The sequence below is a fragment of the Eptesicus fuscus genome, chromosome 12, assembly GCF_027574615.1.
Source record: "Eptesicus fuscus isolate TK198812 chromosome 12, DD_ASM_mEF_20220401, whole genome shotgun sequence".
Taxonomy (NCBI): Eukaryota; Metazoa; Chordata; class Mammalia; order Chiroptera; family Vespertilionidae; genus Eptesicus; species Eptesicus fuscus.
The window spans coordinates 67582541-67696349 of record NC_072484.1 but is presented as its reverse complement, the minus strand read 5'-3'; the positions used below and the strand labels follow the sequence as shown (position 1 = coordinate 67696349).

Sequence of the window (113809 nt, the reverse complement as noted above, 5' to 3'; positions counted from 1 at the left end):
ATTTTCAAACATCCTATAATAAAGTATATTTCCCTATAGAACCTGTCCCCCTCTGCCCTGGCTTACCTCTCCCCTCTCAAGGTTTGCCTACAGCTTCTAATGTCACATAGTATTTGATGGCCCAGGGAGGTGGTGATATTATCCTAGCTTAGTTCACTATAAGCAGGAGAATCAATAACTGCTTCAGGCCCCGCTATCTAGGACCTAATTCTTCTAGGGATTCTTTTTTTTTTTTAAATTTATTTTATTGATTTTTTTACAGAGAGGAAGAGAGAGGGATAGAGAGTTAGAAACATCGATGAGAGAGAAACATCGATCAGCTGCCTCTTGCACACCCCCTACTGGGGATGTGCCCGCAACCAAGGTACATGTCCTTGGCCGGAATCGAACCTGGGACCCTTCAGTCTGCAGGCTGACGCTCTATCCACTGAGCCAAACCGGTTAGGGCTAATTCATTGTGATTTATATTGTGGTGTGACAGTCTAATTTTATCTTAATCTCTTATTGTCTCCCCATTAATATGCCAACCATGTTGGATTTTTTTCCTCCTGACATTAATGAATCCATTAGTGCAGTGGTCAGCAAACTCATTAGTCAACAGAGCCAAATATCAACAGTACAGCGATTGAAATTTCTTTTGAGAGCCAATTTTTTTAAACTTGAACTTCTTCTAACGCCACTTCTTCAAAATAGACTCGCCCAGGCCGTGGTATTTTGTGGAAGAGCCACACTCAAGGGGCCAAAGAGCCGCATGTGGCTTGCGAGCCGCAGTTTGCCGACCACTGCATTAGTGCCTTCAGACAGAACTCACACTTGAATGTACAGCAAAGACTTTGCAAAGTAATGCAAAGCCATGTGATGGCTATAGGGTGGCATTTAGTCACATCTCACACTTCACTTGACATAAGAAAATTCATACCGTAGAGAACATACAAATATGATGTGTATGCAAAAGCCTTGAGGCATCCTTCATCATTTACTACTCTCCAAAACACTCAGGCACTAGAGTAACTCTTTGGATGCAATGACTGGGGAAATACTTTGACCAGAGCTTCAAAGTTTATGCAACAACAGAAAAAGCACACAAGACCAAAACTACACACGTGTGATGCATGTGACAAGGCCTTAGATTTTACTCATTCCTTACTAGACATCAAAGAATTCACACTGGAGAGAAACATGTTCAGTGTGATGAATGTGGAAAAGCCTTTAGCCAACAGGCAAGCCTGAAATGACACAGCAGAATTAATACTCCAGGAAAACAATACCTTTGACAACGTTTCAACGCTTATTGAACTCTGGAAAACGTATACTGAACCAATAGTATACAAATCTGGTGAAAAATGCTTTAAGTTATACTCACAATTTAGTAAACACCAGAGAACTCATATTGAAGAGAAATCCTTCAAATATGATCTATGTGGAAAGGACTTTAGCCAAGAAAAAGTCCTGAAACAGCATTAAAAATTAACACTGGAGAGAAAGTGTTTCATTGTCGTATGTGTGGACATGGTTTTAGCAGTAACTGATTTTTATCCAGCATGAAAGAACTCATGCTGGAGAAAAGCCATATGGATGTAGCTAGTATGACAAAAACCTTAAGAAATGCATCTAATCTTAACTGTCATAAGAGGACATATTCACAAGTAAAACTCTTGTAATCAGTGTAAAAAAAATTTTTTTAAAAGAAGGACAGACTTTGTTCAACATCAGAAAACCCAAAGAAATAAAATTTCTAAAGCTATGTTAACAATGAATAGGTCTCTAGGTATCACATCTTCTTTACTAAACACCAGAGAATTCACCCAGAGAGATCCTGTCTATAGCTAAATCTCTTCCCATAGTGATTATAATATTTAACCATCCTTCATCAAATTTCATACTATATGAGAATTTAAAAATAAAATAAGTATGTAAAATTTAAGAACATACTTGGCAAGGAAAGAGCATTATATGACTACAGATGTATATTCCACTTTACTTTGTGTATATGTCCATAATTCTTGGCACTAGCCACCAGAAAAATTACTGAGAATATTCAGCCTAGGATTTGAAATAAGCCAAAGCATTGCTTTTATCATATTCCCTATATTGAGAGTAGAAAGCTAAGAAGAATAATGAAATTAAGACACCTAATTTTATTTAGGTTATTTATTTATTGAAATAAAATAATAAATTAGATCATGAATAAACTTTTTAAAACAAATAAAGACAATATGTTAAATGACAGAAAGATTTTGTGAGGAAAATTGTACACCCAATACAAGTAGACATAAATAAGTAATGTGAACTCTATATTTCTGGGATTAAAACTATTGAAGAAAATTCCTGTATGCAGAGACAAAAAAAGGTGACTAATTTGCTTCTTAATTTTGAAACCAAAACTTAGAGAGTGATTGGTGATGGGCATTGACATCTGTAATATAAATGAAAATGTTCAGGATGACAGAATGCTTCTACTTTTTTGTCTGAATGGCGGTAACATCTGTGACATCTGGTCTCATAGAATTATCATTAATCTCCTTAGATATATTTAGAGAAAAATGATGATGTTGACTTATTGTAGCATAGGACTGTTAGAATTCAAATGACAGGAAAGGAAACGAAAAACAACTCCTGAATATAAGACTAAAGAAACTTGTTCTGAAAAGCTGGTATTGCAAATAGGCCACCATCAGACTTGTAGAGTAATTGGTCCCTCATTTTTAAAGGCCAAAACTAATCTTCTTCTATCCCTACATATTGCCATGTTTACTTGGGGCTTTCACTAACTGTGAGCCAATCTCAGCCTGTGAATTAAGTTTTGCATTTAACTGTTTAAGAAGTAAAGAAACAGAAAGGCACCCATTATGAAATTTTGGTTGTTCAAAGACATCTTGATCAAAGAACTCCAGGTAAAATCATTTCATGTTTAACTTTTCCAATTTTTAATATACCCCTTTATAAATAACTTACTACATCTAATAGCACAGTGTTTTCAAAACAATAAAAGTTATAGTCATGAATGATTTTATATATTTATCTTGGCATATCTGAATATTACAGTATTATACACATGTCTAGTTTTCTTTCAAATTTTTGTCATTAAATCCTTCCTATTAGAAACCCATGGCCACTTTTTTGAGGAGCTATTAAGCTATTATCCAATAAAATTGCTCTAGTGGGAAAAGTTGGCCTGAGATTTTAGGAGAATGGATTTCAGTTTCTAGTTTAATTACTGAGAATTGGGGTCCTACACCATAGGTCACCTAACCTATATGTTCCAACATTTCATCTAAAAGTAACATTGGTCTGTCACTGTAACTTCTTAAGTCAGAGTTTACAATATTTGCTTGATCACCTCCATTCTTGTTGCCTCTGCTCTAGTCCCTACCCTGCCATCTATGGCTTGCATATTTGTAAGAATCACAGACTTCAAACTTTATCTGAGCAGTTCCTTTATTTCATTCTCTCCAGTTCCCCTTTCCATTCCCTTTAAAAACTGTTGCAACCTTTACCGGGTTTCACACACTGCTTTCACCTGCGATGCTTTATCTTTCACAGAAATTCAGATGGTAAACTCAGGCAGCCCCACACAATTTGACCTTCGACCCTCCATTTTCAACCTCATCTCCATCTCAGTGTCTTTATTTTTAACTCTTCCATTAGAGAAAGACTTTCCCTCTTGTTTTCTACTGGAATATGTAAATATCTCATACTGATAAATGCAGATGTGAGGAACCTGGATTCATTTCCCATAAATTTCTGACATTGGCTCTCATTTTCCTACTGTAATAAAATGTAGCAGGAGATGATCACTTCCGGGTCAACTCCATCCAACTCAGTAAGTGCTTGTTTAAAACAGACTCCTTGAAGCATCCATCTTATATAAAAACTGCTGTTTGAAATCTTAACCCTGCTATTCTGGCTTCTGTAAATGCTTGCTTGCTTAACCTTTTGCACTCGGATGTCGAGTGTGACTCGACACGGTTAGCATTAGAATAAAGGAATCGAGAAAAAAGCAAGCGAGTGCAAAGGGTTAAATAATAAGAAAAATAAGACTACTCCCATTCCAGAGAGGCCATAAACTATGCCCCAGACAGAGTTGTCAGTGCTGGCACCAGGCCAGGCCTTGAGATATGGTCTCATGGCCCCTTCCCAGCAAATTTGGGAGACAAAGAGCTAGAAAAAGTATAAATAGAAAAAGCTTCCTCCATGTTGGGGGGTTCAGAATTTGAAAGGCACATTTTTCTCTGGGCCTGCACATAATTAAAATGTAACTCCCTTTCTCTAAGCATTGTTTGTTTTTTCTCCGGTCTTCTGTAACATCCTAAAGTTGTCAGTTGGTTGAGAAATTAAAAATTCCCAGACTCCAAATTTCACCATGTGCTCTCAGGCACGTTCTCTCCTCTCAAAAAGCCCTCTCCCTTTCCTCCTATTTTGCCTCAGAATTAAGTGTTCCCTTCATGAAGGCTGAACAAGAAATGAAAGGACAGAAAAAGATGACTCAGGCCTGGGTGCTGTCCACTGGGCCTGGCTGGCCCCCGCCTAGGGCGTCTCACCTTGCTTGGGCTTGGGCTTGGGCTGTGGCTCCCGTCCTGCTACAGCGTTCGGTCTGCCTGGTCTCTGGGCACCAATGAGCATCTGGACCTGACATCCCTCCTCCATCATGGCCTCTGGTCTGGGCAGCCATGCTCTGTGTCCACCTCAGCCTCACCCAGGCCATTCTCAGTCTCTGGGTCAGTTGCCCTTTGCCCTGTAACACATTCCCACAAACTGAGTGACTTAAAACAACACAAGTTCATAATCTTACAGTTCTGGTGGTTAAGAATTCTGAAATGGGTTTTATGGGGCTAAAGATCAATGGCAGGGCCGTGTGCCTTCTGGAGGTTCTAGGGAGAACCTGTTCCCTTACGTCTCCAGCTTCCACTCCTTCGCTTTTGGGCCCCTTTGTCACGTGAAGTCCTTGCCTCCCTCTAAGAAGGGCCCTTTTGATTACATCAGGTCCACCTGGGCGATTCAGGCTAACCCCCATCTCAGAATCCTTAACCCTTGTGTCATGTAAAGTAACATAGTCACAGGTTCTGGTAATCAGGACATGGGCCTCTCTGGGGGAGTCATTATTTTACCTACCACACACTTCTGTCGTTCCCAACCCATCTGGGGCCATCGGCACATGCTGGATTCCCCATGTCGCCGATGGGCATGGAAAGTAGAGGTGCTATTTTACACCATCTCCCTGCCCAACGCACCAAACTGCCTCGCCTCCTCCTTGCAGCTGCCTCTTGTGGGTGAAGGGCACCACGTGAGACCCCTCATTTCCGAGATTCAAGGGTGCGGTAAGTACGCCGGGAGCCCCTCTGGAGTGTGGGTTATATGACCTGACCATTGGGTGTACAGTAGGCGTGGATGAAGAGCCCTCGAATCCTTGACCGGTCACTCCTGCATTCCCTAACCCGTCCTGTTCCCACCAAACGGGCCCAGAGGGCTAGAGCCTGCGGGCAGCGGCTGGCCTTGATGAGGAAATGAGAAGGTCCTGCCCTCGATGATCTGGGCTCCACATAAGCAGGCTCAGCTGCGTGCCCGGCTCGTTGGCCTGTTGGGGCTGACCTGGACGAGAGGGTGAGTCCGTGCTCTGTCCCGCTGGGTAGTGGAGGGAATGCTTTTCAGGGCAGATCTGGGAAGTCGAGTCGCGCACTTTGGCCTGTGGGGAGAGGCCCCATGTACCTGCCATCCCAGCTGCAGCAGCCTCACCTGTGGGCTCCTGGTGGGGCTCAGGAGGAAAGGGGAGCCTGGGGGCCAAGGCTCAGCGGTTGTTGGCATTCCTGGTCTCTTCCGTGCGTGTGTGCTCGAGGTGGTAGTGATGTGGGGTCGGGGTGGGAGGTTGGGGCGATTGATCTCACCTACTTCTGCCCTCACTGTTAGGGTGAGACTTCCCGGAAGTCTGCTTTCCTCTGAGAACAGAAGCAGGAGGAGGAGAAAATGGCGCTTTCGTTTCTAAGGGTGATATCGCAGGTGAGTTGCTTACTTATGATTTTCCTCCTAAAATACCCCTTTGGAGGGCCTGGGAGTGGTTTTCTCTTGGGGCTGTGCGGGAGAACCTGATCCAGGCCTCTGTCCTAGCTCCTGGGGTTTGCTGGCACCCGTTGCCACGCGTTGGCTGGTAGATGCGTCGGCCCATCTCTGCTCCATCTTCACCTGGCCTTCTTCCTATGTCTCTTCATTGGAACATAGTTGTGCCTCTGCATGTCCGCCTCTGTGTCCAAATTCCCCCTTTAGAAGTCCTATAGGAGTAGGACTCCCCCTAATAATCTCATTTTAACTTGGCTACTTCTGTAAAAAAAAAAAATCCAAGTAGTGTCACATTCTGGGGTACTGGGGTTAGGACTTCAATGTACCCCTTTTCGGGGGCTGTTATGAATCCATACAGACCGAGACAGATTTATCAAAGCTTGTTATTTCTTCTGGAAGACAGACGTCACTAGTCATTCAATGTTTTCAAGTTTGAGTGGATAAGTTTATCTCTGCCTTCATATATAATATATATATATATATGTATAATTTCAGACAGAGGAAGGGAGAGGGATGGGGGGAGATGGAAGCATCATCAATGATGAGAGAGAAACACCGATCAGCTGCCTCTTGCATGTTCCCTACTGGGGATCAAGCTGAAAACCCGGGTGTGTGCCCTGACTGGGAATCAAACCATGACCTTCTGGTTCATGGTTCAACGCTCTACCACCGAGTCACACCGGCCTGGCTCTGCCTTCTTTTTTGAAGGACTTCTGCACTGAGTATAGAACTCGTGTGTGGCCTCAACTAAAAATGCCCGCCCCCCTCCCCCCCCCGCCCCCCTTCTCCCCTCTGGCTGGGCTGGAATCCTGCTTTCTTATTAGCACTGTGTGACCTCCAAACCTGTGTTTGACTCAGTAGCCCAACAGCTGTCCTCCCACGTGTGGCCCTATGCAGGCGCGGAACCCGTGTCAGCTAGGGACCGACGGAGACTCTGATATCCTCTCCCTCCACCGGCAAGGCCCTGCTCTCTGCGGGGTCCCTGTCCCTGCACTGTCTCTAGAGATGCCATCAGAGCCAGTTCCAGGATAATGTGCGCTTTCATTGTGTCAAGGGTCCCAGCCCCGCATAGATTGCTTTCCAGCGCATAAAGTGGTGATTTCTATGCTTATCTAGCTTTTTAAGTTCTTCACAGGGAGAGGGTAACTCGGAGCAACCACTCCATTATCGCTGGAACCAGAAGTGGCCGTGCTTGCATTTAATGTGCAGTTCAAATTCACTTCGTTCTTAAAGGCCTCCCGTGATGCCTCAGCCTGTACCATCCTTATCAATCTACACTGTGTGGAAGCTAACAAGTGATATTAATTGGGGTTCTCCAGAGAAACGGCACACCGACAGGATACACACGTGATTTGTTATAAGGAATTGACTCACATAATGAGGGGGGGGGCGGGGTGAGAACCCCCAGGTCTGCAGGCAACAAGCCGGAGACCCAGGAGAGAGGGTGGGGTAGTTCTAGTCCAAGTCGGAACGCCTGAGGGCCAAGGGTGTCAGCTGGAAGTCGGACAGGCTTGGGACTCGAGAAGCGTGATGTTTCATTTCCCGTCTGAAGGCAGAACAGCTGATGTCCCAGCCCAGCAGCCAGGCAGGGGGCGCTCCCTCCTCGCTTCACCTGGGTGGGAATCCAACTTCCAGGCTCCAGGTGGGATCCCAACTTCCAGGTTCAGTCATCAACCCCATTGGCTCCTCAGCCAAGCACTACAACAAATGCATGTTTCTTTAGCTATGGCTTTAAAAAAAAAAAAAAGAGGATAGGTAATTTTGCCTTCCCAGACTCTACGAGGAGAAAGTATATTTTTTACAGTTTCCACTTTCCATTATAGTTTGACCACACTTTCTAACATAGCCTTATACTGTTTCCCTCCCAATTATGCCCAACCTGAACACTATCTCAGGGCCACATGGAAGCATGTACACATATAAAGTATAAAATGCTCTTTCAGGAGTCGGTGAAGCTTGGAGATGTGGCTGTGGTCTTCTCTCAGGAACAGTGGGCTTGTCTGAGCCCTGAAGAGATAAAACTGTACAGGGATGTGATGCTGGAGAACTGTGATTACCTCGTGTCGTTGGGTAAGGAGATCTTTCCTTGTTAGTTTAAAACGACCCATGATATTTCTCCTTCTGTGTGAATTATCTGCAAAGCCCCTGAAAACGCCTGACTGCATTTCAACTCAATATTTCTCGGGAAAAGTATTGGAGCTGTGTGATGTTAGGAACGGGCATTTTCATCTTGTGAGAACTCAAGTTTTATATTCTCCGCTGCCTCCCAGACCATCACAACTCCCTTCAAAACTGTACTTTTCAGGCCATTGTGTGCCTACGAAACAGCTGGGGAATTGTTAGAATGTAGATGGTCTTTTTTTTTTTTTTTTTTTTTCCATTTTAAACAAAAACAGTGTGCTTTAGAGCAGTGGTTCTCAACCTTTCTAATGCCGCCACCCTGCTAGCGGTTCCCACAGGTTGAGAGCCGCTGCTGTAGAGCCTAAGACCATCAGAAAACACAGATATTTACATTACGGTTCATAACAGTAGCAAAATGACAGTTCTGAAGTAGCAACGAAAATAATTTTGTGGTTGGGGGTCACCACAACATGAGGAACTGTATGAAAGGGTTGTGGCATTGGAAAGGTTGAGAACCACTGCTTTAGAGGTTCCTGGGAGATTTTGAGGTGAGATTCATTGTCGACCAACAGTGTGGGTCTAAGTTCCGTAATAACCGCAGCATGCTCAAAGTCACCTGTTTTTCTTAGGACACTGGTCTTACAAGGCAGAAGTGATATCCTCTCTGAAGGGAGGGGAACTGCCCAGGATGTTGCAGAAAGAGGTGACAGGTCCTCCATGCCCAGGTAATTGACAAACAATAAGCAGGTGGAAGCCATCACAGCTCACACCCCAGCTGGTCAGAGCAACCTGGACCCCTGAGGTAACAGGAGAGGAGCCCTCCCCATAGGCCTCCAAAGAAATATTATTTTTACCCCATATTCACCACTCTCCCCTGTGCCCCTTTTGTTAGCCCTCCCATCTTAGGACACTAAATACTGTGCTGGTAAGTTTTTAACATTTATATTACACACGAAGGGACAGAAATATGAATAGCTGGTCAAATAATTTATCAGGGATTAGAATGGATGAGTGGGTTAGCTAGAAAAGTGTCATGAAAAACCTTGCTTTTTTCTTTCCAAGAAAGTTATAGAGAGGGATTTTTTAAAATCTAGATTCGATAATAGGTATATTAGAGATAAAATAACAAACCAGGCCCTAGCCGGGTGCTCAATGGTTAGAGTGTTGGCCTGCTGACTGAAGGGTTGTGGGTTTGATTCTGGTCAAGGGTAGGTACCCCGATTGCAGGCTCAATCTCCAACCTGGGTCAGGATGTATGCCGGAGGCAACCAAGTAATGTGTCTCTCTCACATTGATGTTTCTCTCTGTGTCTCTCCCCGTCCCTTCCATTCACTCTAAACAATCTAATGGAAAAAATATCCTCAGGTGAAGATTAACAACAAACCAACCAACCAATCAACCAGAAAAGCAAGAAAATTTGCTATCTAATTGGAGAAAGATGATACGCCCATCATTAACAGAAAGTAGAAATTGCAATGATCATCTAGGGATTTCATAGAAACTTATGTTTCAGTGCACAATTGAGAAAATAGCTCATTAACAAACTCCTGAAAGTTAAGGGATGAAAAGGCGATTTTTAGTTTGGGTCATTATTAGATCTGAAGAGTAGAATAAAATGCTGTAGGCATTTTGGGAAGTAGTCCTGGAATCCAGAAAGAAATTCAAAGGTTTTATCAGAATTGTACACAAGAATTCCAAGTAAACCTGAGCCCTCTTATTCTTTTATTTTTATTTTTACATTTTTATTGATTTCAGAGAGGAAGGAAGATGGAGAGAGAGATAGAAGCATCAATGCTGAGAGAGACTCATTTATTGGCTGCCTCCTGCATGCCCCACACTGGGGATCGACCCTGCAACCCGAGCATGTGCCCTGACTGGGAATCAAACTGAGACCTCCTGGTTCATAGCTTGATGCTCAAGCACTGAACCACCACAGCTGGGATTACTCTTTAAAAACTTAAGTTATTCCAAATTCCTCTCCCACCTGGCTAATTCATATATATATAAAGGCTAATACGCCAAGTGTCCCTCCCACCGTCTGACCTATTGCTATGATGCGCACTGACCATCAGGGGGCAGACATTCAATGCAGGAGCTGCCGTGAGGCACACTTGCCATTTATAGAGAAATGGCACCGTGGACCTGACGCCCACAAAGCAACACTCAGCTTCCTCCAAGTGGGACACAGGCCCTGCCACCACCCTGTAGTGATACCCCACCAAATCACAGCCAATGCTGCCAAGACCCCATGGCACAAATGTGGCCCACAACCCAGCCCAGCCAGGAAAGGGTGTCTGTGGGTGCTGGGTAATGAGGTCACATAGCAATACCCAGCTTCCTCTACCTAGCAACTAGCCTCCTTGCAGTTTCTTCAGCCCAGGAACACAACTTGCTTTATAGCCAGGTGCAAATATTTTACACTTTAACCAAATATTTGTGAAGCATTTTCCTGTGCCTCATCTCATTTGATCCTCACAGAAGTCCTGGAGTAGGTAGATGGGAGACTCAATAGAATCCTATTTTCTTTTCATTAGCTGGAAAATGGAGATTTAGAAAGTTTAGAAATTTGACCCAACTGAAAAGAAGTAAGAAATGGTGGACCTTGAAAATGACTTCTGGTTTTCTCACTGAGCAGAATATAGTCAAACACTGCTGCAGTTAAATATTTTACCCTTTGTTCTCCCTGTATGATCTACAATACTAATCTGTTTTGTGTTGATATTTACTGCTGTGTTGCTGACAATTACCTGAAAGAGAAGTTGGGCTGGATAAAGTTTAGCTAAATCAGAAAGCAAGTCTAATTAAGCAAGTCTATTCTATATCTATAAAAGACTAAGTTGACTAGCGCATGCACGATACATATAAAGCTCTCGCTGGCGCCATTGCATGTGTGTGTTTCGATCTGTCATTGTCAATTGTGAATTTGGTTGACACTTCTATTATAGAGAAAGGGCGAATAGCGATATTAAAATATTCGAATTAATTTCCTTTCAATGTGCATGAACCCATGTATTGGGCCCCTAGTCCATACAGATGAGTCACCTTCTGAACTTTTATTCCATTAATGTGTTTGTCTCTTATCCTTGGCCTTTCATTCTTTGTGCACTTCCGCATATTTTCTATCAAGTTGTGATCACTTTTATATTTACTACATTTTCCTACTCTCTCCACTGCCTTGTGGTTTCAGAAAACAAATCTGTTTGCTTTCTGTTCTGTTTTATGTTTCATACATAAATTACATCTATTCAAATAAAACAAATTAGACTGTTTATGGCTGGCAATGTGATAGTGAGAGGGCTGGAAATCAGGTACAGAGAACTCAAGCATATTGTTCAACTGATAGCCAATTATCACTGTTCTATTTAAGACTCCATCATTATTTTATATTCCCTTAATCTGGACTCCATGATCTCATTCTTCTCCCTGCCCTATGACAGCCAGGGTAATATATCTTTTCTATGTTGTTAAATATGCACATGTCAATGATCAAACATACTGTTTTATACTGAGTGGCCAGATTATTATTATCTCTGAATGCATAATAATCTGGCCACTCAGTGTATATCCTATATAATAAAAGGATAATATACAAATTGTCCCCTAGACCAGGAGTTCTACCAGCAGGCAGGCTGGCCAACCGCCCATGTCCCCTCCCCCTGGCCAGGCTGGCCGGACCCCACCCATGCACGAATTCATGCATGAATATATATACACACATACTGAGTGGCCAGATTATTATGCATTCAGATCATAATCTGGCCACTCAGTGTATATACAAATGCATTTTAATTTAAATGGCATACAGTAAAAATCTCATTTCTTTCCATTTATCTCTAGTTCTGAGATCTTTACACACTATATATATATATATATATATATATATATATATATATATATATTCTTTAGTGCAACATTGTATTCTATGTGTCCACCACATTTAACTTTGGAATCTTTCTCCCAACAGTGGCTAAATCTTCACAACTCTTTCTGACCAAATTCTCAAATGTTCCCTTGAGAATCTGTGTAATAATTTCTCTGGGTCACAGGACATATTATAAATTGTTTCACTAAACATTCCCATTGCCTTTGTACCTTTGTCAAAAAATCAGTTATCTAAATGTGTTCATAATATTCCCTTACTCTTTTAATGGCTATGAATCTGTAATTACATAACCTATTTTATTCCTAACATTGGTAATTTGTGTCTTCTTTTTTTCTTGATCAGTCTGGCAAGGCTTATCAATTTTATGGATCTTTGTAAAGAACCAGGTTTTTGTTTAATTGCATTTTTTTCTGTTTTGATTTGTTTTCTATTTCACTGATTTCTGCTTTCATTTTTATTTCCTTTCTTTTGCTTACTTTGATTTAATTTGTTTGTCTCTTTAAATCTTGAGGTAGAAGCTGAGGTCATTGATTTGAGACCTTTCTTCTTTATAATATACTAGAGGCCCAGAGCATGAAATTCGTGCACGGAGGGGGGGGGGTGTTCCTCAGCCCAGCCTGCACCCTCTCCAATCTGGGACCCCTCTCACAATCCAGGACTGCTGGCTCCCAACTGCTCACCTGCCTGCCTTCCTGATTGCCCCTAACCACTTCTGCCTGCCAGCCTGATCATCCCCTAACCACTCCGCTGCCAGCCTGATTGATGCCTAACTGCTCCCCTGCCAGCCTGTTTGCCCCCAACTTCCCTCCTCTGCCGGCCTAGTCACCCCTAACTGTCCTCTCCTGCAGGGTTGATCACCTCCAACTACCCTCCCTTGTAGGCCTGGTCCCTCTCAACTGCCCTCCCTTGCAGGCCTGGTGCCTTCCAACTGCCCTTCCCTGCTGGCCATCTTGTGGTGGCCATCTTGTGTCCACATGGGGGCAGGATCTTTGACCACATGGGGGCAGCCATATTGTGTGTTGGAGTGATGATCAATCTGCATATTACTCTTTTATTAGATAGGATAGAGGCCTGGTGCAGGGGTGGGGGCCAGCTGGTTTGCCCTGAAGGTTGTCTCGGATCAGGATGGGGGTTACCTTGGGGCATGGGGTGGCCTGAGCAAGGGGCCTGTGATGGTTTGCAGGCCAGCCATGTCCCCTAGTGACCCAAATGGAGGCCCTGGTATCTGGAATTTATTTACCTTCTACAATTGAAACTTTGTAGCCTGGAGTGGAGCCAAGCCTCCTGCTCGCTCCGTGGCCAGCAGCCATTTCTGTTGGGGTTAATTCACCTTCTATAATTGAAACTTTGTAGCCTGGAGTGGAGGCCTAGGCCGGCCAGGGAAGGTGGAAAGCTTGGCTTCCTCTGTTGCCGGAGGCAACCCTGGCCTGCTCTCTCCAGCTCCGTGGCTGCTGCCATTTCTGTTTGGATTTGTTTACCTTCTATAATTGAAACTTTGTAGCTTGAGTGGAGGCTTAGGCCAGCAAGGGCAGGCAGAAAGCTTGGCTTCCTCAGTTGCCTGGGAAACCTTGCTCTCTGTGGCTGTAGCCATCTTGGTTGGGTTTATTTGCATACTCGCTCTGATTGGCTGGTGGGCATGGTGTGTGGACGTGGCTTGTGGGTGTAGCAAAGGTACAGTCAATTTGCATATTACGCTTTTATTAGGTAGGACTAGAGGCCCAGTGCACAAATTCGTGCACAAGTGGGGTCCCTTGGCCTGGGGTCCCGGGCTGCAACTGGCTCTCTGACATTCCCTGAGGGGCCCTGGACTGCCAGAGGGCACAGGTCAGGCCAAGGGACCCCATCAGTGCATGATTGGGGCCAGGAAGGGGGACATAGGAGGTTGGCCAGTCAGGGAGGGATTGCGGGAGGGCTCCAGGGCATGTCTGGTCCATCTCACTCAGTCCTGATCGCCGGACCCCAGTAGCAAGCTCACCTACTGGTGGAAGCATCTTCCCCCTGGTGGTCAGTGCACATCATAGCGAGCAGTTGAGTGGCTTTAGCATATCATTAGCATATTATGCTTTGATTGGTTGAATAGCCAATGTACGATGGGACACTTAGCATATTAGGCTTTTATTATATAGGATAGGCCTTTAGTGCTCTGAATTTTACCATGTACATCCCACAAATTCTTATGTATTAGGTTTGCATCCAGTTCAAATAACTTCCTGATTTCTCTGTTCATTTCTTGTTTGATCTGATTGGTTAAGTTTATTTGATTTGAAAGTATTTGGGGATTTTCCAGGGATTTTTCTAAGTTTTGATTTAATTCTATTGTGGTCTGAAAACATACACTCTGTGACTTGAATCCTTTTACGTTTGTTGTTTTATGGCCAAAATGTGGTCCATCTTGGGAAATGTTCTTTGTGCACTGGAGAAGAATATGTATTCTGTCGTTGGGCTTCTGAATCTGTGAATTAATAGTTTTCATTTTGGTTTGAAAAATTTGCACTGTTATTTCCTTAAATATTTTTTTCTGATCTTTCCTTCTCCATTTATCCTCTCAGAGATTCCAGTTGTCTAGTTGCAATTAAACAATTTTTTATTTAGATTTAGTTATTACCAAAAAATTAATGCTAGAAGTTATCTTTTGGTCAAACTATGCGGGTCATAAGTTTGATAGAGTCTGGGGTTATCAAGATACCAGAAAATAATGATATTCTCATGCAATATAAGAACTTACCTGTGTGTGCTGTGTGTGTATACTGGGGACTCCATTGCATTTTAACAATCTATGACTAGAGTGTATTTCAACAAATTAACAAAGATGTATATATAAGATTATTCTGAGTGTTCTCAGCAGTAACAAAAACAAATATAATTCAAATATCCAAACAGATGAGTGGCCCAATCAATAATGAGCTTGTCATCCACTAAAATATCAGTTACCGTTAAATTGCTACACCAGATTTATATTTACCAATATAAATTTCCCCAATTTTGCCATCTAAAGGAAAATAGTTAAAATATAATCACCTTCACAAATTGTTATTTCTATACAGAGATATTTTAAAGGACATTAATGAAAATAAGACTTTAACCAATACTGGGACTTTCATGTGATTAATTTTAAATTCTTTAAGCTTTTTTGTTTTGGTAATTAAAATTTCAACAAGTCATTTTTTATAGTCACAAATATAAGTATTTTAAATTCAAAGAAATGTCAGTGGCTGCATGTTGATCATTTAATTATTCTTGTGCACTATTTGGAGAATGTCTTTCATTCCTCACCCCACAAACTCCTACTTCTCATACTACCCCCCAAAGTCCCCTGTCACTGAACCCTTTCCTCCCCTTACCCCACTACTAATTACCTTGATGTTTGTTATGATGTCCAGATTTAATTTTATTTTTCTCACTGTTTTCCTAATAGCATGTCAACCGGCAATGGTGAATTATCAAGCCCTTAAAAAATCTGTGAGTACCGTCAGACAAAGCTCTCACCATGTTGAGGATCAAAAACCTTGTACTTCTTCTGTCCAGCGTTATGAATGTGATGACTGCAGCATAGCTTTCAGCCACATCTCACAACTTATTGGACATCAGAGGATTCACAAGGTAGCAAAAGCCCTAAGATATGGTGAAAATGCAAAGGCCTTTAGGCACCAAGCATCATTTACAACACTCCAAAGAATGTATATTCTAGATCAACACTTTGAATGTAAGCAATGTGGAAGAACCTTTAATAGAGCTTCAAAGTTTATTCAACACCAGAACATGCACAATGAACTGAAACCATACAAATGTGATGTATGTCAGAAGGCCTTTAGGTTTCTCTCATCCTTTAATACACATCAAAAGTTTCATGCTGGCAAGAAACCCAACTTGACTCAACATAAAAAAATTCATACTCAAAAGAAAGTCTTTGCCTGTAAATCTTGTGAAAAGACCTTTCCCAGTTTCTCAGAAAGAAATCAACACCAAAAAATTCATACTAAAAAGAAATACTACACATGTAATTACTGCAAAAAGGACTTCAATCCATATTCAAAATTCATCATACATCTAAGAGTTCATACTGAAGAGAGACCCTACAAATGTGATGGCTGTGAAAAGTCCTTTAAAACCATCTCAAATCTTAATTTACATAAAAGAATTCATACTGGAGAGAAGTCCTTTACATGTAATGAATGTGAAAAAACCTTTCACCAGCTCTCTGATCTTCATCGCCATCAACAACTCCATACTGGAGAGAAACTTTACAAATGCAGTAATTGTAAAAAGACCTTCGTTCGTTTCTCAGATCTAACTCGACACCAAAGAACTCATACTAGGGAAAGACCTTACCAATGCAATGTTTGTCAAAAAGATTTTAGCCATCATTCAAACCTCATTAAACATCGAAAACTTCATTCTGAAGAGAAGCCCTTCAAATGTGATGAATGTGAAAAGGAATTTCGCTATAGCTCACAGCTTAAGCAACATAAAAAAATTCATACTAAAGAGAAACCCTATAAATGTAGTGAATGTCAAAAGGCTTTTAATGATCATTCAAATCTTAATAGACACATGAGAATCCATACTGGAGAGAAACCCTATGTATGTAATCAATGTGGAAAAGCTTTTAGCATAAACTCAAAACTGGCTCGACATCAGAAAATTCATAATAAAGAGAAACCTTAAGCATAGAAGACACAAAAAGGCATTTAAAAATCACTTTTTACTAGAAATTTGAAATTTAACCAACATCAGAAAAGTCATGATAAAAAGAAACTTTAAACATAGAAGACACAAAAAGGCATTTAATAAATCACCTGTTACCAGGAATTTGAAATTTAAACCTAAGAGATCAAAGCCCAATTCTTCTGCACGAGTTCATCCTGTATGAAATATTTTAGAAATGTAAATACATATATGTTGAAGAAACAGGGATATGTGATCAGAAATGTACTTTCTACATTATATTGACTTGGCTCTTTGAGCAAAAATGGCTAACCATATTCAACCCAGACTTGAAATTGGATAAGGCAGTTCCTATTGTGAGATGTAAGTCAACGGGCAGCTGGAAGGATATAGTGAAAATAACAGGTTCATTTTTGCTGTCTGTTCATAATCTATTTTTACTGGATGAATGAAATCATACTTTTAATGGAGGTGGCTCTCTAAAGTTGTTAACTTTTGTAGGGGGAGGACACAACCCCAATCTAAGCTTAAGTCGGGAAAAGAAAAGCCATCTCATTGGAATCAGAAATTAAAACTATGAGAGAAGAGAAACTTTGCCAGTGAATTACAACCCCCCCCCACACACACACACACAAACACAAAAAGATCATGGTTCAAAGAACTGAAGTATAAAGGGTTAAGACGGTAGACACAAGAAATCCAAAGGTCATTGGTGGGCGGGTGATAAGATGGGTTCTGCTGCCTTGTCCAAATGGATATACTTCTGAGACACACCAGCCTCCCTGAAGAGTTCACACCATTCTTAGATGTATCTAGAGAACGAAGAGGAGATGAAGAAACTGCAATTCTAGGACTTAGATTCAGGACATGGAGACTCCATTACTTGTAGTGTTGTTTTATTTGCAATAAGTTGATTTCCTGTGTGTTTTAATAACTGCTGAGTTTCCTAGTATATGATAACACTGCTGTGTAATGTTGAATGTATTTCAGGCCCTGTGTCAGAAATCTAATTACAATTTCCTGCATCTGTTCCCATACTGTTCAGTCAAGTAGGATGGGCCCGGTCTTACAAGTTTCTTTAGGACTGGCCTCAATCCATAGCAAGTGATAGGAAGGTGATATTCAGTTTCTTCTTCGGGGGTCATTCTTGAATCTTTCTGCTTTCTCAGATATTACAGTGTCTGCCACAGAGCTAAATTGTTGTTTAATCCTCAGACATGATCCCTCAGTTGTCTACTTTCATCTATTTTTGTCTTTGTTAATCCTCACCAGGGACATTTTTTTCCCCATTGATTTTTCTAGAGAGTGTGGAAGGGAGGGAAGAAGGGACGGAGAGAAAGAAACATCGGATATTGCCTCCCACATGCACCCCAGCTGGGTCTGGGGGTTGAACCTGCAACTCAGGTACATGCCCTTGATTGGGAATTGAGCCCTCAACCCTTTAGTGCCCAAGTCAATGCTCTAATCATTGAGCACCACTGCCCAGAGCTGCTCATCTGGAAAGGTGTATATATGGTTCACTCTTTGTAAATAAAAGACACATTATAGGTTTCAAATTATATAAGTTAAAATGCAACTGAAATAAGTCTTAAAATGAGTACAAAAATATGTTACCAATACAACCATGGAAATTGAATGGGATACAGAGAAAAAATTGTGCATGAGACTAACTCCTAATTTTGGTCCTTAAAATACTAGATTAAAGTAAAATTGAAAGGAAACTATGTCGTGTATTTCAAATGTATTATGACTTTCCACCATGGGACCAAACTGCTCATTCTAAAGTCTATATTACGAGGAAAAGAGAAAAGAAAGAAGCTTAATAGGTCAGGCTAGAATAGCTTGTTCTGAACAGTCTAGAATTCCAAAGTTGCCACCAGCAGACTCAATAGAAAACTACATCCGAATAAAAGATTCCTAATATACCATATTTCCTAGGAGCTATCACTAGTTCTAAGCCATAGGTCTCCAATTATATAAAATAGGATCAAAGGATAACCATTATACAAAAGTTAGGCTATTTAAGACATTCTCACTGAAAAGTTCATTTTGCTATCTGTTCATAATCTATTTTTACTGGATGAATAAAATCATACTTGTATGGGGGTAGCTCTCTAAAGTTGTAAACTTTGGTAGGGGGAGGATGCAACCCCAATCTAAGCTTAAGTAAGGAAAAGAAAAGCCATCTCTTTGGAATCAGAAATTAAAACTAGGAGAGAAAAAGAAACTGCCAATAAATGATGAAAAAACAAAAAGATGATTGTGGTTCAAGGAACTAAAGTATAAAGCAGGGGTCCTCAAACTTTTTAAACAGGGGGCCAGTTCACTGTCCCTCAGACCATTGGAGGGCCGGACTATAGTTTAAAAAAAACTATGAACAAATTCCTATGCACACTGCACATATCTTATTTTGAAGTAAAAAAACTAAACGGCCAAAACACCCGCATGTGACCCGCGGGCCGTAGTGTGAGGACGCCTGGTATAGAGAGTTGAGAGGGTAGACACGAGAGCATCAGTTGGCAGGTGGTTTCTGCTGCCTTGTCTAAATGGATATAGTTCTGAGACACTCATCCTCCCTGAATAGTTCACACCCTTCTTAGATGTATCTAGAGCTATTCCAATTCCTCAATTACTAACTCACATAATATACAACCCTCAAGGAGTGTACATTCTGAGAGGGTGGAATAAATAGAAAACACATCTTCAGCAAAGAGCACAGATGGACATATGTAAAAGATAAAGGGTGATCACAAGAAGAAAGCATGCTCTATTCTGTATTATCAGGCTTCTATGAGGGGATAATAAATTTATTACTGAAACATAGTGTGTTTTATAGGAATATGAGCATTAAGAAATATATACAGCCATAAAACATGGGAAGTTCAGAGACTATATATCAGGATGAATGGATAATGAGGAGCTGGACAGAGGGCAGAGAAAAGAGGGACTTTTCCTGGAATTAAAGTCTTCACTTTTTTGGAAGTACAACATCAGTAAAATGTGTGCACATACAACTAACATACTTTTATCTGGAAATTATAATGTATCTGAGTTGTTTTAAGCTATATGATAATATCAATACAGCTTAATTATTTTCTGAATCTTTTAGCCAAAATACCAATGTGAACAGAAGCCCAGTGGATCCTCGGGGTGTTCCCTATCATCCACTTTGGAGATCACTGTTGTGAATAATGTAAATCCATGAAGAGATATTTGTTAGCAAGGACTGGAGTCTTGTGATCAAATCTGTATTTTAGAAGCAATGCCCTAGATTCTGTGGGCCTAGAACAGTGGTCGGCAAACTCACTAGTCAACAGAGCCAAATATCAACAGTACAACGATTGAAATTTTTGAGAGCCAAATTTTTTAAACTTCTTCTAATGCCACTTCTTCAAAATAGACTCGCCCAGGCCATGGTATTTTGTGGAAGAGCCACACTCAAGGGGCCAAAGAGCCGCATGTGGCTTGAGAGGCGCGGTTTACCGACCACTGCCCTAGAACATAAGGATTTGCCAGGTCCAACCCACTGACAGACGACTGCGGCAAGGCCCATTTGTTTACACATGACCTAGGACTGCTTATGCTATAACAGCCGCGTTGAGTAGATTTGACAGAGACCATATGACCAACACAGCCAAAAGAAGTTATTTTCTAGTCCTTAGTGTAATTGTTGTCTCCTATTCTAGAAAAATGGGAAATGGCTTAAAGGTCAAATTAGAGGGGAATAAAACTAGCATACCACTGTGAGACATGCTCACAGGTAGTTCCAGTGGGAGTGGGAAGGAGGAAATCAATCCTACATGATGAGGAGCAAGAAGAGTTGACCACTAATAGGTTCTGTAATGAGAGATGTAATGTCCAGTCTATATTGCAAGATCCGCTGGGTAGGTAGGTGCTAATGCCATGCTGAAATTAAGAGGGGGGGTGGGGGGAAAGACTTGAGCATAGGAAGCGAATGCATTGCTGTTCAGGATGCTGTGCTCGAAGTGGGGAAGTATACAATCAGAGATGCCTAGTGGGCAGTTGGATATTTGGTTCTGGAGCTCAGAGGACAGAGAAGAGAGAGTAGTGATCAAAAGCAATATCTGAAGGTGTAAATAATGAGAAAGAACTCTATGAGCTGATATGGAGAGATTCCCAGGCTACCCTGATAAGTGGGAAAAGCAAAGTACGAAGGACTCTCTATAATAATATGCTACTTTTTATGTAAGAAAGAAGGGGATAAAAGAAAATGCACATGTAATTTCACATATCTACAAAAAGAATTACAGAACAGATAAACCAGAAGTCAATTAAACTGATTACCTTCAGGATGGGTGGGAATAGATGGAAAGAATGGGGGGATAGAAATGGGGTAGAAGGAATGAGGAGGAAGTGACACTTCTCTATGTGTATCTTTCTTTACAGTCCTGATTCTTAAAACTAAGGTAATGTTACATACCCCCAAAAATAATTAAAATCAACCAGGATATGGAAGGGAAACCCCAGATAGTATATAAACAGTAACAAATGAGCGTAAATAGAGTAAGTTCTCACTTATCGTTGATAGGTTCTGTGATTTTGGTGAAACAACCTATAACAAAACCAGTGTCGCTACAGGCTAATTCATATAAACAAGAATTAAGTTCCTATGGCCCTAGCTGGTTTGGCTCAGTGGATAGAGGTTTTTAACAGTGGATTTAATATATTCACATTTATTATTATTACTAGAGGCCCGGTGCACGAAATTTGTGCACGGGGGTTGGGGGGGTGTCCCTCAGCCCAGCCTGCACCCTCTCCAATCTGGGGCCCCTCTCACAATCCAGGACTACTGGCTCCCAACCTCTCGCCTGCCTGCCAGCCTGCCTAATTGCCCCTAACCACTTCTGCCTGCCAGCCTGATCACCCCCTAACCATTCCCCTGCCAGCCTAACTGCTCCCCTGCCAGCCAGATTGCCCCTAACTGCCCTCCCCTGCCGGCCTGGTCAACCCTAACTGCCCTCCCCCACCAGCCTGGTCGCCACCAACTTCCCTCCCCTGCTGGCCTGGTCACCCCTAACTTCCCTACCTTGCCAGCCTGGTCGCCCTTAACTGCCCTCCCCTGCCAGCCCAATTGCCCCCAACTGCCCTCCTCTGCTGGCCCAGTTGCCCCCAACTGCCTTCCCCTGCAGGTTTGGGTCCCCCCCAACTGCACTCCCCTGCTGGCCTGATCACCCATAACTGCCCTCCCCTGCCGGCCATCTTGTGGTGGCCATCTTGTGTCCACATGGGGGCAGCCATCTTGTGTGTTGGAGTGATGGTCAATTTGCATATTACTCTTATTAGATAGGAGGATGGGGATAGCATTGCCAGATAAAGTACAGGTTATCCAGTTCAGTTTGAATTTCAGCTACACAACCGCAATGGGCATGTTCTAAGTATGTTTAGCATAAGAACAATATGTCTCCAGGACATTAAACCCATATTCGTGGTTTATCTAAACATCAACCGGAAGCTGGTGTCCTGTTTTTTCATTTGCTAAACCTGACAGCCCTAAATGAAGCCCCTAAAGGAGTCTGAAGCAAAAGAGTAATCTAACCTAATTTAGGATTTAATAAATATATTATTTATAAAATAAGGACAATTTTAGATTGCAACCAATAAGCTCAGAGGATTTGGGGGCACATAAATAAGTTCCAGGAGCATTTAGACACATTCACAAGCGACGTCTCCACTGACCAGGTCAGGTTGCTGCAGGTGAGAGCCTTGACCAGCTCCCACCTGGTCTGGAGAAGCCCTGAGCCATTTCCACGCTTCCTTGCCTTCCGCTTGGCATAGTCCTTTTCTGGGTATGGGGGCCTTTCGTGCCCAATACTTCGTTCTGTCCTTGCCACAGTCCCGTGCGGAAAGTAGCTCACATCATTGTCGTTATGTGGCTGCACAAAAGGAGGCTCAGAGAGGTGCAGCCACCCCCCCAAGGTCACACAGGGAGGCAGCAGAAGGGCCAAGATTACAACTTAGGTCTGTGTGACTCCAAAGATCTTTCCCCCTCTTCTCCGGGGCTCTGTGTTCTTCCAGGTGTCCTGTGTGCCCAGGCATGTCAATCCATGTTGGGTGCTTGCTGGCAGGTCCGGGTGTCGGGATCAGGAAGGAGCCTGCAGGGGCGGCTGCTGGCCTCGGTTCCTGTCGTATCTCCGCTGGAGCCGGGCATGAAGGTGGCGGACCCTCCTCGCCTCCTGGGCCGTGAAGAAGGAAGCTGCGATGGTGTGCCGTAGTCGGCAGGCGTAGGTCTCCAGGAGGACCGTGGCACCAGCCACCAGCTGCAGGACCCCGGCGGCCAGCGGGGCGGCCGTGAGGGGGCGCTGGGCGGGCAGCAGCGGGCAGGCCGAGGAGGTGAAGCGGAGCTCCCACTGGAAGGACTTGTGGGCGGAGTGGAAGGGTTTCTCCAGAGGCGGCTGGTTGAAGAGGAAGGGGACGAAGTCCAGGATGGTGTAGACAGCCTTCGTAAGGGAGAAAAAGGCCAGGTCAACCGACAGACGCCCTGGCCCCTTCCCTGCCCCCCACCACTTGCCGCTTTCAGGGCCCGCTCAACTTTCCCTGCCCTCATCTGCAAAATGGGCTCAGAAGCAACCTTTGCCTTCGGGGTTTGAGGAGGATCATAGGAGATCAGGAGTCTGAAACAGCACCGCACAAAGGCTATTTTTATTATTTCTCTTTGAAGAGTAGTATGAACTCGCTTATATTACTCTTCGAAGAATACTTTTTATTATTATTCTCACTTAGAGAAATCAAATTAATGCTTATCGGGCATTAGCACTTTGTTGACCCCTTTGTAAATGAATACTGTAGATGCATTTTCTATCAGATAGGCACGAATCTCTGAGGTCCAGCCCCACATGGACCTCATGTAAAAGATGGAAACTTAAAGTCATGCAGTGGGACCGTCCGAGCCTGGGCCGGTCCCAATATCCTGGACATAAGCATCAGGTCCTACAATTTCCCTGAGTTATGCTGGAGCGAGGATGAATGGTGCCTACAGAGGCAGGGAGGTCAGAGGTTAACCCTTTGAACTTGGAAACCAGATTTCTTGGGCTGGCTCTTGGCTTTGCCCAGAGCCAATTTCCTCATTGGGCACAGTGCTGGGCCCCACAATGCTTTTAGGGGCCTGTGAAAATGTTCTGTTTTCGTTTAAAATCAGCATTTAAAAATGAACTTTCAAGTTGAGGAACATGTTTCACTAGATACTATTAGTATGTTTGTGTTTATCCCAATGGAGTCACTAATATTTTTAATGGAGGAAGTGTGGGGAACGGGCTGTAAGCTGACACGGTCCTTGCACCTGTAGGGGCTAGCAAGGCTGGCACCTACCCCCACAGATTTCCCAGGCCTGTTTGGATGGCAACTAATCGGTATAACGAGAGCAGCCCCTGCCTACAGAGCTTTCCCAGGGTTTGTTTATATGACTGCTATCAGTAGGATAAGAGCTACTTCCATGGCTTACCAAGAAATATGTGTCCAACTAGTGAGATTTATTGTCACAAGAAACCTGTCCTTCAACTTATCCCTCCAGTAGTGATTCTAGAGAAACAAAGAATGTTTTCCTTGTGAGTGATTCCCTGCTTAGTGTCTTATGTATAAAAAGCACTGTATTACTAATAAAAGTTGCCAGAGCTTCTCGAGAGCTGTGGACCTCCCGAATCCCGATGTCCTGTCTTTCTTTCTCTTCTCAAATCCCACCTCCCTACCTCAGCCCGGTTCAATCGTCAGGCTGGACCTGACAAGGAAGGAGTTCATGAACGTGAACGTGCCTCGGGCCACGGAAGTCGCAGAGCAGCCCTGGATCTGCTGCTTACAGGTATTTGGGCAAGTTCGCTAACTTCTCTGAGCCTTGGCGATTTCAGTAAAATGGCCAAAGAAGAGACTGAAAACCACAAATCTTGATGAGATAGAAAATACCTAAGAGTAAATAGATAGTCCATGTTTTATGTGTAACTATTAAAATAGTAAGTATTTTAGGCTTTGCTGGCTCTACAGTTTGTTGCCATCACTCAAATTTGCCTTCGGAGAGCAGCCACGGACAGTACCCACATACACTGCATGGCTGTGTTCCAATAAAAATTTTTTCATTCTATTTTATTATTCTTTATTGAATTTACCAGAGGCCCAATACACAAAATTTGTGCAAGAGTAGGCCTTCCTTCCCGCAGCTGCCGGCACCGGCTTCCCTCTGGCACCCAGGACCCGGGCTTCCCTCGTAGCCCCGACTTCGTCCGGAAGGTCGTCCGGAAGGACATCTGGTCTAATTAGCATATTATGCTTTTATTATATATAGATTGGGGTTACATTGGTTAATAAATTATATAGGTTTCAGTGGTATAATTCTATAATAAATCATCTGTATATTGTGTAGTGAGTTCACCACCCCAACTTTAGTCTCCTTCCATCACCATTTATTCCCCCTATAAAACTTAATTTACAAAAACAGGAATTGGTCCGTGGGCTATAGTTAGTGGACTCCTGATCTAGACCCTTCCTGAACCCTCCTCCAGTCTGATATACACAGATGTGAGCTATTAACAACAGCCGGTATTTATTAAACTTCTCCTCTGGGTCATGGTGCTTACTAGGTACTTCTAGAGACTGCCGCATCTTAAAGCTCACAATAACCTTGTAGGGGGAGAAGGATCGGTCCCATTTGTACAAGTGAGAGAAAGGGAGCGAGGACATGCTGGCACGTGTGAAACGAGTGAGCTGGGAGGGGGGATTCTTTTAACAACTCTGGTATCAGTATTTTCACCTGCAGTCGGGGGTGAGCACAGAACCACTGTATCGTGTTGTAGTGGGAATTAAATAAGTTCATCTGTGATGCCCCAGGTTCCACAGCCTCTCCCAGGGCTCTGACTTGAAGGTAAGTAAAATTCAATCGCAAGTTCGTGAACCCTACCCTTTCCCTCAAGAAAATGACTCTGTGCCCATCTTCCCATCACCACACTTACGTCATACTTGACCATGAGCGTAATGGGCACAGCAGGCAGCTTCTGAGCCCAGTCCACGGCTGCCTGTGCCAGGAGGAAGGCCACGTGGTCTGTGGCCACGGTCACCGCGGTGGCCACCAGGAGCAGGGCGAGCAGCCCCAGCCTTAGTAGACAGCTCAGCAGCTCCCCCTGGGACAGCCTTGGCCACGCCGCCCTGAGCAGCCAGGCTGGTGGGGAGGCCAGCAGGTGTGTGGCCCCGGCCTCCTCCAGCTGCTGGGCTAACTGCCGTGTGGCATAGACGTTATCAAACCGCAGGTCAGTCAGGTAGCAGTGGAGATAGCGTGCTGAGTTTATCAGGAGGCCCAGCGCAAAGAGCCCTGTAACCACCCGCTGGATGCCCAGGGCTGCTGCCTGGGCCAGGGACTCCAGGCCAGAGAAGTCCTCCAGGACCTGCTGAGTGACCTTGAGCATGTGAAGCCGGAAGACAGAGCCATTGCCCTGGGCCTGGAGTGTCAGGCCTCGGCCAGTGGGATTCAGAGCCCTGGACGCCGTGTGTAGCTGGTGAGTGGTGTTGAGAAGACTCTCCAGGGAGCCCTCGGTGACACACCTCAGCACCTGCCCAGCCGCGCCCACGTTGGCCAAGACGTTGGGCACCACGGTGACAGCCAGGGTGGCAGTACTCCAGGAGAGGAGCAGGCGGCGGCCCTGTGCTGTGCCCAGAGTTGGCACGCTGAGTGCAAACAGGCAGCGAGCTGGAGGCACCAGGCCCAGGCCTAGTAAGACCAGGAGGCCACAGAGAGAGGCCACCATGGCCGAGGGCCCCAGAGGATAAAGCAGTGAGGACACCAGCCAGTGGTGGGCCAGACCTGCAGCAGCAACAGCTAGGGAACCACACAGGAGAAGCTGGATCAACAGCTGGTCACAGCTGGCTGGGACAGGCTGAGAGAAGGCGACCCAGGCAGCCTGCAGTGGAACAAGGGCCTTGCAGAGCCCCAAGAGCCAGAATCTCCACCTGCACACAAGAAATTGGGGGAACCTTTATCAGGAGGGTGGGGGTTGGGTGTCTGCCCACTGTCTCTGCCCCACAAAGCCTTCATCTGCTAACAGGCTCCACCCCATTAGCCAAAGGAGTAGGCAGTCTTCCCAGGTCCGCCAATTAGAGTAACCCACCCCAAACCCACCTGACCCAAGCTATATCAATCAGAGCCTTCCCCAGGATTATTCACGCTGGAGTTGTCAGGGAAGAACCCAGTTTCCATGCAGTTCCTGAGGATGTGAGGATGTCCATAATCTCAGTTTTGTGAGGGCAACTGTCCCAAGGGAATGAAAGAGTCGTGAAGAGAGAAGCACAAATAAGAGAGAGAGAACGAGAAAGAGAGAAATAAAGTCACTGTTCCACTGTTGGCACTGTGTGACACTGAACATGCCTTCTTTCTAAACCTCAGTGTCTCCTTTATAATTTGGGGGGAGAAGGGGAAGGGAGAGTGGATCAGTTGACCTCCGAGAAACTTTTCTACTCTATTTTCCTTATATTTATTTATTCAACAAATATTTTTTAAATCAACTACTATGTGTCACCCATTGGAGAAACAGGAATGAATAAATAGACGAGAATCCTTGCCCTTATAGAGCTTATACTAAAGAGTGACTGCGGAGGAATTGTAAGGAGAGGTTGGATTCTGGATACATTTTATTGGAAGAGTCAATTGACAGACTGATTGGCTGCGGGTGTGAGAGAAAGAGGACCATGAGGTTTGGTGGCCTGAGCACTGGAAACATTGAGGTGTCATTTCCCGAGACAGAAAAGTCTGTGGTTCAGGCAGGTTTGAGTGAAGTGGGGAGAGGAGGGATTCAGTTGAAAGTCTGAAATTTAAGTTGCCAAGTTAGCCGTTCAGTGGAGCTGTTGAGTATGTGGTTGGAAACACGAATCGGGAATTTAGAGGAGAGATCAGGCTGGAGATAGAATGTTGGGTGTTGTTGATTTATAGATGGTATTTTAAATCAAGGGGCAGGATGAGATTCCTCAAGACGTGTCTTGAGGAGGAGGAGAGAGATCCAAGGACTGAGCCCTTGAACTCTTGGGTTAACAGTTTGGGAGGTGAAGAAGGACCAGTGAAGGAGGCCGAGAAGCCAGGCCATGCGGTGCTTGAACAGCCAAGTACATAAAATGTCCCAAGAAGAAGGGAGCGATCACCTATGTGAAATGCTACTGATGGGTCAAGAAAGATGCAGTAGCCGATGGGTGAAATGTGACCAAGAGAATTCATTGAAGATGGAAGAAGCTCTGGCAGGCTTGCAGATGGGAGAGCCACTAAAGGGGGGTGGAGGCAGTGATGAAGGGGAGGCTCCCTGCAGTGATGTTCATGGGTGGCAGGGGTGAGACCAAGAGCACAAAAGGCGGGGCTGGTCTTAGAAAGAAGCAGGGGCCGTTCATTCTTAATAGCAGGTGGGAAGGCAGAGGAAATGGGTGCAGATGACGGTGGGTGGGCAGGCAAAGTGTGGGCAATTATATATCAGCATCATCAGGTATGCGCAGAACACCACAATTGTTAAAGGCAAGACTCCAGACTGCCTGGGTTCAAATCACCACTCACCGTCTGTGTGGTCTTGGCCAGGTTTCTTAACCTCCCTGTGCCTCAGTTTTCTCGTCTATAACATGGTACGATGAAAGTAGTACAGCATAGGGTCATTTTGCGCCTGGCAACTTGTATCATGTCAGCTATTGTCTGTCACTAGAGCATCCACCAGGCAGGAACTTGGTCTCTTTTGATCACTGGTATGTCCTAGTGCCCAGAATAGTGTCTGGCCATGCAGTGCGTGCTCCCTAAGTATTTATTGACGGCAGCATACTTGCTTCTGTTTGCTCAGGGTAGCAGGAAGTGAGGTCAGCACTGATGGTGAGGATGCCAGAGGAGGCAATGAAAGCTTGAAGATGCAGGAGAAAGTAGCTGTCCAGGAAAGTGGGAAAGTAAATGAATACAGGAAATGCTGGGCACCGTGGAGGACCCACTTGAGGTTGGAGTTAATGAATTACGACCTCCCCAGCTCCTGATGGCATTTTAATGTGGGACTAACCCACCCCCTACTGTATCATTAGTATTCAAAACCTGGTAGCTGTGAAAATAAATAGCTACTGTAAACAATAACAGAATGGAAAACCAGTTCTAAGTCATATCGGGAGCCACGGCCTGTGTTGCGAGTGGTCAGTAAGGATTTTAGCTGCCATCTATTGAGTGCTTACTCTGAGCCAAGCACAATAGCAAGTCCTACATGTGCATTTCCTCAGTCAATTCTCACAACAGTCTTAGGGACATGATTGTTACTCTCATTCCATAAGTGGGGAAATGAGGCTCCACGAGGTGAGGGTTTACCCAAAGTCATGCAGCCAGGGAATGGCAGAGCGTGAGCCCTAGGCGCTACCCCAGATGCCTGCCGCTCCCAGTAGCCAAGGTCTCCAGACCTACCCGGTCCTGATGAGGTGCTCAGCTGTCCCCTGGAGGGTCCTCATGCCTCCTGAATCGCAGCGGAGCCAGCCCGGCGGCCGTAGGCAGCGGCAGCAGGTGGAGAGGAAGTGTGGGGAATTTCGTCCTCTGAGACTTGGGAAACCCTGTCACTTCTGCTTTTCTGCCCTTAATTAAGTCCTCCTGGTCGCCTTGTCCCGCCCTGCTGGGGCCCACCTCCCAGGCGGTTGGGCAAGCTGCCTCATCCTCTTCGGGTAGGCAGGAGTGGGTAGAAGGTGTGGGAGGAGAGAACGGGCCTTTCCCAAGCAACATCTCCAGTCCTGACAGTCCTATAACAGGAAGATGGAATTAGTCCCATTTCACAGAGGAGGAAACTGAGGTGCAGGGGAGCCATTCAGCTCATTAGTGGCAGTGCTGGGACTGGAACTCTGCTCAGCTTTCTCTTTCCCTCTCCTTCCACAGGTAGGTGTCCCGGAGCAGCCTGATCCCACCTCTTAGAGGGTGGGGACGCACAGGAGACAAATGGATTTCTGCTAAGACTTTTCTCCAACCTTCATTGGCTTTCGTCTTTCTTTCCAGCTCCCCTCCTGTCTTTAGGCAAATGGGGACCTGGCTTCAAAGCACAGCTCTGTCCCTCTCTAGCTGTGTGACCTTAAGCAGGTGACCTCATTTCTCTCACTCTCAGTTTCCTCCTCTTAAAAGAGAATAATTGTGATAATAGTTAACATTTATGGAGCACTTGCTTTGCATCTGAACAGTTTGTAAATGAATTTGTTGAGTCCCAGCAATTTACAACCCTTTGTGGTAGGGTCTGTTACTGCTTCCATTTTTCAGTTTAGGAAACTGAGACGCAGAGAGTTAAGTCCCTTAACCAAGCTACTCAGCTGTTAAGAGGTGAAACCATAATTTATACCCAACAGTCCTGTTCCAAAGTCAACTGGTCAACCACCGTTGTCTACTAGTGTGGAGGGAAGGAATTGTTGTATTGTAAATCAGAAGACGCCTTAAACAATAAGCCAAATTTATTTGGAGTCTTTTTCGTTTTGCTAGCGCTAGAAAGCCTAGAGGAAATATTGCTTCTCAAATTCTGGGGCCCCACATGGTGGAAGTCTTTTCTATTTATATGTTTTTCAGCTCTTTGTTTCCCAAATTTGGAGTGAGACTTCCGGACCTTCTGAGAAAAAGTCCTATGTGCTGGGACAGGCCATGAGACCATATCTCAAAGCCTGGCCTGGCGCCAGCACTGACCACTCTGTCTGGGGCATAGTTTATGGCCTCTCAGGAATGGGAGTAGTCTTATTTTTCCCTATTATTTAAGCAAGCAAATGTTTACAGAAGCCAGAGTAGCAGGGTTAAAATTTTAAACAGCAGTTTTTACCCAAGATGGAGGTTACTATGCTTCAGAATCATAAGACTCATGAGGACCTTGTGATGCGTCTGGCACTGCAAATAGTAGGTGCTCAATAAATGCATGTTTCCTGTATGTGCTAGGCTGCAGTCGTTACCCTGCAGGTACACTTCCAGGCTGTCTTCTCCCAGCATTCTGTGCCCCATCACTGCCTGTAGGACTGCCTCCTCCAGGAGATCTCTCCTGACCCCCAGGTCCCCACCCTGCAGGATGGGCTGGTAGGGGGCATTTAAGCTGCATTCCAGACTCTCTGCCATTTTCCCTTATAAGGACATGGGGCCTGGGTCACTTGCTCAGGCCTGAAGGAGGATGTCTTGTGGCCCAGATAGGAGAAGTGACACAATTGAATGAGACACTTTGGGCCCTCAGGGAGCCTAACATCCTTTCCAGATCACAAACCCCTCCAGGAAGGCAGGCCAGGCACCAAGTGTGCAGAGAACTGGGCACCAAATGGACCGGGAGCAGCCAAGGCACATGCCTTGGAGCCATCCAGCCAAGGTGAGGAGCACAGCAGTCCAGGTGGAAACAGCGGTGCCGGACCACGTATAGACCCCTTCACAAAGGGCAGCTTCTACTCTGCTCCAGCTGAAGGCTGCAGCCCCTTGAAAACGAGGCCCAACGTTCCCACGTACTGTGTGTGCTGTGTGATCTTGGACAACACGCTATCCCTCTCTGAACTTGTGTGGACTCTGCTGTAATGAGAATATTTCTTGGGTGTGCGTGAGGATTTAATGAGATAATGTAAGCAGAATGCCCAGTAAACCACAGCTCAATGCTCCTGCTTGCTTCTTCTCACCGTGGCAGACAGCTATGCCTGAGTGTGTTCCGGCTGCTCAGACCTGATTGTACAGGCCTCTGTGATGCCCACTGGGCAAGATCCCTGGCCAGGGTCCCATCACCTGGGAAATTTCAGGGCGCTGTGCCGGTCGGAGACGAGCAGCACAGTGCCCTGGGAGACACCAGCATTTGCCCAGTTTCTGCACTGGCATCAGGGAGCTGACTGGTTAAGGCCCATGTTGGTCATTTCCGAAGGCCTCTGGGGGATGTGTAAGATTTGGGAGGATGGGGGCAATAGGCAGGGAAAGGGCAGAAGATATTTTTGGCTTTTCTCAGCACATGTAGGCAGCCACTTCTGCCTATATAAGGCTCGCTTGACTTCAAGGCCCACAACATCCGGAAGGAGCTTCTGAGTCACCAAAACAGAATCAACGCAGTTGAAGGGAATTTCTGCAGAGAGGATTCATAGCCATAAGACAGGACAGGAAGAGGAAGTGGTAAACCCTCAGATCTGGAATCAGAATCAGAGGTCCATACACTGTGGGAGTGATTGAATTTTACAGCCTGTGGGTGTAGAACGTCACTGCCTTATACCTGATTTGAGAATGTGCAGAGGTGGCTGAAATCTTCCCAAATCGACAGTGCTCTCCTATAGAAGCAGAATGGGAACCATTTAAAAATTTCTGGCAGCCACTTAAAAAAGTGAAATTAGTTTTTTTAAATCTTCACCAGAAGATATTTTTTCCATTGATTTTCAGAGAGAGTAGAAAAAAGCGAGGAGAGGGAAAGAGAAAAAGGGAGGAGAGAAAAAGAAACATTGATGTGAGGAAGACACATCTGTGAGGGAGACACAATTGATTGGTTGCCTCCCGCACATGCCCCGACTGGGGCCAGGTATCAAACCTGCAACCCAGGTCTGTGCCCTTGACCAGAATTAAACCTGCAAACCTTCAGTGCGCAGGCTGACAGGTATCAAACCTGCAACCCAGGTACGTGCCCTTGACCAGAATTAAACCTGCAAACCTTCAGTGCGCAGGCTGACACTATCCACTATAATATCCTTTAACTATATAGTCAATATAAAAAGTATTAATAGGATATTTTGCATTCACTTTTTTTGTACTAAGTTCTTAAAATGGGTGTGTGTGTTATACTGACAGCCCATCTCAATTCCAATCAGCCACACTTAAGTTGCAAGTGGCTACCGTATTGTACAAGGCAGATATAGACTATTTTCAGCACCACAGAAAGTCCTACTGTGAGCGCTGCTCCAGGTCATTAGAAACTGTGAACTAAAGCTAAAATGGTCCTTCTAGGTCACGTTGCTCAGGAGTCATAGACACAAATGCCTTCAGAAGCCAGGAAAGTGACAGAGTCACAGGAAGAGAACCAGTGCAGTACATTAAGGAGTGGTGGGGCCTGTGGCAAACCAGAGGTTCACCTTCCAACTGAAGTTCTCCCACCACAATTACTCAACTCCAAACAATTGTTGCCAGATAGCAATAAGATCTTCTGGTATTTTCTTTTCCAGGAGAAGCATAAATCCAGATTTTAATGTGGAATCTCCTGAATTTAAAATATTAGCAATAAATTAATAGTTTAAAACTCATGGAAGGGGGCAGAACCTGACTGTGGGCTGGAGGCAGTCCTGGGGACTGCTAGTTTGTAAGCTCTAATATGTTCTAAACCTCCCATGACCCCTTTTCTCAGTTTGCCCTCCACACTCAGTGTTCACGCTTCTCCTCCCTGCCTGTGCCACCAGAGGGAGACCTGATTGGGCTGCAGCAAAGGATTCTCTTGCATTTTGGCTTCTGGTGGTATGATAGTTAATCTTTTATTTTTTAAATGTATTTTTATTAGTTTCAGAGAGGAAGGAAGGAGAGAGAGATAGACACATCAATGGTGAGAGAGAATCATTGATCAGCTGCCTCCTGCACACCCCCTACTGGGGATTGAGCTCGCAACCTGGGCATGTGCCCTTGACCAGAATCAAACCCGAGACCCTTCAGTCCTCAGGTCTATCCGCTGAGCCAAACCAGCTAGGGCTGATGGTTAATCTTATGTGTCACCTTGGCCAGGCCCAGATATTTGGCTAAACGTGATTCTGCATGTTTCTGTGAGGGTGCTTTTGGATGAGATTTACATTTCAATCAGTGGAGTTTAAGTAAAGCAGATTGCTCTCCATACAGGGTGGGCCTCATCTAATCAGTTGAAGGCCTGAATAGAACAAAAGACACTTCCCCCAAGCAAGAGGGAATTCTGCCAGCAGACTGCTTTTGGACTATTTCCTGAGTATGCACACATATACACACATCCTGTTAGTTCTGTTCCTCTGGAGAACTCTGCCCAATAGTGTTGGGTTTGGCCAGTGGAGACCCCTAGCTGAAAAGTCGAGTAAGGGAGGAGAGAAAGATCTGGGCATCTCCTTCCCTTGGGAGTTATTAAGAGTGGGTGTGGCCCAGGAAGATGCCAGTTAGACCTCTCCCGATAAACTCTCCTCAAATCAGCTGGCTTATGTGCTTACTGTCTCCTTTTGAGACCCTGACTACCCATTCTCACCTCTCAGATGACGAAACCAAAGTCCAAAACAATAAAGGACTTGCTTAAGGTCACAGGTGTGTTAGGGGTGGAGCTAAAAGTCCAACATGGCTTACTGAACTCTTCCTCCAATGACTTCTATATTTATTTATTTTTATTTACCATCACTGCTTCCATCCTCTGCCCACTGACTGTACATAAAATTTTTTGATATGGGACAAAAGTAAGTTTATAGTCATGAGTACAGGAAACACAGAGTATATTCTTGTATTATTTAAATTATTGTACTATTTTCCATACCAACAACGGTAGACCTACCTTTGCCCCACCCTACATGCACTGGAATGTGTCTGCCTTAGCCCTCCATGTCCCTGTTGCTCATCACTTCTGTGTTGCTGTATTTTCCACAGTGTGCTTCCTCCATATTTCACTTAAATGGTCTCACCAGGAATGGTCATGCAGGTGACTTCCAGCTCCTTGGCCCCTCAAACAACAGTGGCACAAATATCCTCCTCCATCATCTCCTTAGGGACCGATTTTGCTGGGATATAAATCCAGGAGTAGGATAACAGGGCGCGGAGAATGCAGATAACAAATCCTCCCGAGCCCTCGCTGGTTTGGCTCAGTGGATAAAGCGTTGGCCTGCGGACCGAAAGGTCCTGGGTTTGATTCCAGTCAAGGTCATGGACCTCGGTTGCAGGCTCCTCTGTGCAACCAATCGATGTGTCTCTCTCACATCCATATTTCTCTCTGTCTTTCCCTCTCTTCCACGCTCCCTAAAAATCAATGGAAAAATATCCTCGGGTGAGGATTAAAACAAAACAAAACAAAAAAACCCACGTTGCTTGCCAGACGGACGGTAACAATTTAACGTCTCACCAGCAGAACACGAGGGTTTCTGTTTCCTCCCATTTCACCACCACTTATCGTCCACTTTTCAAGTTTCCCCCAATCTGATGGGCATATTGTTAAATCTTGGTTGAACTTGCATTTATCTGATTACAAGTGGGTGTGAGCCTCTCTTTATAAACCTGCTGGCCACTTAGATATCCCTTTTCATAATGGCATGTTTATGTCTCTCATTCAGCTTTCTCTTCGGTGTGATGGTAGAAGGCTCCCAAAGATGGTGGCTAACCATCGCCTCCCTGGTATGGGGACGCCACTCTTCCCCACAAGGAGTGGGGCCTATTTCCTGCCCTTGAACCAGGCTAACCCGCGATGGGCTCTGGCCAATAGAATATGTCAGAATTCACGTTCTTGGACTCCCAAACCCAGGCCTTCAGGGGTCTTGTAGCTTCCGCTGTTCCTTCCTAGAAGCCCACTGTCATGTAAAGAGGTCCAGGCTAGACCCTGGAGAAGCCACCGGAGCCCGGAGGGTCCACGGCCGTGGTGGACATGCCAGCTCCAGCCGCACTCCCAGCGGAACGGCCCCGGCCACACCATGTAGAGCAGAGACTACACCATCCCTGTAGAACTCTGTCCAAAGCGGAAATGTGAGCCAATACAGTGGGTTTTGTTTTGAAGCCCTGATTTTGTGGGTTGATTTATTAGGTAACACACAGGTAACCAAAACAGGTGTTTGGTCTCTTCTGACTTCCTCATATTCCAGACGTGTGTCCCCGTATATTTCCAATGACTCGGCACCACCCTTGCCATTCCCCCGTCCTTCTCACACCACCACGAGCACAGGGCTGACTCCCTGTGGTCTCGGTCCAGTGCCGCCTCCTCAGAGAAGTCCTCCCCAACTATTCCGCCTAAAGCAGCGTCTGAGCCAGTTGTCACATCGGCCAGTTTCCTTTTCTTCTCAGCCGCATCATGACCCAGAGTCACTTACTTGTGTGTTCACCTGTTTACGCCCCGTCTCCTCAGCTAGAATGTAAGTTCATGTCGGCGGAGACGGTGAATGAGCACATACTAAATAAACAGTGTTCGAATAAATGGAAGAATGAGTGAGCAAAGAAATGAGCCAAACAGACCCCCACATCAGAGGGTAAGATGGCTTTCTCATAAATTCTGGTACAGACTCATTTATCAAATATTTACTGAGCACCCACTATATGTCAGAAACTGTTCTACGCACTGGAGTTACAGCTCAGAAAAAAAAATAAAGTTTGTATTCTCATAAGCTTGCATTTTAGAGAGAGAGAGAGATTTAATAAGTAAGAAAATTAATAATACAATGTCGCGAGTAAATACTAAGAAAAATATAGCAGCATAAGGAGATGGAGAATAATGAGGATGATATTTTAGACCAGATGGTGAGGAGAGCTTCTCTGGGGAGGTGACATTTGAGCAGAGACCTGAATAAAGTGAGGAAACCAGTGTATATTTGGGAGCAAAGTGTGCTGGGCCGAGGAAACAGCCTGTGCAAAGGCCCCGAGGCAGGAGGCTTTGAGTGAGTGGCTGGAGTAGAGCAGAGAGCAGAGAGCAGTAAGAAAGTGAGATCAGGGAGATCAATTCTGGGAAACTCCCTCCTCAGGAATTTGGGGCTTTGAAGCTCTTTGGTGTCCAGACAGCAAAAAAATCTCCGGGGCCAGTGTTGTTTAACATTCTTTATTTTATAGCATTTTCAATCAAAAGTCCTTGAAATCACGGTTCATCTGGTTATAAGTTCCATGGGTTTCTCTGTGAATGAACGTCTCTCCTCCCCTGTCCCACAGGGAACACGCCTTCCCCCACTCCTCACCCCCGGGGCTGTAGCTGTGACTAAATACTGACATTCTACTCATCTGGGAAGGAGGTGGGCTCCCTCCCGTCCCCCGCTTCCAGGGAAACATCCCTGACTCACTCCGGCTATACTGAGGGTGAGTTCAGTCTCTGGGAACTGCCTTCCAGGCCCAGGCTGCTGCTCAGGGAACCTCATCCCTCGGAGGTGCAGGAAGGGAGAGGTGAGGCTTTGGGGCCCTCGGGGTGCCTTCGCTGGTGCTATGCTAATGCTGGGCCACTCGTTCCACAGACACTTCCTGAGCATCCGCAGCCCGAGACTGTGTTGTTCACTGGAGATGCCCAGACACTTCTGCTTGAAGCCAGCAGTGATGGAATCTCCGAGGAGAGCCCGCCAGCCACTGGCTCCCGGGAAGTCGCAGTGTCCCTGTCTGTAAAGAGGATTGTGATCATTGGTCTGCTTGAGACATTTCACCCTGGCCCTTTACAAGGCCCCAGTTTATCTCCTGACTTTCCTCTCCTCCCTGAAAAATACGGCCTTTGCTAATCAAACATGCTTGCCACTTGGGGTAGGGTTGGAGGCAGCTGCTGAGCAAGCAGCAGCCAGCAGCCACGAGGGCCCCTGCCGGCCACAGGCAGGAGGGTTCTGGCTGGAGGAGCCGGGAGTCACCTGCAAGAGGGCAGGGCCCAGGCTTGCCCCAACTCCAGAAACATGGCCATGGTGAATCAGATTAAACAGGAGAATCATAAAAGCTTGGGTAGACATGTCAGCGGGGGTTCTAGAACTCCCCTGGTGTGCTGGGGGCCCAGGGAAGCAGGAAGAGGCTCTGCACAGTGTCCACGCCCGCAGGAAGCCATCTGTCCCTTCTGACCTCTGCTCCCCTTCCCCGCCGGCTCCATGGATTGAACATTCCCCTGGCTGCTGGGTTTCAGTAGGGGAAAGAGTCAAGCAACCGGTGCAGAACGGGCACCAACGGAACTGAACATGTACCAGCTGTGAACAGCTGGAACAGGTCTCCACAGAAGGTGGCCCCGAAAGGCAAGAGGGTCTGTCCAGAGTGCAACCTACAGGAGCCAGTGGGGAATGTTCCCTGTGCCCCTGGGGATGGAGAGATGCCCATCCCGACTGCTCACGACAAACGCAATTCTAGATTTATTTATTGTTGCTGACGTGGGGCCCTCTTGCATCCTAGCCACGTTCCAGCTCAGAGAAAAAGGAGCTTGTATCTCAGGCAGCAGATCTGGGACATATCTGGGCCCTGAACTGCACGAGTGAGGAGGAGGTGTCCTAGGTAATGAACTTGTTGACCCAAGTGGACCACCGGAGGTTACCCTTGCTTGTTGCCTCCTGGATCACAGAGAACTGCTTGATCATCCTGTCTGACCCTAAGAGCAGGTAGTGGCAAAGCCTTGTGGGAGGGCCCGACCCAAAGGGAGTCTCCGAGGGGGACTCAGAGGGCAAGTAAGGTGTCGTTGGCCACCAGTGAGGGTGGCTGTCCTGTGACGTTGGCTAAGTGGTCTTGGGCCCAGTCCGGGAAGGAGCCCAGCTGGAAGATGGGCTGTGCCCACGTATTGATGGCCATGTTGAGTATCAGGATGCCCATCAGGTTCATCAGGAGGCCTGTCCGCACCTGAAATAGAACGCAGGCTCGAGGCCCATTGTATACATGGAAAAACCCCGAAGTCATTCACCCAAACCCGAGACCCTCCCATCTTTACACACCCCAGGCTGTCCCGCAAGTGTCCTCATTCATCGAGTGGCTTGTAGGGGCCAGGTACTGTGCCATGCAGCTGCCATAGGGTCATCTAACCCTGAAAGCAGCCCTATAAGCGTTATTGTTGTTGTTATTATTATTATTCCTATTTTACAGAAGAGGAAAATGAGGCTCAGAGAAGTTGGCTTAACCAAGGCTACACAACTTGGAAATAGTCTGATTTGATCATTAAATCACCCTTCCTCCTCCTCCACCCGCCCCCGCAACAGTTAAGGCTATAATTGTTAATTGGGAAGATTTTTTTCTCCTGGAAATGTTTACCTCTTTAAATGGTGGAAAGAGTTGCCCACTTGCTCCCTCCCCAGGCTGACCGCTTATACTATGCAGTACAAACATAGGCTGAAAACACCTGTTTCCCAGCTCAGTTTTCTGTTTGTTCCACCCTAGCAGTCCAGCCGTGAGAAAATTACTCCCTTTAGATTGCTTTTCAAATCCCTTCCTCAGAGCAAGTCTGCTTTAGGGGCTACCATGCCCTTCCTTAATGCTTCTCTCCTCCTCTCCCACTGCCCCCCCGCTTTTTTCTTAAATATATTTTTGTTACTTTCAGAGAGGAAAGGAGAGGGAGAGAGATAGAGATATCAATGATGAGAGAGAATCATTGATTGGCTGCCTCCTGCACTCCCCCTACTGGGGATCGAGCCCACAATCGAATAATGATCTCCTGAACTTAGGTTAACGCTCAACCACTGAGCCACACTTGCCAGGCTTCCACTGCCTTTTTAACAAGACCCTCCTCCAGGCAACTGTAATTGGGGAGAATTTCGTTATTTTGCTTTTTCCCCCGTTGCATTTATTAGACTTGCCATCAATGGCATGCATCACTGGTTTTCCAGTTACACGTACATTGGTAACTTTTCTTTTTAAATACTCTCATTTAAGGTTTTTTGTTTGTTTGATTTTGCTAATCCTCATCTGAGGAGATTTTTGTCATTGATTTTTAGAGAACGTGGGAGGGAGGGAAGAAAGGAGGAGAGAGAGAGAGAGAGAGAGAGTGAGAGAGAGAGAGAGAGAGATCCATGGTTGCCTCCTGCTTGCTGCCCAACCTGGGCTGGGATTGATTCAACCCAGGTGTGACCTTTTGGTGCATGGTCCGATGTTCCAACCACTGAGCAACACTGTCCAGGGCCCTTATTTAAGTTTTTTAAAAATGTAAGTTGATTTAGTAAAATTGTGAAATGAGTATTTCCCCAGATGATTCATGGAACGGGTGTTGGTCGGGAAACCGCTGTGCTGGCTGCCTCTGTTCTAGGGATCTTAAAGCCCCTGACAAGTGTGGAGGCTTAGAAGGAGCCGACCAAAGCTTTGGGGGAGCTGGGAGGAGGGTGGGGTCTTCCCTTGTCAGGGTCCTGGGAACCTGGCTCAGAATGCCTGCTTAGTTGCACTTTAGTTACTTAGTTCAGTGGTCGGCAAACTGCGGCTTGCGAGCCACATGCGGCTCTTTGGCCCCTTGAGTTTTTAGCAAAAGCCAGCTTAGGAGTACCCTAATTAAGTTAATAACAATGTACCTACCTATATAGTTTAAGTTTAAAAAATTTGGCTCTCAAAAGAAATTTCAATCGTTGTACTGTTGATATTTGGCTCTGCGGACTAATGAGTTTGCCGACCACTGACTTAGTTAATGAACACCTGTGTGTTACCCTGTTTGCTCTGCGATTGCTTTCTGCCTCTCTCTGGTTCTCTGGCCCTTACCCTGCTGAGTCCCTGAGCCTGGACCAGCATCCTGAACTGGTTAAGCACATCGCCCCTGGGGTTGCACCAGTTTAGGAAGGGTTATTTGCATTCTGAGCGCCCAAACGCCCCAGGCCCAGGTGGGGGCGGAGGGGGAAGAGGCAGCAGGAGGTGGGAGGAGGGGAGCAGGTGGGAGGGGCGGGTTTAGCAGGGATCATGGGGGAGAGGGAACATACTGCCCCGTAGTTGAGCCCTGCTGAAAGCTGGAGTCCCCCCCGCTACCCCCACCCCCTGCCACAACTCTGGGGCTCCTGTCACACTCCTCAGCTGGCCAGGCATTGAGGCCACCCTAGTCCCAGGGTGTGGCCTGACATTTCTCTTCCCTGAAGATTCTGGGCACAGTTCCGTTGGTCCAAAAAGCGGGAGCAGAGAGGGGAACGTCCCTTGTCCCCAAAGCAAACTCTGGAAAGCAGTCACTTAAGCAGTTTCCTGAAGTTGTCTAAACATAGAGTGTTTGCTAAAATGTATTTTCCTGGCCCCACTCGGAATGACTTATGCAGAAATTGGGGGATGGTGGCTGGGGGAGCAGGACCCTGCCCAGATGCCTAGCCGACCACCTGTGTCCACCCACCTCTCTGGGCTCTGCTAGAAAATGCCCAGACTCGCCCGGCCAGTGTTGCTCCGTGGTTTAGCATCAGCCCATGCACCAAGAGGTCCCTGGTTTGATGCCCCATCAGGGCACGTGCCTGGGTTGTGGGCTCCATCCCCAGCAGGGGGCATGCAGCAGGCAGCAGGTTGATGTTGATGTTTCCCTCTCATGGATGTTTCTATTTCTCCCTTCATTCCTCTCTCTCTGAAATCAATAAAAACTTATTTTTTAAAAAGAAGAAGATGCCCAGGCTCACCATGTCTTTGACCAGCAAGTGTCCAGAGGCGAAGGCAATTGAGTTGGGGGGCGTCGAGACCGGGAGCATGAAGGCGTAGGAGCAGCCCACTGTGGCAGGGATCATCAGGTACAGGGGGTGCACTTGCAGGCGGATGGCCTGGGCTCAGGAGGGCGTGGTGAGACCAAGACGTAAGAGGTCAAGACAGTTGGAGGGAGAGCAACACGGAGACAGATTTAGAGACAGAAAGAGAGACAAAGACACATGGATAGAGAAAGGCAGAGTGAGAGCCAGCAGTCCAGACAAATGAGAAGACAGATGTAGAGACAATGAGAAACCAGAAATACGAACACACAGAGATGAGGGATGCGATACACGGAAATGGACAGAAGACGAGAGCCAGACCAAGGGAGAGATGGAGAAGACATGCTCAAGGTTAGTGACATTCGGGGGCCGCACCACAGGGTCACCAGGGAGGCTGGGCTGGGGAGATGTACCTAGGACACTCCTCCGATCTGAGTGGGCAGGAGTCCCCGGAGGCTTGTTAAAGCTCAGCTGGCTGGCCCCCACTTACCCAGAGCTGCTGACTCAGCAGGCCTGGGGTGGCCCCAAGAACCTGCATGTCTGACAAGGTCCCAGGCGAAGCAGATGCTCTAAAATAACCAGCCCTCTACCTGGTCCTAACAGCTGGAGTCTGGGCCCCTTGGGTCGGGGCCTCACTGGACTTCAGGGATAAGGAGAGCTCAAGATGGCAGCTGTTGGCAAACATTTCCACATTTCTAAGACTGGGGGTCAAACGTGTCTGTGGGTTGGCCTCAGGGAGTGGGCCCCTGGTTCTTCACCTCTCTCCAACGACATATTCACCTACAATTCATGTTGATTACTTCTCCGGCATTTTACTTTAAGATAGGACATCTTGGGGCCCCCTGGGGAATTTGTGCCACCTAGAGGATATGTGTTTTTCTCAAAATGTGCTGAAATCATCCCCGTGTGTGTCAGACGCTTTGATTTTGATGAGAAGCACCATTTGGAAGAATGTGTCGTTTGCTAGTGTCTCCTCCAGTAAAAGGCTCTAAGCTCCCTCTGCCCTCCCACCCTCCATCTCTCTCCATCGCCAGATCCCTCAGATCCCGGGGAAAGGCGTGATTCAGTCCCGCCACACTCAGCAAGGGGAGGGAGACCCCACCCCGCAGGGCAGGTGCGAGTGTAGAATGGCCCATTCACTTTGGAGGGCGATTTACCCACATCTGACAGAACTGTAAGTGTCCGGGCTCCTTCACATCCAGGGATCTCAGTGCTACAAGTATCTCCAGATGTCAGCCACGGTGCACAGACAGGAGAGGTTCGAGGCAGCCTTGCTGGATAAAAGCAAAGACTGGAAGCAGGTGGCTTGAACAAATCGACAACTATCGATCCTCATGGGATCTTCTCCAGCCGTGGACCAAGGACCAAGTGTACCTTTGTGTATGGGGATACAGCATGATCTCTATTATAATCGATGCATAAATAAGCAAAGAAAAACAAAGTGGCTCCCACGAGTGCCTGGTATGACACTGTTTGCACACAAAGCATATACTGTACTTGCAACACGGACTTAATCCCGTAGATTCGGGGTTGCGCTGAGGTAATAACACCTCTTTCTTTCATCTGTTCAAATGTAAAACTCAGGGCAATCAGTTTTGAAATCCCGAGTGTAAACTCTTCTTGTCCATGGTGATATGTTGTTCTTGGCCTATGACCCTGGATTCATTTTGCTGTTTGCATCTTTATTTACACACGAGGTCGAGTTAGGACATTTTTCTCCCCTCGTTTGCGTTTGGTTTCGGGGTCGTGCTAACCTGACACCTGGGTGGGTTGGCTTTCTCTGCCTGTCTGTGCTCCGGACACTTTGGGAAAATCCAGAACTATCTGGTCCTTGAAGGCTCCGGCTCTCACCTCGCCAGCTCTCCAGGACGGGTGCCCTTTAAAGCAGCAGTTCTCAGCCGGGGGTGACTGTGTCCCCCCAGGCGACACTTGGCCATGTCTGAACACATGTGTGATGGCCATGATTTAGAGGGGGCGCTATTGGTATCTAGCGGGTAGGGGCTAGGGGTGCCGCTAAGCACCCTGCTGTGCACAGGGCTGTCCCCGCCACTCACCCAGCTTGTCAGTGGTGCCCGGGAGCCCGGCTTTACAGCGAGGCGAGAGCTTTGCTATCATCAGAGTTCCTCCTGTGGTTATTGGACTAGTCAGACTTTCTACTTCTGCTTAATCCAAATCTGGTCATTCTAGCTTCCTAGAAACTTTCCAAAGAAGGGCATTTGGTCACTTTAAACATGTTGACTTTGATTATGCTTTCTTTTTTTAAAAGAAAAAAACCCACAGGATTGTTTTGAATCTGGGTTCTGACACGTTCACACATTTCGGAAGAGAGCAGTGACTCCTGCGGCTGCCTGGGGGAGACCCCGCAGCAGGGGAGAGGGTTCTGACCTGGGTGGTTGGAGGGACAGGCGCCCCTCCTTGCCTCCCCTCCTTCCCAGAAGGGCCCTCACCAGCTCTGCCATGACGGGCAGGAAGATGATGATGGTGGCCGTGTTGCTGGCAAACTCGGTGAAGAAGATGACGACGCAGGTGATGGTGAAGACGGCCAGCGTGGGCGACACGCTCTCCAGCGGGTGCAGCTGGTCGCTGATCCACAACGACAGCCCGGACTGCTGCAGGAGGGCGGGGGGAGGGCACCTCTTCACACCCAGCACACCCCAGTGCCACCCCTGAGGGCTGGGCCCGGGGAGGGTTGGGATCAATCACAATGATGACAATTATCCCCTTCATAGATGGGGAGTCTGGGGGTCAGCGCGGTAAGGGACATGGGACATGTCCAAGGTCACACAGGAGCCTGGACTTGAATGAGCTTCTCGGCTTCTTGAGCTCTTCTCTATTTTGTACGCTATAGGCCCGGGACTCAAAGCCTCGGACCCTCCAATAACCCATTTGGTTCTCCAACAATTCATCTGGGTCTAGCACCCTAAGCTCCAGCTTGAATGGGAGAGGGGAATTGGATCCTCCAGGATAAATCTCCTCATTCCTCCAATGACAGTTATTAATTAAAATGATATGAACATAAGTATTGCACAAAGCATTAATCTTGTGATTGTTATATATTAATAGGCATCAAATGTATAATATATAGAAGATATACTTTATATCACATGTAATATAAAACATGTATCAAGTATATATTAAATATGACACTGCCAATATAATTATAAATAGTAAGATATTTATGATCAACAAAAAGGATGTTTATTACAATGATCACACAAATATTAACGCTGTTAACATTGTATTATTCATTATCATAACAATCGCCATTCATGTGGCTCTATAGGGTGCGAGGCCCCTGCATACATTAGCTCCCTGAGTCCTCCCAACCATCCCATGAGGTGGGCATTTGTCCCAGTGTTGCACAGGAGCAAATATGAGCCTGGCAAAGTTTTTGTGACATCCACCGTTGCCAAACTTAATTAATGGCGGGGATGTATTTCACATATAGGGCCATGCACTTCTGGAAGCTAACACGCTCCTGCAAAGCTCCCTCGGGGAACACCAGTCTGTCACTGCCCCTCTTAGTGCACAGCAATGGCCAGAGCTGCCCAGAGCCCAACAGGACAGGGGAAGGACCTGTTAGATGGTTCCCTCCCTGGCCCCAGACTCCACCCTGCCGTCAATACTGCTGTCATCTCCATGCCCTTTCCAGGACTTCTCCGGGAATCACTCCATTTACCAGTGTATAACATGTATACTCTCCCCCAGCTACTCCCTCCTCTCATATATGTATCCTAAACTACCAGGAGTCCCACACACCTTCATTAGGACCCCAAGGCAGCAAAGCTGAAGATGTAAAATTGTGCTCTCTTTTGCCCCCTGGTGGTGCTATGCAGCGATATCTCAAAAAACAACCACCCCAAAACCTACCAGGTCTTGTCCGGCAGGTCGGGGTTTTTGTTTTTAACAAAGATAACAAAACCATAGGCTTAGATGTTGGCCAAGGCAGAGTTGGGTTAGTCCCCTACCATTTAGTGTATGTCTACCACAGCCCTTTTATCAACCCAGTGTCATCTGGTACCAATGCACTTTCTTGATCAAAGAAACTATATACATTTCTTTTACGTTTAATAGAAAATTTACTGCTTATCCCAAATTTAAAATTTCCTAATGGATTCTAGAACACAGCGCACTGTTTTTCCATAAATAAAACAGTACACGTGTCCCTACAACTTGCCTTGAAAGAGACTGTGTAAACTTGAGGTTTCTTTTACATCTGCACTGCTTGTCTGATGGCCTAGGAATTATGGCACACGGCAGCGTCAAGGCCCCCGCCTCTCCCCTGGCCCCGGGCACCCTTCACAGAAAAAATGGGCCACTGGTTTTTCCCAGAGGCCACGGCTTTGGCAAAGAGATGGACGGCAGTGTGTGCCGTTGAACAGAAAGAGGCCGGAGAGAGGGAATATTAATGACTTGGATGAATGAGTCAAGAACTTCCCTGTAGCCAGACCTCTGGGTGATGGGCTTCCGGCCAAAGTCCCAACAGCCACTCATACCCTTGGCTCAGCTTTCACAGCCACAGGGAGGTCTGGCAGCTTCGTGAGAGAGGAGAGCCTCCCACTGCCTGGGGTTCTCGTGGGGACTCCTAAGGGCTTCACCTGCCCACTCCCAGGCCCCTCGGAATCAGAAGCTCTGTCTCCTTGGAACCCCAAAGCCCCGCAGTATCCCAGGGACTCTGGGATCAGCAATAGGCAAGGTCAAAGCAGGAAGGCCAGAGGGTGAGGAGAAAGGGCTCTGGAGTGAGACTAAATCTGTTCTCCATCTTAATCCTTTCTGGCTGTGTCATCCTGGTCAAGTAACTCAACCTCTCTGTGCCTCAATGTCCTTATCTGTAAAATGGGCATATAATAGTACTTGTCCCAGATGGATATTATTGGGAGAAAAAGAGCTCATCCATAAAGCATTTAGTGAAGGGCCTGGACATCTGGCATATGCCCAGGCCATGCCAGCTGTCATTAGTAGCACCAAGTCATGAGATGCCAGAGGTGGCCGAAGACTCAGAAATCACCCGGTGCAGTGGTTGTCAAGTTGTGTTCTTTACGATCCTCGGAAATGTCCAGAGGTGCCTGAGGTCACATTGCAGGATGGGAAAGGGAGGCTGAGCAGGCAGGACGTGCTCCCCTCTTCCTCCTCCTTTCCCGCTTCCACCAGGCCCTCTTCTAGATCTCTTTGATAACAGGAGGGCCGCATCTTACAAGGAGGGTGTTACGGTCTAAGTTAAATGCTTAACGTTGAAATCTCAATGGAAAACACCCTTGAGAATCTCTTAAAACACTCAGAGAACATAGTAGGTTCAGCTGTGTGTGTGCAACTCTGTGTAACAATTCTTAGGTAGGGAGAGCCAGTGAATCTGATTGAGAGGAAGAAAAAAGAGAAGGCTGCATACATGAGGTGAACGTTCACACCATGGTACCACTCTGGCCCTCGATTTCTTCAAGGGGTCGTGGCAGGGGTTAAACAAGCACTCGTAAAAATCGCTCCGGGGTCCATAGTAAGCCCTGGATGTGATTTATTGTTAGTTATTTTTCTTAACAACACTTACAGTGTTTCCTCTGTGCTGGGCTCACTTGCAAGCATTTTGCGAACGTTAACTTATTTAATCTTCCTGACAACCCCAGCAGGTAAGGAGTAGAATTCTCTCCATGTTTGTGGTTGAAGAAACTGGGGCACCAAGAAGCTGTGATTTGCCAGTTAGGTCAGATGACTTGCCCCAGGGTTAGAGTTTTGAGCTCACAATCTGGCTGGTAAGCACTTCAGTAGCTTACTTCTCCAATTAAACTAACAACAACAACAACAACAACAAACATCCTCTCCGGCAGGAAATGAGGGTCGGGGAAGAAGACCATGTGTCTACTCCGCTCTGAGGGGATGGAGCCTCAATCCCCTCCATGTATTTGGCGAGAAGTTTGTTGTGGTGGAGACTAAAAGACCATACACCAAGGTGCCAGGGTCAGGCCAGGTTTTTATCCATGAGACAGTAAGGTTACAGTAACAAAAGTGGTGAGGTTGACAGGGGCCCCCATTTTAGCACCAGGTGGGTATGCATCATCCCTCTCTGGGCACTTTCCATCCATCCATTTTGTCATCAGTCCTCAAAACAGCCCATCGGCTAGGTCCTGTCCAGCTAATGTTTACTCAGTGAGCAGGGGACACGGCGGATAAGACAGATATGATTCTTGCCCTCGCACAGCTTATATTCTAGCAAGAGAGACACCTGTAAACAAACAAATGACCAGGATCGTGTGAGGGGCAGATGCCGTGTGAGCCGAGTTGTAAGAGGGAGAGGGGCTGTGTCGGTGGGGAGGCCCTTTCTGTGGCGGTGACCTTGGAGCTGAGACCTGAAGGGTGAGGACTCCGAGATCTCGGGGCGGGGGAGGGGAGGGAGATGGAGGGAGCAACCGGTGGAGAGAAAGCCACCCAGAGGTCCTGGGTGCGAATGAACACAGTGTGGCTGAGGAATGCTGAGGAGGCAGTGGGCCTGGAGTGGAGCGGATGAGAGGAGACAGATGGGAACTCACGGGGTTTGTGTAGAGGCCAGTGGGAGCCTTCAGCCTGGAGTCTATATACAGGGGGCGCCACGGATTGAGTGTGAAGCGGGAGAAAGCTGGTGAGAACACTAAGTAGGTGTAAGCGAGTTGCCCAAGTTCAGAGTAAGCCCTGGGATCTGATTCCCACCCTTTGGAACCAGCATGTGGGAGTCCACACAGCCAGGCTCACCCTGGGTCCCATCCAAGGCCCTCTAAGCCACAGGAGGCCACGGTGGCCTGGCAAGGGCACTGGGCAGGGACGAGGGAGCAGGAAGTGCCCTGAGCATTCTGGTCCCTCCGGGGCAGGCTGTGCTGCCTGGGGAGGGAATGGAACCAGCAGGAGCTGGGGGAAAGGGGCAGCTGCTACACAAAGCCCTCCTTGAACAGAAATCAAAGCCTGCTGCCTGGGGCCGGGCCAGGGGCCAGACTGGCCTCCCAGCATGCTCAGCGGTCCTGCAGCCCAGCCCCCACTGAGAGCCAGGCTTTACCCACCAGATCTGAGCTCAGAGAAGCCTCTTGGGGGTGGGGTCCCCCTCTGCCCCCTCCCTCAGTCAGAATAGGTGCATCTCAGTAAACAGATCTATTTCCACAGAATTGCTCGGGGCGAGAACCTCTGTGTCATCCTTGATCCTGAATCCCCCTCTTCCCCAACATCCACTCATAATAACCAGCTGTGTTGGCTATGTTCTAAGTTCTCCATATGAACGGACTCATTTAAAAATTGCAACAACTCTATGAGATGGAATCCATGTGTGCGTGTTTTTTTTAAAATATGTTTTTATTGATTTCAGGGAGGAAGGGAGACGGAGAGACAGAAACGTCAATGATGAGAGAGAACCATTGATCAGCTGCCTCCTGCAAGCCCCCCACTGGGGATCAAGCCCGCAACCCAGGCATGTGCCCTTGATCGGAATCAAACCGGGACCCTTCAGTCTACAAGCCGACGCTCTATCCACTGAGCCAAACCAGCTAGGGCTAAATTTTTTTAATTTTTATTGAGAGAGAGAGAGAGACCGATCTGTTGTTCCGATTATTTATGCACTCACTGGTTGCTTCTTGTATTTACCCTGACTGGATATCGAACCTGCAACCTCGATGTATTGGGACGATGCTCCAACCAACTGAGCTACCTGGCCAGGTGAGATGGGATCCATTTGTATTCCTATTTTATAGACGAGGAAACGGAGGCACACAGCTAAGAGGCACAAGATATGAGACTAACCCAGATGGCTTGGTTCCACTGCCCATGCTTTCTACCAATGCAGGGCATGGTCCTCTTGAGACCTGGCTAGCATGTCACTTCCACTGGGACGCTTCCTTGAAACATCTCCAGTGGAAGACAGTAGTGAAAGGAATCAGAGAGACACCAGTTCAAAGCCCAGCTCTGCTACCAATGAGCTGTGTAACCTAGAGTCAGGCAGTTAACCTCTCTGGTCTTCGGGATTCCTTAAAAGGGGACAACAACAGTACTTTTTCTCATCCATCCCTTTGCTCTTTTTGAAACCTGTACCATTGTAACTGTGTTATTTATTGAGGTGAGGGGGAGAATAAAACAAAAACATAGTTTGCAGAAAAAGAGATGCTGTGTAGAGAACCTAAATGTGCTGCCCAGACCGCCTGCCATGAAGGCCTTGTTGCCCCAGCGCAGGGAGTGCGGGCAGCAGACAGCCTGCACTGCCAGCCCCTGACCCCAGGGTACCTTGCCCAAGGTCACACCTGCTCCTGGGGAGGCTCATGTCCACAGATGACGGAGGGATGCCGGGGTATAAAGGCCTGGCCACCCCTGACCAACGGGATGTCTGTGCAGGGCCCTCTCAGCTTGGCGCTCTCTGTGGGGCTGATGGAGGCTTCGCGGGGTCTGCCTCTTGGCTGTATTGCTACCTCTCAAGGTCACCGGATGACCTCAGAGTCTGCTTCCGGGAAGCAAAACCTGCACTAAGCGTGGCATGAGGATGCACAGGGACTCCTCAGCACTTCCTGTTTGCTATGGATTGCATCAGCATATCTTCTTCAATGACTCCCAACAGCCCCACAGAGAAAGAACTTTGAGCCTCGGTTTTCCTACCTGAAAAATGGGGGTAAACTATTCCCTAGACCCTAGGGTCCTGTGAGGGTTCAGTGAGGTAATACATTGTGATACATGGTGGACACTGAGGCTGCACTTCCTCTGAGCAGGGCCGACGACCCCAAGCATGAGCGCCTCCTGAAAATCCTGCACCCTCGGTGCCTCACTCGCCTCACTCTAATCCCAGCCCTGCCTCTGAACTCACAGAACCCTCTAGAATAACAGTAATAACTAATTAAATAAACAGTATCAAAAATACCTAACATTTATATCATAATGGATAAGAGCATATACTCTAGAGTCAAACTACCTGGATCGCAATCTGGAGTACATAGCTGTGTGACCCTGGGCAAGTGACTTTACCTCTCTGTGCCTCCATTTCCTAATCTCTAGAATGGGAATAATGATGGCATGTATCTCATGTTTGGAAGTTTAAATCAGTTACTGTATGTAAGGCACGTCGGACAAGGCGAGCACTGTATGTGGCGGCGTTCCCCTGTGCTCACGGAACCCTCGAGTCGTGATGTTATTGGTACCAGTAATAGTACTGAGTCCACTGTGAGCTCCTTGAGGTTCCAGATCAGACCTTACTCCTGTCTTTCTCCCCAGCACCGGGCACTGAGATGGGAACTATGATTATCCTCATTGGCAAAGGAGGTGGGGTCTGCAGGGCCCGTGGAGTCTCTGGCTCTTGGGCTGCGCCTGCAGCTGGGACTGGGACCTGCCCACGCCTCCCCGGGCGTGCAGCCCTCCTGCCGATCTTACCTCGCAGGCCTTGGCCATGGAGAAGCCCCCTCCCAGGAGAAGGATGATGCTCCAGGGGATGGTTTCCTCCGCCCTCTTCCACGTCAGCAGGGGTTTTGTCTCTGTGTTGGAAGCTGGGCAGAGAGAGAAGACACTCACTCTGAGGAGCGGACACTGGCCCCTGCAGGCCCATCTTTGTGGGGGCCCTCGGGGTTCTCCAGGAAGCCACGATCTGGCTCCATATCTGACTTCGGAGCTTTAGGGAAAACCCACAGCATCGTGGTATGGCATCTGCTCTATTCGGAGTGAGAACGGTGAGGCCCCCGCAGCGTGAGGACGCCCCAGAAACAGGCCTCCACGCGCAGGACGCCCACTCAGCCTCTCCCAAGTCCTTCTGGGCAAGTGTTACTTTCATCCGCACACACACAGGACAAAAGGGTCTCTTTGTAACTGGATGTGCACAGGGAGCAAAGAAAGAGGAAGGGTATTCAGGAGAGAAAAGAGCGATGGGAATCTTTGGCCCGTGGAACTATGGGATGGATTTTATGTTCAAAGGCGGGGGTGTGTGCAGTGGCGAGGACAGGGGTCAGCACACTTCTGTAAAGGTTAGGGACTGGATAATTCAGGCTTTGCAGCCTCTGTTGCAACGAGGATGCCGTGATGGCACAAAGCAGCCATGGACAAAACATGCATGAACGGGCATCCCTATTGTCCACGGGGTCTGGGCACTTACCGTCACCCTCGGTTGCTATTTTCATGTAACACAGAAACTGTTTTTCTGTTTCAAAAATGTGAAAGGAATGATGAACAGGGAGGGCATTGTTTTCTGAAACACATTGCCCTGCACCCAATCCGCTGCCTCCATAAATGTCACCTCCCTGTAGGCATTTGAGTCTGCAACGCCTGTTCTGTAAACTAGGAAGCCGGAGGTGAGAAGGGTCTAAGGGACCTACTCGGGAAAGCCAGTTCCAGAGAATCCAGGGGGGCTCACTGGGAGGTCACCCAGCAAATCAGGAACAGAGCTGGGGTACCAGGCATCCAGGTCCCGGTGCCCTCCCCGCAGCCCCAGCCCAAGAGGAAGCTCAGGTCCTGTGAGCCCACTCCCAGGCGACAGAACCCTGGAAGGGGCCCAGTCAAGAGCAGCCAGTCCACAGGCTGGTCAGGAATCGATGAGGCTACAGGTAGCCTGGTGGGCGAGATCTGCCCAAATAAGAATAAAACGTGCTGCCCTGGCTCAATTGGTCGGAGCATTGTCCCACACACCAAAAGGTTTGGGTTCAATTTCTGGTTGGGACACACACCTAGGTTGTGGTTTCAGTCCCCAGTCAGGGTGTGTGTGGGAGGCAACTGATTGATCTCTCTCTCTCTCTCTCTCTCTCTCTCTCTCTCTCTCTCTCTCTGTCTTTCTGTCTCTCTCTCAACATATCCTTGGGAGAGGATTTAAAAAAAAAAGTAGTAGTACTGATTCATGTTATTACAACATGGCTCATCCTTAAAAACATCACGTTAATTGAAAGCAGCCATCACAAAGAGTCACATATGTAACTATAATTACATTTATATGAAATATCTAGAATAGGCAAACCCATAAAGAAAGTAGACTGGTGATTGTCTAGGGCTTGAGGGGAGGGGCATGAGCGACTGCTAATAGTTAGCTTAGTACCACTATTTCCAGGGTTTCTTCACGGGGTGGTGAAAATGCTCCAAAATAGTATTGATGACTGTACAACTCTGTGAATGTACTGAAAACCATTGAATGTACACTTTAAACGAGTGATTTGTACAGTATGTAAATTATATCTCAATACAGCTGTTATTTTTAAAAACAACAACAACAGAATAAGCCAAACCAACTGGGTTCTTACTCTCAGAAGCATCAATGGGAAATAGAGAGACAGCTGGGCAAAGAGAAGATTGATTAAAGGTAGAAGAATGGACAGAGGTCGCATAATACAGGAGGGGTGCTAGCAGCTGAGGTTCTGTGGGGAAACAGGGACTTGGAGGAAGTAGGTCCTCCCAGGAAGCGGGAGCTGGAGGAAGTGGGAGTTATGAGAAAGCAGACGTTATGAGGAAACAGATGCCAGGAGGCAGCAGGGCTCCGAGGGAGTGGACTGGAAGGAGTGAGTACACACTGTAAGACTGGAAGCCAGAGGGACAGAGGCTGAGGGGACAGGAAGTAGAAGCCGTGGGAGCAGATACTACGAGAGAGTGGGCACCAGCAAGGTGAAGACGCTCTAAGAAAACAGAACTTCCAAAAAGGCAAGAGCTAGAATGAAGCAGAAACTATAAACATTCAAAAGCTAAGGAGAAGTAAAAACTATGAAGAGACCAAGAAATGACACATGGAGCGGAATGTGAGGAAAGCGTCTGGAAGCGAGACAGAGAAGCAGAGATGGAGGGGGCAAGGGAACCCTGTTTGGTTTTGCAGAGGCCAGAGCCCACAGCCTAAGCTCCTCGGACCCCGTGGCAGCCTCCTCCAGGGCCAGCTCTGCTCCAGGAACTATTGGTGGGACCGAGAAATCCGCTCCCTCCTGATCCTTACGCTGTACTCCCCACACTCCAACCCCCATTCTACAAAATTGGAGCTATCCTTCCTAATACTCCATTTTTTCTCCAATAGAAAATAGTGCCCAGCTGGCGAGGCTCAGTGGTTGAGCGTCGACCTATGAACCAGGAGCTCACGGTTCAATTCCCCGTCAGGGCACATGCCCAGGTTGCGGGCTCCATCCCCAGTGTGAGGTGTGCAGGAGGCAGCCGATCAACGACTCTCTCTCATTATTGATGTTTCTGTCTCTCTCTTCCTCTCCCTTCCTCTCTGAAATCAATACAAATAAATTACAAAACACACAATAGAAAATAGTTAGCTTAGGACCACTATTTCCTGACTCGTGGTCCAGAGCTCATCTCACTCCCCAGATAGAGATGGGCCAGGCACACAACACGGCTCATCTGTGACAGGTGGCAGGTGTTGGCACCCTCTCAAGGCAGACTGCTGGCAATCCAGTGGGCTCACATGTTGGATGGAGCTCTGAAGGCCGAGGCCAGACTACGGACGGTTTGGTTTGGAGGGCTCTGTGATTCTTCTAAGCTGAATTTGAATGCTTTTCAGCAGTTTTGCCTCACTCCACACCCCTTCCTGTTCATTTTAACCCAGCTTGAGATGTTCACATCTGGCCCTGTAGGCAACTGAGTTGCAAGTCCGGAGGTGGCAAAAGCTTTTCTATAAAGGAGCAGATAGTAAATATCTCGGGCTTTGTGGGCCAACAGGCAACATTGAGTCTATTGCGTAGACACTTACATCGCTAGAGAAATTAAAAGTCCACAAATTGCTTATTGAAGAAATTTAAAACTTTATTTATGGACACTGAAATTTGAATTTCATGTAATGTTGTGTGTCATATTTTTCTCTTGATTCTTTTCAACCATTTCAAAGTGTGAGAGCCATTCTTAGCTCATGGGTAGCTAAGACAATAGACAGGCAGCTGGATTTGGCCCGGGGACTGTATCTAGTTGCTAGCCCCTGCCCTGGACAGTCACCTCCGGCAGCCCTAAGTGCCCAGACAAGGTAGCTGCTCAGACAGGGAACAGGGAACAGGGGATGGGGAAGACTCGGGGTGGCTCGTGGCTCATACAGTAGGGCTCTCAGGTCCCAAGTGTGGGGCCCACCTCAGGCCACTGATTGCCACGCTCCACGCCACAGAACTCACTGAGCTCACTGACACCCCAGCCCTGACCACCTTACCTTTAAAGTCACACCACCACTTGAGAGAGGGCCTTTTGGATGGGAAGAAAAACAAGATGGTGACAATGCTCACGCCGGTTACAGCATCAGAAGTAAACCTACAAGGACAGACAAGGCCTTGAATCATGTGACCCTGGGCATCTCAGCAGGCCAAGGCTTGGCAGATTTACCAGTGAGGATCTGTGGGAGGGAATTAGGGCCACCCTGAAGGGGCCTTGTCAGAGGCCTCTGGATTCTGTCCTGCACTGAACTCAGCACGGATGCAACCACCCGTGGATGCAAAAGCCCTTTGCCCACAGTCCCCCGGGGCTTTTAGATCCTGCTTGAGCCAAACAAATACTTTTCCTCCCAACTCAAGGACACGAGGTAAAGGGACTTGACCAAGGAGGGAAGAGTCTGAGAGCCACAGAATACTGGGGTCTGTGGAACCCCCATGGATCATTGTAACCAGGGTTCCTGTAACAGCTCTGTATTTGTTCAGCTTCTGTTTGCATTCCTCCTAGGATGGGCAGCTTACTACATGGACATGCAGCTCACTCACATCAGCAGAGCCCAGATGGAGCCAGCTTCATAGCCCCTAACAGCAAAACCTAACGACCATCTTTCAAGGATCCACACGGTGTCCAGTGGAGGAGGTATTAAGCTCTCAGAAGCCTGGGATAGGCCTCTTCCATTTCAGATGAGGAATCCAAGACTCAGAGAGCAGAGCAACTTGCTCAAGGCCAGACCATGGTCTGTGGGGAGATGGGTACTGAACCCAGATTTTCCCAGCTCCAAGTTCAAAGAAGCTCAGAGCCAACTACTAACAAAAGCATTTTCAGCCCGCACATTTGGGAAGAAGAGTATTCAAATGGCCAAGAAACTGGAAACAGTGGTCAATATCACTCTATTAGAGAAATATAAATCAAAACACTAATGGAGTACTACTCTGTTTTTGCCTCTGCGAACAGACAGGCAAACTTGAAAAGGGTGGTAATACCGAATGAGGATGTTGGAAAACATATAGGGCTGGTGGGAAAATAAATGTTTAACCTTTAGAGGGCAGCTGGCATCATGCTTCAATACTTTACATGTGAATACCCCTCAATCCAGTTATTATTCTTCTAGGAATTTACCCTCAGGAAATAACTGGACTCTTGTACACAATTTATGTACAGAGATGTTCATTTGGTAAGAGTGAAAAATAGAAGATGCTTAGTAGAGACATGTTTAAATAAAGTGTTTTTAATAATATATATAATATGTACATAATGAAATACCCTACATCTTTTTTTAATATATGAGATATCAATTTTTATGTATAGACATGCAACCAAGAAACCTCGTAAATAAATAAAAAAGTTTTTATTTGTAGTATTGGACACAATCCAAAAGGAATTGATAAACTAAATTAAGATACTCCCATTCTATAGAATACTGTGCAGTGTTTAAAAAGAATGAAATATCCCTGCCACGGTGGCTCAGTGGTTAAGCATCGACCTATGAACCAGGAGGTCACAGTTCAATTCCCAGTCAGGGCACATGCCCAGGTTGCAGGCTTGATCCCCAGTAGGGGGTATGCAGGAGGCAGCCAATTGATGATCCTCTCTCATCGTTGATGTTTCTCTCTCTCCCTCACCCTTCCTCTCTGAAATCAATAAAATCAATAAAAATATTTAATAAGAAGAATGAAATAGCAAATTGTCCATGATCCTATTATAATATTTTCCAACTTTTTGTTATATGTCTGTGTATTAATGTGCGTGTGTGCGTGTGTATATCTGAAACATTACACACCAACTTTAATTGTGAATATCATTGGGGAGAGGGACACAGGGGAGATGAAGGGCAACTAAATTTTACTTTTTCTCTTCAGCATTGCTTGAATTTTTTATAATGAGTATACGTAACTTTTACCATGAGACAAAAAACAGCAGATCACAAACAATATGTTCACTGTAATCACATTTCTGCCAAAAAAATCTTATGTCTAGATAGGTTTCTTTTTAGTCCATTTGCTTGTGCTTTAAAAATTAGTTTTACTGAAATATATACTTAACATGGAATACAGTGCACCCATTTTAAGGATATAGTTAAGTGAGTTTAGCCTAATGTCCACAGTCTTATAGCCACCAATCCAATCAAGTTGTGGAATGGTTCTCAGAGAGGCATTCTTTTTAATTCAGAAAGGATGTCCATCAGATCTGGAGACACTTTCTTTGTTTCATTCAAGCCATTACAGCCTTTGCCTAGATTGGGATCCATAGTGCCTTCTATAAAAGGCCACACAATAAATATTTTTGGCTTTGCAGGCCATGTGGTTTCTGCCATGGCTCAGCTTTGACATCATAGCACGAAAGCAGCCGTCGACAGTAAGTGAATAGGTGTGGCTGTGGTCCGACAGAACTTTATTTGTAGACACTGACCTTTGGATTTCATGTGCCACAAAATACAGGGTGGGGCAAAAGCAGGTTCACAGTTGTTCATACGGAAGATAATACAATAAAATATAATAACAAAAGAATAATATGCTAATTAGACCGGACGTCCTTCCAGACAACCTTCTGGATGAAGCCGAGGCTGTGAGGGAAGCCTGGGTCCCAGGTGCCAGAGGGAAGCCGGTGCCGGCAGCTGGGGGAAGGAAGGCCTACTCTTGCACGAATTTCATGCATCAGGCCTCTAGTTAATAAATAATAATACAAGAATAAATTCTGTGTTTTGCTTACTCACAACTATAAAACTACCTTTGCCCCATCCTGTATTGTCATTTGATTTTCCCTAGCCATGTAAAAATGTAAAAGCCATTCAAAAACAAGGGTGGGCCAGATTTGGTTCATAAGCCGTAGTTTACCGACCCTTGTCTCAGATGACAGGGGCCATCTGGATGGTGTCATAGCTCCTAACTGTTCTCTCACCTGTATTTTTGCCCCCACTATCCATTCCCTAGTAAATGTAATTAATGTTTTACTGAGTTCTTCCTATGAGCAATTTTAATCGTTTGACATGTATTAACTCATTTATCCTCAGAACAATCCAATGAGAAATGTACTATTATTATACCATTTCACAGATGAAGAGACTGCAACCCAGAGAGGTTAAGTAACTTAAAACCCTCCTATAGCTTCCCATGACTCCTATTAAAAAATACCAAAATGCTTAACATGTCTAACAAGACCTCCACGATCTGGCCCTCACCTTCCCTTCCAGCCACGTCTTGCCCACTTTTCTCGCTTCCCACCAGGTATTGGTCACACTGGGCTTCAAGTGTCCTAAGCTGGTTCCTGCCTCAGGCTCTCACAGACATGCCCAGTGTGCCTCCCGTGTTTATCTCCACTCTTTCCAACTTCGCTTCTTCCCAGAACTATCCAAAGTCAAGGCCCCCACTCCACTCTCTTATAATTTCCCCCTCTCACGCTTTCATTGCACTCATTACAATGTTATTTTGTTGTCTGACTACTTGTTTTTGTCTGTGTCCCCAGCATCTAGCATAATGCTTAGCACATAGTAGGCTCTCAAAAAATGCTGACTGAGTACATGAATGAATGAATGAATTGAATGACGTGATTGGGGCTGCACACTTTGTAAGTGACAGAGCTGCCCATGAAACCCAGTTTTGTCTGATTTCAAAGACAAAGCTCTTAATACATGAGAGCTCAGATGTCTTATCATCCAAACCAAAACTCTTTCGAGAGCAAGAGAAGGAGCCATTAATACTGACCAGGGACCAGAGTCCAGGTCAGCCCGGCTCACTGCCTCTCCAGCTCCAAGTGGCCCATCCCAGCATCTTCCCTGTTGGACTCCGTCCGTGGGTCCCCAGAGGCTCACCCAGGTTTGAAGAGATTGGACCAGCCAGGGATGAACTTCGGGTCCCGGAAGAAGAGGAGGATGGCGAACATGCAGAAAAGGATGAAAACGGCCCGTTCAGCAAACCTGTAGTATAGAGATATGCAGGCACATGGTGACCGTGGGCGCGGGCGGCCTGCGGGTGGGACGGCCTCGGGCGGGGACCCATAGGGTGACTGGGCCCAGACCCTGCCTCTGAGAAACTGGAAGAAGTAGTTCACTCCCCAGGAAGCCCCCAGCGTGAGGAGAGGGCTGTTCCATGGTGTGAGTGGTTCCTGCCTGGGGCGACCACACTCGCCAGGGTCCTTCCCATCCCAGCAGGGTCCTTCCACACTTGCCAGGGTCCGACCACACTCGCCAGGGTCCTTCCTAAGTATCCAGCAGCCCTCTCACCAAAACTGTTTATATAATTTTTGCTGGGAGTTTCCCAGAGTCCTAGGGAGAATCCAGAGACAGAGAGAAAGAGTGAAAAAAGAGAGAATCAGAAAAGCAGAGAGACAGGAAACAGACAGAGAGGTAGGCAAAGAGTCACACACAGGGATGAACACAAACACAGAGTGGGACAGACACAGAAAGGGACAGACATGAAGAGTAGTAGGAAGCGAGAGAGTCTTCACATGTTGGGGGTAAATATCTACCCAATGTGCCCATTTCACAGATTGGGGAACAGAGCCCAGAGAGGGTTAGTGCCTTGCCCAAGGTCACACAGGAAGTGAGTGGCAGAGTCAGCCCTTGGGGGCAAGCCTGCTGACTCTGAGTTACTGTTACCACCGGAAATACATACATTAAACAAGGTCCTGGAAGCTGCCCAAAGCAATGTTGAGTATCCCAGGTACCAGGAGGGAAAGGGTGCATTTGGCAGGAAGGAGACAAGTCCCCACCCCAAGTATGCCCTGAGGAGCTTTCTAGTTTCCAGGGTATCTACCCCAGCACCACGGCAAGAGGCTGACTGTGCAAGCCACCTCTCTCCCCTCCATCTCCAGGACCCCACTTCAGGCCATTGGTCCTGATATTCCCCTGGGACTCAGCCCCCAGGGACCCAGGGATCAGACCAAGAGGTATCTCTCCTGAAAGTCTAACGCCCAGTTTTCTCTCCACCCCGTGGGCCCCTGGATCGCGCACACCATGTGCCCCAGGTTCTCGTATTCTGCCTGAATCATGGCGCGAGCCCTATCTTCTCCGGTAGCATTGGCCTCTGTGTCCTTCTTCCAGCCCCTGAAACAGAAAGCAGAGAAGTTAGGAGTGACTACGGCAAGGGTGACTAACTTCGCCCCAGCCCACCCCCACCTGGCCTGGCCTCATTATCTCTGTTCTGGAAACTGCAGTGGCCTGGTGGGCTCCCGCCGTCTTCCCTTTCTAAAAACTGTTCTCCCCACCTATAGCCTGGACGGTCTTTTTAAAATGTGAATCTGATCATCTGACTCCCAGGAGATCCTTTAGGGGATCAAACAGAAACATGAATAAACATACAAATCAATGGAATAAAATAGAAAGCCCAGAAATATACCCACATATAAATGGGGATTTAGTCTGTGATAAAGTTGGTATCACAGATTGGTATGCAAAAGATGGGCTATTCGGTCAATGGTGTGGGACATATAGTTCAATGGAACAGAATTGAGAGTTCAGAGATAAACCCATACACATCTGTGGTCAATTGATTTTTGACACGGATACCATGACAATGAATTTAAACCTCACAGCACTCTAAGGATAAACTCCAAATAGATAAAAAAGAATTTAAATGTGAAAAATATTAAAATATCAGAAGAAAACTGTGATTAATTTTTTTTATAACTCCTTTAATGGTAAGGCCCTTTTAACTGTAATGGAAAATTCAGGAGCCATATGAGAAAAGATTGATAGTCTATGTAAAATTTTCTCAAAAATTCTACATGAAAGAAAACACTGCAAGCAAAGTAAAAAGCAAATTAGAAAAATATTTGCAACTCATATTGCAGAATAATCACTAATCTTTCAATATATAAAGACTACTAGAAATCAATAAGATCAACCAACACCAACAGTCCATCTGAAAAATGTACAAAGAATATAAACACACAGTTTAGCAATTCACAGGAAAGTGAATACCAATGGTCCCCATGAATATATAAAAACTCTTGCCCTGACTAGTTTGGCTCGGTGGATAGAGTGTCAGCCTGCGGACTAAAAGGTCCCAGGTTTGATTCCGGTCAAGGGCATGTACCTTGGTTTCTGGCACATCCCCAGTTGGAGGTGTGCAGGAGGCAGCTGATCGATGTTTCTAACTCTCTTTCCCTCTCCCTTCCTCTCTGTAAAAAAAAATCAATAAAATATATTTCATACACACACACACACACACATACACACACTTCATATTGCCCCTCAGTGCTAAAAGGAGTTCAAAATTAGTCTCAATAAAATAAATGCAAATTACTTTTCTCTTATCAGATTGGCAAAAATCCACTTTGCTGTATGGTAACAGACACTCTTATATGTGGTAAATGGGAGAACAAATTAGTACAATTCTTATGGAGAACGACTTGACAATATTTATTAAAATAAAACTGTGCTTTTATTAGTGGTTTAGTATCGATGATGTGTGAATTAACTGAGGGTCTGGGCATAGCAGGCAGGCCACACACCACCCACTATCCTCACATGGTAGGGAAGTGAGGTCTACCACAGTCACCAAGGGAGAAGGTAACATGACATTATAAAAATAATCTCCAGTTCATGCAGAGGACCAAGACTCAAGCAGCCATTCTCTAGTTAAACCTGGGTCAAACACAGCTCAGTCTGGCTCAAAGCTCAAGTTAAACATGAAGGTGGTACCTCGTGAACAATCCCCCATACAGGAAGGAGATCCAGAGCCAGGCAATCAACAGGAACAGCACCATAAGAGGTAAGGCGAAAATGAACCAGGAGCCGAAATTCACCACGTCGCTCTGTGGGAAGGTACTGGAGAAAAGAGGGAGGTGAGAGCCAGCCAAGATCAGCCATGCCGGGGTCTCTGTGTGTGTGTGTGCGCATAGAAAAATGAGAAGCAGTATGTTAAATATTCACAGTAGCATGAAAGGTATTTCAAATTTTTATTTTTTCTATAGTATCTGAGAGTTCTATAATGTACCCACCATTACATGTATAATCAGAATAAACTAATGAAATGAATTTGGGGAGCAAAACCCCAGGAGAACTCTCAGGGCAGCTATTGCCCTGTCTCCTGGGCTCCCAGCTGGAGAATCAGAACTCCATATTACTTAGCATTCCTTCTAAATCCCCTCCTCCAAGACCAGAAAGTCCAAGCCTGAGCAATTAAATGCTGCCAATGACATGTATGTAATTTATATTTATTCCAAATCCTTCATGTTCAATATTTTTACTTACAACTCCAGCATTTCCTCCCTAATTTAAAAAAAAAAATTATTGATTTCAGAGAGAGAGAGAGAGAGAGAGAGAGAGAGAGAGAGAGAAACATCAATGATAAGAGAGAATCACTAATCCACTGCCTCCTGCAAACCCCCTACTGGAGTTCGAGCCCACAACCCTGACATGTGCCCTGACCAGGTATCGAACCATGACTTCCTGGTTCATAGGTCGATGCTCAAACATTGAGCCACGCCGGTTGGGCCCTCCCTAATTTCTTTTAAAGTTGGGATAAATGTCTGCTCATGTCAGGGTGGGCAGGCAGCCTGAAATTTCTCTGATAGCAACTGCCACCCCACCCATTACCCGCATCCCCCACCTCAGGACCTGCCCCTGAGGCTCCCAGAACCCACCTCTTTCCTGTCCAGCCTCTTCTGGTTGAGGAGACTACAGGGCCAGCCCAGACTGTTCCCACATCTGAAACAGGGCCATCCAGGTTTGCTAACCCAAACCTAAGGCCCAGCCAGGTCTTGCTCAGAGAATGGAGATGAAAAGGTCTGCATTGGGCTTAAATCAATGGGCAAAATGCTGACGCCTGGCCCATCTCACCTCCCCCTGAATCACACTCTGCAACTGAGACCCAGCTGTATTTTTCCAGCTCCCCCAGTGTCTCTAACAAGCACCCACTGGCTGAGAATCACTGGTTTCTACCATCAAATCATATAATCAAGGAACTTAAGCACCTGATATAATATGGTGGAGGTTTAAGGTTTTAAAATCAGTTTGTGAGGCAAAACAGGAGTGCACTTAAAATTTCTCACAAAAATAATTTCAATTGCCCACAAGTAGAGAACAGATTTATGCATGCCGAGCCTGCTCTCAGGAGACCAGCACCAGCTTTCCCTCACCCTCCCAGTAGGTCCTTGATTTCCTGGTTGAGCAGCAGGGAAAGAAGCTGGTCAGCAGCGGGACCCTGTGGAACATCAAAGACTTTGTACTGTTATCTGCCTGCCAAGTGCTTACGTTTGCATTTGTGAAGATTAAATCAACACAGGCCGCATCTCCACTGCCCAGGAATCTGAAAACCTCTCAGAATCCTAGAATCTGAACATCTCAGGATCTTGAAATACAGGAATTTTTTAAATCTTTGAACTAAGAGGCTTGGAACGATGGAATCGACAAGCCATGCTGTCTGAGAATCCGCTTATCCTCATGCCGGCCTCTGTTGGAACAGTTTCAGAGATGGGGACACTTCACCTCCTGGCAGAACCTGCTGCCCCGCTGGCCTGCGTGCATGGCTGCAAAGCGTCTCCCTGGACAGGACAGCCACAGACCCACGCCTCCAGCTGGGGCGTTTTTAAAGCAGATGCCACATCATGTCGCTCTTCTGCTCTCAGCTTTCCACGGACTCCCCACTGGGTCCTTAACAACAGTTGCCTTAGTCTGGCCTCTTCTTACCGCATCTCCTCCCACAATCCCCTGCACCTTCTACACTGCAGCCTAGCTGGTCTTGATGCCGTTCGCCTTTGCACAGGCTACCCCCTCTGTCGGGAAGGCGCTTTCCTTCTGTGTCCACTTCTAGGCCTCTGCTCAAATGTCATCTTATTAGAAAGGTCGGACATCCATGACCAACTCACTCCTGTGCCTTCTACCCCTTTATCCTGCTTTATTTTATTTCACAATTTATCACATGGACATATCCCATATTCATTTGCTTTTCCCTTTACTGAGTATCTCCCCACCAGAATAAAAGTCCCACAGAGCAGAGACTTTGCTGGGTTTTTATGCTGAAGCCTGGCCAATAGAAGGCACTCAAGATACATGCCCTGGATGTTAACTGAAGGAGGGGGAGAGGAGAAGGAAACTCCAGTGCCAGGTGGGGGACACCTGCTTTTACCTCTTGATCCCACCAAGTAGGATGAGGTTGGGAGCCGTGCCGGTGAGAGTGGCCGTGCCCCCAATGCTGGCTGCGTAAGGGATGGAGATGAGGAGGCCCTTCCAGATGTTTTTGCGATATTCTTCCGCCTTCTTGTTGCCGTCTGGGAGAGCCGACGGGTCCTCGGCCTCCTCAGGGAAGTCTTTGCTTTAAACAAACCCAAAGAGACGCCATTCAGCACACACGCAGCAATCCTGGGCTCACACGGAACAGCTCACACATTGCTGGGCTTGGGAGAGCTCTGTGGCTTTTTGAGAAGGTAATTTGGCACAGGCATCAAAACCCTCAAGAGCTGTGCACCCCTCCAGCTCAGGTGTTCTCTCCTAAGAATCAGTCCTAAAGAAATAATTGGGCAAATGTCTCGGGTGTGGGTACGAGAGTTCACCGTGGTGTTAAATACCATTTCAATTAATTAATTAGTTAATTAATTTTTATCATTTCAATTTAGAATAACCTAAATCACCATCAAAAGGGGATTGGCCAAATAAAGATGATCGATCCCCTTTCTGGATGCTATTTAAAAATTATGATTTAGATGAGTGTATTAAGATAAAAGATATCCATTATATAAAGTGGAAAGATAGGTAACAGCACTAGTTTTTATTTTATTTTAAAAATATTCACATTATTTCATGAATATTTGAGTTTTAAGAAAAGTCTAGAATAATAATAGGCAAAGTCAGTCATTTTGGTACCTTTCTTGGGGGTTGAACTATGGATTCTTTTTCTCTATTTGTATTTTTCTGGGTTTCCTTGCACGGTTAAAGAGTTTTGGGAAAGAATGAAATTAAGAATTATTAATTATATAATTTAAAGTTAATGATGTTGACACAAATGTGATTGAGGTAAAAAGATGTTCACTTCACTCCATTAAGTGAGATAACAGTTTCCAAACAGCATATGTAGTATTGTCAGCATTTTTATTTAAGAAAATGTATGTATGTATATATAGAGAGATATCAATAAATAATCTAGATTGGTGTTCACTTAACTATTTTAACTTATCTATGGGAGTGAGATGCCGAATATATTTTTTGTTTAAGAGTGTTGTTCTTGCCCTGACTGGTTTGGCTCAGTGGATAGAGCGTCGGCCTCTGGACTGAAAGGTCCCAGGTTCGGTTCCGGTCAAGGGCATGTACCTTGGTTGTGGGCACATCCCCAGCAGGGGGATGTGCAGGAGGCAGCTGATCAATGTTTCTCTCTCATCGATGTTTCTAGCTCTCTTTCCCTCTCCCTTTCTCTCTGTAAAAAATCAATAAAATATATTTCAAAAAAAAAGAGTGTTGTTCTTTTTTGACTTGTGCAATTACAAAATGTTTATAAGTGAATGAAATTAAGAATTGCTCCTGTGCAACAAATCAAATATGTTTAGATAATAAAAGATCCAGAAAATACTGTCTGGTTTTAATGGCTACATGAGGGGCCCCGTCTCCAGTGGGCAATGAGGACAGGATCTGAAGTCTGAAAGGAACACAAGGAAGCAGCTGGAGACCCATGCCATGCATGGTCTGACTTCTCAGGTGAGTGGCCTGGTCGGGAGCTGTGGCCTCTCAGATCTGGGAACCCAACCAGACTGAGCCTCCCAGTGAGAATGAGAGAGCAGAAAGAGCCCTAGGGCTCATCTAGTGCAACCCTTCTTTGTTTAGATGGGGAAACTGAGGCCCAGAGAGGGGACAGGCTTGCAGCCAATGGACATAGAGTTTTCATCTAATGGACATGGCGTTCCAGAGAATAGCATCAGGTATTTCCAATAAACTCAGCATAAACTCTGCGTAGGCAGGAGGTAAACATTGATTCCCAGGTTGCATAGTAGTGAGTGGCTGGGCCATCACAGAACCCATGATCTCAAAGCTGGACTCAAAGCTCCCAAGTGGTGCTGGGAAGGAGTACAGGCCCTGGGATAAAACAATCAGATATAACATCATATTCCTCCTCTGCTATCCCTCCATCAGCTCCCCTCCATCAAAATCAAGGCTACAACCGTGGCCTATGAGGTTGCACAGGCTCTGTCCCTCTACTACCACCCTCACCACACAGGCAGTCTCTCTAACATTATCTCCTACCATCCACTCTCCCAACGCCAACCACACAGGAAGCACACAGGCTTCCTGTCTGCTTTGGACTCCCAGGAACTTTGCACCTGCCGGTCCCTCTGCTGAGAACACTCTACAGATCCTCCACAATCCCTCATCTCCTTCAGGTGTCTGCTCAAGCATGACCTTCTTAGAGAGGCCTTCCCTGATTACCCATTCTAAAGCTGCCCCCGCCCTGGCCTCTTTACTGCGTTTCTTTCCTGCCTAACACTCACAACCATGGGGCATATTATGGATTTCACTTGTGAATGAAATAGACCTGATCAATGCCCAGCAATGCTGAGAGCAAATCACTTCACTTCCTACTGTTCCATCACCATTAAATCAAGATAACAATGCCATTAATAACAAGCGCTACCATTGTGCCTGTAGGGCTTCACAGCTGGCTTTGTCGATATTATTCCATTTAATCTATCTCAAAACAACCCTTTAAGTTGGGTTCCAATATCATATCCAGTTGTTAGGTGAACTTGATTGAGGCTCGGAAAGGTTAAATGACACAGCAGGTAAGTGGCAGAGCCCGCGTTCAAAGTCAGGTCTGTGTGGCTCCAAACCCCATGTGAGCCCTAGCCGATCACTCCATATTGTTATACACAAAGTGCACCAAAGACTGAACACGCTATTGATGTGAAGGGGCTTCCGGACTCACATAAGTCACGATTATTACTGACTCATAGGACGTTTTTGTCCTTGGCGCCTCTCGACCTGGTCTGCACCTGCTCTCCTTCTCGACTATCATGTGGCTTGTGCTCTTCTGCTCTGGGCCTGCCCTGGAGACCCTCCCCTCACTAAAACTCTAGGGATTTAATGTATCCTCTGCCTGACCACATTTGCATTTTTAAGGATTCTGTGGAGATCTACGCATAACCAAAAGGTGGAAACTTGGGCAGGAAATTTGGAGAAATTTTCAGAGATGGGAGGGAGGTTGCTTGCAGCATTGAGCTCTCGTTTCATCATCTCCTTGGACCAAGAATTGGCTCCTCAATGATTTTTACCAGGAACTCACTCTTCTCTTCTGGCAAGAAATTGCATCTCCATGGGCACAGGGTTCATGCCTTTTGTCCCCACAGCAACTAGGAGAAGAAAGCATGATGGGTTTAGTGTCATGTGAATGGGACAGGAGTGTGCCCATTCTTTTGTAGGCAGTCAAGAGTACTTCTTCAGGGTTCACTCTTTGCCAAGAATCCCATACTATTCATTCAATCAAATAAATAAATAAAGTCATTCAACATTCCATCTTCCTGTCCTACCCGTGTCTATTTGGAGACCCCAGACTTGAAGGCAGGGAATTAGCTGTAAGACTGCTTGATAGCCCATAACTCAAGCCTAGGCTTACCTGAGCAGCCATTGCCAAAAGGATGTTTGGGAAAGACTAGTTATGAGTGGTAATGGATCAGCAATGGAATGGATGGCCCCAATCTCCCATTTACTCACTCAAAAAGTATTTGTTGAGCACCTACTATGTGCTATTGACTATGAGCTTGGGGTACACAGTGAAAAGTATACAACAAGGACCCTGTTCCCATGAAGTTTATATTCTAGAAAGGGAGACAGACAGTGAACACAGAAAGAACATTTCAGGTAGTGGTGAACGTGATGGAGGACATAAGACTGGGCCAGGTGATGAAAAGTAATAATAGAGTAGGGAGAGGGAGCAGGTGGCCTACTGTAATCAGTCAACAGAGAGACACCATACGCTGATGGCATTTGATGTGAGACCTTAACGATAAAAAGGAGCCAGTCACATGAAGAGTCTTGAGAAGAGAGTTTCGAGCAACAGAAACAGCATGTGCAAAGGCCCTGGGGTAAGAAGCTTAGAAGAACTGAGGAACCATGAGAAGGCCAGTGTGCAGGAAAAGTAGAGAGTAGGGAAGCCCTAGGGGAGCTAGGGAGTGGGAGTGGGTTAGACAGAGGTCAACAGAAGTCAGATGTCAACTCAAGGATGGCGAACCCTTGCAGGATTTAGAGCCCATGATGGATATCATGTGGTTGACATTTTGCAAACATCTGGACCTGGTAGGGGACAATGGACGATAGGGGAGCAAAAATGGAGGCTGGGAAACCAGTTCAGAACCTATTGCGTTTTCCAGGTAAGATGACAATGACTGCACTAGGCTAGTGGCCATAAGAATGCTGAGAGTGAGTAAGTTGTAAGTGCGTTTCCATTCTCCTTAGACAAGAGCTTGGTGCAACTTGGAGCCCAGGACCAGAACTGTCATGTGAGCCCTAGCCGATCACTCCATCAATGATGTCATTGAGTGACAAGACATGAAAATCTACGTCCTTGTGGAACTTATCTTCTGGTTAGGGAGACAGACCATAAACAAATAAGTATAATATACAGTGTGTCAGATGGGAATTAGTGTCATGGAGAAAAATAAAGCAGGGAGGGGGCCCGGTATTCTGGGATCGGACAATCTTTGTAAAGGATGGTCAAGAAAAGTACGACTGAGAAGGTAACATAAAAAAGACACCTGAAGAAGATGAGGGGGTGCGCCAGGTAAACCTCTGGGGAAATTAAGAGGAGGTGCAAAGGCCCTGAGGTGAGAGGGGGATGGTGTATCCAGAAGCAGAAGGGAGACCAGCAGGGCTGGAGGGGCCTGAGGGAGTAGGAGGTGAGGTGAGAGAAGTGGCAAAGGGTGGGGGTAGCAGGAAGTGGGCTGGATCATACAGGAGACTTGGGGATCACAGTAAAAACTTTGGTTTCTCCTCTGAGTCACATGGGAGCAGAGGCAGAAGAGTGTTGGAGCAGAGTTAGGACAGGATCTGACTTTATTTTAAAAGCATCCCTTGCTTGATAGTGTTTTATAGAGAAGAAAAATGGAAGAGATTAAAAGTTCTTGCTGCTGAAATCATCACCAAGGGCAAAAGAAACCATCCCTGGGTATTAAGCATGTGACTGGGTTCTGGGTTCAAATCATACCGTCATCGTTCACTATGTGACCTTAGATCAGTGGCTCTCCACCAGGGCCACTTCTCCCTCCCATGGGCATTGGCAATGTCAGGACACCTTTTTGGTTGTCACAACTGGGGTGCTGCTGGCATCTAGTGGGTAGAGGCCAGGAGTGCTGCAAAATATCCTACAATGCACAAGCCAGCCCCCCACAAAAAAGACTTATTCCACCCATAATGTCAATAATGCTGAGGTTAAGAAACCCTGGTTTAGAGATATCTCTTAATCACTCGGTACCTCAATTCTTTAATTCATAAAATGGAAGTAGTAATTTTCCTAGTGGTGTCAAGAGGGTTAAGGAGTTGACCCATTTGCTACAGATTGAATGTTTGTATCCTCCCCAAAATGCATTATGTTAAAACTTAATCCCTAATGGGACAGTATTAAGAGGTGGAGCTTTGGAAGGTAATTAGGTCGTAAGGGTGGAGCCCTCATGAATGGGATTAGTGTCCTTATAAAAGAGAACCACAGAGCCCTCTTGCCCTTGCAACCATGTCAGGACACAGCAAGAAGAAAGCCATCTGTGAAACAGGAAGTGGAATCTTACTAGACACCAAATCCACTGGATCCTTGATCTTGGACTTCCAGCCTCTAGAACTGTGAGGAGTAAATACCCAATCTATGATTTTTTTTTTAATAGCAACTAATGGACTGAGGTACCATTTAAAGCAGGGACTGACAAATTTCTTCTGTAAAAGGCCAAGTGGGAAATATTTTAGGTTTTGGAAGCCATATGGTCTCTGTTGTTAACTACTCAACCCTGCCATCATATCATGGAAGCAGCCACAGACAACAAGTAAAACGATACGTGGGGCTAAACCTTTATTTTGGGGCACTGAAATTTGAATTTCATATAATTTCCACATGTCACAAAATATTCTACTTTCAATTTATTTCAACCATTTAAAAATATATCAACTATCTTTGGCTCACAAAAAAACAGGTAGTGGGCTAGAGTTGCTGGGCCGAAGTTTGTCAGACTGTGATTTAAAGAATTTCACGGGAATCTGAGCACTCGCAAGGAGTTAGTTAATGCGGATTGCTCTTGAGAAAGAATATCAAAGTGGCCCCTGACGTCTAGCTACGTTATGTTGTCCTCTTGTTGGACCTAAAGAGTCTTACACATCACTGGCCTCAAAGTCACTGCTAAAATGGTGAGCCAAAGCAAGGATGCTAAAGTCGTCTAAGCACAAAGCCACTTGCCTCCCACAAAATGCCAAGCATCCCCACTCTTGCTAAATGAATGGTGCTACTTCCTTACCCATTCATTGAGCTACCCCTGGCTTCTGACAGCAACTAATCTAGAGCAAACCCTGCTCCCTTAGACCCCCCTCCACATGACCCAACCAAGTCCTATAAGAAGTCCTTTCACACACCCTCTTACTGAGACCATCAAGCCTGCCCCGGCTGTGCACCCCCTCCCTGCAGCAACACAAATACACTCAACCTGTTCGACTACAGATACATTTCCGGGATCTTCGCCCATGTGGACTGGGAAGAAGGGTCTCTAGACTCCCGCTTCTGCTCTCTCCTGTCTCACCCAGGGACCTGGGGAAGTACGTTCCTTCCTCTCTCCACTCTGGGCAGCTCCTTTCCTGTTTGTACCAGGACTTAAAGCCCCCGGAGCCTCCTGGCCCCTGGCCTGGCCTGCTAACACAGCCTCCACTCCCTCCACCCCTGTCCTCACCTCACCCCCCAGACACAGCAACTGGGTGAAAGGGAGCATCTCTCTCTGCACTGGAATGAGCTTTGTTTCAGGTCTTGGGGTTGATCATTAACCAACCCCAGCTGTCTGATCCCACTGCCCCCACAAGCAGGCGTCTGCCCCAACCTCCCAGGGTCTCCTACCTCCTGACGCCCTGCAGCATAAATAAGAGGGAAGACTGAAGTTCGCTGTGTGCAATTTTTGCTGTGTCTGAGGCTGGCGCTGCTGACCACCAGCCAGGGTCTGAAGGCGAAATGCAGATCAGTTCGCCCAGGGCCAAGGGGGCGAGGGCGTAGGGGCTCCCGTGATGGGAATACGCGTCCACATGCGATGCACACGGCCCGAGGCCAGGGCACTGAAGCAGGAAGTGAAGCTGTTAATAGGACACAGATGCTGGGAGGCAAAGTCGCTCCCCAGGGGATGGCCGGACAGGGAGAACTCTGACCCAGTGACCCCCGATCCCCACCCATCTCTCGCTCTCTCTGTACCCTTCCCTCCGCACCCCTGGGGTAAATGGTAGCATTTCCTGGGAGTGACTAAGTCCCACCCTGGAGGTTCTGGTTTAGTGATTCTGGGGCCTCAGTATTTTTGAAAAGTTCTGCAGGTGATTATTCTGGGATGCCTGGGCTGAGAACGACTCCCCTGAAGTTACAGATGGGGGCCTGAAGCCTCCTGAGGCTGCCCGCACCCTCAGAGGGAGCGTGTGTTCACCAGTTGACCTCAGTCCCCCCCAGCCCCTGTCACTCAACCACAGACCCTGGTTGCTGCCAGCATCTGAGCTGGGGAGCCCCGATATTAGACTGTACGTGTTATACACAAGGCTGGTTAGAGGTTGGGGCTTCTGTAGGGTCTTATTCAAATAATACCCGTACCTGAGTTTGTATCAGGCAGGGCAGGTTTCTTACAGCAACCTCGGAACAGCCCGGGAGAGCTGGGCAGGGGTTACTACCGTCCTCTTTACACCCAGGGAAACTGAGGCCTAGAGAAGTGGATTAGCGTTGGGATCAAGATGACCCAAAGGGTTAGTGGCAGAGTCAGGCTTGTTCCAGGACTATTGATTCGCCCCGCCCCCACTCCCTTGAGTCTCACGCCATCTCCAAAGGTGCCCACCTGGCCCTTGGTAGGTCTGACCTGGAACTGTGAACCCTAGTCTAACCTTGACGTTGGGAACACAGAAACCCCGCAGGAAAGAGTTCTTGCATCAAATTAAGTAAAGAGAACCCCAGGGAAAGTCAAAGAGCCCAGATGAGGCAGCTTTACATCCATTCGTTCAATTAGCACTCACAGCAACCTAGATGGTAAGTATAAATATCCCCACTTTACCTATGAGGAAACTGAGGCTTGGACCAGTTAAGTAACTCGTCTATTCATTTCTTTTTTTTTTTTCTGAAATATATTTTTATTGATTTCAGAGAGAAAGGGAGAGGGAGAGAGAGATAGAAACATCAATGATGAGAGAGAATCATTGATTGGCCATTTCCTGCACGCCCCACATTGGGGATAGAGCCCACAACCCCGGCATGTACCTTGACCGGAATCGAACCTTGACCTCCTGGTTCATAGTTGACACTCAACCACTGAGCCACGCCTCCTGGGCTGGTCTATTCACGTCTTAATTCCACACATTTATTGAACACCTACTATGTGCCAAACAATGTTGTAGGGGAACAAGACCACAGCAATGAAAGAGATGGACACAAACCCCCTTTCGGCTTGGAGTTTACAAGGAGACAGATAATAAACACATAAATCCCTCTCAACCAGGAGGCACAGGAAACTTCAAGTGTGCCTTACAGTGTGGGGTTCATTGCCAGCTCCTCCCAATTCCTGGAAATCTAATCATGGTTTTTATACAACTTCCACGTAGTAACTAACCAACCCCTTCCTATGCTCCCGGTTCTCATTTCTCATGTAAACTTCACAAGAATACATTTGAAATGGGAGGCATTGTTCTCATCTTATAGTTGAGAAGAGAGCCCTCGCTCCTGGCTCATGAATGAAGAGCAATGGAAGAGGGCAATGCTTAACCCAACCTCAAATATGGCCTTTTGTTTGATGGCCGCTTGGACGTTCCTAAAGGAGAGACGTGGGTGGCAAGCTGGCCTTCTTCAGCAGAGAGATGCAGAAGGAAGAATGGTAGAGTTTAGATTCAAAAGCCGGGTGGGCCCCTTACTGGTTGAGGGAACTGGGCAGATACTTCACCGCTCTGAGCGTCAGTTTCCTGCTCTGTAGCATGGGCGTGATGAGAGGGCCACCCGCAGGACCGCAGGGGGGGATCTAAGGAGAACACGCAGGGAGGACGCTCCTCGGTCTCCCGGGCAGCGCTAGGAGCAGAGCTGGTAAAGGAACAGACGAGAAGAGCAGGCTGTCCTCCAAGTCTGAGGACCCCTGGGGTCTTGTCCAGCGAGCACCCCCCTGCCCTCGGCTCTGTCCTCCTCTGACATGGTGCTCAGAAGCACAGGTTCCAGACCCGGACAGAGCTCAGCAACTAACTCACCATGTTACTTTGGACAAATCACTTTGCCTCTGAGCCTCAGTCTCCTCATCTGTAAAATGGGGATGATCTACCTCATAGGACTGTTAGGAAGATTCAATGAGCTAATGGGTGTGAGGATTTTAGCACAGTGTCTGGCATGTGCGGGGTCTTCAGAAAATGAAAGTGCACACTATTCTTGTGGTTGCTGCTTGACTGTCTCTCATGGACTTACAGCCCCTGGAGCCTCCTCGCCCCTGTCCTGACCCGCTAGCACAGCCCCCACTCCCTCCACCCCCATCCTCACCTCGCCTCACCTCACCTCACCTCACCTCACCTCACACAGCAACTGGGTGAAAGGGAGCATCTCTCTTTGCACTGGAATGAGCTTCGCTTTAGATCTTAGGGCTAATCGTTAACCACTATCTGATCCCACTGGTCTGCCCCACCCTCCCAGGGTCTCCTACCTCCTCACACCCTGCAGCATAAACTAGAGGGAAGAGAGAATTTTGCTGTGTGCCCAGCATTGTGCGTGACCTTGGGCAAGTCCCTTCCGTTTCCCGGGTCTCAGATGTTTCATCTTTGTAATAAGGGACTTGGCTTTCAAACTTTTTTTTGGCCCCTAGACTCTTTGAAAAACTCTTGTGTTGGAGGCAGAATGACAAGTTCAGGACACAGGCTCTGAAATCAGCCAATCTGGGTTCAAAATACCAGAGCAGCTGTTGGAAAGTAGGGTGACCTGCTTTATTTTATTTTATTTTTTTATTTATCCTGTTTTGTTTATTTCTTCCTCCATTTCTATTGTTCTGAATGGGGTCCACGCTATTTAATCTGGTTAAATATTTGCAGGACGCCCTTAAGAAAGACCGACCCAGTTCCCCTTTCTCTAGCAGTGCTCAGAGTTCCAATGGCCCTCATTCCGGCCAATACTTGGCATTATCCAGCTTCCTCATTTTTTGCCAGTCTCTTCGAAGTCAATCTCATTGTTGTTTCAATTTGCATTTTTCTGGGCATTAACGATTTTAAGCATCTCTTCAAATGCTTTAAAAAAAGGTTTAGCCCAGCCAGCGTGGCTCAGTTGTTGAGTGTCGACCTACAAATCAGGAGGTCACGTTTCAATTCCTGGTCAGGGCACATGCCCGGGTTGTGGGCTCGATCCCCAGTGTGGGGCGTGCAGGAGGCTGCTGATCAACGATTCTCTCATCATTGATGTTCCTCTCTCTCTCTCCCTCTCCTTTCCTCTCTGAATATATTTTTAAAGGGTTTAATTATAGTACCTATTTCATAAAACTGTTTTGAGAGGTGGAGATAGCGTATGGAAAGTGTTTAACTCTGCTTAATATATAGTAAATTCTCAATAAATGCTATTTTTTAAGTACCACGGTTTGAAGTAGTTACTTTTCAGCTATTATTATTATTATTATTACTATTATTAAAATACTTGGCACATAACAGGTGCTCAATGAGTGCCTTCTCTTTGCCTGCCCTGACACCCTGTGGATGTCCCCACTCCCGCCTCCCCCTGCGGGGTTGGCTTGGCCCTTCCCACAGCCTCACCTGTGCTCTCTTCCTCCTCACCAAAGAGGTTCTTCAGGATGGCACTGGCGATGGGCAGCATCATGGCGGTGGAGGCGGTGTTGCTCAGCCACATGGACAGGAAGGCGGTGCTCACCATCATTCCAAAGATGAGCCTGGGAATGGAGGGAGGTAGAGGCAGAGCTGGAACTGGGGTCCAGGAGGTCCTCTGGTCCGAGTCTGCCACGCCGGAGGCACACAGCCCCCTCATTTTACAGATGGCCCCCATTGTATAATAAAGTTGCCTTGGTTCAGCACCAAGACCCTCTACCATCCCACCCCAAACAGCCTTCCCAGCCTCCTCTTCCCCTCCCCTCCCACTCTTACCAGGCCCCCCTGCTCGGGCTCTGCCGAACTCCTCACCAGCACCCAAGCAGGCCCTCCTCTCCGCCTCCCTCCCATTGCTTGGTCCTCCCAATAGGAATTCATGTTTCATGACTTGTTTTCTTGCATTCAACTTTTAATCCACCTTAAATTACTTAGACGTATATATAGTATGACATTAACTCTAAGGCCATCGTTTTTGGAAGAATAAGCTAATTATTTCAACATCCACCATTTCCTGAATAACTCATCCCTTCCCCACTGACTCAGATTTCTTCTAGATTATTTATTCTGTGTTGTTTTGTTTCTTTTAATCCTCACCCGAGGATATTTTTTCCATTTATTTCTAGAGAGAGTGGAAGGGAGGGAGGAGGGGACGGAGAGAGAGAGAGAAACATCGACATGAGAGAGACATAGTGTTTGGGTGCCTCCTGGGGCTGGGGAACCCGAAACTGAGGTACATGCCCTTGACCGGGAGTCGAACCTGAGACCTTTAGGTCTGAGGGCCGACACTCTAATCACTGAGCAAACGAGCCAGAGCTGTTTTAAAAACTATTTCTGAACTAGCGTCACATTGTCGGAACTTTAAAATATGTTTGCCAGAGCCCCGCCCATTCTTCAAGGTCAAATGTAAGCTCCTCCATGACATGACCCCTACCTCTCCTGTGGGCTCCCATAGCACCTGTGTTTCTGGGGTATCAGATTCCGCGAGAGATGGAATCTCTCCCCAGGACTGCAGCTCCTCCAGGTGGAAGCACAGCTTCAGAGCCTAGCAGAGTGCTTGGCCAGAAGCAGATGCTAAAAACTTACATGTTCCCAGAACCTTCTTCACTCTCACCCTTCCCCCACCCCCATCACAGAGGAGCTCTCACATTCTGTCCATCTCCACTGCCACCACCGAGTCCACGCTGTTACCATCTTCGGTCTGGACCCCCAGCACAGTCCACCTTCTCACTGATCATCGGCCCTCCACATGGCAGCCAGCAGGGATTTTTTTTTAAATGCAAATTTCATCATGTCCCTCCCCAGCTTACATCATTTTAAAATACAGTTTCATAATCAGGGTGGGGCCATGGATATCATTCAGGGTGAAAAGGAGGGAGAAAAATCCATCTTTATTTTGCTAACATCTAATAGACATTTTTTCCATCTGTGATAAGCAGAGGCCACAAAGTTCTGTGGTATTAGACGTGCCTGGGACTTGGTCACCAATGAAGATCACGGATACTTTCATATGGCATTACTGCCTAACAGGTGCAGACATCTGGGAATATCACTGACACTCAAAACTGCCTGGAAACTACAGCTGTGGCCTCACCCCTGAATGGTGTTGGGCACCATTCAGTATACCAAAAGGTGGCGGGTTCGGTTCCCGATCAGGGTACATACCCAGGTGGTGGGTTCCGTCCCTCGTTGGGGCACGCGCGGGAGGCAAACTGTGAGTGTGGGGACACGAAAAGGCCTCTTTCTCTGTGCTGTAGCCTTCCACAATCTATGAAAAGCCCACGACTGTTAGCTCCTCTGATTCACACAGCCCCTCTATTCAAACTGCAAGACAAGATAAGTAACTTTCAAGGCTATGTTCTCGCATACCCCTCCTTCCTGCTGTTTTTACAGCTCAGGGATAATTTGCATCAAGAAGTCTCTAGTTAGCAGAAAGTCCCCTTCCCCCTTCCTCTTCAAACAAGCCTCTTCTGAACTCTTCATAACTTTACTCTAAGCATGTTTTACAGGTTTGGGAAAAATGCTGATAAGACACTTCCCTGGGACAACTGCGCCGAATGTCTCCTGAAGAACAAACAAATCACAACCCCCTGATAGCTGCTCAACTCGGGCCCGAGGTTCCCCTCCCTTCCTTGTTGCTTAGCAACAGCCAGGGCTTAAAAGGGGAAGCCACTTTTGTTTCCTGGGCATTGTATTGATTAGCAATGCACTGGCCCTCACCTTTCAGGGAAAGTAAAATAAACTTTGTCTTTGCATCTATTTCTTCTCCCAGTTGTGAATTCTTTCACAGCCCCAGTCACCAGCCACAACCCTAACAGATCTATGTTTCTCTCTCTCTCTCTCTCTCTCTCTCTCTCTCTCTCTCTCTCTCTCTCTCTCTCCCTCTCTCTTTCGCCCTCCCTCTCTCTCTAGAAATCAATTTAAAAAAAGAAAAGAAAAACAAAACAAAACTACAGCTGTTAGGACAGTAGTTATATCCTATCATTTTTACTGGAAAGAGGAACGTACATATGATACCATATCATGGATTTATGTGTTTTAAAGAAGTATTTGAGTGACTGCCTTTTGCTAGAATTGTTGTGCTTATTGTTGTTTTAAAGCCCATGTGTTGTGCTTTATGATTTAAAAACATTATTCCCGAAGGAATACTTAAGATTCACCAAATTGGAAAAAAAGATGCGAAGAACAACAATGACCCTATTTGAAAGGCCATTCAATCCTCTTAGAATAAAAATTCAAATCCTAGCCAGGAGCTGAGGACCTGCCTGCAGGAACAGACCCTGCCTCCTGCTTCTCTGAGGCCATTTCTCCCCATTCCTCACCCTCCCCTTCTCCTTGGCTGGTAAGCACCAAACTGGGATGCCTAATGGGCAGCATTGGCTGTGCAGGTCTCGGCTATTTTCTCGCCATTTTACAGACAGAGAAAGGTTCAGTCCTTTCCCAGAGCAGGAAAGGTAGAACTCATGCTGCGAAATGGCCCCTTCTAAAACTACGGGACACAAATCCCTGGGGACGGAGCCTGGGAACCAGCATTTCAACCGATTTCCCAGTGGTGCTTACGCACTTTTGAAAACCCTCCCTGTGTCTGCCACACAGAGGGGCTCATTAAATATAAGAGGAATGAACAGGTATGTGGAAGGCGGGACATGAGCTTGTTAGCCTGGATGAGTAACCAGGAAGAGTGAATTTGGGCTCCAAGAGATGTGGTCCCGCTAACGCCCCACCTTTGGGGTGGACCCGTTACCTGGCCTTACCAGATCGGCCGGACCCCAACGAATGTGAGGATCTTGAGGGCGATTCTCCGGTGCAGGTTCCACTCCTCGATGGCGCTGGCCATGATCAGACCACTGAGGAAGAGGAAGTTGGTGTCCACGAAGTACTGGGGGCAGACGTCTTTGGACTTCAGGATACCCAAGAAGGGGAAGAGGATGATGGGCAGCAGCGCTGTCACCGCGAGGGGCAGCGCCTCCGTGCACCAGTACACGGCCATGAGCAGGATGACAAACAGACAGCGGCCTTCCTGCAGGGGCGGGGGCGGGGGGGAAGCAGGCTCAGCACAGCTCAGGGGCAGGGGAGAAGAGGTCCTGCAGCAGGCCCATCGGGCACATTCCTTGGGGAGGCAGAGGACAGGGTAACGTGCCCAAGGCTTTGACCTCAAGCAGGTGGTGTCACCTGTCTGAGCCTCATTCTGCTCAACTCTAGAATAGGGAAGCCGCATCTGTCCCGTTTAGAGGACTGTTTGAGGATTCTAGAAAATACCCCGTTGTCTTAAAAGTAGACCCTGAGATGAGCATGAGACTGAAAACACTTGACAAAATAGGGGATCTCAGGAAGTTCCAGCAGGGTGTGGCGAAGTGCAACAGAGAAGGAAGCCAATGCAGAGTGTTAATGCGGTTACCACTGTTGGTAGCTGGGGTCGAGCCTGGGAGATGGGGACCTGGGAGATGGTGTAGATCATGCCTCATAGTTGTCCGCCTGAGGGGGACAACAGAGTTGGGCTATTTACCTGCCCATTCCCTGGTCATCACTGACTGAGGGCTGCTCTTGGGAGCATTACTGCCCCACACTTGCAGCCGGCCCCATGTGCAGCCGGAGAGCCCCATGCTGAGCAGCTCAGGGGCAGTAAGAAGCAGGGAGCATGTGTAGAATGGGGAGCGTCAATGGGGATGTGGAGGGAGCATCAGTAGCATCTCTGCCTGGCAGGCAGCGTGATGCCCGACACTTAGTGCACACTCCATCAACAACAGTAATAACGGCAAGGACTTCATTGTGCCCTGTTCGTTGGGAATAAAGCTGGTATAGCCACTACAGAAAACAGGATGGCAGCACCTCAAAAAATGAAGTAGAATTGCCATATGACCCAGCATTTCCACCTCTGGGCATTGTACCCCTAAGAACTGAAAGCAGGATCTCAAAGGGTATTTGTACATCCATCGTCAGAGCAGCATTATTCACAAAAAGCTAAAATGTGGAAGCAACCCAAGCATCCATTGACAGATGAATAAGGAAACTGTGAGATGCATACATGTGTACAATGGAATATTATCCAGCCTTAAGAAGGAGGGAAATTCTGACACATTGTACAACATGGATTAAACCTTGAAGACATCATGCTAAGCGAAACAAGCCAGCCACAAAAAGATGAATATTGTACAATTCCACTTATATGCGGTTCCTAGAGTTGTCCAACTCACAGAGACAGAAGGCAGATTAGGGGAGAAGGTAGAGTCACGAGATCATCAGATCCTGTTCCTTTGAATTTTAACTTCTGGAGTTCAGAGGCTGCAGGAGGTGTCTGATCTTGCAGGCTCCTTTCTGGGTCATCTCAGAGTCAGCACTTAGCCTCCTGACCACTCTGCTCTGTCCAGAGGTTCCACGGCAAGAAGGTGGCCCAAGGGAGGTGGAGTCCTGGCTCCAGGTGACACATCTCTCAACTTCCCAGGCTATCCCTCCCTTGGCCCTCAGAAGGGGGCATGACTCAGCTGGAACTCCCGGGGGTGGATAAGCCTAAAGGAGACAGGACCCGAGAAGACGGAGCCCGAAGCAAGAAGCCTGGGCCTAATGTTCAAGGTCAGATTTGAGAACTTGATGTCCAGTGATGGCTGACGTAGAAGGGAAAAGAGGGCCAAGGAAGGGTCCAGAGCTGAGCTGTCCAGATGCAGTACCTTCAGGCCACGTGGAGCTATTCAAGTTTCAATCCATTCCACTTCAATGAAATGTAGAATTCCAGTTTCTCAGTCACACGAGCCACAGTTCAAGAGCTCAGCAGCCACATGAGTCTTGTGTCTACCATTCTGGACAGAGAATATCGGACATTTCCATCATCGCAGAAGTTCTGCTGGACAGAGCTGCTCTAGAGAATTCGGGCCTCCGGGCCAGGAAGCCTGGGCCTAGTGGTTTTGCTACTGACTTTTTGTGGCAAGCCACTGACCCCTCTGAGCATGAGTTTGTTCATCTGAAAATGGAGAATAATAATCTGGGGTTGTCTACATCACAGAGAATCCCACTGAAATGATTTATTTTTATTTTTGTAATCTCATGGAGAAATATCTGTTCAGTAGTTTCTCCAACTTCATAACACAGCTCTTCAGTATTTATTTTTTACTTTTATTTGATGTCCCCTTTCTTCTTATTTCTCACACTGTCTTTTTGTGGGTCCCATGCTAGCCATTCAGCACAGGATTGGGGCTACTCCTCTCAGACCCGTTCTTTGTTAGAGGCAAGTGTGGGGAGAGGGGCTGGGAGGAAGCTGACGGCAGGTGCCTACCCATCAGCACTGTGGGTCATCGCAGAACCCCTGGTCACCAGCACGGCCCTGGAATGTGTCTCCACGCTAAGCGTTGGGCTTACTGCAGAGACTCAGTGTGAAGACCCAAGAATGTCGCAGTTCTTTGAGGGTCTCTTTGAGTTTTTACGTCTCTTAGTCTGACTGAGAAAGGAAACTCGAACCGTATTACAATGATTTAACTGATCATTGTCCATCCTCTGTCTTCCACCCGCCTTCCGATATCCTGCATCTCCCCGAGGGGCTCTGAGCCTCCTCCTCCAGTTCATCTGAACTCCGTACTGAAATGTGCTTCTCAGCGACTCCCCCCCGCCCCCCGCCCCCGCGTAGTCTCCAGGCTCTGCCTGGATTGGGAAGAGCTCGGGGAGCTGAACAGTATGTCTGGAGAAGTCTGCGTCCTGCCTGGAACTGCAGAGCGTGTACAGCCCTTGGTTTCCTTCTGCCATTTGGCCCAAATCCCATCGCCATTGTCACCTCTTCACACACCAGGGGTGGGACTGTGGTCTGCCCTTCTCATCAAAGATGGCGTTTTCTTCTCCCTTTGTTACCCTGGGAGGCTGTTGTCAAGCTGCTTTAGAAAAGTGGGTGGATAGAAAAGTCTGGGTTCCACCCACTTAAAGCAGAAGTGCCTTCCCCCCGGTGGTTTGGTCCTCAGGAAGTACTATATTTCCTAACCTTTCTATGCTGAACATGCACAGTAGAAGCAGCAAGGGTTTTGGAATCAGATAAACCTTCCACACTCTGGCTGTGTGATCCTGGGCCAGTCACTCAATGCCCTCACCCTCATTTCCTTACTTCCTATAGGCACACGATAATAGTACCTACCTCAGAGGGTGAATTATTTCACATAAGTTAACCACTGACCCAGTGACGGACACATGGGAATGCTCAATAAATATGAGCTATTATGTTGGATGAATTATTATTTTTTTAAATATATTTTTATTGATTTCAGAGAGGAAGGGAGAGGGACTGAGATAGAAACGTAAGTGATGAGAGAGAATCATTGATTGGCTGCCTCTTGCATGGGGATCAAGCCTGCAAACTGGGCATGTGCCCTTGACTGGGAATCGAACCTTGACCTCCTGGTTCATAGGTCGATGCTCAACCACTGAGCCATGCCAGCCGGGCTGGATAAATTATTAATAATCATATATTAATGTACTTGGTTATTAATAATTCAAGTTCAATTTCTTAAATACTCTTCTTAAATCTTAAAAAAAGAAAACCTTAAAATATGACAGCCAGAATGAATCTGAGATCATTTAATCCCATGGTTCTCAACAGGGGGTGATTCTGTCCCCGGGGACATGTGCCTGGGGACATTTTTGGGAGTCATGATTAGAGGGGGGAAATCTAGTGGGTAGAGGCCAGGGATGCTACTAAACCTCCTGAAGTGCCCAGGACAGCCCCACACGGAGGATTATTCTTTCCCAATAGTGTCAGTGTCAATAGTGCCGAGGCTGAGAAATCCTGTCTGATCTAACCCCTTGTACAATGGTTGCCCAGAGAGGGAAAGTGGCTTGCCTGAGGTCACGCCGTGGGTCAGAGGTAAGGACTTGCTTGACCTTGAAGCCCACTGTGCAGCAGGAGTTGGTAGCAGGGCTGAGACCAGGAGAAGGCAGGTGCACAGCCCTGGCAATGGGCCCACCTTGAACTGCTCCCTGGGGGCCTCACTGGGCTTACTCGAGTCCTGGCCCTGGTTGGGAGCAAGAAAGGAAGGTTCCCACAGTCCCTGAGAAGCCCTATTCATGCAACCCAACCCAGACATTTCTTATAGGAAGCCCCTAATCCCCCACTCCCACCAAAGAAATCCCAGCTTCTCGGGCTTAGCCGGTCCATTACCACAGGGATTAAAGTCTGCAGGCAAAGCACACGAGGTGAGGGGGGTGGGGGGGATGGCGGGAGAAGAAAATGCTTCATCAGGCGGTTAATTTTTGAGCTGGGGAATGACTTCCAGGCAGACACAAGGCATCTTTCTTCCCGTTGCCCCAAGCTTGCCCCAAGCTTGCCCCCTTCGCTCACTCAGGACAGAAAGAGAAGTGGTCTGTTCTCTGAGCCCCGATCTGGAAACTTTATCCACTACCATCCTTCCCCCCACCCCCACCCCTCCGCCAGCTCCCTGATGGGCAGCAGCAGGCATATTTGTCAGGCACTGGGCTGCACCCGGCTCTCGGCAGGCCCCGGTGACTCCATGCCAGGCCCTTCGGGGAGCAGGACTGGGGCCAGCTGCCCACTAGAGACCTGTGGGAAGCCCTGAACTTTGAACTCTAGAAAGGCAGAAGCCATGCCTTAAACAGCTCAGTATCCCCTCACCACCCTCAGCCCAGGGCTGGTACCACGCAGGGTCAAAGCCTCCGGGGTCACCAGGGTTGGGAGCATCGTGGCTCAGGCCCCATCACCGGTGTGAGTGACCTTGGGCAGATGGCTCCCCCGCTCGGAGCCTCAGTTTGCTCACGGGTAACTGAGGGATGATGGCATCCCAGTCCCCGGGGTGGGACAGCGCCAGGAAGATGGCCAGCGCCGGGGAAGCAGAAGCTGTTGGGATCAGGGGACAGGGAGCTAGGAGAAGGGGGCTGGAGCCTGGACCGGATGCCAAGAAGCAGAGGTACAAGCTTGGCAGCCAGTACCAGAGTGCCTGGGTCCAAATCCTGCCTCTGCCGCTTCCTGGAGTAAGTGACGTAATGCTGTGCCTCGGTTTCCTCATCTGGAAAAAGGAGATGGTGATAATGACGATAAGAATTTCAACCTCGCCCTAGCTGGTTTGGCTCAGTGGATAGAGCATCAGGCTGTGGACTGAAGGGTCCCGGGTTTGATTCCGGTCAAGGGCACATGCTTGGGTTGCGGGCTTGATCCCCAGTGTGGGGTGTGCAGGAGGCAGCCGATCAATGATTCTCTCTCATCATTGATGTTTCTATCTCTCTCTCTCCCTTTACCTTCCTCTCTTAAAACAAACAAACAAAAAACAAACAAAAACTTTAAAAAATGAAAAAACAGAGTTAAATGAGTCCAGCTGAGGCTCAGGTGGCAAGGCCCCTAGGAGTCACACAGTCTACCACGCACAAGCTGCAAGCTTTGGACAGACCGGTGCCCTTTTGAGCCTCCGTGTCTCATCCCTAAGCTAGGATGCCTATTACAGCATCCCGAGAGAGCTGGGAGGGACAGCAAAGGGAATGTGGACGGGCCGTTCTTTGAAAGCCCTGTGATGCTGGGGGCTTCTCCCCACCCAAGCAAATCGTCCTCCTTGCCTCAGCAATGCCAGCGTTTGCACGCACTGAGCACTTGTTATGTAGCAGGCATGGTTCCCATGGATTCCCTTGTTAAACCCCACCCACAGCCCCACGAGGCAGCTGTGACTGCTGTCCCCAGTTTACATGGGGCTCGGTTACCGTGGCTCAGAGGGCTTGAGTGACTTACCCAAGGTCACACTGCTCTCATAGGAATGGTAGTGAGCATAAGAAAGCTACCTTTTCTTGAGGGCTTCCACTGGCCAGGCACCAAGCCATGCCTTTGACCTGCATTCGCTCGCCGATCAAAGGAAACGAAAGGACAGACGCTCTACAGAAAAGCACTCTCCGGGCCCCTTTGCGTCCCCTCTGGTCTGCTCAGTCTCCGAGAGGAGCAGAGCTGACTGCAGTGTGCCCACTTTCCGGACGAGGAGACTGAGGCATGGAGGGAGGAGCCAGAAACTAGCCCAGGGTGGCTCAGAGGGGAATAATTGGGGCAATCCCGGAGTCTGGTCTCTGATTTCCAACCAGGGCTCCCCCTACCCCGAAAAACACTCCGAGAAAGCAGTTGGATGCCACCTGTACCCATTTGGGCCTAAGACTCCAGGGGGAGAGAGGAGACAGTAGAGAGGGTGACTTGCCCCAGAAGACCTCAGAGTCCAGTCACCCCTATCCTCCCCGCTTTCCTCTGGACTGGAGTGTGCTGGTCCGCTGGACTCATTAGCAGATGATGTACAACTTCAAGAACAACTTCAAGTTCTCGGGGTCATTCATTAAAAGTGTTCCCGGGGTGGCTCATATGCCACGGCTGCCCAGGCCTCACCCACCATTCCGGAGCCAGACAGGTGGGTGGGGCTGGGTGGGAGCCCCGCTGGATGCAGGAGCCCCCTGCAGCCTGGCTCAGCCCCAGGAGGACAAAACAAGTTGTTCAGAAAAAGAGGCCAAAAAAAAAAAAAAAAAAGGCCAACTCACTGTGTGACCTTGGACAGCTCCTTCCCCTCTCTGCACCCCAGTGTCCCTCCCAAAGGGCATCTCCTTCCCATCAGGGGGTGGGAGGGGGTGCATTTAAAGCCCCACTCAGGGCTTCTCCACCTCCCCCTGCTCCTGACAGCCCCACCCCCAACACACACACACCTTGGAGGCCTTTCTCTGGTTGAAGTGAAACCCAGTCCACAGGCATAGGGGTGGGATCTGCCTTTAGATCTCTTCACGGCTCTTTGACTTAGTTTCTCTGTGATCCGAGGACCAGAGGTGATCAGGAGGGGCCGTCATGAGGACCCAGGAAGATCTTGGATGTTTTCTTTCTTTCTTTCTTTCTTTTTTTTTGGACACCTGCCACACACCCACCTCAGGCAGTGCCCTGCCTGATGCTCTTCCTTTGTATGTGCTCAGGGCTCCCTCCTGACCTCCTTCAAGTTAAATGTCACCCCTTCAGGTATTGATTCAAAGCTTCCCTTCCCAGGAAACCTCCTGACTCTGGAATTGCACTATCCCGTTCCTGACTCGCCTCGCCTTCTCTGTTTTTTTCTCTCTGGCACGTATCATCACCCGACACCATAGTTCTTGTTTTTTTTTAATGTCTCCCCCTAGAATGTCAGCTCCGTAAGTATAAGGACTTGTGACTATTTGGTACCCTGCCATGTTCCCCGAGAATAGTAAATGGAGTGGCATAGGTGCTCAATTAATTTTTGACTGGATGCAGTAACTACTTGTGGGCAATGCCTGCAGCAAACACTGAAGAAATACCCATGTGATTCTGGATTCATTCTGAAAATATTTATTAAGCACCTAGTATGTGCCAGGCGCTGGGGCACCCTGGTGAACAAGATGGACAAGATACCTCTAACTTTGCTCTTTGCAGGACTTCACTGTTCACAAAGCGCTTGGTTCCCCTGGCTCCCCTGGCTCCCCGCAGCAGCCCATGAGGTGGGCAGGCCCGTGAGACAGATGTGGAAACCGGGGCTGGCAAGGGAAGTGCCTCGCTCCCACTCACAGAGCAAGTTCTTGGTCAAGCCGGGATTCATCCTGGGTCAGCTGAAGCCACATCCTTGGGTGCCTACCACTCTACCTAACTTCTCTCGGGCACTGGGGGGTCTGCCCTGCCCCTGATGTTTTCAGTTCTCTACTGTTTATCATCATCCCTCCCCCACTCTGGTCCAGCTGGCATCCCGGGAGCTGATACGGTTGGTTAGTAACAGGGAAGTGGGCCCTGCTCCTGAGACCTGACCTGACAAAGACTTCCCAATGCCCACAATCCCTCACTTCTCAGGCCTCTGGGGCTCCAGGCTTCAGGCCAAGAATAAGAATGGCAAGGGAACGTACACGGAGATTATTCTCTGAATAAGCACTATCTCATTTAACCTTCCCAGCAACTCTTCAGCATGACCTTTCTTCCATTGTATAGGAGAGGAAAGGGAGGCTCAGAGAACAAAAGAACCTACACATTACGTGAAGGGAGGTTGCCAAGAGGACTCAGAGACAAGTTCCATCCCCTACAAAGCCCTTCTAGACCCCTGGATCCAGGGGCTCATGTGTAATGCAAACAACAACGTTACTGCTACTACTGACAAAACTGACAGCAAACATTGACCCAGTGCCTCATGTATACCAGGCACAGACCAAAGTATTTTCGGTCTATGAGCCAATCTTCACAACACCCCCGTGAGGTAGGTCCTATCAGTGTCCTCATATGGAGGAAACTGAGGCACAGAGCGGTTAAGTAGCTTGCCCAAGGTCACACAGCCAGGAAGTGGGAGAGCAAGACTGGAATCCAGGAAGTCCGGTACTAGGGTTCATGCACTCACCCTTCTGCCCCTTCCCCCTCAGAAAGTTACTCGGGGCAGACCCCTCTTCCAGGGAAGGTCTAAGATCAGGAGCAGGACACCAAGCCAGGCCTCCCAGGTGGATGGCCAGGTTAGCGGGGGTGAGATGGTCCTCTCAGAACAGGCCTCAGTCTCCCTGACACCCCAAAAAGCAGGTGTTAGGTTGCATCATCCCCCCGCCAGGCTCCACGAGGCCTGGACACCCCAGAGTCTAGTCCCAGTGTGAGCACAGCAGGCCATAGTCCCAAGACTCGCGTCTCAGAAAACTGCTTGCACGGCGGGTGTTTGGACTCGGCCAACACCCTGTTCGGCGCCATGAGGAGCTTTGCCGAGTCCTAGCCCTTTCCGGAGAAGTCCAAGGGGGCAGCAGGGAGGGGCAGGACGTGGTTAAAAGCAGCAGGAAGAATTGTCCTTCTCTCTCTCCCTCACCCCCAGACCTCCAGAGAAAGGTGCCAGCGAGCCCATGTGAAATCCCCATGTGAAATGGAGGGGACAATCCCATCGGGGCTGTGAGTGGCAGCAGAACAGGAGCCCTCGTGACTCCTCTCACGCAGGGACAGACACTGTCCCCGCCCACTACAAGCCCAGAGGGCGGAGGGGCGGCCAGCTCTGTCCAGCGGAGCCCAACGCTGGTCTCCGAGCCCAGCGGGGAGGCCAGGGTGGTTTGTCTTGCCTGAAATGCCCCCCGTTTCCAAACCCTCTCCACCCTGGGAGCCTTCTGCCAGGCTGTGTGCCCAGACACAGCATCTCCCGCCCGGGCCGCAGTTTCCTTGGCAGGAAGTGGGACCTGGCCGCGCCTGCCTCACAGCCTTGTTGGGGGCATCGGGGGAACGGATGCGTTTAGGACAGGGGTCCTCAGCCTCGGCACCACTGACATCTGCGGCTGGACAACTCGTGGTGGTGGGGCTGGCCCTTTGTTGTGGGGTGTTCAGCAGCAGCCCCAGCCTCTTCCCACCAGATACCAGTAGAACCTCCCTCCTCCTGCCAATGGTGACCATAAAAAATATCTCCAGACATCGGCCAAGGTCCCCTGGGGGGCAAAATGCTTGGCAACCACTGATGGAAAGCGCTTCCCGGAGCTCAGAGCACAGTAGGCGATTTGTCCGTGAAGGCAGCCAACATTTGTTCAGCCCTCTACGAGCATCATCGATGATTATCAGACCCGTTTACAGATGAGGAAACTGAGGCACGGAGAGGTTAAGTAACTGGCCTGAGGTCACACAGCATGTTACAAAGCCAGAGTTCGAACCCAAGCAGCCAAACCCAAGCTCCTGTTCATCATGCTTACCCACCCCTGTTAGTTCCTGTCTTCAGAGACCTCCCTGAGACTTCCAAACAGCATTAGAATGACGTGTCTCCCTCCCCTTCCCCCCGCTGAGAAGCCTTCCTTGAGGTCCCCCGCCCCATCCAGCCTCCACGGAAGCGCGGGGCACGGGCTTTCCACAAGGCAGACCTCGGCTCCTGTGCCAGCCCCGTTCAGTGGCTGTGAGGTGCTGGGCAAGTGGCTTCACCTCTTTGAGCCTCAGCCTCCTCACATGTAAAATGGGTGCATCGCCCCTGTGTCCACAGCACGGTGAGAGCACAGACTCTGGAGCTGGGATGTCAGGGTTTGAATCCCAGCTCTGCCACTTTTGAGCTCTGTCCCCACACCCCTCTGTGCCTCCGTTTCCTCGTCTGTGGATGTGGGTAATAACCGCGCTTGCCCCACAGAGCCGCGGTGAGCCTACATGAGCCAGCAAGCAGGTCGGAGGTGCTGTGAACCCTGCCCGACACTTCATAAGCGCTAGAGAGGTGTCGCCTATGGCTCTTAGGAGGGCTCTTAGGGGAGGAGGAGAGGGCACGGATGAGGCATGTGGCCCAGGACACCAACACACTGGAATTCACTTCCTGCAGCTTCCCAGGGACCAGCACATCCCTACAGGAGAGCTTAATTCTGTTGAAAGGCAATTCCTTTTGTAGCCCAGGCCGCTGATGAGGATCCCCGAGGGAGAGTCGAGCCACGGGGACTGGGCAGTGGGCTGGCTGGCAGGGGCATGCTCGCCTCCCCAGCCCTTTCCCGGTGTCTTTATCCAGCTGGGATCACGCTCTGTTCTGGGTACCAGTGCCCACACCCCGCTGGCACAGGTTCATTCCCACGGACTGCCTGTCCCCGCTGCGAATTCCAGGGACAGGGAGACAGAGCCAGGAGCCTGGTGCTCCTATTTTGCAGATAATAGCAGCCGCCACCATTTTTTATGGAGCCCCTACTAGGCTTCAGGCACTCGCATATCTGCCCACTTTGTAGTGGGGAAATCGAGGCTGGGGAAGGGCAATGACTTGCCAGGTGGCCGTGTGGCTCTTTGTCTCTTCGGGTGGACTTCAGCTGGAGAGAGTGGCTCGGGCACACGTGTGTGGCTGGTCGAGCCGAGCGAGGGTGCTGACTTTGTGTCTTCAGTGTCTGGGGGTGTCAGAAAATGCTGCTCATCAGTCCAGAGGGCACTGTCCTGTTGAGCCCGGTCAGGAAACATGATCTTGGTCCCTGCCGCATCACGGGGAATCACGTTGGCCTGTTTACACACCTGGCAGGAGCTCTGAGGAAGCGGAAAGTTGGCAGAACCTCAGAGGAGCCGCTCCGAGGCCAAGGGGTTCTTGTGAGTGATGGGCCACAGCATGGTGGGGGCACAGGTGAGGGCTGTGGGACCACCTGGCTTTGGAGACTGGGGAAGTCCCCCTACGCTCCGGGCTTCACACTGGTTCCAGCTCAGAGCTCCCATATGAACTGATAGTCGTCTAGGGTTTTAAGAAGTGCCTATCTTCTGAAATCAGAGCTACCTGGGTTCAAGTTCAAATTCATTCCTTCCCTTATTTACTGAATGCCTACTGTGGGTCAGATGCTGTCCTGGGCACTGGGGATGCTGGGACTGGCCCTTAAATTGCTCACAGCGGAGTGGAGGAGGCAGACAATGAACAAATGACGATCATTTCCGATTGGGATGAGCCACAAAGGGAATAAAGCAGGAGGCTGTTTTACAAAGAGTTTTGTGGGTGAGGAGGGCAAGTGTTCCTGAGAAGGGAGCACTCCTCGGAGGAAGTACCATTGGAGCTGAAACCTGCATGACCAGAAGGATCCAGCTCATTCCGGGCAGACAGCAAATGCAAAGGCCCTGAGGCAGCAGCAAGCTTGGCAGGCTTGAAGAACCGAAAGAACTCAAAGCTATTCTCCCACAGTTTCACAGGCCGGAAGTCTGCATCCTTCTCACGGGGCTGAAGTCAAGGGGTCCTTGCAGTTGGCTCCTTCTGGAGGCTCTGGAAGAGATCATCCCTGGCCTTCCAGCTTCTAGAGGCTGCCTTCCCTTCCGACTCTGACCTCCATGCCTCCCTCTGGTACAGGTTATGGTGGGTCCACCCGGATAATCAGAATAACCTTCACATTGATTGGTTGCCTCCCATACATGCCCTGACTAGGGCCAGGAATGAACATGCAACTCAGGTACGTGCCTTTGACCAGGAATCGAACCCATGACCCTTAGATGCGCCGGCCGATGCCCTAACCACCGAGAACCACCAGGGCAAGATCTTTATCTTTTATATATATACATTTTTTTTCCAGAAAGGAAGGGAGAGGGGAGAGAGATAGAAATATCAATGATGACAGAGAATCATTGAGCTGCTGCCTCCTGCACGACCACTCATAGAAGGACAGTAAAGAACATCAAGGTTACTCCCTTTCTGATTCTTCCTTCAATTTCCCTCCCAAAAAAAGTCTCCGTTTGGTACTAGCTTGTCTTGAACACCTCTCTCGATCACTTCCCGCCCTTTATAACAAAGAAAGGGCAGGTCTCAGGCCCTCAGCTTCCAGCAGGCTGCATGGGGCTGTATGGAGCCAGACTTAACCAGCACAATATTTACTTATGCACTGCTAGTTTTCTTCTGTTAGTCATTCGTGATCCTTATTTTACGTACATGATCCCGTGATAACATATTTTTTCTAAGTCACTGTATTTATGTGAGTTTTTTAAAGGTGGGGGCAGTAAGGCATTAATGTAAAAAATAGGTAAGTGATAGGAATGGGTGATTAAGTGGTAGGAGGATCTGGCAAAAATGTTGTGAGCGGTATTTGGGTGATGGAAACCAAATCAGACCCCACACCATTTTGGGGGTGCATGTGGACAAATTCCCTGTCCGAGCTCTCTGGGATTCAAGGAGATGATACAAGTTAAAAGCACGAGGCAGTATCTGGCCAGAAGGTGTTCAATCCACAAGGCTGGATTTGTCATTTTCTTGCTGTTTCCAGGGAAATTTTTTTAGGGGAAGACTCAGAACCCTGCCCACCCTGTCTGCCAAAACCTAGGACCCTGAAAAGAGGAGAACTGATTGAAGTAATATTTAATAGCTGTGTGACTTCAGGAACATTACCTAACTTCTCTGTGCCTCACACTCCTCATTTGTAAAAATGAGGATAATCATTATTCCTGCTTCTTATGGCTTATGTGAAGAGTAAATGAAATAAAATGTGAAAGGCATGTAAAATAGCATAAGATAAATGGTGGAAAAATCAGAAGTTATTATTATTACTAGTGGCCCGGTGCACAAAATTCATGCACGGGTGTGTGTGGGGGGGGGAGGGTCCCTCAGCCTGGCCTTCACCCCCTCGAGGGATGTCCAACTGCTGGTTTAGGCCTGATCCTGCAGGCACCTAACAATCTGGGACCGCTGGCACCTAACCGCTCTCCTGTCTACCTGCCTGATTGCCCCTAACCACTTCTGCCTGCCAGCCTGATCGTCCCCTAACTGCTCTCCTGCCAGCCTGATTGATGCCTAACTGCTCCCCTGCCAGCCTGATTGCCCCTAACTGCCCTTTCCTGCCGGCCTGATAGCCCCCAAGGCTTTTATTAGTATAGACTATTATTAGAGAAAGGGGGCAAGATTTCTCTGCAAACACACAGGGCTGGTATTTATTTGCAAGCCTGCATTAAGAGTCTCATCTGTCCCAACTAGCTGTCCAAAGCCAGTCCCCAAACCTCCACTGCCAGGATGGCCATTTTTGGAAAGCGGAGGCAATCCCTCCAGCAGCGTCCTGACTTCCTAAGCCTCCAGCACTCTTCACAGCAAGAGCCGGGGACCCTAATGGTGCTGGAAACTCCCACCACTGCGTTCCAGAAGTGCATCCCACTCCTTTCCGTCCCTGCGGACAGCGTGCGGAGCCAGGAAGACATAATGTAAGAATAGTTCCTCCCCCACCCATCTGCCCTTCAGATTAACCCCAGCCTCCCTGCAGACCAGCTCACCAGTCACCAGGGGACAGGTGCATGAGAACCAACGCATTCGACCAATCAGATTCCTAGGACCTCAGAGCAACAGTGGCCTGGAGACGTCATCCAGCTGGAAAACCCAACTAAGCACCACGCACCCTAGTGCGGGGCTCGATCCGCCTGAGGAAGAGCCCCTTCTCCTAACTTGTGCAAAGGTATCAAGGCTGGCCACCAGCAGACGTGCTTTGGGATGTGGGTCTTTATAGGGGTGGTAGTACAGACCCAAATAGGGGCCTAGGGCAAATGCCGGAGCGTCTCGAACTTCTTTGCTGATCTGATAGCTGCAATTTTGCAAAAGCTTTTGGGAACCCATATGTGTGCAGTACAACCTGCCCGGGTGCTTCCAGAATTTCTATGTGAGAGAGGCTTAGAAGCGGCAATCTGATGTTGGGAGTGGGGGCGGGCGTTGAGGACGCTTGCCTTGAAGCTGCATGTGCACAGCCAGCATCTTTTTGTCAAAGCACCAGACTTTGTTTGGAGAAGTTAACGGTGGTTAAGATCACCCAGATTGTCTTGAAGCTGTGTTTACCTAGCAAATCCACTCTGTTTGTTCTAAATGTATGTCACAGATCAATAAAAACAGCCATGTTCTCTAAGGACGCTTTTGTTCACATTGTGCATTAGATTGAGAGACATGTCAGTTATTAACTCCAAAAATATAATAGTGATAAATGTCTACATTTATTAAGTATGCCAAGCATGTCAAACTCACGGGCCACATGCAGCCCACAATGAATACTTTTGCGGCCCAGCCAATATAATGGTATGTAAAAACATTTTAATAAAAATTTAGCAACTTAATTTTTACAATATCCTGTAACATATAATTATTAATAACGAACTACAACGTTTGCTAATGACTGATTACCTTAATCCTGTTGCACTCATTTCCCTTACGTGCCTTACGCGCAGGCGCACCATTTCTCTCCACTAATACCAGCAGCGAATATTTCAGCAGCCGATGGCCACGTCATTAGTCTTGTACTGACTTGTTTGGTATGCGCAACAGGAAATATTTCGCTTTTGGAGAACAAGAAAAATAGGTTTATTTGCGTGACGCTTATTAATTTGTGCAGTTATTCAGTGTCTGGTAAGTTAATGTTCAAGGCAAAATATTAATTTTTATTAAAATGCTCTATTATTTTATGTTAACGATTACTCATTTATTCCAGCCCTTTGTATTCAGCATGTCTCTATCGAAACAAACCTACGTTTCTATGAAAATTGAAGCTTTTGTTTTTTTGCGGCCTGCATAAACTTAAACCTTGTTTATTAGGCCCGTGTTAGCCTTTGAGTTTGACATGCTTGACGTATGCTGATAGGAATTTTGAAGGAGGCTAAGGCCTCCCAAAAGGCCAGACTTGCCCCTTGTACGTTTGTCAGTCATGTAAAAGGTAGCGAAGTCTAGGGCCACCAGAGGGTCCTCCCCAGGGACCTGTAGGGAACCAGGGGAGGTTTTCATTCATTTGTAACTAAGGGAAGAGGATAAAATGCAGTGACTAGAAGTACAGACCCTGTGCAGAAGCTTTTAGTTTGATATATAGTCCCATTCATTTATTTTTGCCTTTACTTCCATTGCCTTTAGGGTCAAGTCCATAAAACATTCTCTATGACCAAGCTCCATAAGTTTGGTGCCTATGTTTTCTTCTATGTAACTTATTATTTCAGGTCTTATGTTTAGGTCTTGGATCCATTTTGAATTAATTTTTAGACATGAGGACAAACTGTAATCCAGTTTCATTTGTTTGCATGTGGCTTTCCAGTTTTCCCAGGACCATTTATTGAAGAAATTATCTTTACTCCATTGTGTGTTTCTGGCTCCTTTGTTGAAAATTATCTGACCATATACTAGTACATGTGGTTTTATAGCTGGGCCCTCTATTCTGTTCCATTGATCTGTGTATCCGTTTCTCTGCCAATACCATGCTGGGTGTTTTTTGTTGTTGTTGTTAGTTTGTTCTATCTTGTTCACCAGTTTATCACGCTGTTTTGATTATCATAGCTCTGTAGTATAATTTGAAGTCAGATAGCATGATACCTCCGGCTTCATTCATTTTTTTCTCAGGATTGTTTTGGCTACTTGGGGTCTTTTGCGGTTCCTTACAAATCTGACAGTTTCTCATTCTATTTCTTACAAAACAAAAAGGCAGCCAAACAGATGGGACATGATATTTCCAAACAGTAGTTCAATAAAGGCTTAACTTCTAAAATATATAAAGAATTCATAAAACTCAACACCGAACAAACAAATAACACAATCAAAAAGTGGGCAGAGGACCTGAAAATACACCTCTTCCAAGAAGACATACAAACAGCCAATAGATATATGAAAAGATGTTGAACCTCACTAGCAATTAGGAAATGCAAATCAAAACTACAACGAGATACCGCTTCTCACCTGTTAAGTGGCCGTTATCAAACAAGCAACAACAGATGTTGGAGAGGTTGTGGGGAAAAGGGAGGCCCCATTCACTGCTGGTGGGAATGTAGACTGTACAACCACTATGGAAGCAGTCTGAAGATTCCTCAGAAAATTAAGAATAGAGCCGCCATACGACCCAGCAATCCCTCTCCTGGCTGTATCCCCGAAAAACTTGAAAACATGTATTCACAAAGATATATGCACCCCTACGTTCACTGCAGCATTATTCATGGTAACCAAGACATGGAAACAACCTCAGTGTCCTGCGATAGAGGACTGGATAAAGAAGATGTGGTACATTTCACAATGGAATACTACTCGGCCATAAGAAAGGCTGAAATTCTGCCATTTGCAACGAGATGGGTGGACCTTGAGAATACTGTGCTAAGGGAAATAAGTCGGTCAGAAAAAGCTAAGAACCGTATGCTTTCACTCATATGTGGGATATAAAACTGAAACTCGTGAACACCAACAGCAGTGTGGTGGTTGCCAGAGGGAAGGAGGGCTAAAGGGGACCCTAATATATGGCGACAAGAGAAGATTTATTTGACTTTGGGCGGTGGGCACACCGTGCAAGATGCAGATCTTGTAACATAGAAACCCACACCTGAAACCTATATGGTCATAGTAACCAGTGTCACCCCAATAAATTTAATGTTAAAAGGAAGAGAAAAAGGAAGTACAGGCCTTGCATTCTTGGCCTTGTATAGGCTGTGTGACCTTGGGCAAGTCGCCTAACCTTGCTGAGCTTCCATTTGCTCACGTGTTCAACAGCCATGCTAACAGCAGCTGCCTCCCTGGTTGTAGGACGATGCCTGCGAAGCTCTTAGCATGGTGCCTGGCACATAGTAAGAGTCAAGCACTCAGTAAGACATCTTGCTCAGCCGGCTACCACCATGGCAGGGGTTAAAGGCACTTCTGTTTCCCGTGCATTCTGGGGTTCACAGGAAAGCAGATTCAATGCACAGCTAATGGAGTTTTAAGCTTCACACCTCCTTCCCAAACCCCATACTCAGTCTTGCATGTGTAAATCCGTAAGCTTTTTCTTAAATAGAGCCCCTCAAATACTACACACTTCAGACCCCATAACACCTGGATCTGCCTCTGGGTTCACAGATCTTGCTAGAGGGCAAAGTAGAGAGAGAGAAGCTCCCAGAACCCTCTGCTGAGGAGAGAGACCCTGTGCGTTTCATCTCTTCTTCCCTGGAGCTTCGCCTAGGACATAGCAGACCCATCCATCCTTCTACCAGGCAGGCAACTTCCTCTCTCAACCCTCTCATCTCAGTTCTTGAAACCGGCAAGGTGATCGCCCCCTTTTACAGACAAGAAAAGTGAGAGCCAGTGAAGAAAGGAAGTTGGCCCAAGGTCCTGAGGTCAGCAAGTGGCCTAGGATGTAATGCTTTTTGAAAAAGTGACCTAAATCCTTTCCAGCATTTATTGTTTTTCTTTTCTATGCCAAGAGAGTCTAATTGGAAAGTCTAGTTGGATAATTCCACACTAAAGGGCTTGCCTGAGTATTGGCTCTGGATCTCCTTGGCATCGCCTAGTATCACCTCCTCACTCCCCAGGCCTAAGGAGGGACCCTTCCTCTAGGCAGCTCTCTCTGAACACCTGTCCCAGCTCCCCTGGTCTCTGCTGGTGGGTACTGGGTAACACACCACTAAACTACACCCTCTCGTCACTTTTATGAACATTTAACCCTTTGCACTTGCTTGCTTTTTTCTCGATTCCTTTATTCTAATGCTAACCATGTCGAGTCACACTCGACATCCGAGTGCAAAAGGTTAATATCTCATTGAGGGATGGTGAAACAACTTAGTGCCCTCCCATGATGCTTCAGATGGACTGGGCACAGGTGAGGGACCCCATAGGGACCTAAGGTACCATCTCCTTTCAGCCCCCACTGATGGTGATTTTCATCCAACACTCTTAACATCAATCTGGATCTCCTTTGATTTTCAAGACTTTCTTGGAGAGTCTGAAAACAGCTTGGGTTCTGGATTCTGAGAAGCTAGGGACTGAACCCCCACTCAGCTGCTTGCTGTGTGATTCTGAGCAAGTCACTTCATCTCTCTGAGCCTCACTTTTCTTCTCTGGAAAATGGGGTAAATAATCCCCCACCCCTGTGAGGGGCATCGAAAGGTGAAGAGATTAAGAAGTACCAATTGGTAGTTACAGAATAGTCATGGGGATATAAAGTATAGCATAGGGAATATCTCTATATATAAAAGCCTAAGTGACTAGCTGACCGGTAGCTATGATGCGCACTGACCACCAGGGGACAGATGCTCAATGCAGGAGCAGAAACCACAGGCATGGAAACATGGAACAGACTGATGAATCTCAGAGGGAAGATGGGGGAGGGGGAAGTGCAGGAAGAGATTAACCAAAGATCTTATATGGATACTAGAGGCCTGGTGCACAGATTCATGCACCAGTGGGGTCCCTCAGCCTGGCCTGCACTCTTTTGCAATCTGGGACCCCTCGGGGGATGTCAGAGAGCTGGTTTCGGCCTAATCCCTGCAGGCAAGGCCAAGGGACCCCACTGGTGCACAAATCCATACACCAGGCCTCTAGTAGTCAATAATCCTATATAATAAAAGGCTAATATGCAAATAGACCAAACAGTAGAATGACCGGTTGCTATGACACGCACTGACCACCAGGAGGCAGATGCTCAATGCAGGAGCTGCCCCCTGTGGTCAGTGCGCTCCCACAGGGGGAGCGCTGCTCAGCCAGAAGCTGGGTTCACGGCTGGTGAGCACAGCGGCGGTGGCGGGAGCCTCTCCTGCCTTCACAGCATTGCTAAGGATGTCCAACTGCTGGCTTAGGCCTGCTCCCCTCTGTCAGTCAGACATCCCCTGAGGGCTCCCAGACTACGAGAGGGCACAGGCCGGGCTGAGGGACCCCCCAAGTGCACGAACCTCCTGCACCAGGCCTCTAGTATTATAATAACTACTAGCAGCCCATTTGCATGAAGATTCGTGCAATAGACCTTCATTCACCTGGCTGCCTGCACCAGTTTTCTGCCGGCACCGGGGACCCAGGCCTTGGCTGTGGCCACCGCCTTCCGCCTTCTTTCAGGGTCGGGGCTTGGCCCCAGGCGGTGGCCTTGGGCTCTGCTGCACCCCAGCGTCCCTGCTAAGGATCGTAGGAGCCGACCCCCGGTGGTTGCCTGCGATCCGTGCAGGCTCCACGCTGGTGCCCAAGGCTGGGAAAGCCTCCGCCCGAGGCTTTCCCAGCCTTGGGCTCGGCCGCACCCAGCGTCCCTGCAACGGTTTCCTGGTGGGCGTGGTTGGTGGGCGTGGCTTGTGGGTGTAGCGAAGGTACGGTCAATTTGCATATTACTCTATTATTAGGTAGGATGTATGTATGGTGGCAGATGGGTACTGCATTTATCAGGGTGATCACTTCATAAGTTATATAAATGTGTAATCACTGGGTTATACACCTGAAACTAGTATAATATTGTATGTCAACTGTAATTGAAAGATAAAACATATTTTAATAAAAGAAAGGATTACATGACATGAAGCATGGAAGGCAAAGCTTAGCGCTGCACCTTGCTCCTAGCCAGTGTTTGTTAAACTTGGCTGTCCCCATCATGCAAGGCTCCTGGATTAAAATCCACCAGTATATTATTAGGCACTTACTGTATACCAGGCTCAGTTCTAAGAGATTTACATGTAAGTCATGCGCCATTAACGACGGGGATATTTTCTGAGCAATGCGTCTTCAGGCCATTTCATCATTGGGCAAACATCACAGAGTACACTGACACAAACCGAGGTGGTCTAGCTTACTACACACCTAGGCGACATGGTACGGTACCACACAACACCAGGTTAAATCAAGCACATGGAAATCAACACAATCAAGAGACTAAATATGAGACGTATGAGCTCCTGCTGGTGTAACATAGCTTATTGTCTACAGCAAACTTCTTTTTTTTTTTTAATCCTCCCCCGAGGATGTTTCCTTATTGATTTGAGAGAGAGGGAAGGGAGAGAGTGAGAAAGAGACAGAGAGAGAGAAATATCGATGTCAGAGAAAAACAACAATTGGTTGCCTCCCGTACACACCCCAACTGGGATTGAACCCGCAACCTTTTGGTGTACAGAACGACACTCCAACCAACTGAGCCACCCGGCCAGGGTGCAAGCTTCTTTTTACAAGTAGAAAAAGTACACTCCAAACAGCAATAAAAAGTATAGTCTAGTATGAAAATGGGGCCACTTACACACTCAGACTGAAAGTAACCACATAAGGTGGTCCAAACACAAAAATTCTAACTAAAGGTGAGTCACGGCGGAAGCCCAGTCCTGGGCATGTAGCTTCCTTGGCTAAGGTCGCCGTTTACCTCCAGTGAACCTGTCGGCAGTCTCTGTGCATATCTGATAAGATGCCTTTGGAATGTGTAATCCCTGCTTTTCCAGACCCCTCAGGGCCTAATTTCCCACCAGACCAAGGACCACAGAACCCTCCTGTTATCTTATTCTCCGAATACCTTCTCTGTGCTGTCAATGTTAACTGTTAGCTGTCCCCTAGCCACCAGTGTAGAAGTATGTGTCTCTCCATCTCGGTCCAATCCCAGAGACTTCCCCGCTTTGCTCTCTCCCACCTCCCCAATCTACCACCAAGTGAATTTCATGTAACCCGCTCACGCCTCCTCCTTTGGCCCCAATCCACAAAATAAACTGTAAGAAGACCATTTCTCAATCTGTTGAGATTCTGCTTCCCGGCAATTGTCGTCAGTTTGGCTCAAATAAACTCATAAAAATTCTCTATGTAATACTACACAACCAAAACCAAAAGAGGGAAATCAGACCTTGTGCAACAGCATGGTTGGACCTGGATATTACTATGCTACGTGAAATAAGCCAGTCAGAGAAAGAAAAACGCCCTACTACCTCACTTGTCTCTGAAATCGAATGAACAAAATAAACTGATGAACAAAATAGAAACATAGATACAGGGGACAGACTAGCAGCTGTGTGGTAGGGGAGGGAGGTGGGAGAACTGAATGAAAAAGTGTGAAGGGATTAGTCAAAAAAACATACAACGAGAGGAAGAAATGGGGATGGGAAGAGACTTTGCTTGGGGTGATGGGCGGGTGATGCAGTGTGCAGATGTTTTATTGAGTTGTACACTTGAAACCTGTATGGTTTTGCAAGCCAAGGTCACCCCAATAAATTCAATTAAAAAGTCCTCTACAGGTCTGCGCATTTCTTACATTGACAGCAGTAAACGCGCAAACCAGTAGCATCGTGGTTTGTTATCAAGTATCATGTTCTGTGCACAATGCCATGTGCTGCACTCTTATGGGGCTTGGCAGCGCAGTCGGCTCCTTTACCCCGGCATCACCACAAACGCGTGAGGATGGGTACAGATTTATCACGGCGATAACTTCGTAAGCCATATAAGTATCTAATCGCTGGGTTGGACACCTGAAACTAGTATCATATTGTATGTCCACTGTAATTAAAAAATGAAACCCTTTCATTTAATAAAGGATTCAATGAGATGAAACACGTAAGGCAACGCTTAGCGCTGCACCTTGCTCCCCGAACGTGTTTGTCAACCGTGGCTCGTGTTTTGTTCCATCAGGAGGGCTACATGTCACTTAGGCGGTGGGAGTTTTTGTGGCTCCATTGTAATCTTACGGGACCACCATCGCATATGCCATCAGAGCATCCTTATGTGTATGACTGCATTGCCTCATTTAACAGTCACTGCAACCCTAGGGATCAGCACCATCATTTTCCCAGAGGTGAGCTGACTTGCCCCGGGGCACACAGCTGGGCATTAAGTGCTCGTTGTCATTGCCCGGTGAGATGTGTGACAGCACCAAGCCTGTGGTTAGCGCCCAGTAAGGAGAAATCAGAGTGAGAAGATCCAGAAAGCTGGTGGGTCTCAGGCGCCGAGGAGCAGCTGGGAAAGGGGGGAAGGAGTTAGGGGCGTTCACAGCAGCAGAAGGAGAGAGTCGAGGGGCGTCTGTCTAGCCTAGGACCCCAGCGTCCCGGCCTCTGAGCTGCGGAAGCGGGGGTCCTGCGGGCGGCGCTGCCTGGGAGGCGAGCGGGCGGGCGGGCGGAGGGCGTTACCTTGGGCGGGAGGGCGAACACCACCGGCAGCAGCAGCAGCGGCGCGAGGAGCAGCACCAGCAGGCGCCGGCTGCACCACACCTTCTTGGCCAAGACCGCCAGCACCGCCATCTGTGCGAGCGCGCGGGCGGGGGAGCCGGCCAGCCCCGAACTGCCGACTCCGGGCCCCGGCGCCCGCTTAAAGGCCGGGGGAGGGTCCAGCGAGGGGACTCCGCCTTCCCCGTGCACTCCTGGGCGAAACCGGACGCCGCCGGCCCCCACCCCCAGCCGCGGACTGGATGAAAGGGGCCGGGGAACGTTAGGAAAAGTCAGGCAATAACTAAGCAGCCGGACTCCAGCCCTGCAGGCAGCTCGGCCTCGGGTGCAGGCCTGCCGACTTTCCGGTTCTGTGGCCCCGGGCAGCTGTCTGCATCTTCCGTCGCCAGGGTGGATTCCCCCGGGAACCGTGCGACCCTGACCGCGTGAGGCCTCAAGTCCTCACTGGTGTCACCAGGGTTCCGATCCAGGCGCTGCCACGTGCTAGCTGCCTGGGCGGGAGCGCCGGCCTCTGAGCCTCAGTTTACGCCTCTAGCCGGCGGGGGGGGGGGGGAGGGGGGGGGGGGGGACGGTAAGGACGTCACCACCAGACCAGAGGTCTGCAGGGCGGTGTAGCTGAGATACTGCACAGCATGGCCTTAGCACAGTGCTGGCTCCGAGCAAGCCCTGGGCGAACTCTTGTGCGGCTGCTGTTTTTCTGATTTCCCCCAGGTGGACGCGCTTGGAGGAGGCCTGGCCCCCCGCCCTGGATAAACGCACGGGAGTGCAATTGCGGGGTGTGTGGTGCCGGCATCCTTCGCTGTTTAAGGAGCTGCCCAGCTGTTCCCCGCAGTGTGGGCACCACTGTACATGGCCATCAGTGATCCGGTTTCTCCACGCCCTTGTCCGCGTGCGGTGGGTGGTGTCACTCGTTTTCGTTCAGCCTTTCTGATAGGGGTGCATGGTGGTTTTAATCCGCATTTTCCTAGTGGCCGGTGATGTTTCACATCTTTCTGTGACCCTCTTTGCCATCTGCATCGCCTCTTTGGTGAACTCTCTCTTCTTGTCGTTTGCCCATGTTCAATCTAACCGAACTGGTGGTTTTCTGCTGTTGCATTTTGAGAGTACTTTATTCTAGCTAGACAGCAGTCCTTTACCAGAGATGAGGTTTGCAAAGATTTTCTCCCAATCTCGTCATCCTCTTAACAGCCTTTCACAGAGCAAACATTTGTGATTTTGGTGGAATCAAATTTATTGGGGTGTTTTTTGTGGGTTTTTTGTGGGTTTTTTTTTTTTTTTGAGAGGTTGAGGGGGGGGATCATGCTTTTGGAGTCAAACTCTTTGCATCGCTCTGGATCCCGAAGATTTTCTCACTTCTTTTTTCCTAGACATTTGATAATTTGTAATTTTGTTTATATTTAAGTTCATATGTTCATGTTTACTTGAGGAGTGAGACTTAGGCTGAGGATTTTGTTTTTTTCTTCATTTTCTATTTTTCCTGTCATGGACCAATTGCTGCAGCATCATTTGTTCTACAAGTTTTCTTCACTCGGTTGACTTACTTTAGTACTTTCGTCAAAAACCAGTCAGGCATGTGTGCTAGATCTGTTTCTGGATTCTCTATTCTGTCCCATTGACCTAACTGTCTATCTGTTTACCAAGACCACGTCGGCTTCATGACTGCAAGATAGCGTCTTTAAATCGGGGAGACTGACTCCTCCCATTTTATTCTTTCTTGAAAAATTATTTTAATCCCTGGCTGGTTTGGCTCAGTGGATAGAGCGTCGGCCTGCGGACTGAGGGGTCCTGGGTTCGATTCCGGCCAAGGGCACATGCCCGGGTTGCGGGCTCGATCCCCAGTGGGGGGCGTGCAGGAGGCAGCCGATCGGTGATTCTCTCTCATTATTGATGTTTCTATCTCTCTCTCCCTCTCCCTTCCTCTCTGAAATCAATAAAGAAATATATTTTTTAAAAATTATTTTAAGCTAAAGCAACAGGAGAAAACCTAGGTGGGGCCGCTTTGGCTCGCTGAGAAGCGTCACAGAGACAGAAGTAAGCCGAGACATTAAAATACTTATCAGAGCACCAGGCAGTCTCCAGAGCCCTGTGCTGGTCGGGAAACTGCTCACAGCAACGAACAGCCACAAACTGGCCAAAGCTGAAACACTTCAGCTGCTGAGTCGCAGGCCTGTGACTGCGGTGGAGACCCGGCTGAGGGTGGGAGAGATGAAGAGCGGCTCGCAGAGGAGCAGATGGAAGACGCCTCCACAGGGTCACAAGCCTTCTGCCTGCAGGCCAGAGGCTGAGCCGAGGAACACTACCGACTCTGACAGTGGGTGAGGAGGGCCCCGCGTAGACAGCACCGCCGGGCCAAGCCCCTCGGGAGGTTAAAAGGCCAGCAGCTGTTTCTCAGTCATAGAGGATTGTTTGCTTAGTTTCCCCGCTGCCCCAACTGACCTGATGTCATGGTCAGTCGGGTAAGTCATCAAAATAAGCCTTCCTCCAAAGTAAGCTGAAGAGAAATACTTTGCATCCGGGAGAAGAAACATGGTGAAGACAGGCTGAGGCTGTCAGGGCAGAGAGCTAAAGAAAGGAGGGCAGCCCGACCCGGCATGGCTCAGTGGTTGAGCATCGACCTATGAACCAGGAGGTCACGGTTCAATTCCCGGTCAAGCACGGGCCGGGGTTGCGGGCCTCGATCCCCAGTAGGGGGCTGTGCAGGAGGCAGCGGATCAATGATTCTCATCATTGATGTTTCTATCTCTCTCCCCCTCTCTTCCTCCCTGAAATCAATAAAAGTGTATTTTAGGAAGGAAGGAAGGAAGGAAGGAAGGAAGGAAGGAAGGAAGGAAGGAAGGAAGAAAGAAAGAAAGAAAGAAAGAAAGAAAGAAAGAAAGAAAGAAAGAAAGAAAGAAAGAAAGAAAGAAAGAAAGAAAGGAGGGCAGAGTTAAAGAGGACAATGACTGGGGAACCCTCTGTGGGGAAAGTATTTCTTCTGTGGCTTTTGCCACAGTTGTGGGGAAGTCCTTTATATGCAGCTAGTGCCATACCTGCGTTGCCTTTGATGGGCTGTCCTTCTAATTAGCTCCATCTGCTTCCCCAGGGACTTCCCAAGCGGGGGGCACAGAGTGCTGTCGGGATGAGAACCGAGTTAGCAGAATCCAGTTAGATGGCTTACCCCTCCTAGAGCAGCTCTAGGTTAAAAGGAGCCGCTGAACTTGGCTCGCCTTAGAGGAATCTTTCTCTCGAGAACGGCAGAGATAAGGAAAGAACAGGTCTGTCAGCTCTTCATCGGGTCTAAAGGCCCTTTGCCTCTGTGGCACGGGCTTTGTTTACCGGCCCACTAGTTCGTCTTCAGTGTTCTGGCTCAGCCCATTCCCACCGAGAAGGCACTTCAAACGGAATGACTGGCAACAGAAATGCGGTGTTGGTTGCCTTTCTGACTGCCCTGGGCAGGTGCCTCCTGTTGAGACCAGGTGAGCTTCATTTGCACAATGGGCAAATTATCTGCATCTTTAAAAAGGGCACAATTATTTACCCCTTTTCATAGACTATGTAAGTAATAGAGGTTGATTAATAAGAATTTGCATTTATTGGCTATTGCAAGGTTGTTTCCATTTTTTTTAATTTAAAATATTAAGCTGAGACCGGTTTGGCTCAGTGGATAGAGCGTCGGCCTGCGGACTCAAGGGTCCCAGGTTCGATTCCGGTCAAGGGCATGTACCTTGGTTGCGGGCACATCCCCAGTAGGGGGTGTGCAGGAGGCAGCTGATCGATGTTTCTCTCTCATCGATGTTTCTAGCTCTCTATCCCTCTCTCTTCCTCTCTGTAAAAAATCAATAAAATATATTTTAAAAAAATTTAAAATATTAAGATAATTATTATTGGAAGAGCTTGTTGATATTCAAGCACTGGAGAGTTTAATAGCTCCAGATATGTGGTTGCCTTTGGTTCTAGGAATATTGGGGGGGAAAAATCTAATTTTCCACATTCATTCTTCTCCCTATTTGGGGAAGAAAATGCCCATAGACATTAATTTTCCAAATTGACATTCATTTTGTTGCAAGATTACGTATTTTCAATGCTGCTGTTAATTGGATGACTTCCCACTCCCTGTAATTTCCAGGTTTTTATTTTCTCTACCTCTCCCCTTTCCAAGTTGTAATTGTGTCAGTCTTAACCTTATCATCTAAGGATCAGAGGAGATCGGATTACAGGCAACATTAAATGCACAGGACATTTATTTTTAAATCTTTCCTGAGTATTGGGACTTTTACCAGGGGCTGTTTTTGTTAGTCAGGGCATACATGTGCCTATGTATTATTTAATCTTAACCATGAGTGTGTTAGATTATTTTGCTTGATGGATTTAGGGCTTAATTCATTTAATAACAAATTGTTTCCAGGTGAAAAAAATATTTCAGCTATTGTAGTTCCTTTGAATTTTCATGTAAATCTTTATTTTTTCAAAAATATATTTTATTGATTATTTTTTACTGAGAGGAAGGGAGAAGGATAGAGAGTTTGAAACATCGATGAGAGAGAAACATCAATCAGCTGCCTCCTGCACACCCCCTCCTGGGGATGTGCCCTCAACCAAGGTACATGCCCTTGACCGCAATCGAACCTGGGACCCTTCAGTCCGCAGGCTGACACTCTATCCACTGAGCCAAACTGGTTAGGGCCATGTAAATCTTTAGAATAATTTGTTTGTATCTACAAAAATTCTTGTTGGGATTTTGGTGGTAGGAATTACATGAAGCTTGTATGTCAATATGGAGAGAATTTACATCTTTACTATGCTGACTCATCTAGTCCATGAGCATGGTATGTTTCTCAATTTATTTAGATGTTCTTTGATTTCCTTGATCAGCATTTTGCAGTTTTAGCCTAAAATTCCTATACATATTTTGTTAGATTTATATGTGTTACTTTTTTGAGCAATATAAATGGTATTCTGCTTTTTCAGTGTCTATTCAGGGGTCCTCAAACTTTTTAAACAGGGGGCCAGTTCACTGTCCCTCAGACCGTTGGAGGGCCGGACTATAGTTTAAAAAAAACTATGAACAAATTCCTATGCACACTGCACATATCTTATTTTGAAGTAAAAAAACAAAATGGCAAAAACACCCGCATGTGGCCCGTGGGCCGTAGTTTGAGGACGCCTGGTCTATATGCTCACTGCTAGTATACAGAAATAAAATTGAATTTTGTATGTTTATCTTGCATCTTGCAACCCTGCTCAATCCTATATAATAAAAGCCTAATGTTCAAATTGTCCCCTTGGGTGGCCGTTCGACCGGGAGTTCGACCGCTTGCTATGATGTGTGCTGACCACCAGGGGGGCGGCATGGAACATGGCAGGCATTGGCTGACCCATCGCCCCGCAGACTGCAACCAGCGGCTGTGACGGTGGGGGGCGGGGCTACCGCCCAGCTCCCAGGTGCTGAGGGAGCCAGGCAGGGGGCCCAGACCCGAATGATCGCCCCACAGGCGGGATGGTGGAGCAGGTGATGGGGCGACGCCAGGCCAAGGTCGGGTGCCAGACGAGGCTGCGAGGCTGGGGCATGAGCTGGGGCCCGATCCCAGCAGACCACCCTGAGGGACCCCATCTGTGCACAAATTCATGCACCAGGCCTCTAGTTTACTTATAAGTTCTAAGAGGTTTGTTTTGTCAAATCCTTGGGACTTCCTACACAGACAGTCATGTTGTCTACAATAAAGACAGTTTTATTTCTTCCTTTCAGATCTGTATGCCCTTTATTTACTTCTCTTGCCGACTGCACTTGCTAGAACCTCAGTCACTATGGTTGAATAAGGGTGTGAGAAGGGACATTCTTGTATGGTTCACAATCTTAGGAAGCATTCAGTCTTTCGCCGTTCAGTATAACACTAGCTGTGTTTTGTAAACGCTCCTGATGACAGTTATTCTAGTGGATATGCTTTTCATTTAAAAGATCCCTTGGGCTGAGATGATAGTGGTGGAAACCAGAGTAGTAGTGGCAGGAGTGGTGAGAAATTATTCAATTCTTGATATGTGTTGGCAGCAGAGTTGGCAGGTCTTACTGATAGTCTGATGAGGCCTGGAGAGAAAGAAGCTGTTGCGAGGATCTAGTGAGATGGTGGAATATTTCTCATGGTGTGAGAAGTACACCAGTGAAGAAATACACATTATTTTATGTTGTACCACACGGCATTTAAATAGTAACATTTAATCCCATAAAATTATTCCCCGTGCCAATTTCCTTTAACTCTTTATTGCACCATGGAGAGAGTCTCGGTTGGGTGGTAGTATCCCTATACACCTCAGCACTTGATCAGCTCTCTTTGTAACAGCCAGGGAAGGCTTTAGAGCCAGAGTCGTTGGACAACATTGGACAGTAGTGATTGATTTTTATTTTATTTATATTCATACTAGAGGCCTGGTGCACAACATTTGTGCATTGGGGACTGGGGGAGGTCCCTTAGCCTAGCCTGCACCCTCTCTCAGTCCAGGACCCCTCAGGAGATGTCTGCCTTCCAGGTTAGGCCCTGAGCACTCATAGCGACCAGTCATTCTGTCGTTTGGTTGATTTGCATATTAGGGTTTCATTATATAGGATAATTACTTTTGACTTAGAGCAAGTGATTTTTGTATTTTTTTTAAAGCCCATGATTTATTTTTTTAAAAATCCTCATTTTAAGTTAAACCTATTTAAGTTTATAACGTGAAACAACTCCAAGAAAAATATTAAGTAACTCATAGTGCAAAGAGTACCCAGTCACAGCAAAATCCAAAAATTGGATGCAAAGATCTGAAACCTGGCAAGCTGAGAGGTGGCAAGACAAAGACCCAGGAAGGGGTACAGTGCTCCCCTCCGAGCTGGGTCATGCTCCCAGGATTCCAGGAATGCCTAGGGCAAGTTATTTCCCAATGGACCTTGCAGGCTGTGATGAAACTTTCTCCCATGTCCTTTCAGACTGGGGGCCTGACCTTGAACCAGCCCAATAACCGGTTTCATCAAAGGTTTAGTTAGTTAGGTTAGCGTCGGACAGCACTGGATGAGGGAGAGGCCCCACGGGGAGCACTTTGGACGTTCGAGGCCTGGGAGTGGGAGGATGGGGTATTCCAAACTGGAAAACCCTTCCTGGGGCTTTGGACCAGCTGACATTATAGAAACTCTGGCCCGGTCCCCAGAGTCTCTGGAACCGGCCAAGAGACTAAGAGTACAATGCTTAGTATCAGACCAGAGGTTTCAGTCTGGTGTGGCTCAAAAGTACTGATAAGAATATTGTTAATATAGCAAGAATATATACTGCATTATGTACCAGGCACTGTTTCCAGCACTGTACATGTACCATCTCATTTAATCCTCCTAGTAATCACGCTGCAGTAGACAAAGCTGCATTCAAGTTCTGGCCACGCTGGTTGCTTATTGTGGCAGCCCAAGGAAAGAGGTTTCATTCCAGTGGGCCTCAGCTTCCTTTCTGAAAAAGGGATGATACTAGAAGGTAAGTAATAGAGATGTTGGGAGAATTAACAGGCAAGGGTGTAGCACAGTACTTGCACACAGTAAGTGTTCAACAATGGACAACAATCGTTCTTCTGTCTGCCTGTCCCCTTCCTAGATGTGCATCCCACATGCTCCACTCAGAGCGCGATTAACACTCTTTCCACTCAGCGGCCGGGAAGGGGGTGGGGAGTGGAGGGCCTGTCTCTGTCTCCGACTCTTACTTGAAAGTGGGTGAGGGCTTGTGGTGAGCCTACTAATAGAACACGCAGATGGATGCTAGACGTTTCCAAGGCTGAGCTCTAAAACGGGTACAGCTTCTACCTGGTTCCTTCACCCTTGAGACTCTCGCCTTTGAAACAGCCACCGTATTTGATGTTCAAAGTAAAACAGGAAAAAAACGGAGAGAGAGAGAGAAACCAAATCTCCCGACAAACAGCCGGCGGCAAGGAACTGGCCAATGAGTGAATCAGCCTCAGATGATTCCAGCACCCAGCTGAGGCCCCAGATGTGGTAGATCAGAGATAAGACATCCCCCTACTGCCCTGTCCAAATTTTTGACCCAGATAATCTGTGAGCATAATAAGTAGTTATTTCGTGTCATTAGGTCCTGGAGCAATTGTTCCATTGTAATAGTTAACGATTACTTTTCTCACTTGGAGAAGAGCTTCTTAGAGGGAGGAGAGTCCACAAGACACGAGTCCTCTACCTGGTGGCTTAGAACTGCAGGAGGAAAATGGCCCCCAGGCTGCACCACGAACTTCCTTCCTTTGTGTCTTCCTCCTGCCACTGAAAAGGAAGAAGAATGTGGGAGGGAATTCTTAAAGAGCTTCCACCGTCGATTGATGATTTGACTACCATTTATTTTCATTCCCTACTAGATAGGCCCATTGGACAGATGAGAAAACTGAGGCTCAGAGAGATTGAGGCGTTTGTCCAAGGTCACACGGCCAGTGCCTGGTGGAGCTGATACACACTGCTACTCCCCTACAGCCCATTTTTAATAAGCAGATAACTATTTATGGTGAACTATGCATTATATGTTGATTGTAGTCATCCACCCAGTTATTAAGGGCTTTGCTGTGTGTTGAGCATGGAGCTGGGAACTTACATAAACGGCCAGGTCCTGCCCAGTTCTTCGACCCCATGTCCTGTCTGCTGTGCTCTCAATCGTTGTGCAATACCCTCTCTGTGACCTTTTTCTGCTTTTTGAACACAAGTTCTTTGCGGTGACAATTCAGTAATTCTGCCTTCCCCACCTTCCTATCACAGTGGCTGATTTATTCTCACTCAGGTCTCAACTCAAATGTCACCTCCTCAGAGGGGCCTAATCTGATGCCTTCCTCAACACTCTATCACGTGTTCTGTATGGAATCCCCCTGAGTTATTTCCTCTACAACTTGGCTTGTCATTTGCGATTATTCCCCACTGGGTTCAACCCCATGAGAACAAGGAGTTCAAATTGTTTCTGGCTACATTCCCAGTGCCTGGAACAGAGCCTGGAACATAGTAAGGGTTCAAGAAATACTGAATAATTAAACCTGCTTGAAATCATTGTATTTTGTTATTATGAACATCAATCAAACGTCTAAATGCCATTCATTCAACAAGTATTCATTGAGCACCTACTATGTGCTAGGCATTATTTTGGGTTCTGGTCTGTAGCAGTGACCAAATAAGATAAAAGCCTCTGCTCTTATAGAGGCTTCCTTTTAGCAGCTTTATAATGGATGAAACATACAGCACACCCCATGGTGCTTGGTGCTGTGGAAGACAAGGACGCAAGGAGAGGGGAGAGAGCATGAGGGGGGTATTGGCACCACTGTCCCCCCTCCCCCTGTCCGGTAGGGGCTCTCAGTGCCCCCCACGCTCCTCGCTGAGCCCTGCACCACGGCCAGCATCTCTCCGTGTGCCCTGTTGGTGGAGGCCTCTCCAGCTCCAAGAGCAAGAGTGCCTTTGAGGCAAGTCCCTGCAGGTGGGCCTCAGGCTGGGGTTGGGCTGAGTCACCCCTGGGGGTTGGTCAAGCTTGGCCTGGCAGGGTCTTCCCTCACTCTGAAAGGGGCAGGCCCTGGACTCCCCTGGCCTGGAGCTGCAACTGACTGGGTCCCGGGCCATCCTCTTACCCCCTCTATTCCAGGCACTGACGAAGGTTTACAAACGCGAGGAGGCCTTTGATCAGGACCAACCCCCAGGGTTCTGAGTGTTTTTTGTTCCAAGCTGCAGGTCAGGACCGGACTCTGCTTTGAACTCCAGCAGGGAAGACTGCGGGTAGGTGATTGTGTGTGTGTGTGTGTGTGTGTGTGTGTGTGTGTGTGTGTGTGTGCAGTAGTGGGAGGATGGCTCACGTGGCTCCTTGGCTTCCTTTCCAACAACCAGGTTGGACTTGTATGAGAAAACTCATTTCAATTCAGTAAATGTTCACAGAGCACCACTGCTACCCACTACTTTCCAGGCACCATTATAGAAATTAGGGCTGGAGCAGTGGAACCACCAAGGCCCCCTGCCCACGGAGCACACAATGAAGCAACTGAGCAAATATAAAAGATACCCGTGCTTGTGAGAGGGACTGAGAGAAAGCTGGGCGGGGGTGTTACCTTTTACACAAGGTGCTCATGGAAGACACGTGGTGTTCGGCAGAGATCCAAAGGAAGTGAGGTCTGTGGGGAACAGGGTTGCCGGCAAAGGGAACAGCAGGTACAAAAGCCATGAGGTGGGCACATGATTGTGGGGAGAACTGTGTGGCCGACCCAGAATGACAAGCAGGGGTCAGAAAGGGCGGGGTGGGGGCAAGTGGATATGCTGACCTTGAATGGGGTAAGAACACTGGAGTATTTTGAAAAGAGGAATGGCATGATCTGAATTAGATGGAACAGGATGCCCCAGGCTGCTGTGTGGAAAACAGGCTGGCGGACAGGGGTGACGCAGAAGCAAGGCATCCACAAGGAGGCAGCTGCGATGGTCCAGGCAAAAGATCCTGTGGCCTCAGCCCGAGGGATGGTTGTGAAGAGGTTACACAGCGCTGGGTTCTAACCTGCGTTCATAAGCTTTTTATTGAATTGTAACAGACAGAAAAGCACACATATCGTAAGTGTGTATGGAGCTTGATGAAGCTTGACAACCGAATCCACCCATGTAATGAGCACTGAGCTCAGGAAAGAGAACTGACCCGTTTCCCAGGTGCCCCAGAGCCTGCTCCAAGCCACTGCCCCTCTCCGAAGCCGGTCCCCTAACTTCAGGACTGTGTTTTGAAGGTAAAGCTAACAGGATTTGCTGCTGTTAAGGGTCGGGTGGGAGTGTGGGGGTGAGAGAGGGGAGTCAAGGGGGCTCCCAGGTTTGGAGCTAAAGCACTGGGTTTGCAGAGCTGCCGTTTCCTGTGATGGGAAGGCTGGCCTAGAGACCAAGGGGCGGGGTTGTTGAGTTTGAGATGCCTGTGCCACCTCTGGGGAAGGCACAGGCATCTTATCTGGGAGGTGCAAATTCAAATGCTTGCAGGGACAGGTAGCAGGAGGGTGAAGGGGTCTGGGAGCAAGAAATATTTCACTTTCCTCTTCACTTGATACTGAGAAGAGCAGGATAAGCTTGATAATAAATGGTGACTGGCAGCTGGCTTCTGTGTCAAGAGCCAATAGGGAAGGGTGGGGATTGGGGTGAAGTGGTGAGCATGAGCCCCCCTCTAAAGAGAGAGGTATTGGAACGGTGTCTAGTGTGGCCAGATCTCCTGACAATATGTCCAGAAAGGTCAGATGTCTGGATTTTTATATGAAATATAAAAATTGTTTAACACTAGCAACCAAAAAACAAATGCTATATGGACCCAACAAAAATGTCTATGGGTATGGCAACCTGTCTGATCCAGATCGAACTGTTCATTTTACAGATGGGGAAACTGAGGCCCAGAGAAGCCTGGCATTTTTCCCAAACTCAAAGAGGAAGTTGGCGGCAGAGAGTGGCCAGGCCTCGCATAGGTTGAATCTCAGTCCAGTGTTCTTGCCTCGTGGTTTCTAGAGAGAAGGTGCTGGAGTCCGCCTGCCACGGCTCCTTCACTTTGATCTAAATAGAGGCTCCTGCTGCCCAGGATGCCCAGCCTGACCCAGGAAGGCACAGATGCCATGGAACAAACATGGCTTTAGGGGACTGGAATCTGCATCTTTCTTTGGCTTCAAATGATAGAAAACCAGGTGAAAGCAGCATCAGCTTTACAGATGGTTGCTTATGCAGGCGGTAAATCAAGGAAAAGAGGTTTGAGGTCTGATGTCAATAGAGAGAGTCGCACTCTGCGGTGGGGGCCAGATATGGCGGGGATCTCCCTTTTCCGCATCCAGCACGGAAAGAGAGATGAAACCGGTTCTGAGTGGAGGCAGCCAGGGATTGAGAAATAAAAGAAAGAAAGAAGAGAGAAGACACAGAGATAGATTTATAAAGCTGGGAGCCGGGTGGGACGCTGCCCTCTTCTGATGGAGAGACGGGGACCCAGAGCCCACGCAGTGTGTTCATTTATATATCCCCAAATACCAGGAAGTATCACCAAAATTTAGGATCAAAGGAGCTTATTTGCATTCTTGAGTAGGCCCGAGCATTCCTGGTGCTTGACTGGATTTACATATCAAAGCCACAATCCCCGACACCTGGGCAAGGTTAAAAGTCAGTACTGATAACATGTCCAGCCTTTTTGGGGAAGCATGTTCCCAGGGCGTGGCTCTGCCTATGGCCCTGAGTTCAGCTGACAATAATTAAAGAATGCCCATGTGCCTTCCCAGGGGGCCCTCTACAGCACTCTGCACATCGCTCTACTCCATGGTCCTCTTCTCATGGACTCTTTACCTCAGGAGTGGCCTCCTGGTCTCAAGGTGGCTGCTGAACCTCCAGTTATCACCCCTGCATTCAAAGGCAGGAATTGCTTGCTGATGGGCAGGTGTTGGAGTCTGAGAGTCCTCACCCCCCCTTTCACCTTCTACAAGAAGCAAAATCTTCCCCAGAAGCACAGGTTCCCTCTTGTGTGCTACTGGCCAGATAAAGGTCACATGCCCACCCCTATGTCAAGGATCAACCTGAGATTCCCTGAGATAAAGCCATCGTCCACTAATAAATACCTGAGCAAGCCGAGGCTCTGTCCAAAGGGATGGGGGCGCCTGAGGCTCTTGACAATGTCTGGCACGATCTCTACTCTTTACAGGAGGATGACTGGGCCAGTTGCTCAGAACCTCTGTGCTCCAGCTTTCCCTTCTGTGAAATGGGTGTAGGAAATAGCGACTGTTCCTGCCCTCTCAGCACCCATTTCCTGTTTTCATGAAACAGTGGTTTTCCTGGGGGCAGTGGTATTCCGTATCACCTGGGAACATGTGGGAAATGCACTCTCAGAGCAGCCCCAGACCCCTGGATTCAGAATACACTGGGTTGGTGCCTGGCTATGTGGAAGTGCACCTGAGTACCCCTGGCTTATACATTGAGCATATAATGTCGTATTAAAATTGCCTGTTTATTGGTCTCTAAAAATAGTAGCAACATAAATTGCATAACAACAACAACAATAGCTAGAGCCAGGCACTGTGTAATACTCCACATGCAGGATGTCACTGATGCCTGCAGTGGGCATGGAGGGAAGGACCGATTGCCTCGGATGCAGGAGCCGTCAGCAGGCAGCTTACAGTTATTGCCCTTCCCGGATGGCGTCATGAGCAGAGAGTGGCCTCATATCCAAGCTCATACCCTCCCAGGGGTGGCCCGCCAGTGACTGGGTGATGTGGGGTTATGAAGGCCCGGTCATCACGGCTCAACTTGGGACATCTCTGCAGGTCATTGTAGCTGAAAAGCTCCCCGTGGGGTCAGCTGAGGTTGTGGTCAGGGCTGCCTCTCAGCCCCACGTCTCCCTCTGCCCGCCCCCTCTCCTTCCCTTCCCCTCTGCGGAGGTTAACTCCAAGGGCATGCCTTAGTAAATCTCCTCTACACTCAGCGGCATCTCAGAGTCTGTTTCCTGGGGATTCTGACCAATGACAGTACTCACAACAGCTCCATGAGGTAGGCACCGTTGTGAGCCCACTTTGCAGATGGCAATGGGGCTCAGAGAGGTGCAGTGAGGGGTCCCAAGCCATGCCGCTGCTAAGCCAGGAGACAAGGGGTGGGAAGCCATCAAACTTCTCAATAGAGGGTGGCATCATCTGGCTCTGAAAAGTGCCTCTCACTGCTGAGTGAGGAGGAATGCAGGGGCTAGTGCAGAAGCAAGGGGAGCCGTGGGGAAACCACTGACTGCGGCAGTGTGGGGAGAGGCGAGGGGCTCCCGGTGGCAGCTGGATTTTCTTATTACCGTGGCTCCCTCTGAGCCAGGCACAGCCGAGGTGCTCAATACACACATGGTGGATGAATGAGTGAAGGTTAGAGGATGGATGACAAATTCGGACAGGAGGGAAGTAGGCATCCCATGTCTGTCTTGCTCACTCCATTCTGAGCCATGAGCATGGTGCCCACCACATATGGATGCTCAGCCAAAGTGTTGAGTGACTAAATGAACAAGTTCAAGAGGGAAATGGGAAGAAAAGAGGGAAGAGGGAGAAAGGCAGAGAGAGGTAGGATGGAGGAAGAGAGAGGGGAGGAGGGAGTGGAGGAGGAGGAATGGGAGGGAAGAGTCCTGTTTACATCTTTGCTCCAGGAATGAGTAACCTGCGCCCTCTAGTGGCAAAAGAGAGCCACTCCTCCGGGCTGGGGAAGGGAATTCAGGGCTTT

General features: G+C 47.8%; 2 protein-coding genes across 3 annotated transcripts; both read right to left on the bottom strand.

Annotated features, from left to right (window-relative positions):
• Positions 1 to 22821: 22821 nt before the first annotated feature.
• OCSTAMP (osteoclast stimulatory transmembrane protein) lies at positions 22822 to 29161 on the bottom strand. The gene is made up of 3 exons (XM_028138043.2): positions 29118 to 29161; positions 25675 to 26665; positions 22822 to 23178 (listed from the first exon to the last, which is right to left on the bottom strand). The coding sequence occupies exons 1-3, from the start codon at positions 29159 to 29161 to the stop codon at positions 22822 to 22824; spliced, it is 1392 nt and encodes a 463-aa protein (XP_027993844.2).
• Positions 29162 to 37952: 8791 nt separating this feature from the next.
• Positions 37953 to 77445, bottom strand: SLC13A3 (solute carrier family 13 member 3). Of its 2 annotated transcripts, none has more exons than XM_054724039.1 (12): positions 77195 to 77445; positions 73867 to 74008; positions 72047 to 72068; positions 63054 to 63240; positions 60627 to 60668; positions 58935 to 59027; positions 57795 to 57899; positions 53991 to 54088; positions 50270 to 50382; positions 43360 to 43521; positions 40850 to 40987; positions 37953 to 38132 (listed from the first exon to the last, which is right to left on the bottom strand). In XM_054724039.1, exons 1-12 carry the CDS (start codon positions 77428 to 77430, stop codon positions 37953 to 37955), a joined length of 1518 nt encoding a protein of 505 aa, XP_054580014.1. In that variant the 5' UTR covers positions 77431 to 77445. The 2 variants fall into 2 exon arrangements, with proteins under 2 accessions (XP_054580014.1, XP_054580013.1); XM_054724038.1 differs by lacking the exon at positions 72047 to 72068 and adding an exon at positions 66193 to 66259 and having other exon boundaries at positions 60627 to 60752; positions 63055 to 63240; positions 73875 to 74008.
• Between the last annotated feature and the right edge of the window lie 36364 nt (positions 77446 to 113809).

Excerpts from the sequence above, each read along its gene's own strand:
- OCSTAMP (XM_028138043.2), bottom strand. The coding sequence starts at position 29,161 with ATGAGGACCCTCCAGGGGACAGCTGAGCACCTCATCAGGACCGG. Across the intron at positions 26,666-29,117 it reads GAGCACCTCATCAGGACCGG|GTGGAGATTCTGGCTCTTGG; the intron begins GTAGGTCTGGAG and ends TCTTGTGTGCAG. Across the intron at positions 23,179-25,674 it reads CGCTCATGGTCAAGTATGAC|GCTGTCTACACCATCCTGGA; the intron begins GTAAGTGTGGTG and ends TCCCTTACGAAG.
- SLC13A3 (XM_054724038.1), bottom strand. The coding sequence starts at position 77,430 with ATGGCCGTGTACTGGTGCACGGAGGCGCTGCCCCTCGCGGTGACAGCG. Across the intron at positions 60,753-63,054 it reads CTACTTGGTGGGATCAAGAG|TACCTTCCCACAGAGCGACG; the intron begins GTAAAAGCAGGT and ends TCTTTTCTCCAG. Across the intron at positions 40,988-43,359 it reads TGCCCGTCATGGCAGAGCTG|GCCATCCGCCTGCAAGTGCA; the intron begins GTGAGGGCCCTT and ends TCCTGAGCCCAG.